Source organism: Miniopterus natalensis, chromosome X (genome assembly GCF_054644295.1).
Source record: "Miniopterus natalensis isolate mMinNat1 chromosome X, mMinNat1.hap1, whole genome shotgun sequence".
Classification (NCBI taxonomy): domain Eukaryota; kingdom Metazoa; phylum Chordata; class Mammalia; order Chiroptera; family Miniopteridae; genus Miniopterus; species Miniopterus natalensis.
The window spans coordinates 41,000,234-41,144,412 of NC_142103.1; the positions used below are offsets into that span (position 1 = coordinate 41,000,234).

At 35.1% G+C, this 144,179-nt stretch overlaps 2 protein-coding genes across 2 annotated transcripts; both read right to left on the reverse strand.

Moving 5' to 3' along the window:
- Positions 1 to 3,424: 3,424 nt before the first annotated feature.
- Positions 3,425 to 75,886, reverse strand: KLHL4 (kelch like family member 4). Its single transcript, XM_016205751.2, has 11 exons — positions 75,422 to 75,886; positions 45,602 to 45,769; positions 45,079 to 45,215; positions 34,858 to 35,054; positions 27,865 to 28,077; positions 24,830 to 25,016; positions 17,443 to 17,667; positions 15,814 to 15,976; positions 13,799 to 14,011; positions 6,363 to 6,534; positions 3,425 to 4,877 (listed from the first exon to the last, which is right to left on the reverse strand). Exons 1-11 carry the CDS (start codon positions 75,841 to 75,843, stop codon positions 4,818 to 4,820), a joined length of 2,157 nt encoding a protein of 718 aa, XP_016061237.2. The 5' UTR covers positions 75,844 to 75,886; the 3' UTR covers positions 3,425 to 4,817.
- A 26,929-nt stretch (positions 75,887 to 102,815) lies between these two features.
- LOC107531639 (nuclear pore complex protein Nup50-like) lies at positions 102,816 to 104,405 on the reverse strand. The gene is made up of 2 exons (XM_087829404.1): positions 104,332 to 104,405; positions 102,816 to 104,247 (listed from the first exon to the last, which is right to left on the reverse strand). Exons 1-2 carry the CDS (start codon positions 104,403 to 104,405, stop codon positions 102,816 to 102,818), a joined length of 1,506 nt encoding a protein of 501 aa, XP_087685530.1.
- Between the last annotated feature and the right edge of the window lie 39,774 nt (positions 104,406 to 144,179).

Sequence of the window (144,179 nt, forward strand, 5' to 3'; positions counted from 1 at the left end):
TGGATCTCTGATGTTTTTTATCAGGTATATTTATCAGGTATATTGGCCTGTAGTTTTCTTTTCTTGCAGTGTTCTTATCTGGCTTTGGTATCAGGGTAATGCTGCACTCATAAAATGAGTTTGGGAGCGTTCCTCTCTTCTTGCTGAAGTCCTTGGGTGTCCTTGTGCTGGGGTGGGTTGAAAGCCTGAAACAGGTTAGTTAGCTTAGCACTGGGCCCTCCTGGGTTCTACGGTTCACATGTGCCCCCCGGAGCGGTCGCAGGCACTGAATGGGAGCCTGAGACTACAGGAGCCACCCAGGGCCACAGGAGCTAGCCAGTGCTGACATATGCTGGGAACCTGCCAGATCCCAATGGAAGCCTGTTGCCACGGGAACAGCCCCAAGCCATTAGACCTGAATGGTACTGGGGTAAGCTTGGAAACTGCATTCATGAGAACCCATCAGGAACCTGGTGCCAGAGGCATCAGCTAGCTCTGTGGTGGGCAGGGATGCTGGGGCCACTGGAGCCCCCTGGAACCATGAGAATCAGAAAGTGCCAGAGTGGAGTGGGGGCCTTGATTCATGGGAGTACTCTAGGATCTTGGAACCATAGAATCCCCTGTGGCCACTGGTCATGTGGAACTGCAGGAACTGGCCAGCTGTCTGGTGGGCTGGAAGCCTCAGTTTGTAAGATGACTGGGGCTATGAGAATTGCCTCAGGTTGGAGTAGGCAGGCACAAGGTGAATGGGGATTTGGGTTCATGGAAACCCGCTGGATCTGATGCCAAGGACTCTGTTTAGGGCTGCTAGAGCTGCCTAACGTCCCTGTAGTCAACAAGTGCCAGGGTGAATGGCTGGGGAGGAGGGCGGTGCTGGGTTTGCAGGAGCCAGAAGAGAGCCATCTAGAACTGCAGGAGCCTCCTAGTGCTGGGATGGGTTACTTTGGGGTCTGTGGTGAAGTTGAGCACTCACTTTACTCTCCTCCCAAACAGTGTCTTCTTTGAAGTTGGGCTGTTTGGGTTTGGTGGAAAGGTAATGAAGTAGTGTGACTATCTTTCATACCCTCCTTCATTTGTCCTTTCTTATTTGTGTGCTTCACCCAGGTGATGTGATCCTTCACCTGGAATCTTCACTTTTGTTAAGGTATTTTTGTGCATGTATAGTTTTTCAAATTGATGGTGGAAGGGGGCATAGGGGAGCAAGCAATATACATTTCTGTGTTGCCATTTTGCTGATATTATTGTCCTAAAAATCTCCTTCTTTCTGATATTGTCCCTTCAGGCCTATTTTAAAATAAAACTACTTGTTCTCTGATGGCCAGAACCTCTATGTGACCCAGTTTTGGTCAGTTCTAATTAGTTATGATCCAGATAATAGTATTCAACAACTCAAATAGATACTGACCTTAGTATATTGAAGCCAGGCTCTTTGTATGAGGGATTCTATGACCTTAGATAAAATGCGAATTTAGCAAATTCCATTGGACTTTGTAGAGAAGAGGCCGTCAAATTCTGATTCTCTATCACTTGGAATATTGTCTTAATTATGTAGGCCTGAATTTGAAAGAGATCTCATAAACTTAGCCTTTATTTATGTATGCCACTAGGGCCTAAGATACAGATCCTTAATAAATGTTTATGACAGATATATCTTTTGAAGAATATTACTGTGCTTGTATCCTTTAACATGAATTCATGTGAGATTTCCCATATTTTGCTAGATGTGCCCATTTCTCTCATTGTGTATGCCCTCTGTGTGTGTGCGTGCGTCTTTGTGTGTAAGGGCAGGATCAGGATTAGAACAGGAATGCAAAAAAAAATAAATGCCAAAAACTTTTAACATGTATAAAAGGATTGTTTTTTCTAGTCTGTAGCAGGCAATAATCTTGAAAAACAAGTATTGCCAAGAGAGTAAAAAAAGCCATCAACACTTTTTAAAATGTTTTCTTTGACACATGGTGAGCCAGGTTGGTAAAACAGGAAGTTTATGTAGTATGGTCCATAGACTAGGGAGATCATTTGTTCATCACTCAAGTTGTGGCTTAGCGTCTCCAGCAACAGCATACATGATATAAAGCAAGTCCAACACAAAGAGGAAAGTAACTGGAAAACCTGTCCCTCTATTTCGTATGACTGTAATAAGAGGACAGAATGATGACAACTGAGGAAACATGTTTTATGGTCTTTTTATCTTTTCCTGGACCAGAGTGTCAGGGTAAGAGTCCTGTTAGAGAGCTTAAGAAAAGGAAAAAAATCTAAAATCAGAGGAGTTTTAGTTATATCCCTTCTAGGAGGACTCTTTGTCAGTGTTACCTCTCTATCAAAATGGGACAGTGCCCTAAGCCTCTGCAGCGCTCCATTCTGACTCTTCAGATCTGCTCAGATGTTGGCAGTTCAGCCAGGTGATAGCCCGAGCACAGTTCAAATGCAGCTATGCAGTGGTAGCTCTGGGTCTCTCTCTGGATAGCACACATCTCTCTCCTAATAGTACCTGATAAAAATGAAGCAAGCCCAACCGGACCATCAAGAAGATGGTATTCAATCTCTGCTTGCCTGACCAGTTATTACTCTGGATATGATCTCCCTATCGATGACATCTAGCTGTGACTGGAGCATTGGCAGGCTCCGCTGTGATAGGTCCTTTGATCTTTCTTTTCCCACTGGCTCACACTTCAATTTAACTTTACATGCCAAGCTACGCTCTGGGGACAAAGGTTTATGTAACTCTACTTCAACACTGGTTTGGATAAGACATAAATTTAAACACCCATTAGAACTCTGTGTGTGTGTGCACAAGTGTTTATTTTTATTTTTAGAGAGAGAGAGGAAGGGAGAAGGATAGAAAGATAGAAACATAAATGAGAGAAAAACATCTATTGGCTGCCTCCTGCACACTCCCTACTGGGGATCGAGCCTGCAACCTGGGCACGTGCCCTGACCAGGAATCTACCCAGTGACTTCTTGATTCATGGGTCAACGTTCAACCACTGAGCTACGCTGGCTGAGAACATGTGTTTATTTTTTACGGCATCTCTGTATCTCCATCTCTACCCTTAGAACTCAAGATGTCTATAACTTTTATTTAAAATTAAAGACAGTGGCAGGGATAAAAAACAAAGGAGGGAAATTACATTTTTGTATTTAAATACAGTATTTTAAAAATTGGGGCAATAAATATTAAAGAGTCATTTCAAGCCCAGCCAGTGTGGCTCAGTGGTTGAGTGTCGCCCCATGAAGCAGGAGGTCACAGTTCCATTCCTGGTCAGGGCGCATGCCCAGATTACAGGCTTAATCCTCACTAGGGGGTGTGCAGGAGGCAGCCAATTGATGATTCTCTCTCATCATTGATGTTTCTCTTTCTCCCTCTCCCTTTCTCTCTCTGAAATCAATAAAAACATATTTTAAAAAAAGTCAATTCAAGCTGTATTTGACCATTTAAAGCCATACTCTTTATAACCAGAGGAAATAGATTTTATTTAAATTCAATCTGTCAAAGTACAGATATCTTTGTAAAACTTACATTGCTCTTTTTTAAAATTTAAAAAGTAGCAGTACATTTTATAAGCATCTGTCTGGATTTTATTTGTTGGTTTCACATACTACAATGCAAAGCCTATTTAAAAAAATCATATTGCAGAAATTCTAAAATTGTACATTTATTTGAAAAGTTATTTTTATCAAGAAATTTTTTCAACATTTTATCTTAAATATTTTCTATAATGGGATAAATGCAAATAAAAACTTAAAGGTAAAGTACTGCCCAACTAACCTTTTTGTTTGTTTTCTAATTTAAAAATGTTTATTGTAGTGTGCATATCCTTAACATTTTCTACTGGATGAATATAACATTAAAAGAAAGGTATGTATTGCTACATAAAAGATACAGAACTTACCGTGGATATCAAACATTTTGGTATTTCCATGTGTTAATACTGTAAAACATCTTCTCAATTTTACTGTACTTCAAAAATTGTTTTTGAAAACTTGTTAAACTTAATGGTAGGTGTTGACAGAGCTCATAGAAATGTTTGAGGAGAATATTACTTTCTATACAAGTGAGGCCCTGACACTTTAGGGCAGAGGTCACAGTTTGTATCATAATGATAAGTATTCACTATTTTGTTGTATAGATTGTGTATATGAAATTACAGTAATATTTTACTGGTAGCAAATCCAACAAGACATGTTAAGGAATACCAAATTTATATGTGTGCTTTGGAAGATGATACTGTAAAAGAATAAGTTTGTAAAATTTTTAATATACTGTGATCATCATAACAAATTATGCCAATGAGTTTTTCATTATTCCTTGTCAACACAGCGAAAGCTTTCCATTAATACATGTGAGGTATTATTTAGCTATTTGGGATATTGTTTGAATAAGAGAATGATGTCTTACTTAAAATCTGACTATATTTTAACTTTAGAAGTTCTCTTTTATACTAGTTATAGTCTAGATAATAGAGTACCTTTGAAACAGAAAATATTTTTGATTTCTCAGACTCTTAACTTAAAAATTAGCAATGCTTTTAAAACTTTTCATACCTTGGTCACTATCAATTTCCTTTAAACATTTTAAAGTAATGAGGCTAAACCTAGAGGAGATTTCCATGTGTATAATCAGCTGTAACAACACACACACTAAACACCTATATGTAATTCATGTTTAAAACTTGCTTTGGCTTCACAAATGAAAGCAATCATAACTACATATTAAAATAACTAAAGAATTTTCATGTTTGATTACTAATTGAAGGAAAGAACATTTTTCTTCCTCCTTTCTTCTCCCTACTCTGTTTTTAAAATTATTCAGTTTTCCTCCGTTTGATGAGATAGCTTTATGGTAGCTTCACCAGCACAACACATGCACCAGCTCTTCCAATGTTAACAGGAACTTCCTAACACAAAACAAAAACAGAAAAAGAAATGATGTTTAAATGAATTCTGTGTTTAGGATAATATAGCATATTGGAGTTGATAAAGTCCTTAGCTGTTCTGGTCTAACCTTCACTTTGCATAAAGACAAGGGAAAATGTAGTCCAGATAACAGTCCAGTGTGGTAGAAAAAATGTAGTATTTAAAAAGATCTAGATCTGAGATTGAGGAGCAGGTGATATTGAGTAAGTTTCACCTCGCTGGTACTTTCCTCACTTGAAAAATTACAGCTAATACTTATCCTTCAAGGTTTCTGTTAGAGTTAAGTGAGAAAATAATTGAAAATTATTTGGCAGATAGTTGTTATAATTCCATTATCTATTAGTTCTTTTTCACTCTTGCCAACACCACACAATGAAACAGCAAAAAGCCAGGAATAGATCTAAGTTTCTTAGGTACTGGTCTACAATTTTCAGAAAAGTAAATTCCACCAGCGTAGACAATTAGTTTAATTATTGCATTTGACCTAACTCCTTGCTTGCTAAAATGTATGTTCCATTTCTAGCTGGTCCTAAGCATTGCTACTACCAATATGGAAGAATTTAAATGATTCCAAGGGTCTTATTGAATCAAATTGCTGAAACAAAGGAATTGAAACCCATTATCAGCTGTCATTACATTAACACATATTTTAGAACAGTAACCAGTTCACTATGTAGAATACAGAGCCGCATGAAGTCATCGTAAGGGAAGGTGAAGTTACATACCAAATACAAGGTTTGTCTGTTTGTGAAAATGTTGAAGAGTTAATCATATTTCATTTTTATTAACCCATTATTTAACTAACAAAACACCATGAGATATTTTGGAATAAATCTAGAGCTATCACTGGAAAAACTGTCAAAACCATCAAGTTTGCCTTTAGCATCCTCGGATTTCCGTTCAGTGCCCCAGTTTATACTGTCCTTATAATTTCTTCTGTTAGATGCCGAGCACTTTTGAGAGGATTTAATTCCAGTCTCTTACTGTGCACTAAATTCCCTGAATGACTGATTAAAAATTACTACTATTGTAGTTTATACAATCTCCATAAGAAGGGGATTGAAAGATTTTTCTCCTTGGGCACAAGCAGATAAGAAGGGGCAGATATTTATGGGCGAGGACATTGTTCTTTGGTTCTCAAGTCATAATACAAACATAGGAAGTTGTCCAGATAGTAAAGCTCTTGAATTATTGAATTTAATTCACTACAAAGTGAAATAAATGATTCTATAAAGTCAAACGATTGCTCTGTCCCCTTTTGTGTAAGTACTGATGGATCTGGCTAATGTTCAATTAGATCATCTAGTAATTTCCTATAGCATAGATACAGTACATACTACAAATTTCACTAAAATAATCTGGTTAGACCCTAAGAGGAAGAGAATGGAACTAATTCCAAACATATTTTTAAATAATTTTCATTAAAACCTGAAACACACCAATTTGAACACTTTTAATATGAGTACCTGTTTCCACTCATCTTTCTGTGCATCATATGACTCCACAGTATTCAAATAAGAATGTCCATCATATCCTCCAACCACGAAGAGTTTGTCTCCCAGAGCACACACAGCAACAGCATCTCGAGGAACACTCAGAGGCGCCACCGTTGACCACGAATCATTTTTGGGATCATACCTTAAGACATTTAAGAATACAATTGAGAGGGGAAGTACAATAGTGTTAAAATTAAAAATAATAGTCTTTAATAAAATGTATACTTATCTAAGGAATTAAAATACCTTATAAGTTTCAAATGTAGTCTGACTGATAAATGTGAAAGATTAAGTACATGACAAAACTCTCTTCAGCCACCAGAGGACACTCAAAGCATATAAAAAATGTATTTCCAAAAAGACTATGAATTTCTTTGGCAAGTACTCAGAGTCTCTGCGAGGAAATTCCACTTATTAGTGTCTTAACATTGTGTGAAAAATGCCCCCTCTCTCATTTATTATGCTGGTTGGAGAGCTTTAGTTTTTCTCTTATTCTCTGTATATCAAAGTTATATATGAAATGCCTGATCCTGCTTATATGAGAGTTGGCATTTTAAGTAAATCTGAATATAATTGCTTTTTAGTTTTATGTAATGTCATGCCCTGGTTTTAATACTATTTGTGGTTAGAGTGACCATAGCCTTATCTTATATTTTTCCCCTATGAGAGTTCCTATTTATCTTCACAGGAGCTTAGTATTTTTTCCATTTTAATCTGGAGTTAACTCTTTATCCCTAAACTTTTCTCTGAGCAAAATGAAAGATAATTCAGTAAGTAATATTAATTAAAACCTTCATCAGAAATTATCTCCTAAAATTTGAAGCCTATTTTTAAAATATACATAATACTGACATCTAAAAGAGGTAAACAATAAAAGAAAACTCATAAATATACATGGAAATGCTCTGATGTTATATTGGCCTATTTGTAAAATTTAATGATAAAGATTTGTTTTACAAAAGAGACATTATTAGCCTCTACTAATTTCCTTATATATTTTTTCTTTTTTAAAAACGTATGTTTTTTATTGATTTCAGAGAGAGGAAGAGAGAGAGAGATAGAAACATCAATGATGAGAGAGAGTCATTGATCGGCCGCTTCCTACACACCCCTGACTAGGGATTGAGCCTGCACCCCAGGCATGTGCTCTGACTGGGAATTGAATCATGACCTTCAGGCTCATAGGTTGATGCTCAACCACTGAGCCACGCCAGCCGGGCTTCCTTATATTTCTATTACCCCTCTTATTTATATTTTTAATCTCGTTAATCATATTCTAAATAATATGATCCCAGCTTCGATTTGATCTGGCCTCATATCCAGTCACATATATATATATATTTTTTATTGATTTCAGAAAGGAAGGGAGAGGGAGAGAGAGATAGAAACATTAATGATGAAAGAGTTGTTGATCGGCTGCCTCCTGTATGTCCCCTACAGGGGATCGAGCTTGCAACCAGGCATGTGCCCTGTCTAGTCATATTTTTCATAGTGTCTGAAATCATCAATAATTAAGATAACCTCAACATCCAGTGTATATCATTGAGTGTCATGTAGCATATCACCTTAAATTCTAATGTTATAAACACAGAACCAACAAATCCATAGCTGTATGCTTTAGTTAAGCTGAATCTTCAACACAATTGCTATTGTTGTACTCTGAGGCTGAAGTCATCATAAGAGCACACACTCCTATGAATGGTGAACCAGGGCTCATGAAAATATTTCCTTAGAGATTTTCAACCAAACCCCAAGAATGCCCTGCATGTGCATAACAGTTAATACTAAAAATATGGCTTATGTTAATATTATCTGGATACTGTTTAGTTAAAAAGAAGGGTGGGGAATGTAGAATCTTTTAAAGAAAAAAAAATTTGTAATATGGTTACTATCTGCAAAGACACACAGGAGACATTATTAAGGAAAAAGTCACTACATTTCTTTCAAATTAAAATAGTATGGTGTTTCTCCCTTTTGTTTCTCTTTTGCTTTTCCATCTCTCCGTACTTTGAATATATATATAAAATAAAGCCTGAAGAGAAGAGAAGTAGTTATAAACTTATTCCTCCACTAAGAGAAATTAAGGATAATTCTCTTGACTTCTTTGCTTCACTTTTTTCATCCACATTATAGAAATAATAATCCTTGACCCAATCAACATAGGTTTATGTGATGGTTTAAGAAACATTTCATTTGAATGATTATCTTAATTGAGTGACATGCCTAAGGTACTGGGGAGGCCAACAATATCTGATTCCACAGTGTATGCCTTTGCTTCACTTTCTACTGACAAGCCTATTTTGCATCTCTATAGGTATAGAAGTTACACTGTAGAAAACTGAGTTTTCTTGAGATTCTTGTGTATAGCAATGCAAATGATTTTCCCTTATAGAGATAGAATTAATTTCTACCATGTACAAATAATTTCCTTTAAGGATTACATGATATTCCCTATAGGATGTTAACTACCTTTACATCCGTTAACAATTTTTTCAGCATTCCTAATTGTCTATATGTTCTTTAATCCAAGATTCTGTTAAGCAGTATTAACATCTTATGTGTTACCTCATTAATTAATGAATCACATAAAATCTTTGACACATTAATTTTATGTTTGTATTAAGGTCATATTTGTAATTTTTAAAAATTTTACTTTAGTACTATCCATTTTCTCAAAGTATTTTCACAGAAAATGATAATAAAGAGATAATGATAGTAATAACTTAATACTGACTGCAGAAAGATACAAACAAAAACAATACCAGCAACTAACTTCTAATCAGTACTTAATAAGTTCTAGGAAATGTGTTAAGTGCATTAACATTTATTATATTGTACCCATGGGGTTGATACTACAATTATTCTCACTTTTCACATGAGGAAACTGATGTTTGGGTATAAAGTTACTAGGTCAAGGTCACATAACTTGTAAACAGTAGACCTGGGATTTGAATTCAGATATATCTGACTCTAAATCAAGTGCTTTGAACTACTATATTATACATTTTTTGGAATGTATAAAGTGCTCTTCTTTTCCATTAAAAATTTTTTAAGTGTATTTGAATTTAAAAAAAAAACAGTGTATATGGAAATATAGTTATGTCAGTAAATAAGGTTAAACATTTAATTATTAGGACATGTGTGTAAATATTTAATTTTGTAGTCTTCATTATGAACTTTTGTATATAAAAATATGAACTGATTTTTTATTTTTCTAGCTGTATGTGTAAATGTCTATTTAAATTGGTATAGACACGTCAAGCCATTGGGAGGCTAATTTTACTGTGAACACTATACAGTGGTAAAATGCAGCCCAATTCCTCTCTTTCAGATCCTATCATATAATTCTACAATTTTAGGAGTTCATGAAGTAAAGCCAGGAAAATGCTGGCATAATAATGGGAGAGATGATGGTGGTTTAAATAAAATATTTTATTTATTCTAGATTTTTTTCTTATGAAATGTACACTTTTTGGACCAAACCTCATTTCACAGTCCCACACATTTAGATACAAAGAACTTAGCAAATGCAACACAAGTTATACCACTAAGATTCAACAAGAAGCCTCCAGAACTACAATGGGAAAAAGGCATAGACTGTAGTGTATATAGAGAAAATCTCTTACTAATTTAGATTTATTACCAAAAAATTGCTATTATAAATAGGGTTTAAAGTATCTATTTCTTTGTTTATATGTGTATGCAATTTAACTTTAAATTCAGATAAAGTTTTTGTAAAGTCAGGTTTGATTTTCATAGTAACAGACATTTGAGTTCTTATTTACTATATATAATTTTGTACAATATTGTGTTATTTTATATAAAATTATTTTAGACAACTTTTAATATTTCCTTAAAGAACAATATGAATTCTCTATATAAATATCACTTTGTGAGCTTTCTCTCCCATGAATTTATCACTACAATATAGTTTTTAGTGTTAATAAAAACTTAAGATAGCATACTTACTTTTACATGGATTTGTTTGTACCTTTGATCAAATCAAGTTTTCCCAAATGTAATAATTTCTTATATTGTCTGTTTAGCTTAGAGGAGGTGATTTAGTCTTATCCACTAACAACAGTTTTATAAAGAGAAGGCTATAGTTATTCTTAGGTAGAAGAACATAAATTTTTTACAAGCTTAGAAATTAAATTAAATGCCTAACCACCATTACTTAAAATGAAAACTATTTTTACCATTTTTGAATACAAGTATGGGTTTTCTGAGTATATGTATACATTTTCTAACAGGTGGGCTTGTACCTAACCTTTTGTGTATTGTGTGACATCTATAATTTTTTGTGGTCTAAAGAAAGCATCAATAAATTGTCTAGTCAATTCAAAATTTCAATAGAATCTATTCTTTTCACACCTTCTTACAGTGAATTTTTAACAAATGTTGAGTATATTGTATTCTTTTGTTTGTTCTAAAAGAGAAAAAAGATTCCTCTGAGTTACACACACACACACAGAATAAATGTTTAAAATTAGAAATGCATGATGCAATTCTGTATTAATCAAAAGAAAGGTTATTGGCTTGAGGTTTAATTATCAATTGTCCTGAGTGTAATATCAGTGAACTTTTGGTTTTGTACTGAAATGGAAAGTTCAATATAATTGGTTTCCAAACTTTTAAAAACTCCACTTTTATGAAAAAATAATAATTTTGCCACTGTTTGTTTGTTATTTAAACAGAGAGTGTTTCAACTCCCACTTCTGTAAGGTGAATAGGGATGTACTAGACTTTCAAAGTATTTTCCATTTGTAATTACATTTAATTTCATTATTGTGCTTCTGGACGATAAAAAGAAAAGTGGGTTCAGCTTTAAATTTTAAATATACAGGCAACTGGATGGGATTTTCATGTGGTTATTGTCTTGTTTTCAATGTCACATCACTGGGAAGTGATGTCTTCAAGATGGTAGGCTATAAAGCTCTAGCACATCATTATCTCAAAGAAACATTAAATAAACAAATAAATACTGGCTAAAATAACTTTCTAGGGGTTCTTAAAAATCAGTCAAAGATCCACAGTGGCAAAATAAATGCTCAGTGAAAAATAAGCTATATTCAAGTCAGTAAGAAATTGTGTGACTTTTTATTTGTTCTTGCCCCACCTCCTCCTGGCAAGTCATGGTATGGATTGGAGAAATCACTATCCAAACCCCAGTTCCTTTCCTTGAACCAGAGAGAAAAGAGCAGATTTAATATGCAACAATCTAACTTGTCTGGGTGCTGCCTATGGGATTATTCTGTGTTACCTAAATCACAACTCAGACAGTCAAAAGTGACAGAGCTCACAGATTTCAAGGGAAAGCCATGGATATAGTACACATAGCTCATCAAAGCTGTGGGGAAATTACAGATGCATGGACCCCTGGGGCAAGAGATTTCTGATTGGAGACTACTGAAGAAAAGCAAAGACCCTGAGAAGCAGCAGAGCTGAGAGACTCTTAAGGAAATTGAGACATTTAAAAGCAGATATGTATACACAGAATTGAAACAAGTACAACCCCAGGAAACACACAAGTCCAGAAAAGTCCTGAGAAGACCTCAAGTCTTCATGCTAGGCTGATCCCAGGCACAGAACATGACATGTTAACTATCCATGGTCTCCCCATCCTTAGAGCCAGTCTGCAAAGACTGGGAGATGTCCCTTTTGTTTCAAATGCTCAATTTTTGACAGAAGATCACAAAGCTTATAAGTAAACAGGAAAGCAAGTTTCATTCAAAAGAAACAAAGTAAATACAGTATCAAGAAAAGATCAATATAGAAATACAGACACCTGACTTGCAAGATAAATACATTGAAACAACTGTCTTACATATGCTGAAAGAGCTAAAAGGAAAACGAAGAACTTAAGGAAATCAGGAAAATGATAAATGAAGAAAATTAGAATGTCAACAAAGGAAAATAAATTCTAAAGAAGAACTAGCAGAAATTCTGGGGTTGAAAAATAAAATGTTTGAATTGAAAAACTCATTAGAGAGATTTAGTAGGATACTCAGGCAGAAGAAAACAAGTAAACTTGAATACAAGTCTTTTGCAATCATCAAGTCCGAGGATCAAATAGAATAAAGAAAAGCGAACAATTTAAATGACTTATGAGACAAAATAGGTGGATTAATATATGCACTCTGGGAGTCCAAAAGAAAAAGAGAAATAGAGAAAAGGGAAGAAATAATATTTGAAGAAATCATAGATGAAAACTTCTCATTTGAAGAAAACATGAATTTATAAATCCAAGAATATCAGTGAACTTCAAGTAGGACAAACCTAAAGAAAACCCCCACTGAGACAGTATAATTAAACTGTTGAACATCAAAGACAAAGAAACCATTTTAAAATTAGCAAGAGAAGAGCAATTTGTGGCATACAAGAGATACTCAATAAGATTATGAACAAATTTCTCAGCAGAGGACAGAAGGCGGTGGGATCATATACTCTATTTAAATTGCTGAAAGAAAAATCCTATCAACTGAGAATTCTATAACCACCAAAACTATCCTTCAAAAAGGAAGGAAAAATTAAGGCATTCCCAGGTAAACATTAGGTAAAGGAGTTCATTACTAGTAGATCTCTCCTAAAAGATATTCTAAAAGGAGCCCTTTAAGTTGTAATATACAAATACTAGATAGTAACTCAAAGTCATACAAATATATAAATTTCTCTTGTAAGGATAAATGCATGGACAAATATCAAAAAATTAGTTAATTTTTGTTTCTTAACTGATTTAAGATTCAGAAAGCAAAAACAAGGGAGTGTGTCTTTAGGATGAGGATAGCAGTTCTGCCAATCACTGGGATAATTTTTATTTTTATTTATTTTTATATATTTATTTATTATTTATTTATTAAATATATCTTTATTGATTTCAGAGAGAGGAAGGGAAAGGGAGAAAGACAGCAGCATCAATGATGAGTCATTGATCTGTTGCCTCTTCCATGCCCCCTGCTGGGGATCGAGTCCACAACCTGGATAATGTGCTCTGACCGGGAATTGAACCTGGATCAACCACTCAGCTATGACGGCCAGGCTAGGGCTGATTTTTAAAACAATAAAGTTATTTTGATTTGGGCTGGTGAACAGATTGAGTGATATAGCTTGGCATAAAATGTTTTTAATCTTACATCCCTTTTGTCTCATTATTTTATAGGGTGACTATCAAATAATAAAACATAATATTCTCTTTATATATTTCTTTTGATGGATTTAAAACACATAATAAGGCGTATTCAAAATATTTTGAGCTTAAAAGTAAGTGTGCAGTTTTACAAGGGACTCAACCTTTGAAAGGATTAACATTTATTCGGAAAACTACTTTCTGGAGGCTTAAAAAATATTTCTCATTTCTGAAAAAATAACCAAATAAATACATACATAAATAAATAAAAATATTTTACCGTTCCACACAGTCAGAAAGCCTGGAGCAATGGTTAGAAGCAGGGGCATCATGACCCCCAACAACATATAAGAATCCATTGTATGTTGCAACTCCCACACCTCCACGTCTTTTAGACATTGGAGCACACAGACTCCACTTGTTAGTATGTGGATCAAAGTATTCCATTGATTTGAGGCAAGAACTTCCATCACGTCCACCAATAGCATATAGCCTAGAAAAAAAATAAAAACAGAAGTGTGTGTTTTTCCAGTTTGTACATAGAATGAAAGTGAAAGAACCTTGAACAAAGTATTTTAAGTTTCTGACAGTACAGGGCGAGGCAAAAGTAGATTTACAGTTGTTTGTAGGGAAAATAACACAATAATAAATAATTATACAAGAATAAACTTTGTTTTTCTGTACTCACAACTGTAAACCTATTTTTGCTCCATTCTGTATATCCTACTACCTTAGTATTTTATAACAGACAGCCTGAGTTTGTGAATGGAAGGCACTTGTTAAAATCTACCCTATTGCAAACTGTGAAAGGTACTTTTACATAATAGATTAAAAAATCCCAGGGGAAATTATGTACAGAGAAAGAAGGAAGATATTGAAAACATTGGCAATATTTGCCAATTATACCTCATTAAAAGCAACCTTGCAATTTTACCTAGGTTCAGTTGTCTAGCATTATAATCCCTGTTTTGTTTTTAATTTATATTTATTGTTGAAAGTATTACAGATGTGCCCTTTTCCCCCCATTGATCCCTTCTACTCTGCACCCACTCCTCCCCTTAAGCCTTCACCACACTATTGTCTGTGTCCATGGGTTATGCATATATGTTGTTTTTATAAACTACTTTATTTAGTAAATAATGTCACTAGGAATATGTTAACTTGATAAATGACTAAGAGAACAGAATAGAATCTAGACAAAATATTTTTTCTTAAGAGGATATATTGGCTATGGCACTTCTCCCATAAACTTTACTAAGCCATGCCTATAACTGCCATTCATGTTCAGTTGTGATAGGTTGTAATATGTTGGAGATTGTTACTGAATCACCTGATAATCATTCAGGTCAGGCCAGGATAACCATTTTTCAGAGTATTTTTAGCTCTAAGACATTGTAAGGCTAGGTATCCCTTTAACTATAGACATTTCCTACTTTTTTTTGCATCAGGTGCTAACATCCATCTGTGCTGAAATGTCTACTGAGCCCATTTATGTGATGAGGTATTGACTTGATGCATAGTCAGTACAGACACACAAGGCTGTCTCTTGGCTCTAATCCATTCTGATGTCTGAATTTCTCGTTATTCACATTACTCCTATATGCTGGTCATTGTCTCCAAAGGTCCCTTGTCAGAAAGCACACATAATTAGTTGAAATAAATAATAAATTCAAGCTCTTAGCAAACTTTAACATCATTGGGTTTTAATATATTAGCTTATTCTTATAGGCAAATGATTAGGAAGTGGGAAAGATTTAGAAAGATGAGACCACATGTAACTCTATAGAGTTGGGAACCCTAAATACTCAGGAGAATATGTGGTACAGAACAAAAAGCAAAACTTGCGTTATTACAAAGACAGGTCAAAATTTTGATAAGTCAAGAATAAGTTATTATGTAATAAGTGGAAGCTTCTTGAGGGTAAAACTGGGACTGGTTTGAATGCAGAAGTGCTTCTCAAATTTAATGTGCACAAAAGTCACTTGAGGGTCTTGTGAAAATGCCGATTCTGATTCAGAAGGTCTAGGGTGGGGCTAAGATTCAGAATTTCTAAATAGATCTCAGGAATTGTTGACGCTCTTAGTCCCAGGACCAGACTTGAGCAGCAAGAGACTACAGAATATTTAATTAAATGTCCATTTCAGACAAATATTTCCATCTTAATGAAGGGAGTGTTCCAACAAAGGCCTTTTATCATAGTAACTATGATATTCTTGTCATTGGGAATGCTTATTGATTGATAGATCACATCACATGACCTAGGAACAAAGACCATGTATGTTTTGGTTTACTCACTTGTTGTTTAGTGCCACAACACCAACTGTGCTTCTAGGAGTTGACATACTGGCCACATAATTCCACTGACGTCCCTCAGGATCCCATCTTTCTACAGTATTTAAATAACTCCATCCATCATGACCACCAACAGCATACATTGGTCCTTCAAGTGTGGCCACACCTAAAGAACAAAAATAGCATGAGCGCTCATCTAGGTATAACACAGAAAATGGATGTTGTTTCATTGTGCAAGCAACCAACTGGTTAGAACTTTGTTTCTTAAAAGAGTATGTGCACACATGAATGATTTACTAATCTTGATATGAAACTAAATAATGTCTTTTAACCCTAGAAAAATTTCAGGCATAGGTACCATTATCATGAAAGAGTATCACTGTTTCCATACTGAAGTCAAAAGAGGTAGTGGAACACACCATTTCTGAGGATGTGATAGATAAGGGAAGCTGAATTTTTTCTGGCATAATTTAGATGCCATTTTTTGAATGTAAGAAGTAGATGAGGTATGATACTAAATCCTATATAAATCTTAGAATTATAGGCTAACTGTGGTAGGTCTTTCTAATCTCTGCTCTTTATTATAGGGACAAAAAAGTTTCTCATCAGATAATGAAATAGACAGGGTTTTTGAGGAGTAATTAGAACTTTTTTATATCAGATACTATAAATGCCCCTTTTCTAACTGCTTATTAACTGCTCTGGCAATACACACAACTGTTTTTCCCCCCCACCTTCTTCCCCATCTCAGTGAGCCTCTCGGGTATACCCTTATCATCTCTATCTTTTTAATAACATCAATAGATTTAAAAACTTTCTCTGATTTTTTGTAAGATATATTTTCTAAGCTATGTCTAGGAATCACTGACACAACTGAGCTGAATATAATTAATATAGTCTATCATTTACCATTTGACATAGACTCTTTACCAGATAATTTGGGGCAAATGATACCAGACTTGGATGTACCACATTTTAGTTGTGTAAAACTTAGTTCTTATAAAGAAAAGAAAAACAAAACAAAACACAAGGAAATTATTCTGTTGTTTTTTAAAACAAAGTATATGAAGTTGAAAATGTATGAAAACTAGCATGAACAAAAATGTACCCTGACATATATTCAGGAGAACCAAAGTTCTCCACTGTTCTAGAAGTCTCTACTCCATCTTTCTTAAACTTTTTTATAACCTCTGGCTTACACATAACTTACAGCCACTCTCAACCAAAGTGGTTTTTCTAAATATCCTTGCATTGGATCTGCATCACAGGCTTTTTGCTGAAATATAGATTTGTTTATTCAAAGAAGGACCATGATTCATCTAACTAGAAACAATGTTTCTCCATTATTAAGTGCTCTTTTCTCTAAATTGAGCTTACAAGAAAACTCTACTGCAGTTTTGTGTTCCTCAATAATGTATTCTTCTAAAAGTTTTTATCCTTCATAACAAGTGTGATATCTGAAACAAGAAAAAAGTTTTGAAGGTTTTTACCATTTGCTTAAGCTTTTCAGCATTTTGGAGACATTTTGACTAAGAGATTTGCTACATCCCAATAATATGCAGCTGAATTTAATTTTTAATTAGCCTTGCTAACTATACATTCTTTAGAAAACACATAACATTAAGCTCTTACCTAAGCCGTGTCTATGTGTTGACATAGGAGGCATCACAGTCCAGATTTTGCCAATTGGGTTAAAACATTCCACAGTATTCAAAGTTTTTAAACCATCTCTTCCTCCCACAACATAGAGCTTATTATCAATTACTGAAACTCCAAACTGAAGCCTACGGCCATTCATTGTGCCAATATGTAGCCAGCTATTGGTCCTGAGGTCATATTTTTCAATTGTAGTGGTACCTGTTAGGGGGATATTGAACAAGGGTAAAAAACAGTTGTATAAACACCTATTTTCCTCAAACTATTCCAAAAAATTCAAGAAGGTACACTTCCAAGCTCTTTTTAAAAGGCCAACATTATCTTAATACCAAAACCAGATAAAGACACTACAAAAAAACAGAATTAGAGGCCAATGTCCTTGAGGAACATAGATGCTAAAACCATCAACAAAATACTAGCAAATCAGATCCAGCAATACATTTAAAGAAATCATACATCACGATCAAGTGGAATTTATTCTGAGGACAAAAGGTTGGTACAGTATTCTCAAATCAATAAATGTGATATAGGACATAAACAAAATGAAATATAAAAATTTCATGATCATATCAATTGATGCAGAAAAAGCATTCGATAAAATCCAGAACCCATTTATGATAAAAACTCTCAGCAAAGTGGGAATAGAGGGATCTTACCTCAACATAATAAAGGCCATATATGACAAACCTATAGCCAACATCATACTCAATGGGCAAAAACTAAAACCATTTCCCCTAAGAACAGGAACAAGACAAAGGTGTCCACTTTCACCACTCTTATTCAACATAGTACTACAAGTTCTAGCCACAGTGATCAGACAAGAAGAAAGAATAAAAGGCATCCAAATTGGAAAGAAGGAAGTAAAACTGTCATTATTTGCAGATGACATGATATTGTACATAGAAAATCTTAAAGATTCCAACAAAAAACTACTAGATTTAATAAATGAATTTGGCTAGGTAGCAGGATACAAAATTAACACCCAAAAATCGATGGCAGTTTTACACACCAATAGTGAACTCTCAGAAAGAGAAACTGAAAAATAAACCTCATTTACTATTGCAACAACAAAAATAAGGTACCTAGGGATACATTTATCCAAGGAAGAAAAAGACCTGAACTCAGGGAATTATATGACATTGAAGAAAGAAATTTAGGAATATTATTCTGAGTGAAATAAGCCAATCAGAGAAAGAAAAAGATCACATGATCTCACTTATAAGTGAAATTTAATGAACATAATAAACTGACGAACAAAATAGATCCAGAGGCATAGAGGCATGGGACACACTGACATATCTCAGATAGGAGGAGAGAGAGATGGGAAAAGATTAACCAAAGAACTTAAATACACATATGAAAAACCAATGGACACAGACAGTAATGTGGTGAAGGCCTGGGGTGGGCCAGGGGATGAGAAAAGGGGGAAAAAGGGGAGGAAATTGGAGGATATCTGTAATACTGTCAACAACAACAAATAATAATAATAAAATATATACACATGCATTGTTGACAATGAAAAATAAGTTAAGGAAGATAAAAATAAGTGGGAGCATATACCAAGTTCATGAATTGGAAGAATTAACAACGTTAAAATGTCCATATTGCCAAAGCAATCTATAGATTCAATGCAATCGGTAGATTAAATGCAATCCTTATTAAAATACCAATGGCATATCTCACAGATCTAAAAAAATATATTCTAAAACTTATATGGAACCAAAAAAGACCCGAATAGCCTCAGCAATCTTGAGAAAGAAGAACAAAGTTGGAGATATTACAATACCAGATATCAAACTCTACTCCAAGGCCATTGTAATGAAAACAGCCTGGTACAGGCATAAGAACAGGCATTTAGAACAAAGGAACACAACAGAGAGCTTAGAAATCAACCCACACCTTTTTGGTCAATTAATATTTGAAAAGGAGGCAAGAGTATACACTGGAGTAAAGACAGTCTCTTCAATAAATGGTGTTGGGGAAATTAGACAGGTACATGCAAAAAATGAAACTAGACCACCAACTCACACCACACACAAGAATAAACTCAAAATGGATAAAAGACTTAAATGTAAGTCGTGAAGCCACAAAAATCCTAGAAGAAAATATATGCAGCATAATTTCAGACATCTCTTGCAGCAATAATTTTGCCAACATGTCTCAGAAGGCAAAGGAAACTCAGGAAAAGATAAACAAAAGAGACTACATCAAGCTAAAAAGCTTCTGCACAGCAAAAGAAACCATCAACAAAATGAAAAAGATCCCACTGTATGGGAGAACATATTCCCCAATGATACATCCCATGAGGGTTAATTTCCAAAATATATAAAAAACTTACACAACTCAACACCAACATGACAAGCAACCCAATTAAAAAATCAGCAAAGGACACTTCTCCAAAGAGGACATAGAAATAGCCAATTGATATATGAAAAAATGCTCAATGTTGCTAATCATCAGAGAGATGCAAATTAAAACCACAATGAGGTATCACCTCACACCTGTCAGAATGGCTACCATCAACAAGTCAACAAATGAGGTGCTGGGGAGGAAGTGGAGAAAGGGGAACCCTAGTACACTGCTGGTGGGAATGCAGACTGGTGCAGCCACTGTGGAAAACAGTATGGAGGTTCCTCAAAAAATTCAAAATGGAACTGCCACTTGACCCAGTGATCCCACTTCTAGGAATATATCCTAAGAAACCTGAAACACCAATCAGAAAGAACTTATGCACCCCTAGGTTCATAGCAGCACAGTTTACAATAGCTAAGATGTGGAAACAGCCCAAGCGCCCATCAGTAGATGAGTGGATAAAAAAGCTGTGGGACATTTACACCATAGAATACTATGCAGCTGTAAAAAAGAAAAATCTCTTACCCTTTGGGAAAGCATGGATAGACCTGTAAAATATGCTAAGTGAAGTAAGCCAGTCAGAGAAAAACAAGTATCATGTGTTCTCACTGATATGTGGAATCTAATGAACAGAACAAGCTGATGAACAAAATAGATCCAGAGACATAAAAGCATGGAACATACTGAGGGATCTCAGAGGGAAGGATGGGGTGTGTAAGTGGGAGGGTGGGTGGGGAGAGGTTAATCAAAGAATGTGTATGCATATGTGCATAACTCAAGGACACAGACAATAGTATGGGGAAGGCCTGGGGAGGTGGATTAGGACTGGAAGGATCAGTTGGCTGGGGGGGTGGGGTGGGGGGGGAGGGGGGCTTCTGTAATACTTGTAACAATAAATTTACAAAGAAGAAAATATATATTTGGCTAAATGCTGGCTTAGAGATCAGCAATTGCTTTATTGTCTACATAGAATGCTGAGAAGTCAAATAGCACCACTTAGCAAAGTACCTTTTTACATTAAATATCACTGGATTATACTGTTAAAATGGGAATTTGTACAAACTCACAACTGCTTTCACTAATTTTCTCTGAGTATTTTTATGTTTCCATTTCCCATTCCAATCTTCTTAAATCTGTCTTCCTAACCTCTCCTTCCTATTTTAGCTTTATTTCAAGGTCTTCATCAGTAGAATTTGCCAAAGAGCCAATTTAAATTAGGAAATGAAAGCTAGGCTGCACTAATTATTAAGATTATAGATATGATATTAATAGTGAAGCAATTAGGACATTGTACAAGCTATATTAGTCAGCTGTATTTAGTCAAAATATTTAAAATGAAAGGTACAGAAATCTGCTTTATGCCAGGATAATTTTTTCTTGGCATTGGATTAAATACAGCATTTATATTTATCCCACATCTCTTATTTAGATCTGTGAACATATATGACTGGTAGTTCTGTATTTTGAATTCTGAAGATTTCTTCAGCCAATTTGCCCACCTCCACTATTGCTCCAACTATTCAAACTGTAAATCCTCTAGCTAGCTTAGTATGGCAGCTTTATATTTAATGAGAATATTAAGATTGTTTTACTGATCTCTATCCTAAGGACCCACTTTATAGTTTTTCTGTGTAAATTGAGCTTCTGCTCTGAAGTATTGCAAATATTGTTTCTCAATTCATTTCTAAGCTCCTACTCAACCCTCATTTATGATTCATTAAAGAAGTGACAAAAGCAACCAAATTTTGTAGTATTGTTGGGAACAGGATAGTTCCTGTAGTTGTGAATATATCTGATTTAGTAATTTCCTCCATCTATTTTTAAAATAATCTAAAAATGACTATAGTAGCCTTTAATGTGTTCCTTGTTATACTGTCTTTCAGAATTCATTGTTTTCAATCAACAAAATGTTCCTGAATACAAAAGCCCAAAGTTTATTGTTTGACAATTTTAAAATTTTTACTCTGTGCTCATACAACTTTCCAATGACTCTTTTAATATACATGGTAAGAATTATAGTTAACCCGAGGCACTTAGTGTGATATCTATTTTTAACAACTAATTCCAAGTCAATTGTGTGAGTCAGAGAGGAAATTAAAGACTGAGGAAGTATTGTATTTCCTAAACATCAAAAGGTGAAAGTTCAAAAAGTATCTTTAAAAAAAGATAAAGGAAACAAGACATTGTAAGAAAAGACATAATATAAAAATTAATTTTATAATTTTGTGAAATAATGTGAATAGTTACATTTTTAGATGTAATACTGATTTATATAGACAAATGCTATCCCCTTAATGTTTTTGCTATACTTAGTTTTTTTCCCTCTTTGCTTTTCTTTTTTGTTTTTTTGTTCTTAAATGCTCACCCTGGTTTTTCAATAGATGCTAAAGCCTGCAAAGAGAGGGGTCAATTTTGTTGTTGCCATTCCTCTTTCATCTAAGATAGTGGCAGTATAGCAAATAATGACATAGAATTTGAGTAAGAATTCCATTTCCAGTATTTCTATGTATTTGTCCTTGAGTTGGTTGTTTAGCCTTAAAGAGCCTTAATTTTTTCATCTGTAAAATTGAGGTAATAAAATCTATCTTGTAGCATTATTGTGGGGATTAGAAAGGATATTTGCAAAATCTCAATCAAGGATCAGGTACTCGTACTCAAAAATAGTAGTTTTTATTATTGTTGTAGTTGCCTGCAACTTTCCATAAAACCTATTATGTTTCCATACACCAGGTACTCAGAGAATCTCAAAATGATGGCCTTACTTCCTTACATATCAAACTGTGGTAATGGAGTAATGGGATTATAGGCATACATCATTTGAGAGAGAGAGATATTTGTTGTTCCACTTATTTATGCTTCATTGGTTGAATCTTGCATGTGCCCTGACTGGGGATCTAACCTGCAACCTTCGTGTATCAGGATGATGACTGTCTAACAAATTGAGCTACCTGGCCAGGGCGCATTTCACCTATTTTTAGAAACTGATAAGGAGTTATAGATACTTACTACTATTTATTTTATTTTTTAATTTAAGTACAGTTGATATACAATATTACATTAGTTATATTAGTTTCAGGTGTACAATATAGATATAGTGATTTGACATTTTTATACCTTAAAGTGTGAGCACTCCACTAATTCTAGTAATCATCTGTCACCCTATAAACTTATTACAATATTATTGACTACATTCCCCCTTCATCTTCTTTACCTATCACCCCACTCCCTCCTTTCTGCTAACCATACCTTTGGTCTCTGTTTCTATGAGTCTGTTTTTGTTTTGTAACATGCACTTATGCAATATTAACTTAAACAGGAGCTTGAAAAATTAATGAAATTAGAAAATAAATATAAAAATTAAACAAATGAACACAAAATTTTCCATTTCTCATTGTGCAGGTTAGTATTTTTTTTTTTAATCTGAAATTAAGAATAACTATGCTAACATTTTTGTATTTAGCACTCTATTAATTTAAATATGAAACAAAACATTTTTTTAATCCTCACCAGAGGATATTTTTTTCATTGTTTTTTTCAGCGGGAATGGAAGGGGGGGAGAGAGAGAGAGAGAAAGAGAGAGAGAGAGAGAGAGAGAGAGAGAGAGAGAGAGAGAGAGAGAGAGACATCAGTGTGAAAGAGACACATTGGTTACCTCCTGCACATGCTCTGACCCAGGTCGGGGACTGAACCTCCAACTGAGGTACTTGCCCTTGGCTGGAATCAAACCTGGGATCCTTCAGTCCGCAGGTTGATGCTCTAACCACTGAAACAAACCAGCTAGGGCTAAACAAGACACATTTTAAAAGGCAGTTAACCAAAGAACTTATATGCATATATGCATAACTTATAGACACAGACAATAGTGCAGTGAAGGCCTGGGGACGGGGGTAGGTGTGAGGTAGAAGGGGTCAAAGGGGGACATCTGTAATACTTACAACAATAAAGATAAATTTAAAATAAATAAATAAATAAATAAATACATAAATAAATAAATACCTTAATACTAAAAACAAAAGGTGGTTATTATTCTATTCAACAAAATGCAATAAAATATCAAGTTGCCAGACTTGAAATTAATTATAGGATCTCATTGTATTAGTTATTTTCTGAAGCACATTAGTTCTATGAAGATACCCTACTACTTACTTTAGAAATAGTTGCATTTGCAAGCTCTTGTTTTATAGTTTTATGATTAATTGGTGTATCTCTTATATAATCTTCCAGTTGTAGATAAAGAAAATCAGTTTCAGTAACACAGAACTTTGATTCTTGCATCATTTTCTACAGGTATCAAATGACATTTATATGTGTAATTTGCCAAATTTTAAGTGGATTTGTTTTATTTCCTACAAAGGCAACCCTTAATCACAAAACATTTGCCTCATTGTTGCCTCATTGGCAACATGGAGCTACAGACTGAGAAATCAAGTGTAAAGAGGTAGAGCTATAAAAAAATTGGTTTTAAGAAGGGTTCAAGGCAGATATGTTGGCTTCAGAAGCTATTCCCTATTCTGTTTGATAAAATTCTTATGTGAAACCATTCCTTTATTCCAGGTTTGAATTTCTGATCTTGTTATCAATATGTTGAGGTTCTTTTTAATTGGTCCTTGAGCATCTAACAGGACACTGACAGCAAGGAGTTAGGGGCCAATCTTCTATTTCTGTCAGAAAGCAACTTTGGAGGACCTAGACCCTTCCTTTTATAATACACCTAAACAAGTTTTCCTTGAAAATATCATATATTGCAAAGTGAATATTCAAATTAAAAATTTTCTGCCATAAAAGTTTCTATTAAGAGTTTAGCCAACACTAATTAAAGGGTTATATCCCATAAGGTACAAAAAAAAACAGGTTACAAAATTATATAAAGTACCCTATTTATGAAAATTAGCTTTAGATGCATACACATTTAAATATGACTTTAATACTACCCTTATAATTCGGCGGGTGTTCTGAATATACCTTCCTTTTTGAATGATACTTTCTAAATCAATTAATTTGTTCCTATTACCTTTCATAGCATCCATGCCTCCCACAGCATAAAGTGCGCCCACGGTTGATTTTCTAGGCTTTGTCCGAGGGCTTTGCATCATGGGCCTTCTTTCAGGTAAGAGATGATACTTCATAGCTTCTATCAGGAGTTTCTGACATTCAAGATCACCAGTAAACATGGAACTATTTTCAAGATCTGCCAGTAACTGAAAAGTAATGATACATGGTACATAAAGTGAAGAGCCCACCATTAGAAAGGACATATTTTTATTTACATAACTTTGGAGAAAACTCAAGCTAATTCAAATGTAGAACTGTTATTATTTAATATTTTAACTCATTTAGTCACATAGTTTATGTTCACTTATGACTTAAAATGGTTAAAAGTCTCATGGTGTTAGCTAATGATCTATGAAGATTTATTTGACATATCCATCTTTTAAATATATATGCCGATAATCTCGAGGAGTGAAAGTGAAAGAGCACTCATAAAATGTGTTCCTGAAGGCAGTAAAAGAAAATGGCTTTGTATGCACAAAGCAAGCATCTTCCAATCTGTGGCATGGAGCTAGAAAAGCAGTCATGTTTTTGGCGGATTTAGGGGAGGTGGTACAAACATGCCCAGTTAAAATAAAATAATATCACCCCCAGGAAGCTGCACCTTTATCATTAAATTATTTCTGTAATGTATTCTGAAAGTAGGGCTTTTTTACCTTTATACGTATATGTGTACATCAGTACGGTACCTGTGTTAGCAATGCCAATGCATCAGCACTGATAGGTGAGTAATCCTTCTAACCATTACTCCCAGGCAGTCAATAAGATGCTTATTGAATGGGATGAGCTAGGTAAAAGTATTTTTCCTGAGATGAGTTAAGAAGTTTAGCTCTGTTTTAGAATTTTGTCAAGAGTTATTTAGATTAATTTCTTTGAGTTTGGGGTCCGCTGTGTCATGGGGAGGGATAGCAACAAGCAGATTATTGGAATGGAGGTGCTAATCTCACTCCATAAAACTTCACAGAAGTTTCCTGTTCAGTACTGGTTAACTCCAGCTCTGTTCTCACTCCAACCTGTCATCTCTGATTAATCACTGTTTTGACTTGACTAGTGAGACCCAGGCATTTCCTTAATTCAAACACTTCTGAAAGTAAGTTTGAAAACTGGGCTATACAGTTTTCTGATTTGTTTTTTTAATATTCTTCAGAGATTTATGACCATTTAAAAATATGTTTAGCCCTGCCAGGCATGGCTCAGTGGTTGAGCGTCGACCTGGGATCTGGGCGATCGGGGTTCGATTCCCGGTAGGGGCACATGCTCAGGTTGTGGGCTGCAGCCGATCAATGACTCTCTCATTGTTCATGTTTCTATCTCTCTCTCTCCCTCTCCTTTCCTCTCTCTGAAATCAATAAAGATATATTAATATATATATATATATATAATTTATTGGATATTTGTTTACAGTTACTTTTAAAATTGTTTTGGAAATTTATATTCTGTATGCCATTAGCCAGCCACCAGGAAATGTTCCCACTGTCCACATTTTAAGCATAAGGCCTACTCAAGGGTGGGAGGCCAAGGAATCACTGGTTGTGTCTTTGGGCTAAAAATTTCCCCTCACTGCAATAAAGAGTTCAAACTAAGCATTTTGCTGAAAGAATTCCATATAGATTTAATGCATTGTAAAGTTAAAGGTTTCTGATCCTTATACCAGAGCATCTAAAAATTTTGCATATCTTAAAATCATCTGGAGAACTTGTTAAAACACAGATTCTTTGGCATCACCCCCAGAAATTATTTTGGTAGTTCTGCAGTAGGGGCCTGAGAGATTGAGTTTCTGACAAGCTCCCAGGCAATGCTATGTTGCTGGTCCAGGGACATTTTGAGCAGCACAGCCTTAAGGAATCTAATAAGTTGAATAGATCATCTCATGAGAATAACACACAAGTGTATACACATTCATATGAACACATAAAATTTCTATAGTTTCTTAACCTTGGGTCTAAAATAACATATATATATTTTAATGTTCCTCTTTTTGATGTTACTATTGCCTTACCTTTTGGATAAATTTGCTATACTTAGGAGAGCAGTCAATGTTCTTTCATTAAATATGGAGAGATCCTTAAGAATAAATATGTACTTCCATGGGATTTAATTACCAACGGAAAGTTAACAAACTAGAGAAACTAGCAGTTCAACTTTAACATTTAATTATTAAGTTTTTGAAAATCAATTTATTTTAATGTTTATGAAACTTCTGCCCCACTAAGTACAGATAAGGTCCCTCCTTCCAAAGTGGATGATGTCTGAGGATTTTAGTCACAAGCTGCATAGTATATGAAGTGTGCATATGTGGAACATATTCATGAATATATAATATGTAAATTATATCCACTATTGGTCAATTTGCTACGAGAAATAATTGTGGTTATCACCAATGGTAGAATTATGTAGAGACTTCACTCTAACTTCACTAAATTTCACATACTAATATTCAGTATGAGTTGGGTCAATCTTAAATCTTATCCAAGGGTGTTGGTTTTTAGAATCATTTTTACTATAGGCTTTCAGTACGCATGACTTGGATGTCATTATAATATTGCTTAAGTGTATCTGAAACTACTATAGTACACTTTCAATCATAGTACTAATTATCCATGTTAGTAGGTATTATCCAGAATCTAACTCCTTTCTACAGTCCCCTCTGGGATGCTCTTCTACTGAAAATTATCTCCTTGCCTAGAAGTCAGCTGGGAAAGAAAAAGTTAGCTGTCCTTTTTCCTGTTTGTTACAAGTGCTGTTTGGTGAGAGAAAACTGCAACAAATGAGTATGCTGAAGTTTGGGGATTATCTGTAGGTTTTTAAAAATCTTTATTTCCTCTCTTTTCATCACTAATATTGCTAATTGAAGGTTGGGTATGTCCTTCTGCCAAATAAACCCTGCACACTTCAAACCAAAAATCCTCTGAATAAAATAAAATGAGAAAAACCAGGAATGGATTAATGCCTAGTGGTAGTCTGAACTATAATTACATTATTGGTACATTTCCATACCTGTGGTGGAAGTAATGGCAGTCTGATATAAGAAAGCAGCCTGGCTAGCTCTTGTTGCCTAGCCTGCACATCATGTCCCACCCAATGCATCAGAGCGTGGAAAATGGTTTCTTCATCAGGCACGTTAATATCATCACTGCACAGAAGTTTGGAGATTTCATTAGCTGGAAGCAGGAGGAATTCTTGATTCTTTATTACCTCAATGAAGTGTTCCTAGAAAAGAAAGATTATCTACTGAAACTTTGTACTTTAGACATTTCTTAACAAAATAAGCATGTCAAAGAATTTCACTTTGTTAAAATTCACAAAAGGCCAGAGATACATATATATGCATTTATAACAAATAGGTGCTATTGCTGCCTATAGCAAGAAGCATGGGGAAGTCTTCTGAAGCTGAGGAGCCAAATGCTTCTACTGGAAATTATTTAAAAACACAAGGAAAGACCATAACTGTTTCAGAGTTCATAAGGATAGTGTACAATTTGATACAAGTGCTTTTCTCTCTCAGCTGTTGTAGGTGGCAACAGCTTATAACTACAGAAATGACTAATGTCATATTGGTCTTTAGCCAAAAGCCTTAAGAGAAGGCTGAAAATTTTCAGGTTGGAGGTTTTCTTGAATGTCTGGGAGAGAGAGCTAGCTCTGGCTGTAAACACAGAGAACAACCTACTGAATTTCTTTGAGATGTTGAAATGAAAAGAAAAAAAAAAGATTGATGAAAAACCCTTTTCCCTTGATCTCCAGCAGGTGACGTTCAAGAGGCAGCTGATCAATGACTCTCTCATCATTGATGTTTCTCTCTCTCTCCCTCTCCCTTCTTCTCTCTGAAATCAATGGAATATATTTAAAAACAAAACAAAACACACACACACACACACACACACACAAAACCCTTTTCTCTTATGGAAAAGCATGGTCATCTATTAATCAAGGCAAAGGTATCTTTTGCAATGGTTAACAATCTGTAGATTCAGAATCATTTAAGAGTTTCCCATGGGTTTTATTAAGGGGTATGGGATTATCTTTCAATTTTTATATATTATACCTCAATTTTCCCTCTGTCAGGGTGTTTTGTCAACCATCAAATTTCAGGCAGCTGTGTTTCAACTTTATTTTATTGAAACACCACTATGTTTTTTTCAATTTATAATGTTATATATTTTTCTTTGACAACACAATAATCATTTCCAACATTTTTTATAATAAAGATCTCAAATTTCAAATGTAACAAAAAATACTTCTGAAAAGACGATAAACATATCTAGTTGGTAATTTACATTTTACAATAAATAGATATTCTAAAAGCAGTTTAAGACAGCTTCTGAGTAACTGGGGAATCTGGGTAAATCATATCACTTCCTGAGCTCCACTCTGAGTTTAATAATTATGGAACTGAGTTAGTCGAACAGCAAACGTAGCCATATAAAAATCATCAAGTTTGATAGAGCCATCAGGAATCTCTGGTACCATAAATTGCAAGTTAACTTACTTATTTAGACAAACTACCCTCTTGTGACTAAGGCAAGCAATTGAGAAAGAACTGAGTGTCTTATTGGTAGCAGATTACCTTGGTTGAAAAGCCTCTAGCCTACAGCAAAATAATGGAGCTAGTCTTACAACTAATACTACATAACACATGTACAGAGTTTCACACTTATCAGATTTCTTTAAAAAATATTGTCATCACCAATGCAGTCTTGTGGAAGGTGGAATTATTCTGATAGGAAAACAAGCTATGTGATTGTTTGGTCTCCTGTGCAGTAAATGGCAAAGTATAGGCCTATCTTGGAGATATTGCAGGTTCAATTCCAGACCACCACAATGAACTGAATATCACAATAAAGTGAGTCATACAAATTTTTTGGTTTCTCAGTGCATATAAAATTTATGTTAAACCACACTGTAGTCTATTAATTATGCAATGAAGTTATGTCTATAAAAATAAAGTACATACCTTAATTTAAATACTTTATTGCTAAAAAATGCAAATTATCATCTGAGCTTTTAATGAGACATAGTATGTTTGCTGGTAGAGGGTTTTGCCTAGATGTTGATGGCTGCTGATTGATCAGGGTGGTAGCTGCTATGAAAATTTCTTAAAATAAGTAATTAAGTGGCTATGGAAATTTCTTAAAATAAGAAAACAATGAAGTTTAATGCATTAATGGACTCTTTTACAAATAATTTCTCTGTAGCATACAATGTTATTTGATAGCATTTTAACCACAGTAGAACTTCCTTTGGAATCTATCCTCTCAAACCCTGTTTCTGCTTTATTCACTAAATTTATGTAATATTTTAAATCATTTGTTGTCATTTCAACAATCTTCACAGCATCTTCACCAGGAGCAGATTTCATCTCAAAAAACACTTATTTTTGCTCATCCAAAAGAAGCAACTCCTCATCCTTTAAAATCTTATCATAAGATTTCAGTAATTCAATCACACTTCACAATCCACTTCTAATTCTAGTTTTCTTGCTATTTCCACTACTTTCTCAGTTATTTCCTCCAACGAAGTCTTGAACCTCTCAAAGTTATTCCATGAGGGTTGGAATAAAATTTTTCCAAACACTTAATTTGATATTTTGACTTCTCATGAATCATCCCAGTGCATGAAACATATTCAATGGCCAATGTGGGTCATATACAGTCAATCAAATTGAATTATGCATTTGAGAAAGTTAAGAAATTATTGAAGTGTTTTATATGATGGCTATATTTAAATACAGCCAGAAGTTGGATTTTTGGATAGATCTTGTTATGGCTTCAGAGTGGCTGCCTGATGAGATTATTGAAAATAGCCTGGCAATATAATTAGAGAAAAAAATAAATGTACTGGTTTAAATTATCTAGATATGGCATAAAGATTAATTTTAGATTGTTTAAATTGTTTTAAATTGTTTTATTTTGGAATTATTTTCTCTTAATTTCAAGGTAAACACTTTCTTCTATGCACCTTCCCAAGAGTATTTTTTGTACATTTGGTTTGGTATTCATTTTCTTTATGTTTTAACTTGTCTTTATTATTGAAAGTGTTACAAATGTCTCCTTTGTCCCACCATTGATCCCTTTTACCCTGAACCCACCTAGGCCTTCATCACAGTATTGTCTGTGTCCATAGGTTACGCAAATATCCATATAAGGTCTTAGGTTAACCTCTCCACACCTAGCGACCCACCCCTGCCTTTGTTCTGAGATTCATCAGCCTGTTCCATGCTTCTATCTAGGATCGATTTTGTTCATCAGTTTATTATGTTCATTAGATCCCACATAGTAGAGAGATCATGTGGTACTTGTCTTTCTCTTACTGGCTTATTTCACTTAGCATAATACTCTCCAGGTTCCACCATGCTGTCTCAAAAGGTAAGGGATCCTTTGTTTTTACAGCTGCATAGTATTCCATGGTATAAATGTCTGAGAAGATGTTTGATATAATTTCAATCATCTTGAACTTGTAGACTTGTTTTGTGTCCTAATAAGTGGTATATCTTTGAGAATGTCCCATGGGCACATGAGGACAATGTCTATTCTGCAGCTTTGGAGTGAACTGTAAATGTCAATTAAATCCATCTGAGCTAGTGTGTCAATTAGAGTCACTGTTTCCTTGTTGATTGTTTGTCTGGGAATCTATCCAGTAAAGTCAGTGGGGTGTTAAAGTCCCCTACTATGACTATTGCTGCAGATCATTCCCCTAAAGCCCTCAAGAAGTTTTTGCTGTTTTGTTTTGTTTTTCTCAGCCTGTGTGAGTCTTTTTTTCTGAGGTGGGTCTTTTACAGGCAGCACATGCTTGGGTCTTGTTTTCTTATCCATTCAGTTACTCTATGTCTTTTCATTAGAGCCTTTAATCGATTTAGATTTGTGGTTATTATTGATGCTTATCTATTGCCATTTTAATTTTTTATGCCTATGTTTCTCATTCTATTTCAACTTCTTATTACAGCAGTTCCTTTAACATTTTTTGCAATGCTGGTTTAGTGGTGATAATGTCCTTTAGCCTTTTTTTTGTCTGGGAAGCTCTTTATTTCACCAACTATGTTGAATGACAGCCTGGCCAGATAGAATATTCTTGGTTTCAAATCCTTGTTTTTCATTCGGTTGAATACTTCATGCCATTCGTTTCTGGCCTGTAGAGTTTCTGATGAGAAATCAGCTGACAGCCTTATGGGAGCTCCTTTGTAGGTAACAGATTGTTTTTCTCTTGCTGCCTTTAAGATTCCCTGTCTTAAATTTTTGGCATTTTAATTATGATGTGTCTGGGCATGGGCATCTTTGGGTTCTTGCTTGGGACTCTCTGTGACTCCTGAAATTGTGTGACTTTTTCCTTCACCAGGTTAGGGAAGTTTTCTGCCATTGTTTTTTCAACCAGCTCTATAACCCAGCTTACTTTCTATATTTTCTGGTAGTCCTATGAGTACCAGCAAATATTGTTATGTTTCATGTTGTCCCACAGTTCCCTTAAATGGTCTTCCTGTTTTATAATTATTTTTTCTTTTTGGTTCTCTGATTGAGTGTTTTTTTCTACCCTGTCTTCTAATTTGTTGATCTGATCCTCAGCTTCCCCTAATCTGCTGTTTATTCCTTCCAATGTTTTTTTTTTTAAATTTTATTTCTACTGTTATTCTTAATTTCCTTCATAATTTCTTTTTCTTTTCTCATGTGTTGAGCATCCTTCTGATCAGTATTCTGAACTCTATATCTGATAATTTGCTTATCTCCATTTTATTTAGCTCTTCTCTAGAGAATTATTTTGTTCTTTCATTTGGGGTTTGTTTTTGTGTCTCCCCATTTTGGCTCCCTATTTGTATTTGTTTCTATTTATTAGGTAGATCTGCTAGGACTCCCAATCTTTTGGATGGTCTCTGGTACAAGCCAATGTCAGATGCTGTTTGTGAATGTCCTTGAGTACCTTGTTTGAAACTTTCAGCAGTTCCCTCTGCTGGGGCTGGGTGTGTTTGGAAAGGGTCATGATGTGCACCAAGGTTTACGTTTCCAAGCTCCATGTCCAGAAGTAGATCAGGTATTCATTTTTTAAAATCTACATTTACATTGTTGTAAAACTTATTAAATAACTGTAGCATACTTGCTGAATGTTTCATCAATAAAGACAACTGTTTATATGATTACGGTGGTTAATTTTATGTATAATCTAAACTGAACTATGGAATGTCTAGGCTTTTGGAGAGTACTATTCTGTAAATCTGTAAGTGTCTATGAGGGTGTTTCTGAGTGACACCCAAACACATTAGTGAGAGTAATCTGTTTTATATAGTCTGTGACTCAAACTGTAATAGAATCATTTAAATTACTAGCATTTTTATACTATAAATACAGTATTACAAAAGCATTATTATAACAAGACTTTTACCTATTTAATTCCATTTATAATAAATACTAAAATAACTGAAAAAGAAGGATTAAAAAAGACAACAATATTGTGTTTTTATGCACATCCTGCTTTAAAACTCAGTTTCAGTCACATAATAGGAAAAGGAAGAGAAGTTGGTTTTGAGAAACAAAAATAATTCAAGCTGTGTATCAGCATGTGTTTTGTCTGCAAAAGTAAGATATGAGACAGGAAACTGTTAATATTTAGTTCAAGAATTTAAGTAATTTAACTTGAAGTTTTCCATGTTTGGCTTTCATGGTAGTATTAACATTTAATCTATATAACTGCTGTTCTTATAAATTATATGGCATCTGTGTTTAAGATATAGTAATATAAGTAGCATAACTGAATGACATATGTTAAAATATCAATTAAGTATAATATGGTTCTCCACACAATGGCATTGTTTAAAGAATATGTTTGAACTTGAAATTTTCAACATTGACCAAGGATGGAAAGAAGAGGGGGAAAGTTTTATAATAAATTTTCAGAGAATTCAAATACTAGAACTTTGGAAATATTAAGATCTGTATAAAACTCTAGAAAAATAATCTTTATTTATATGTATCACAATCCTAAAATTTTAATGTTAATTTTATGTCATTTTTAGGCATGTTTTTCTCCACAACTCACTTTTATGAACTTGTATTTTAGTATTGAATCTTAAATAATTGTAGCCATTTTCTTAACTTAAAATATTTATCTTTTTATTGGGTTCACAGAAAGATCCATCTCTTGTGTTCTTTCCTGCTTCAGAGGTTAAAAAGTTGATTTTCTTCTTTGCATCAGGCAGTTAGTGTCCTGATAATGGTAAGGGTATGTTTACCACATGTCTACCTTTTTTTGCCTCCTTAAAGATGAGCGATCTTTCATGTCACTCTTACTTGTGTGAATAAACATACTCTTATTCCATGCAAATTTCAAATAATTAACATATGAACCTGCTTATTTAATTTATTATAATTACTAATATAATTGAGAGGTAGTTTAAATTACTTAACTTACAAGATTGGACTACAAATTGCTTTTAAGCAAATTATGTTTTCATTAAGACATAAAAAGTCCATTGAATAGAATTGTCTGATTTATTAATTTTGATAGTTCTTAAGCATTCCAGTCAGTATTAATCCATTAATATTTTCTTCACTGAATATTTTCATTATAAATCATAATTTGTACAAATTTACAAACTTAAGTTCAAATAGTGCAAATATATTAAGAAAATTGTATTTTGTTAACACTGTGGGTTTGACTTGAAATAGGTACTTGTACAATTTAATTGGGAGCAATATTTTCATTTCTCCAGGCTTTGGGATTCCAGTAAACCTTTTTAGTTTTAAAAATGAGAAACTTGCTTGAGTACAGCTCAACCAGACAAATATTTTAATCTAATTTCAATTATTTTCATGTAATTTATAAATTATATGAGCTTAAATTGCCTTTTAATTTTATCCCAAAACTAAAATATTGACTTGAACAGTTTTGTACACAAATGTGTATATATTTATATATACACATACATAAATATAGCTGTAAAAAATCCAAAAGTTAGATAATGGGTTAATACATTATTACTACAAATTAATTTGAATCAATTGATTTTACCATTGTGTACTTATGTGCCACATTCAGGAGCTCTGTACAACCCTGGGCATCTCCAAATGATCGAATCCCTAAACAGTTTGAAGGATGGAGCTGCTTTATGAGAAAATTGGAGCAGACTTCAATGACTTGAGTCAGCTGCAGGAGACAAGCTGCAGACAGCAAATTTTCGATAGTATCTTCTTTCAATTGCAGGACACCTAGATGTTTTGGAAAAGTAAACAATGATTATATGTCTCATAAAGTAGGACACAAACATATTAGCTAGTTGAAATTTTGACTTTCTTTCAATAGCAAGGATATATATATATATATATATATATATATATATATATGTGTGTGTGTGTGTGTTTATTTATATATTTAATTTATCTTTATTGTTCCAAGTATTACAGATGTCCTCTTTTCTCCCTGTTCTCACTCCTTCCTCAGGCTTTCATACCACTATTGTCTGTGTTCATGAGTTATGCATATCTTCATACATGTTCTTTGCTAATCTCTTCCCTATGTCTTGCTGTGATCTAGTTTGAAGATTATTAGGAGACTCAGAATAGAAATAAACCTGCAGGCAGGGCTGATCACTGGGTGCTTTGAGTCTTTCCTCTGAGAATAGTGAGGTTATATTTTCAAGAGTACAGTAACAAATGTTTAAACCCAAGATATATACGACAGTCTGTATAAACTCTAATAAGATGGCTGTTGGAGGCCAGACCAGATAATCAAAAACCACTCTAGCAAATGAACACTGAATACCCTCATTGCAAAGAAAAACCACTTGTTATGGTTTTATCATATTAGACATGCATCTAAATCTTAAGTGAAAAATTGTCCATATTAAGGTTCAAGGGGCATTATGCAATACTATATAAGGGTAATAAAATTTGCCATACAGGTATCTATCATTTGTATGGGAAAATATTTTGCAACTTTTCCATCGGCTGCTTCTGCACTGGGCCCTGGGGCATTTTACTTTTGCAGTATTGAACCACCCTTTGTCATTTCAGTGTGATTTCAGCAAAGGAGCTATGTATAGCTTGCCAATTAAAAATGTAAAGATAGGGGCGGATTACATGGAAGCTACACTGACACTCTCCCAATACCAAATTGGAATTACAACTAAAATATAGAAAAACAATCCTAAATAACCTACTTAAGACTAGCTGGAGAGCACCCTCATAACCAAGGACATAAATTAGAGACAGCATAGAGACCGTAAGGAACTGCAGAGACAATGGAGGGCTGGCCAGGCTCCCACAGGGAGCAGCTGAAAGCACAAAGAGAGATCTCAGCCATGGGAGGTTCCCATTGAGAACTCTGGGGTCTAAATCTCAAGCTGAGCTCCCCAGCCCAGAGCATCAGAACTGAGAAAGGTGCTAACATAACATCAGGTTTTGAAAAGCAGTGCGGTTTCTGTCTGCCAGGGAGACAGCTGGAAATGTAGGAACCCTGTTAAAGGGCTAATGCACAAAATTTCATATGTAGCCATTCACCATGGACTCTGGAAGAAGGAAGGGAGAATGGTCTAGAGCTATGAGAGAAGAATCCAGGGATGTTGCCTCTGGTAATAAATCTCAGAGGACAGCCTTCTGGATTCCTGGGCTGAGTCATTCTCCTACACTGCAGAGGACAAAATTCTCAGACAGACCTTTACAATCCAGGCAGCTGTTCCTTGAGTAGGAAACAATTGCCCTACCTGGATGGAAAACATCTCGACCCACCTTGTGGAGTTTACACTCTGCTGTGGTCTGTAGTCTGAGGGTCATTAAGAGACTCAGGATAGAAATAAACCTGCAGGCAGGGCTGATCACTGGGTGCTTTGTGTATTTGCCTGATCTGCTTCTGGACCTAAAGCTTGGAAAAGCACACCTTGGTGCACATCTTGGTCCTTTACAAATGCACCTAGCCTCAACAAAAGGAACCACCAGCTGTGGATCCTTGATAGCTCAAAACAGGTTACTCAAGACCAGTCAAAAACAGTGACACTGACCTCGACCAGTGATCCTCCAAAAAGACTGAAAGTCCTAGCAGATTTACTTAATACATAGAAACAAACCCAAATAGGCAGACAAAATGGGGAGACAAAAAAAAGCACAAATGAAAAAACAAGAGAATTCTCCAGATGAAAGGATAAATGAAATGGAGATAAGAAATCTATCAGTTATAGAGTTCAGAATACTGATTGTAAGGATGCTCAACAGCATGAGAAAAGAAAAAGAAACTATGAAGGAAAATAAGAATGATTACATAGAAACAAAAAATGCATTGGAAGAAATAAACAGTAGATTAGGTGAAGCTGAGGATCAGGTCAACAAATTAGAAGACAGGGTAGAAAAAAACACTCAATCAGAGAGCCAAAAAGAAAAAATAATAAAACAGGAGGACCGTTTAAGAGAACTGTGGGACAACATGAAACATAACAATATTTGCATCATAGGACTACCAGAAAATATAGAAAGTAAGCAGGGTTATAGAACTGGTTTGAAGAAACAATGGCAGAAAACTTCCCTAACCTGGTGAAGGAAAAAGTCACACAATTTCAGGAGTCACAGAGAGTCCCAAGCAAGAACCCAAAGATGCCCATGCCCAGACACATCATAATTAAAATGCCAAAAATTCAAGACAAAGAGAGGACCTTTTTTTTTTTTTTTTTTTTAATATACTTTATTGATTTCAGAGAGAGGAAAGGAGAGAGAGAGAGAGAGAGAGAGAGAGAGAGACATCAATGATAAGTGAGTCATTGGTTGGCTGCCTTCTGCACGCCCCCAACTGGGGATGGAGCCCACAACCCGGGCATGTGCCCTGACAGGGAATAGAACCCTGATCGTCTGGATCCTCGGTCGATGCTCAACCACTGAGCCACGCCTGGCCGGGCAAAGAGAGACTCTTAAAGGCAGTAAGAGAAAAGCAATTTGTTACCTAAAAAGAGCCCCCATAAGGCTGTCAGCTGATTTCTCATCAGAAGCTCTACAGGCCAGAAGTGAATGGCATGAAGTATTTAACAGAATGAAAAACAAGGACCTGAAACCAAGTATACTCTATCCGGGTAAAGCAAAACAATGATCTGAAACCAAGACTATTGTATCCAGCCAAGCTATCATTCACAATAGATGGTGAAATACAGAGCTTCCCAGATGAAAAAGGGTTAAAGGCTTTATCACCACCAAGCCAGCATTGCAAGAAATGTTAAAGGAACTGCTGTAATTCAAGATGTAAAAATCAAGAGAGAGAAACATAAGCATAAAGAATTAAAATGGCAATAGATACGTACCTTTCAATAATAATGTTAAATGTAAATGGATTAAATGTTCCAATGAAAAGACATAGGGTGGCTGAATGGATAAGAAAACATGACCCAAATATATGCTGTCTACAAAAGATCCACCTCAGAACAAAAGAATCATACAGGATAAGAGTGTACAGATGGAAAAAACTTTTTCCATTCAAATTGAAATGAAAAAAAAAGCTGGTGTAGCAATACTCATGTCGGACAAAATAGACTTCAAAACGAAGGCCATAACAAAAGACAATAAAGATCACTATATGATACTAAAGGGATTGATTCAATAAGAAGAAATAGCCTTGGTAAACATATATGCCAATATAGGGGGCACCTAAATATATATATATATATATATAAATCTAGAGGACATTAAGGGAGAGATCGACTCCAATACAGTCATAGTATGGGAATGCAACACCCCAGTGACCACTGGATAAACATTCCAGAAAAAAAAATCAGGTAAAAAGTGACAGTAAATGAGACATTCTATATCAGATGGATTTTATTGACATTTACAGAACATTTCACCCCCAAGCTGCACAATATACATTCTTCTCAAGTGCTCTTGGGACATTCTCAGATAGACCACATGCTAGGACACAAAATAAGTCTCTACAAGTTCAAGAAGATTGAAATCATATCAAGCATCTTTTTGGATCATGATGGCATAAAATTAGAAATCAACAACAGGGAAAACACTAAAAAAAAATTCAAACACATGGGATCTAAGTAGCATGTTATTAAACATTGAAAGGGTTACCAAAGAGATCAATGAAGAAATCAAAAACATCCTGGAAACAAATGAAAATGAACACACAATAACCCAAAATTTATGGGATACAATGAAAGCAGTCCCGAGAGGGAAGTTCATTCTACTTCAGGCCTACGTCAAAAAACAAGAAAAATTGCTAATAAATTATCTCACCCAACTACTTAAAGGACTGGAAAGAGAACAGTAAAAAACATCCCAGAGTAAATAGAAGGAAGGAAATAATAAACATTAGAGCAGAAATAAATGATATAGGGATAAAAAAATACAAAAGATCAATGAAATCAAGAGCAGGTTCTTTGAAAAGATAAACAAGATTGATGAACCTTTAGCCAGACTCATACAGAAACAAAAAAAGAGGACTCATATAAAATCAGAAATGAGAGGCAAGGAAACATCTGATCCAAAAGAAACACAAAGAGGATTGTAAGAAAACACTATGAACAACTCTATGCCAACAAACCAGACAATGTGGACAAAATGGCCAAATTCCTAGAAAAATACAATCTTCCAAAGCTGAGTGTTGAAGAATCAGAGAACCTGAATGGGCAAATCACTGCTGATGAAGATGAAGCAGAAAAGACGAAACTCCCAGGAAACAAAATTCCTGGAACAGATGGATTTACAAGCAAGTTTTACACTTATTCTTCTCAAACTATTCAAAAAAATACAAGAGGAAGGAACTCTTCCAAGCTCTTTTTAAGAGGCCAGCATTATCTGAATTCCAAAAGCAGATAAAGACAGTACAAAGAAAGAAAATTACTGGCCAATATCCCTGAAGAACATAGATGCTAAAATTCTTAACAAAAGATTAGTATACTGGATTCAGCAATATATTAAAAAAAAATCACTCAGTAGTACCGGTTTTTGAACGTCTCCATTGATGAACATTTCAGTTTACGAAAGCCATAACCTCGGAAGCAAATGCTTCGGTTTTTGAACATGCCTCAAAAGTCAAACATGCTACTGGGCTTCCACTGAGTGCAAGATTCTGAGGCCTAGCTGTCGGCTGTTGATCTCGAATGTTTCAGAACTCGAATGGTCTTCCAGAATGGATTACATTCAAAAACTGAGGTACCACTGTACTTCATGACCAAGTAGGGTTTATTCCAGGGATTCAAGGCTGATACAATGTTCTCATATCAAAAAATGTGATACATCACATGAACAGATTGAAAGACAAAAGTCACATGATCCTATCAATAGATGCAGAAAACCATTTGAGAAAAGGCCACACACATTTTTGATAAAAACTTTCAGCAAAGTGGGAATAGAGTGATCATACTTCAATATAATAAAGGCCATGTATGAAAAACCTACAGCCAACATCATACTCAATGGACAAAACTAAAACAATTTCTCCTAAAGTCAGGAACAAGACAGGGATGTCAACTTTCACCACTCTTATTCAACATAATATTGGAAGTCCTAGTGACAGGAGTCAGAGAAGAAGAAAATAAAAAGGCATTCAAATTGAAAAAGAGGAAGTAAAATTGTCATTATTCACAGATGACATGGTATTGTATATAGAAATCCCTAAAGACTCCACCAAAAAACTACTAGATTTAATAAATGAATTTGACAAAGTAGCAAGATATAAAAATAGCAACCAAAAGTCAATTGCATTTTTATACACCAACAATGAACTCTCATAAAGAAAAACTAAAAAACAATCCAATTTACCATTGCAACAACAAAAAAATAAGATACTTTGGAATAAACTTAACAAAGGAGGTAAAAGACCTGTATGCGGAAAACTACAGGACATTGAAAAAAGAAATAGAGGATGAAACAAACAAGTGGAAGAATATACCATGTTCATGGATTGGTAGAATTAACACCATTAAAATGTCCATACTATCCAAAGCAATCTATAGATTCAATGCAATTCCTATTAAAATACCAATGGCATATTTCACAGATCTAGAACAAATACTCCAAAATTTATATGGAACCAAAAATAACCCAGAATAGTTGCAGCAATTTTGAGAAAGAACAAAATTAGAGGGATCACAATACCAGATATCAAGTAATACTACAAAGCCACTGTAATCAAAACAACCTGGTACTGGCACAAGAACAGACATATAGATCAAAGAAACACAACAGAGAACCCAGAAATTGACACATGCCATTATGGTCAATTAATATTTGACAAAGGAGGTAAGAGAATACAATGGCATAAAGAAAGTCTCTTCAATAAATGGTGTTGGGAAAATTGGACAGGTACATGCAAAAAAATGAAGCTAGACCACCAACTCACACCATACACAAGAATAAATTCAAAATGATTAAAAGACTTAAATGTAAGTCGTGAAACCATAAAAATCTTAGAAGAAAGGTAGGCAGCAAAATCTCAGACATCTCTCATAGTAGTATGTTTGGTGATTTTTCTCCTAAAGAAAAGGAAACAAAGGAGAAAATAAACAGATGAGACTACATCAAACTAACAATCTTCTGCACAGGAAAAGAAACCATCAACCAAATGAAAAGGAAGCCCATTCTATGGGAGAACATTTTTGCCAATGATACATCAGATAAGGGGTTAATATCCAAAATATATAAGGAACTCATACAACTCAACAAAAGGAAGACAAACAATCCAATTAAAAAATGAGCAATGGGTCTAAATAGACACTTCTCCAAAGCGGACATGCAGATGGCCAAGACATATGAAAAAATGCTCAAAGTCACTAATCATCAGAGAGATACAAATTAAAATAACAATGAGTTATTATCACCTCACACCTTACAAAATGGTTACCATCAACAAATCATCAAATGACAAGTGCTGGCAAGGACATGGAGAAAAGGAAATCCTACTACACTGTTGTTGGGAATGCACACTTGGCGTGACCACTATGGAAAACAATATGGAGGTTCCTCAAAAAATTAAATATGGAACTACCATTTGACCCAGTGATCCCACTACTAAGAATATATCCTAAGAAATCCCAAACACCATTCAGAAAGAACTTAGGCACCCCCATGTTCATTGCAGCGCTATTTACAGTAGCTAAGATCTGGAAACAGCCCAAGTGTCCATCAGTAGATGAGTGGATAATAAAACTGAGATACATTTACACTATGGAATACTATGCAGTTGTAAAGAAGAAGGATCTCTTACCCTATGGGACAGCATGGATGGACCTGGAAAGTATGCTAAGCAAAATAAGCCAGTCAGAGAAAGACAAGTATCACATGATCTCACTCATATGTGGAATCTAATGAATAAAATAAACTGATGAACAATATAGGTCCAGAGGCATAGATGCATGGAATGGACTGATAGTTCTCAGAAGGGAGGGAGATGGGAAAATGGGAGAGAGATTAACCAAAGAGCTTATATACATTTATGCATAACCCTTGGACACAAACAATACTATGGAGGTCTGGAAGAGGGTGGGTGCTGGCTGGAGGTAATCAATGGGAAAGAAAAGGGGACTTCTGTAATACTTTCAACAATAAAGGTAAATTTTTTTAAAAAAGAAAAACATCTTAGTACAAAAGAACATTGAGCTTATATACCATTTTGTCATCTGTATTTATTTGCTGAGCAGGATAACTTTGCCCAAATACAGTGTGTCTGAAAAAATATATAAACACTTAAACAGCTGATAGCTCAATTTTGAAAATGAAATGTATTTTAATAAACCCTGTCTTTATAATTATTTAAAATGTGTGTATACATTTTTGGGAGCATCCTATATTATGCCTGGAGTTGATACCTGACATTGTCTCAAAAGTTAGCAAATGTTGCCAACAGTCCTTAAATACAAAATTGCTTATATGATTATTTTGTTAGGTATTATAATAATAGACTCTGTTTAAAAAACATCTGCAAAGAATTTAAGAAAATGAAATCAGAGTAATTAAACTCTTTCTTTTATATTGATATATCTGTATTATTTTGGAGCAAATATTGCTGATGAATTATTACAAATGTTATGTTATTTTGATGTTATATTGTCACTTTTTTATTTAAACCAAGCTACAGGTAAATTATAAAGAATGGTATTTCTTATGGATTCTATAAATTATACAATCTGGCCTTGTAAAATACCTTAATATGGATTCTATATGTTACAAAACAGTAAATAAAAGAGTAATACATATGTGAGATGCTTTATATTTGGTTTACTCTCTAAAATATGTTGTAAAGGGGTCCAGTGCCTCAGCAGACTTTCCTGTGTTGTTTCTTGCCCTGGATTTTGAAGGAAGAGCCCTGTCTATATATCTCATGAGACCCATAGAAGAATGAACTAGTATCATATCCAGACCTAAAGATTCACTTGCTATAGACATTAAATTTTGACCTGGTTATTAAGAAAAATATTAATTTCAAAATAAATGAAATTCCTAGAAGAAAATATAACAAAAAAGCTCTTTGACATTGGTATTGGCAATAATTCCTTGGGTAAGACACCAAAGCACAAGCAAGAAAAGCTAAAATAAACAAGGGGAGCTACATTAAACTAAAGAGCTTCTGCACAGCAAAGAAAACAAAAAATAAACTGAAAAAGCAACCGATAGAATGAAGTAAACTATTTTCAAAACATATACATGATAAAGGGTTAATATCCAAAATATATAAATATTTATACATTTTTATAACACAAAAATAACCCATTTAGAAAATGGGCAAAGAGCATGAATTGACATTTTCCCAAAGAAGAGACACAAATGGCCAATAGGAACATGAAAAAGTGCTCAACAGCGCTAGTCATCAGAGCAATGTAAATCAAAACTACAATGAGGTATCACCTCACATCTATTAGCATGGCTAATATTAAAAACAGAGGGTACAACCAACACTGGTGAGGCTTTGGAAAAATGGGAACCACTGTGCATTCTTGGTGGGAATGTACATTGATACAGTCATTATGGAAAACATAAGAAGATTCTTAAAATATTTTTAAAAATAGAATTGCATGATCCAGAAACCCTAGTCCTGGGTAAATATCTAAGAGAATTAAAACACGATGTTGAAGAGTTATCTACACTATGATGCTTATTGCAACATTATTTACAAGAGCCAAGATATGGAAACAACCTACCTATCTCTTGACAGATGAACTGATAAAGAAAATGTGTATATTTGTAAATGGGGCTATATACAATTAAATATTATTCAGCCATGAGAAAGATGGAAGTATTGCCATTTGTGACATGAGTGAACCTGGAGGGCATTATGCTAAGTGAAATAAGCCAGACACAGAAAGTATAGTATCACTTGTATGAGGAATAAAAAATAAAAATGCTGCTTTCATAAAAAAAACAAGTAAATTGGTGGGTACAAAGGGGTGGGAGTTGAAAATGGTAAATGTAGGTTAAATGATACAAACTTTCAGTTATAAGAAGTTCTGGGATCTAATGGACAGCATGGTGACTGCAGTTAATACAGGATTGTATACTGGGTTTTTTTTACTGATTTTCAGAGAGGAAGGGAGAGGGACAGAGAGATAGAAACATCAATGATGAGAGAGAATTATCAATCTGCTGTCTCCTGCACACCCCCTTCAAGGGATCAAGCCCACAATCCAGGCATGTTCCCTGATCAGGAATGGAACCGTGACCTCCAGGTTCATGGGTTGGCACTCAACCACTGAGCAACACCAGCTGGTCATGTATAATTTAAATACATACAATTATATTTGTCAATTATTCCTCAATAAAGTTAGAATGAATGAATACATACATGCATACATACATAAACACACACACATATATACATACATACATACATACATACTACTTGGCCCCAAAACTCATCCTGTTATCTTTGTTTTATAAATTGAGTAAACATAACTTAAATATATCAAAGGAAGAGACTGGCTAAATCTTTAATGTAGAGGTAAAATATCCCACTTCTAGTCTCATTTTTACAAATGAGAATGTATCTATATTATTCAAGAGAGAGGTGTTCTTATATATTTGTGTTCAAATAGCTCTGTTTTCTTGTGGTCATCATTTTTATAGCATATTTCTTACCTCTTGCTCTTTATAGTGTATTGAATTTAAATACTGATTCTGCTCCATATTACTTTAAGAAAGTTACTTAACTGGTCTATTCTTAATTTTTTTCTTGTAGAATAATAATAACAATAATAATGTGGGTTATATAATATAGAATTATTATAAGTATTAAATGAGTTAATGTATGCGAAGCACTTACCTGTGTAAGCATACTGCACCAAGGAATTAAGTGCATTAGGATCAACTCCTTCCATCTTGACCTCCTCTTGTTTGGCTTCAAGCACATCATTAGTAAACATTGCAGCAAAATAATCAGACACTGCACTGAGAACCAACCTGGAAAAAAATAATGTTTCATAGGAACTTAAGTCAGTCCATAATATTATTGAAAAGCATGAAATGGAGTCAGTAAGTTTTAACACTGGTGAGACTGTTTCTTGTATAAAGCTTTCACAGTTCAGTAAAGTGCAGTGAAATTATAAAGGCAAATAATAAGTTGATATTCTTTGGAGGATTTGTGCTGTTTTTCTTCATCAATTTCTCAAAAGTTTGGGTCTTCCAAATATCCCACAGGGAAGTGAATCACATATGGTAATGTTTTTAAATATAGGATCATAAAAATCTATTTTCCTCAATGTTCAAATTTGTAATAAATGGACTGATTCTTTCTCACTTATATTTGCTATAGTCACCAAATATTCTGTCTGCATAAGGATACTTGCCGATGAGCTGGGATTCGGAGGTGTCCAGCAATGAGTAGCACATCACACAGCTGTTTCTCTTTCAGGTAGTTCTCCATTTTATGGAGAGTTTGCTCTGCATGATTTGCAGAATAGAACTGCTCATCAGATATGCTGAGATTCATTTCTTCAGGATGTTGAGTATGCAATCTGAAAGGGAGATGAGAGTGAGAATATAGTTCATTCTCCTAGTCAGTGTACTAATGTGCAGTGGAAATTTAGGCACACCAACTCCTAAAAGAAATATATTGGATTAAAGTAAACTAAACTTTTCACTTCAATTTTCAATATTTCACTATGATTGCTGCTTAACCTTCCATTAAAGTAAAATGTCAAGGTTAGTATTTATATCTGGAATGGAACCATTATATGTATGGTTCAGCTGCAGGGTTAAGATTAATTGTGATATGCACAAACATAAACTTCAAAATGCCAGCATTTATCTTTAATATTTATTGGTATCATAATTATGACATTAAGCATGATACTGTAGGCAGGACTCACAATGTTTCAGATTTGATTAGGACCTGATGCTTCTCCATGCTGTACTCATTAAACAACAGAAGTATTTCTTTCTTTTGTTTTTCTTTTTTAAATATATCTTTATTGATTTCAGACAGAGGAAGGAAGAGGGAGAGAGAGAGTGAAACATCAATGATGAGAGTCATTGATCGAGCCCACAACCTGGGCATGTGCCCTGACCGGGAATCGAACCCCGATCGCCTGGATCCCAGGTCGACGCTTAACCGCTGAGCCACGCCCCGCCGGGCCAACAGAAGTATTTCTTAAAAAATCTTAAGCTTTAGAGATCCATAACATTATTGACAATATGTCAAATCCATTAAGAAAATATGCATATTTCCACCTTTTATATTCTTTTCACAGTTTTAGTGATATATAATTAACACATAATATTGTGAATGATTTTTTTATTTTATCTTTGCCCAAGGACATGCTTAGAAAGAAGAAGGAAGAAAGAGAGAGGGGGAAAGGGGGGGAGAAGGAGAGAGAGAAAGAGAGAGAAACATCCATCAGTTGCCTTCTGTACATGCCTTGACCTGGATCAAATCCACAACCCAGGTATTGTGCCCTGACCGGGAATAGAACTGGCAACCTTTTGGTGCATGGCACGAAGCTCAACCAACTGAGCCTCTGTGGTCGAGCAACATTGCTTAAGTTTCCGGTATACAACATGATTTCATATACCTATATAGTGTGACATGATTACCACAATCAGATTACTTAAAATACCCACAACCTCACATGGTTACCATTTGGTGTACCTGTGGTAAAAAAATATAAGTTCCACTCTCATAGCAATTTTCAAGTATACAATACAGTATTCTTTACTAGTCACTGTGCTGTATATTGGCTACTCAAGAAATTAAATTATTCATCTTCTAACTGGAAGTCTGTACCCTTTGACTATTTAGACCAACATGATGACTGTTGAGTTTACAATATTGAAATATGTATTTTTTCCTTTCAACATCACACAATAGTGGATTTAAATATTAACATAAGCACATAGAGAATTACAATGAGTGAAAGCTTACATATTTGCTGGTTGAGTGAAAGTGTTTAAATCCTATGCTTGTCACCTTTCTTGAATCCAGGCATCGTTTTCCAAGCACAAGTTAGGATTAGTTTTGGGTTCCTTCATCAACAACTCCTCCTGTTTGTTTTTTTTAAGACAATTGATCCAGGGTGACATTATTCTTTTTGTCTTTTTAATTCAAATAAAAAATTAATTTCTGAATCTCCTTAACCTTAAAAACTCTGGGATATTTAGTCACAATATTATTTGGATAATCATGGTATCATGGTATGAATTTTCTTAAAAATTGCTTGCTACAAAATGCACCTATTTATTTGTTTTGGAATGGAACAATTCCTTGCAATCATATACTTGAAAGTGTTCAGGTTTCACATGATTCACTTAAGCTTTCTTCTGCTCAAGTAATAGTTTGACTCCTATTGGGTCAATCAAACATTCAATGTCTAATTATCTTAGTTATCCTCATATATATTCCATCATGTATTGCAGAGGGTCATATTCAAAAGATAGATATTTTGGGAAGTTCCAACCAAAAAAGTGTCTTAAATTACTGGGTAGTTCAGTAAGTGTTCATCTGAGCATAGTAAATTTATTAGAAATCTGCAGTAGTTTACATAATCAAGATTGAAATCAATATGAACCACACATAATTATGTTAGATTTCAGAAATTAAGGCAGCTCTCTCTTATGTCTCATCAAGAAATAGGATATTAGAAATGAAAATACAAAGACACAAAATCTATAGGACACAGAGAAAGCAGTCATAAGGGGGAATTCATAGCAATACAGGTTTTATTTTTAATTTTTTGAATAATCTCCATACTGTTTTCCATAGTAGCTGGACCAATGTGCAATTCCATCAACAGTGCAGGAGGTTTCCCTTTTCTCCACATCCTCCCCAACACTTGATATTTGTTGATATATTGATGATAGCCATTCTGACAGGTGTAAGGTGATATCTCATTGTGTTTTTAGTTTGCATTTCTCTGTTTAGTGACATTGCCACCTTTTCATATGTCTGTTGGCTATTAGTATGTCCTCTTTGGGGAAGTGTCTATCCAGATCTTTTGCCAATTTTTTAATTGGATTGAGTTTTTTTGGTATTGAGTTGTATGAGCTCTTTATAAATTTTGGATATTAACCCTTTATCATATATATCATCTGTGAATATGTTCTCCCATTCAGTAGGCAGTCTTTCTGTTTTATTGATTTTCTTTGCTGTGCAAGAAATTTTAATTTTGATGTAGTCCCATTTGTTTATTTTTTCTTTTGTTTCTCTTGCCAGAGGAGATATATCAGAAAAAAATATATCTACTTAGAGCAATGCCAGAGCATTTACTGCCTATGATTTCTTCTAGGAGTTGTGGTTTTGGGTCTTACATTTAAGTTTTTAATCCATTCTGTATTTATTCTTGTATATGGTATAAAAATGTGGTCTAATTTTATTTTATTTTTTTGCATGTATCTGTCCAGTTAAGGCCTTTCCTTGTGTTATAGCCCTTCACGATTTATTCTTGTCAGGTTGTGTGTTTCTAAAACTTTGACCACTTAAAAAGTTGACATATGATTGTTCATAGCAAGTAAATTGTGTGTGTTTTTTTCTGTAAATCAATACTAATGTCTTATTTTTTATTTTCTGATTTTTAGTTATTTGAGTCTTCTCTCTTTTCTTCTTAGTCAATGCAGCTATATGTTTGCCAATTTTGTTGATGTTTTTGAAGAACCAGCTCTTGGTTTCATTGATTTTCTCTATTGTTTTTTACTCTTTATTTTATTTATCTCTGTTAATGTTTATTATTCTCTTCCTTCTAATTATATTAGTTTGTTCTTCTTTTGCTTGTTACTTAAGAAATGAAGTTAGTTTTTTATTTGATATCTTTTTTTTTTAATTGTAAACACAGCTATCAATTAGCTTCTTAGCACCATTTTGTTGCATCAAATGATTTTTGGTTTGTTGAGATTTTTTCATTGGCTAGAGATATTTTCTAATTACTCTTGTGATTTCATCTTTGCCCTATTGGTTGTTTAAGAGTGTACTGTAATTTCCACATGTTTGTGAATTTTCTAATATTCTGTCTGTTATTGATTTTTGTTTTTATGCCATTGCGATCACAAAAGATAACTTTGTATGATTTCAAACATTAAAATTTATTAAGATGTTTTGTAGTCTATCCTTAAGAATATTCCACATGCACTTGAGAAAACATATATTTTCCTGTTGCTTGGTGGACTGTTCTGTATATGTCTATTAGGTCTAATTATTCTATAGTGTTGTTAAAATCCTCTATTTCCTTATTGAAGTTATGTCTTGTTGTTCTATGGATTATTGATATAAGGGTATTGACATCTCTTCATGCTATTGCAGATCTGCCTCATTCTCCCTTAAATTCTGTCAGTGTTTTCTTTATATATTTAGGAGGCCTGGTGTTTGTGGTTTCTATCTTTATTATTATAATATCATATTGCTGGATTGACCCTTTTTGTCACTATAACTTCCTTTGTCTTTTGTAACAGTTTTTGACTTAAAGTCTATTATCTTTTATACAATATAACTACCCTTGCTTTCTTTTGGTTGCTATTTACATGAAATGTCTTTTTCCATCCTTGAATGTTCCTAATCTGAAGTGAGTTTCTTCTACACAGCATATAGTCTGAACTTTAAAAAAACATCTATTATGCCAATCCATGCCATTTGATTAGGGAGTTTAACCCATTTATATTTAAAGCGATTAAGGACAGGGATGGACTTAAATTTGCCATTATGTTCTTTGTTTTCTGCATGACTCATAATAGGTTTTTGTTTGTCCCTCATTTACTCAATTATTGTCTTACATCCTGGTTTGTTCATAGTTTTATTTATGTTTTGATCCCCCAATCATTTCTATTTGTAAACATTCTATAGACATTTTCTTTGTGGTTACCATGAAGATTACATATAACATCCTAAAACATAACCTATTGTAATCTGATACCAACATAACTATAACCACAGAGAAAATCTGTATTCTTTTACAGCTATGTCACTCCCTTTTTGTTACTGAGATCTCAAATTATGGTTTTATGTATTATAAACACATTGTCCATAGATTTATAATCATTTTTGTGGTGCTGAATTTTAAATCCTGTAAAATAATAAATTGTAGAGTTATGAACCAATATTATAATATACTGTTTTTAATATTTTTTCTGCATCTTCTTTTATCTGAGAAATTTATATTTTTGTTTAGCTTAAAGTTGCTCTCTAACATCCTTTCATTTCAACTTGAAGGGCTCCCTTTAACTTTTCTTGTTGAACAGGTTTAGTGGCAATAAACTACCTCAGTATTTGTTTATCTGGGAATATCTTAATTTATTTCTCTTTTTTGAAAGACAGTTTTGCCAAATGTAGAATTCTCAGTGGATCGTTTTTGTTTTTTTTTTCTCTTTTAATACTTTAAATATATCATTCCTCTGCTTTCTGTTCTGCAAGATTTCACTGATAATCTTACTGATTTTATTTTGTATGTGATGTCACTTTTTTCTTGCTGTTTTTAAGATACTCTTCTTTTACTTTCTACAGTTTAATGACAGTATGTCTTCTGTGGGTCTCTTTGAGTTTATAGTTCTTGGCATCAACTTAGATACTTGTATATCAAACCTATATTGTTTCTCAAATTTGGGGAGCTATCTACCATTATTTTTTCAAAGAAGTTCTCTATCCCTTTTCTCTTTTCTCCTTCTGGGATTTCAGTTATGCATGTAATGGTCAGTTTGATGATGTCCTATAAGTCTCTGAGTCTCCATTTGTTGTTTTTCATTATTTTTTCTTTCATTTTCCCAGATTTGATGATTTCACATAACTTATCTTCAGGTTCACAGAATTTCTTCTTCTCCCAGTTAGAGTCTGCTGATGAAGACTTCTAGTGAATTTTTCAATTAAATATTGTATTTTTCATCTCTAGAATATTTTAAATGATTTTTATCTCTGTTGATATTTTATTTTGTTTGTATATTGCTTTTCTGATTTCATTTAGTTCTTTTACTGTCTTCTCCTTTAGTTGTTTGAGGATATTAAAGAAAATTGTTTCAATTTTTGTCTAGAACATCTGAATCTTATGATTCATTATGGTCAGTTTCTGGATATTTGTTTCTTTTGAAAGAGTCATATTTCCAAGTTTCTTTGTATGCTTCTTGATCTTTTGTTAAAATTGGGCAGTTACAAAAACAGTCACCTTTTAAAATTTCTCCATAATGGTTCTGTGTGGAGAAAGTCTTTGAATAAAAAGCTCAGCAGAAAGATGTGAGGTCTTCTCGGGCCTTTTCTGAGAATGCATCTTCTGTGGGCTTACATGTATGCTTCCCCCGCTATCTCTCATATACATGGCTGTCTTGATTTCTTTAAATCTCACTTCTACTTCTTCTGTGGACCATAGACAGTCTATTGTATTCTTTTACCCATAATCTCTTGCCTCCAGGTGTTCATAGGTCTGCATTCCCTTTGCAATTTTCATGTGCTTTTGTGCCTTCTACTGAATTCTGTGGCTTCCAACTTGAGATACAAATTATACTGTCTTTCTCATCCGAGCTCTAAGTTAGGTAAAACAATGGCACCCCTCCCTTATTGTCAGGGGATACATTCCAATACCCACAGTGGATGCCAGAAACTGTGAATAGTACCAAAACCTATATATACTATTTTTCCTATACAGGCATGCCTATAATAAATTTAATTTATAAATATGGCATAGTAAGAGATAAACAAAATATAATAGTAAATTATAACAGTAAACTGCAATAAAAGTTATGTGAATGTAGACTCTCTCTCTCTCAAAATATCTTATTGTACTGTACTCATTCTTCTTCTTTTTCTTGTGATTATGTGAGATGATAAAATGTCAAATTTATTCATCAATCTGCATAACCATTCCTTACTTACAGTAAATGGCTTGTTATCACTTGTTTCAGGGGGTCTTTTGCTGAATTCTTTGTATAGCATCAATGCTTCCTGCCATGATAGGAACACATTTTCTGTTCATGTCTTCAACCCACAAATTTAATGCATTTTTCATCTTAACTTAGTAGTTATCATGTACTGTCTGTGGCCTTAACTTTTGCTTTTTGAGATGCAATAGCAAACTAACAGGACCTTATTCTTTTTAAACAACTTCATTGATAGAAGATTTGTTCTTATCATAGATCTTAGCAACCTTATCATACCATTTGTTCTTTCCTCATTAAGTTGAGAATTTTCACATTCTTACTTAAAGAAAGCACTATGTGGTTTCTCTTTGGCATATCTGAATTACCAACAACATTACTCTTGCTTTGAGGCCATTATTAAGTAAAATAAGGGTATCTTGGTCACAAGCACTGCAATACCACAAAGTCAACCTGATAACTGAAATGGCTACTAAGTGACCAATGGGCAGGCAGTATATACAGTGTGGATTCACAAGACAAAGGGACAATTCATGTTCTGGAGTGGAATGACATGGTATTTCAAACACTACTCAGAATAGTGTGCAATTTAAAACTATTTAATTTTGGGAATTTTTCCATTTAGTATTTTTGGACTGCAGTTGACTGCAGGTGACTGAAACCATAGAAAGCAAAACTACTGATAAGGAGGGCTACTGTACTGAAATCAGTTTCTTGACTAACCCACAATGAGACCAGAAAATATTTCAAACAAGTTATGTCTTTTCCCTTGTGTCTTGAAGAGAAAATAAAAAAGATAAGTTGCTTTTCTACAAATATGCCATGCTACCCTGGGAAGGGGATGGTACAAGAGCAAACAAATATTATGAAATTTCTTACAGATTTGAATGTGTCTTTTTCTTGGTTGGGCATTTGCTTGGTTGTTGTATATCTGTGGCTTGTTTCCAGAGCTCCCACAAAGCTAGTTTAATCAGTATGTAGTTGTTTACTTGATGTTTCCATGGAAGAATGAGGGTCTGGAGCTTCTTAATCCACCCCTGTGCTGACATCACAGAAAATACTGCTGTCTGAATTTATTTAATTTTAAAGAAAATATTTGAGATTCTTGTGTTTTTCTGAGTAGCAGTAAAATAGACATCAGAAAAAGAAAGCTTTGTGATTGCTTTTGCTACAAAACTATTCTGTAACAATTTTACTTTGTGAAAGAATAGAAGGCATTATCTTAATAAATTGGTGAGATTGTTAATTCTAACAGACTTTTTAAAAGGTTATTTGGCAATATAAATTTAAATATACATACTCTGTAAACATATTCTTGCGGATCCTCAAAAATGCCTCCAAATTTGAAGTTGAAAATCTGAATACAGTTATATTACAGGGTGTGCCTTTGCCCAAAGTTCAAATGTTGTAAAGGCCCAGAACCAGGTGTGCATAAATCAATATTTAGGCATTTCTGTTCTCAAGTAGCTTCATAATATTTTTGGTGTTTTTTTTTTGTCAGACATCTATTCCATTTTTCAAGTGAGCCATGAAAGATTAAATAAAAACCTTAGATTCTTTTAATGGTGCTGCTTAAGTTCCCAAAACTCATTATAGAAAAGATTATACAGTATTATTATTGAGGGAATGTAAAGCTGCACAAAAAAATTAATTTCTATATATTTTTGCTTGACTGTATAAAATTTGCTTTCTGAAATCTAGGGGACAACTTTATTGCTTAAATAAAATTTTTATACTTGACTCTCTTTTGGAGAGCTGTTTAAGCTTGATCCATATGCTTTTCCTGGCAAATGGAGGCATTCAGTAAATGTCTGATGAATGTATTAATTTATGCACATAATTTAATATTATTACAGTTTAATCTTTATTACATTTGGAATCTTGGAAATATGAAATAAATCTCAAAAACAAATCATAAGCTTAAAGTTTTCTTTTTCTATGATAGCTGTATTACATATTTAAAAATTTGTATTCATACAGATATTATTATGATTCTGAGTGACACAAATTAAGCCATTATTCTAAACCTATAATAAATGGACAATTTACTCTAAAGAAATGATGCAGCCCATTGTGTGAAATAAGTATTATAATATATCACATGTGATTCTACTTTAAGATGTTATGCTATTTAAAAAACCAAAATAGTTACTTGAAAGGAAATATATATGAATAATATAAAGCAAGAGCATACAATGTTTTCATTAAGTCCAAAGCATATTAACATCTATGAAAGTATAACTGCTATTAATATTTAGAATAATATCCTCTTGTTCTCTCCTCTTGATGTTTCAACAATTTGAACAGCTATAATTCAACAAAGGATTCCCTGTTCAATGCACAAACATGTCTGAGAGATCTGCACAGTGAAACATCTAAACTTGGGCAAGTTGGAATGAAAACTGAGGAGGTGAGAAGAGAGAAGAGCTCAAAGGAACCATGAACTCAGCCCTGCAACCCAGAGCTCAATGTAAAGCTCAGCCCAAAAAGTGGAGAAATGGGGCTATGGCCGGGACTATCTTCAGCCAGGAAAAGCAAAGAGATTTAGTAAACATTCCTGCAGGAGTGGCAAGTACAAGCTGCAGCTGAGTCCAGTGACCTGGGCAGGGACAAAGCACAGAGTTGTGGCCATGGTTGTCTGGCAATCAGTGTTTGAGACAGAGAAACAAAGCTGTGAGATATCACACTACCTGACTTCAAATTATACTACAAAGCAACAAAAACCAAAAAGCATGATATTGGCAGAAAAACAGACACACAGAGCAATGCAAAAGAATTGAGAGCCCAGAAAATAATCCACATATATATAGGCAACTAATTTTTGAAAAAGAAGCCTAAAATTTGCAATGAAGAAAAGAAAGCTTCTTCAATAAATGGTGTTGGGAAAATTGAAAAGTCATATGATGGAAGGAGGTGGGTGGAGGTGGAAGAGGTCATAAAGGGTACAAATAGTGATGGAAAAATAAAATAAATAAACATAAACAGAGAGGCAGAAGTGTGAACTTAAAAAAGAGAATGAAACTGGACTATAGCTTGTCCTCATGAACAAAATTAATTCAAAATAGATCAAAGACCTAAATATTAAGAGCTGAAACCATAAATTACGTAGAATAAAACATAGGTACTAATCTTTTAGACCTTGGTATTAGAGAAGATCTTATGAATTTGACCCCAAATATAAGGGAAGTGAAGGTAAAAATAAATGAATGGTACTATATCAAAGTAAGAACAACAAAAGAAACTGTCTAAGGGAAAAAATATTTGCAAACAACGGCTCTGACAAGGGGTTAATATCCAAAATGTATAAAAAATTCATACAACTCAACATCAAACAAAGAATCCAGTTAAACAATAGGCAAGGACCTGAACAAACACTTCTCCCAAAATGACATACAAATGTCTAAAAGATATATGAAAAGATACTCAAGTTCACTTGCTATTAGGGAAATTCTAATCAAAACTACAATGAGATGCCACCTCACACCTTTTACAATGGCTATTATCAACAAAACAATTAATAATAAGTGTTGGAGAAGTTGTGGAGAAAAAGGAACCTTTCATTCATTACTGGTGGGAATATAAACTAGTACAGCCACTAAGGGAAACAATAGGGATGGAGGGCAGGTGGGTGAAGAGGGAGAGAGTAACCAAAGAATTTATATGCACATATGCACAACCCAAGGACACGGACAATGGTGGGGAGAGAAACTGGGGAGGGGGATGGGATGGGGTGGAACGGGTCATTGGGGAGAAGAGACATCTGTAATATTTTAAACAAAAATAAAATTTTAAAATTAAAAATAAAATGTAATATTTTATTGAACACATCTATTATGAACTCCATAGCAGTTGAACAATTTTACATTCCCACCAGCAGTGCAGAAGGGTTCCCATTTCTCAACACCCTTGTCAACACTAGATAGCTCTTGTATTTTGTATAATAGCCATTCTAATAAGTGTGAGGTCATATCTCATCACGATGTTGTTTTCATTTCCCTGATGATTAGTGATGTTGAGCATCTTTTCATGTATCTGTTGGCCATTTGCATGTCTTCTTTAGAAAAATGTCTAAATCTTCTACCCAGTTTTTATTCAGATTATTATTACTTTGCTATTGTGTTGTATTATTTATATCTTTATATTTTTATATCTTTATTGATTTCAGAGAGAGAAAAGAAGAGGGAGAGAGATAGAAACATCAATGATGAGAGAGTCATTGATTGAGCCCACAACCTGGGCATGTGCCCTGACCAGGAATAGAGCCCCGATTGCCTGGATCCTAGGTCTACGCTCAACCACTGAACCACACCTGGCTGGGCAATTTATATATTTTTTATATTAACTGCTCATTAGATATATGGTTTGCAAACATTTTCCCATTACTTAGGTTGTCTTTTCACATGGTGATTTTTGCCCTGTACTTTTCAATGTAAATAAAGGCTTCCTTTTGAACAAATGAACACTACATTAACAGTAGTATTATATAAAATTTACATGGGCTTTGATCAAAAACCCAATTGGTCTTACTTTGATGATGTGACTATGAAAAACTTCCTGTTAGAATAATTCTATGAATATATGTATCATCTGTGTAATTTGATTGTCCATAAATTACAACTAAATAAATTTGAAAGCATATTCTAGTAATTTAAGCAGTAGATGAAATGTGATAAATTTAAGAATCTATTCTGAAACATCATAATCTTATTTGCATTATGGTAAAATTAACATAACAACATATACAAAACAGAATCAGAGACCTGCAAATAAACATCCTAACTAAAACCAATAATCTAGAATCTAAGGCTACTTACAATTTAACAGAGGGCAATGAAGTAATTTCCAAAAATAAATGTGAAAATTAGCTAGATGGATAAGGCTAAAATATTTGGGCCATGAGGTGATTTTTAGTATTCTTCAAATTACACTTTTTTTTACCTTAAGGGCTACTATGAGAAGTCCAGAAACAAGAATGAAAGAATATTGTCACTGGGCTCTAAAAGCAAATGCTGATCAGCAACACTCCCTTTAGGTATCTGGACCTTACCTTAACATAAATAATGCCCTGGCATAGAGAAATAGCTAGCTTTTTATGAAAGCAGGAGGCACACAATTATTACCCAAAGGAATAAACATGTCTCACTCACACAAATACATATATCAGTAGTAGACATATTGGGACAAAGAGTACTGGTTTTTTTTTAATACTAAGGGGACAATTTTTGTAAACATTCTTTTTATTTTTATTTTTTAATAATTTTAAAATTTTCAATTCCATTTGACATACATCATTATATTAGTTTCAGGTGTACACCTCAGTGACCAAACATCACATGACTTAATAAATGATCACCCCCAGTAAATCCCACACCCATCCAACACCATGCCTAGTTATTAGAATATTATTGACTATATTCCCTATGCTGGTCTTTACATCCCCATGACTATTCTGTAACAACCAATTTGTACATCTTAATCCTTTCACCTTTTTCACCCATTCCTTCAACCCTCCCCCAAATCTGGCAACCAACAAAATGTTCTCTCTGTTCTGCTTGTTTATTTTGTTTGTAGATTCCATTGTTTATAAGATATGGATCTACTGCCATTTTATTGTTCATATTTTGATCTTCTTATAGAAGGCCCTTTAACATGTCATATAATACTGGTTTGGTGGTGATGAACTCTAGTTTTTTGGGGTTTTTTTGTTTTTTTTTTTTTGGTCTGGTAAGCTCTTTATATGTTCCTGGATTCTAAATGATCTTTGCTGGGTAGAGTAATCTTGGTTGTAGGCCCTTGCTTTTCATCACTTTGAATATTTCTTGCTACTCCCTCTAGCCTGCAAAGTTTCTTTTGAGAAATCAATAGACAGTCTTATGGGAGCTCCCTTGTGGGTGACTAATTGCTTTTCTCTTGCTGCTTTTAACATTCTCTGTTTGTAAGCTTTTGTATTTTAATTATAATGTGTCCTGGTGTGTACCTCTTTGGGTTCCTCTTGTTTGGGACTCTGTGCTTCCTGGACTTCTATATCTGCTTCCTTCACCAAGTTAGGAAAGTTTTCTGTAATTCATTGTTTTCAAATAGGCTTCCAATTCCTGCTCCCCCTTGATGTAAATATTGGTACACTTTAAGCTCTCCCAGAGGCTCTTTACACTATCCTCATTTTTTTTTGGATTCGTCTTTCTTTTTGCTCTTCTGATTGGGTGATTTTTCTTCCTTATATTCCCTATCAATGATTTGATTCTTGGCTTCACCTACTCTACTGTTGGTTCCCTGTAAATTATTCTTTATTTCAGTTAGTGTATCCTTCATTTCTGACTGGTTCTTTTTTATGATGTTGAGGTCCTCACTAAGTTCCTTGAGCATCCTTATAACCAGTGTTTTGAACTCTGCATCTACTTGATTGCTTGTCTCCATTTTGTTTTGTTCTTTTTCTGGAGTTTTGTTCTGTTCTTTCATTTGGGCCACCTTTCTTTGTCTCCTCATTTTGGCTACATTCCTGTGTTAGTTTCTATGTATTAGGTAGAGCTGCTACATCTCCTAGGCTTGGTAGCATGGCCCAATGTAGTAGGTGTCCTGTAGGGTCCAGTCACACAGCCTCCCTGATCGCCCCAACTGGGCACTCGAAGTGTGCACCCCATGTGAGCTGTATATCCTTCTGTTGTAGTTGAGTCTTGATTGTTGCTGGCATATCAATGGGAGGGATTTATTCAAACTGATCAACTTAAAGGACTGACTGTGACCACTGACCACTAACCTCCAACCAACTTGGAGGATCAGCTGTGCAGGGCCTCACCACACAGAACAAGACTTACTTCAGCAGTGCTCTGTTATCCACTGAATTCACCCCTTGAGTGTGTCACTTGTGGAGGTGGTTGAGTGGTGGTACTTCAATGTGGTCTGAAGCTATCCATTGGGTGAGCTGGCTCTGAGGCCTCCTGGAAGGTGCAGGCCAAAGTCAGCCACTGCTTGTGTTCTGTCTGGGGCCACCAGGCATAAGCTACAAAGTGATCTGAGGATGGCTGCTTCTTGTGCTGGGTTTGGAGGTGCTCAGGCGAGGCCAAGCTGTGAACCAAGCCTGTCTGTTGTTAGTGTTGGGTCTGGAGCTGCTTAGCTAGAGGTATGGGGCTAGCTGAGGCCAGATGCTGCTTATTTGAGGGATTATAGGAAAATCTGAAGCATGAGCCAAGACAGGCCATTCTTATGGTAAAGTCACTGGAAACAGCTTAGGTGGGCCTGAAAGTTAGGTGGGGCAGAGTCTTGGAATCACCGGGGTAGGGCAAACAGTGTGATCCAGGTTGATGGAGTCTCAGATATGGTGCCTTAATGCTGACTCTGTGGAGGAAGGGCTCATCAAAGAACAACGGCTTCTGCCAGAACTGCTTTCTGGGAGAAAGCTGACCCCCAACTCTCTCCCTGATGCCAAACAATTCAATTTCTCCCCATATATCACTGGTGCCTTTCAAGCTGCTGCTTCTGTGCTAGAGCTCAGAGGGAATGAGTCCAAGTAAGTCCGTGCCTGGGCCCTTTAAAAAGAAATGTCTGGAACTCCAGCAGCCTCAGCTTCCCTCGGCCTCAATCCACACTGGTTTTTACAGCCAGAAGCTATGGAGACTTTTCCTGGCACTGGAACCCTGAGTGGGGGGGCTGGTGTGGGACTGGGAACCCTCGTGCCTCAGGGAAGACTTCCACAGCCTATATATCCTTCATGATTTTTATCCAACACATGTGAGTATGGGATCAGCCCTCCCACCAGTCTTGATGTGGCTGCTTCTTTCATTACTTAGTTGTAGGACTTCCATTCAGTTCTATTTCAAGCTGTTTTGAACGATGGTTGTTCTGAAGCTTAGTTGTAATTTTTTTTTTTAATCCTCACTGAGCATATTTTTTTCCATTGTTTTTCAGAGAGAGTGGAAGGGAGGGACAGAGAGAGAGAGAGAAATATAGATGTGAAAGAGACACATTGCTTGGCTGCCTCCCAAATGCACCCTGCCTGGGGCCAGGGATCAAGCCTGAAACCGAAGTATGTGCCCTTGGCTGGAATCGAACCGGAGAACCTTCAGTCCACAAGATGACTCTCTAACTACTGAGCCAAACCGGTCAGGGATGTTTAGTTGTAATTTAGACGTGGTAGTGTAAGGAAGCAGGTATCACATTAACTTACGCCACCATCTTTACCAGAAGTTCAACAATTTTTTTTCTCTAATTCACAAAATATTAATAGCATTACAGTTTATTCAATATACTACTATTATACCACTTATTACATTCCATCTTGCATTATAATTACTTACATACATATTTTACTTCCTATACTACAATGTAAGCAACTGGAAAGCAGTTGTTTTATACATCATTCTCTCTGTAAAGCTACTATGGGTATATTATGCATTCTAAATATTTTTTCAACATATGAATAAAGGAGAAGGGGTTTTCTTCGGTGGGAGGGGTTTCATGTGATTTTTGTTTTCCAGGCATGAGAAAAATCTACAGTAATACATTTTCTTGACTTTCATTTACTATTTTGTATCAGTGTAAAACACATGCAGTCAGAATTATTTTAGTTTCTTTAAAAGTATTGAGAGCACTTTGACATGCAAAATTGATTTTAAATAGAATGTCAAATCAAAGCACCTCTGAAAAATGAGCAAGACTCCTCAGCTATTGGGAAGGCCGAGAGCTCAAAGTATATCAGCTAAAGCTGTCAACATGACAGAATTTTTATGGTTGTCTGTTGGAGAAAATATTCCTTTTATGTTTCACAAAGTGCTTCTAGGACAAGGTTTGACAAACTATGGTCCATGGGCCAAATCCAGCCAGTCATCTGTTTTGTATGGTTTGTGAGCTAAAAATGGACTTTAAATTTTTAAATGGCTAACAAAATAAAAAAAAGAGAAATTAAAATTATCTGAAATTCCAAAAATCAATGTCCATAAATATGGTCTTATTGGAAAATGTAACACTCATTCATTTATATATTATATATGGCTGTTTTTACACTGAAATCAGAGTTGAGTAGTTGCTACAGAAACTGTCTGGCCTGAAAAGCCTCAAATATTTACTCTCTGTTCCTGTAAAGAAAAAATAAACCTATTCATTTTAAAACATTCATTGCATTCATATCCCACAATGTGCTTGTAGAACATCCAACAAGGACTTAAAATTTTGTATTATATTAGATGATATATTTTATTAGTTTGATTTCATCATGATCCAAATAACACAATGATATATTAAAATGGGTCCTTAAATTCCTCATATTCAATTCCCTGCTTGGGTTACTAGAAAATGTTATCTACTAAACATTATCATTTTAGATATCCACTTTAGCAAATGTAAGAAGGATTTTTGTAACTGACTAGATTATGAATATATGTGGAAATATCCTCAAATGAGAAATTAAATAAATGAATTGGTAAAAATAACAATGACTTATACTTATTATAAAATAATTAACTGAATGATTAAGCAATGGCTAATTAGAAGGCACTTTTTATCATCTACTTATAAGAAACTCTAGTATACTTATTCCATATGATGAATAAGTTATGACAAAAAATTGTTCGTAAATGTTAATATTTACTGAACACTTACATGTGAAACACTGTCCAAGTGACTTTATATTTATTGCTTCAGTTAATCTTCCACAAAGCCATATGTGATAGATGCACATACTTTCCTCATTTTAAAAACCAGAGGAAAAGACCTACTGACCATAAAGGTAGAGGGAAATGGTTCCTTTGTATCGCCTCATGGATCTACAACTAATTGGATATCTATAACCCAAAAAGATTTCTCAGCTCAACACCGTAGGGTCCTGGGAGATCCAAACATCAATGCTCATCAATGAAGGTGAGTATGTTAAAACACATAGAGAAGGCATGATAAGATGAAGAACAGAGACAGTGCACCCAGACATAGTTCCTCAGCCACTGTGGCTGAACCTGCGGCCCCAAAAATGCATTAACAATGGAGGACTTAGAGTGCAGCCCCCATATAATGGCAGGTGAAGGATAACAGGGACAGAAGCAGTATTGGCATCCCAAAATCTGACTTTCTCCTCCAATTGCTGTGAAGCCTGATATCAACAACAGAGACATAACTATGGCTTCCCAGGGAAGCCACAGAAAACCAGGTAGCAGTCAGTTCTGCAGGCTTGCAAACATATCTCTTCCCCAACTATCACATCCCCTCACCATGGTGGCTATGCCCCAACCCAGGTGACTCAGACAAAGATGGAGCACTCATCATCCCAGTCATCCAGGTGACACCTTGAACAACCATAGTGATGCCCCCCATGATCCTGGAGACAAGTGTTGAAGGTAAGGGAAAACAAAAACTTGTGCTAAGCACCATATAACAGAAAACAAAATAAATCTCCCTATTTATCAACCTGCTGAAATGTTAAATCAAAATGATACCATAATAAAAAAGGTGTACTTCCAATCGCCAGAAGAGAAATAACCAGCCCAGCATCATGAACGACCAAGGTAACATGAAAACTCATAAGAAAATATCAATTCTTTTAAAATCAAACTCAAAGAATATTGTGATCTAAGTGATAGAGAATGCAAAGTAGAAATTATGAATAAATTCAATGAGATTCAAGAAAACTCTGAAAGGCAGTTCAATAAACTCAAGAATAAAACTAATGAACAGAAAGAGTACTTTACCCAAGATATTGAAATTATACTAAAAAAAACACACAACACAGACATTTTGGAGCTGAAGAACTCAATAAATGAGATGATGAATGCATTAGAAACCATTGCATATAGACCAGACCACATGGAAGAGAGAATTAATGAGCTTGGAAATAGAAATCTAGAAATGATTCAGGTGAAAGAACAGAAAAAAATATTAAAAAAATAAATAAAAGAACACGATGAGAACTATCATCTGACTCAATTAGAAAGAGCTATATAAGGATAGTGGGTATCCTAGAAAGAGAAGAAGGGAAAAAGGAACGGAGAGATTATTCAAATAAATAATTGATGAGAACTTTCCAAACTTAGGGAAGGAACTAGACATTCAAGTAGAAGAAGCTATGAGAACATGTAATTATCTCAAAACTAAAAGACACATTATATTAGCACTGTCAAAAGTGAACAGTATGGTGATAGCCAGAGGCAGAAGGAGGGTGGGGGGGAGTGGAAGAGGGCAGAGGATGAAAAAAGACTTTACTTTGGGTGATGGGCACATGATGCAGTATGCAGATGATGTTTTGTCTAGCTGTACACTTGAAACTTGTATGGTTTTGTTAAACAATGTCACCCCAATAAAAATAAAGAATTCACAAGGCAGATGGAAAAAAAATAGTAACTTACAAAGAAAACTCCATCAGGTTATCATCAGATTTCTTATAGAATCTCTACTAGCCAGGAGAGACTGTAATGATATGTATTTAATATATAGAAAGACTGAAACTACCAACCAAGAATAATGTATCTAGAAAAGCCATCCTTTCAGATGTTAAGGAGAAATAAGTGTTTTCCCAGACAAATAAAATCTGAGGGAGTTTATCATCACAAGACCCCTATCACAAAAAATAATTAAAGGAACTCTTCTAGTTGAAACAAAAAGATAAAAGTATGCAAAACTCTGAGTAAGATGACAAACAGACAGAGAGAATCAGAAAATGAAACTATTTCTGAATAGTATTATAGCATAAAGATTAAAGGGAAATAAGCATTAAAATAACTACTGCAACTTCAATTTTGTAATGAATGCACAACATAAAAAGAAATAACATGACAAAAATCATAAAAGGGAAGGAAGAAAAAGATAGCATTTGTATAGTAAATGATGCTATCAGAAGTAAAAAAGACTATTTTGTCCATGAGACATATTCTACACTACATTAAAATATCATACAGAAAAACAAATGAAAATAAACATTGGAGATACAGAGCAATCAGAAAACAAAAGAGAAAATGGCAGTAGCAAAGTACTAAATTATAATTATTCTGTATGTAAATAAACTTAATTCCCCAAACAAAAAGCACAGTGTTGCTGGATGGATTAAAAAACAAGACCTAGTATACATTGACTTCAGGAGATTCATCTCAGCTCCAAAGACAGTGTGAAGGAATGGAAGATGATACAAGCAAATGTATACAGATAAAAGTGTGTGTAGCCATATTTATATCAAACAAATTAGACTTCAAGACAAAAAAGGCAACAAAAGACAAAGGAGGACATTTTATGATTATAAAGGAGATCATCCATCAAGAAGACATAACATTGATGAATATATATGCACCCAATTTAAGAGCACCAAAATATGCAAAGCAATTAACAAACTTAAAGGTAGAAATAGAAAATAAAACAGTAATGGTAAGAGACTTTAGCACCCCACTTAAATAAATGGGTAGAACATCCAGATAGAAAATCAGAAAGAAAACATTGGCCTCAAGTGACACATTAGACCAGATGAACTTAATAGGTATTTGTAGAGACTGTCATCCAAAAGAGACAGAATACACATCATTGTCAAGTGCACATGGAGCATTCTCAAGGATAGGCCATGTGTTGGGACACAAAACACATCTCAAAAATTTTAACAAGATTGAAATTTCATCAAGCATTTTTTCCTATCACAATAGTATGAAACTAGAAATCAGCTACAAAAAGAAGGCTGGAAAAAACTCAAGAATACGTGGAAATATGGAAATAGTTTAAGTGCCCATTAATTGATAAATGGACAAAGAATATGTGGTGTGTATACACACACACACACACACACACACACACACACACAATGGAATACTACTCAGCCATATAAAAGATGAAATACTACCATTTGCAACAACATGTATGCATATTGAGGCTATTATGCTGAGTGAAATAAGATGAAAAAGGAAAAAAACTGATTTTACTCATATGTGGAATATAAAACAAACAAAAAAATGATGAAACAACAAAAACCAACTCAGATACAGACAACAGAATGGTGGTGACCACAGGGGAAAGGGTGTGGCAGGAAGGTGAAATGGGTACAGGGAGTCACATATATGGTAATACATGGAAATTAGACTTTTGGTGGGAAAATATAATAGAGTATACAGACATTGAATTACAATGTTCTACACCAGAAATTCATAAAATATTATTAACCAATGTCACCTTAACCAAAAGTTAATTATTTAACTAAAAAGGAAGTAAGGCCAGAGAGGTGAAATAACCCACTTGAGGTCGTAACACAAATAAGTGGTATAACTGGCCTTTAATTCTGATCATCTGACTCCAGAGTGCACCTTCTTGTGTCTTTTTATATAGGCTGTGGTAGAAAAATGCCCAGGACACAAACACACTTTACTTGAGTTGGCTGAGGAGCCATAAGTAGCTCTGCCCCTCCCTCCCCTGTCCCAAACACACTGGGCATTTTAGGTTGGTTAGCATGACTGGAAGATAAATTATACTGCTCATATTCATGAATTATTTTTTCTTAAGCATTATTAGCCATTTGTCAAGGCACTTTTTCATTCACAATAGTTTTATAAAACACACGATGCCTGATATTTTAAGAAAACTGAATACAAACTGAGGAAGACTGAAAATAATGATTTTCTAGGGAAAAAAAGACAAACTACACTCACGCTTTGTTTGCTGTCCATAACAATTATAAATCGTTCTCTATGTTTGCAGCCAAGGCATAGAGTAGATCAAGGGACTGGAGGAAAACCGGTTTGCATTTGGTAGAGCAGCACGAGAGTACTGTTATGTACAAGCTCGGGTCTGACTTTTCAGTGATACCTGTTTAAAATTCATAAATATTGACTCGGGAAATTAATATTGTCAAACTTCCTTTGCTGCTTTTCGGTCACAGCTTACTCTAAACATCAACTAAGAATATTTTCATAATGTCATGTTATTTTAGATGTTTTATACAGAAATGCTCAATTATGAAAAACTGCTAAAATCAGAGCATCTAGAATATTACTGAAGCTCAAAAAATGAGTGTAAAAATCATATACATCCATCAAGACAAAGATAAAGAAATTGCCATGAATATAACATTTTAACAGAAGATATCAAGCTACTTTCTAGATAGGAGACAAAAAAAGAACTGGAGGCTCTAGGGGGAAAAATGCACATTTACATTTTTTGAAAAATGACAAAAAGTTTGAATTTTTATGTCCTCCTTACTATACTCCATTAAATGTGGCAGATACTGGACAATGATGAGAAGCCCTCAGGAGTAGATTTGACAGAAACCAGTACAAAAACAGTGTAAATTAAAAATGACTAAAATAACTCAAACTATTACTATTATTAAGAATATATATAAATATATGTATCTAATATACATATATAGTATATATTCTGTATATTTTACATATATATATTCTGTATATTTTAATGTATATATAGTTCTGTATATTTTTGTTTTTTAATATGTTAATATCATTAAAATAACAAATTCTTGTATCTACTGTGCAGTTGCCATTTTTGTCAAGGCCAACTGTCATCTTAGCTTAAGATTTTTCTAATTAAATCACCACAGCAAAGTTAGTGTGATAAATATAGTATTTCCAGAAATAAATACTAGCGGTTCTCATAGTTCATACCCAGTTATGTAGGCATGATCTTTATGACATAGTTGGTTCCTGATGCAAATTTGACCTTATAGTCAACCAGAACATGTTTTGGGCTGATATTAAAATGTTATTTGAATTCATGCTGCCTTTTGTAACACTTGGAGTCACTTCTTTGAAACAAAATACAGCAAATATCCCTCTCCCTACATCTATTTCTCTCCTGTTCATCCTCTCTTAGGGAGGGGATCAAAATAGTAATGAAAGGAAAAAAAAAAAAAAAAAAAACAGAAAAGGAAGAAAGAGAAAAACTCAGACATTAGAAAATCACAGGAATTGAGATGTTGTCTATACCTGACATAGAATGGAGAACTGTAGGGGGACTCTGAACCTTTTATTTCTTACATTATTGTTTAGTGTTAAGTATAGGAGTGTGACTTTCCAGCACATCAGGCTCACCTGCAGTTAAGTGTGTTCCTCAATAAACATTTCTTAATGAAATATCAAATAACTGATGTGGGGTAGTCTCCTATTCAATTATTAGAATACCTGACATTAATTACCATAACCAAATCAGTATGAGAGTTCCCCAATGACCCTTTTTTTGGGATGTGTTATTAGTTTTCCTTAAATGACAAGGTATTATAGTTACTGACAAAAATAATTAAATAAATATTGAACAATTTAAAAAAATAAGTGAAATCTGAAGGGCATGATGATATTCAAGTTAGTTTAGTTTTCTTTAAGTTATTCATCAGTATAAAAAATCATATTTAGTTTAAAGGACATGATTTTTGAAAGCTTAACCTTTTCTAAGGAGGGTGTGTGTGTGTGTGTGTGTGTGTTTGCAGCTATATAGCATTATGGGACCTTTAAAATGAAAGTCATAGAGTCATAACTCTAATTTCCATTTAAATTGAAAAGCTAAAAAAATCATGTAAAATATAAAAATAAAATTATTTGAATAAAAAATTATTTGGAATCCAAAATAATATTATAAGCAAAAATCAGCTTGTGTCTTATATATCCTTGATATAGTCAAATAGAGAAGTTTTTTAAAGAACAATTTGTTTTAAGTCAATGATTTCTTGGTACTCACATATCAACTAAAGCAGAAAGGTTGGGAAAATATCTAGGTATCTTCCTTAAGTTTATTCTTTTACCCATATGTTCACTTGATTATATTGTTTTGGTTTTTTCGATCACACACAAGTGTCAAAGCATGCTTCCTAGGAAATAACACTATAATATAGTGGTAACAACATGAGTGTTTAAGATGGTTTTTAACATAAATATATTTTACAGATCAAATAAATTAAATAACAGGTTTTAATTAAACAAATAGAGTGTGTCCAGGTGTTACAGTTTATTCATTCTCGCTGCTATTAATAAACCATTTTATGTATTCTGTGCTTTAGAGCCAACAGAATGCAGTATTTCATTAATAGTACTGCATGCATCACAAAAAAATAAGGAAAGCTTTAAAAATACTAGCAATGAAAATGGTTTAATCATTAAAATACCTAACAGTCCATTAGTTTACAAATGTTTCTTAGATACACTTTCAGAATTAAGCAGTTATCATTCAACAAACAACAGCAATTCTAATCTTTTTATTTACTAATTAATATTTTGATTTAGTGTAATGTTTAAAAAAGTAGACGTACGTGTTTAAATTCTAACTTCTACAAACACCCATATATTATGTTTTAAAATTAATAGACACAGACAACAGTATGGTGGTTATCAGAGGGAAGGGGGTCGGGGATAGTAACGGGTATAGGATGCCAAATATACCATGATGGAAGATGATTTGATTTTGAGTGGTGAGCACACAGTGCAATATACAGATCATGTATTATCATAGAATTGTATACTTGAAACTTCTATGATCTTATTAACCAGTGCGACCCCAATAATTTAATTTAAAAAAGGGAATAAAATATTTTCATCTCCAATATTAAAGAACTAAAGATGAATATAAAAACAAAGTATTTGATGGCCAAGCTATTTAAGAATGAATTAATCAACTATCAATACAATATTGTCTTAATATGCCCTTAGGAAGACGTATTATATTTTGTTCATTCAAAATGAAAAGACAATGCAATGCTATGTATAAATTTTGTAAAGTATGTCACCCACCTGGGCCATTTTCATTTTTGGTTTTAGCTAAATAATGAATAAAATTCTAATGCACTTGTAAAAACTTTTGTTATGCTGAAAAGATAGAAATAAATAATTTTATGCAAGAGGAAATGCCCATTATTTGACCTTGAGTGGAAGCAGTACCAGATGTTTCATGAATTTCATGTTTTTGACAGTATTTTCTTCTCATTTTAATGGCATAGAACTCTGAGTAAAACCAGCAATTTTTTTGATCCTCACACTAGGATATGGTGGTTTGTGTGTTTTTTTAAATTGGTATTAGAGAGAGAAGAAAGGAGACGGACAGACAGAGAAACATTGATGTGAGAGAGAAACATCGATTAGTTGCCTCCTGTATGCTCCCCGACAGGGGACTCAACCCACAACCTGGGTTGGTGCCTTGACCAGGAATCTAACCCATGACCCTTTGGTGCATGAGAAAACGTTTCAACCAACTGAGCCACACTGGCCAGGGAAAAACCAGAAATTTTTATTAATTTATTTTTGCAAGTCACTTTCAACACAAATGTAAAAAAATCTGTGATAGGCCCTTACTAGCTGTCAACAGAAAACTAAATTATCAAAAGGGTTAAATTCTTATGTCAATTTTAGAAATTAAGCTTAAAAAAGAGAAAATTGCAGGATAACTTTAAAACTATGAAGTTTTAGTTTTATATTGCTGAGAAGAAAATAGTGCCTAAATTATTTTAGTGTGTCTTTTGGTTAGCTTTCAGATAAACCGTCAATTGTATCTGCATTACCTCCTGATTTCTTGAATAAAGTTGTAAACTTGATCTACTCAAGTATAACAACAAAAACATGAATTCATTCAGTTGCTGGTTGTACATACTACTAATGGGTGAAGGCCAAAAGTATAAATAATTCCTGGACCAGGCATCCCTTTTGCCTTGTTCTTAAACTCCTGAGTGTATGCAGAAGCCCCAGTGTGGTGTTAGACAATTTACACAGAATAACATCTACTCCTGAATTGACTGAATGTTTTAGATATTTTCTGAAAAGAGTGGAATGAACAAGATGACTTAACTATTTCTATGTCTCAACAGTTTATGAAATGCCCTAATTTATATCTCTGACATGGCATTTAACCAACTTAATATTTCAAGATTATTTCAAATATTTAATTTGTAGTCAGCTTAATCTAAGCCCTTTTAACGTCAGCTGCAATGATGATTGGACAATCAATTTTATCAGAAGGAAGGAGTTGAATATGCCGTTGGGAGGTTAGTGTGTTGAAAGTATAGGAGTTAGAAAATTTGATTCATACTTTCAGTTTTCACACTAATTAGCTGTGGTCATTCTATGTTTTAAGCTTCACATTCCACACCTGTGCAGTTATTTAAAAGTAATTTCTAACTAAAATCTTAAGACACAGTTCAAAGTAAAAAGAATGAAAAAAATTCTGAGCTAAAATTTCTTTTTTCTTCAAGTATGTAGCACATACAAAAATAATTATAGCATATAAGTATTGCTCTAATCACCTGTTACAAGTTCAAGAGTATGTACAATGTTTTATAGAGAAATAAAAATCATCTTGATCAGTTGCGAGATATATATTAATTGCTATCAAACTTGTTTCATTAAGCAAACCAACTTATTACGATCAGCAGAATTATCCTGAAAGGTAATTATTTAAATATCATAATCAGATTCATAATTTATAGAGAGATGTGTAACTCTTCATCTCACTTCTTATCTTGCTTAAAAATGCCAATAAACTATTTTTTTAGTTTTGGGTTACACTTTTAGATGTATGTACTTTTTTTTATTTTTTATTGAATTTATTGGGGTGGCATTGGTTAATAAAATTATATAGCTTTCAGTCGTACAATTCTACAGCACATCATTTGTATACTGTATTGAGTGTTCACCACTCCAAGTCAAGTCTCCTTCTATCACCATTTATACCCCTATAGCCTTTTCTAACTCCTTTCACCCCTTTTCCCTTTGGTAATCATTATACTGTTTTCTGTGTCTATGAGGTTTTTTTTCTCTTAATCCCTTCACCATTTTCACCAGTGCCCCAAACACCCTTCCCTGTGAGAACTGTCTGTTCTCTTTATCTATGAGTCTGTTTCTATTTTGTGTTAGTTTATTTTGTTCATTAGATTCCATATATGAGAGAAATCATATGGTACTTGCCTTTCTCTGACTGGCTTATTTCACTTAGCAAAATGCTCTCTAGGTGCATCCATGCTATTGCAAAGGATAAGATTTCCTCCCTTTCTACAGCAGAGTAGTATTCACTGTGTAAATGTACCACAGATTTTTTATCCACTCATTTACTGATGCACACTTGGGCTGCTTCCGAATCTTGGCTACTGTAAATAATGCTGCAATAAATATAAGGGTGTATATATTCTACTGAATTAGTGTTTCGGGTTTCTTCGGATATATTCCCAGAAGTGGAATTGCTAGGTCATAAGGCAGCTCCATTTTTGATGTTTTTAAGTAACATTTCTTTTTAAAATGTTTTTATTTATTGATTTTTAGAGAGAAAGAAGAAGGAAAGAGAGAGAGACATCTATTTGTCATCCTACTCATTTATGCATTCATTGGTTGGTCCTTATATGTGCTCTGAATGGGGATCGAACCCACAATCTTGGTGTATGAAGATGATGTTTTAACCAACTGAGCTATCTGGCCAGGGCCATTTTTAATTTTTTGAGGTAACTCCATACTGCTTTCAACCATGGGAAGGAGAGGGAGAGAGAGAGAGAGAGAGACATCATTGTGACAGTGGAACATCAATTGACTGCCTCCTGCACACCTCACACAGGGGATAGAGCCAGAAACCCTGCATGTGCCCTGACTGGGAATCAAACCAACAACCTTTTGATGTACAGGACAAAGCCCAACCAACTGAGCCAATTATTTTTCATATAAGAAACAAATAAATAAAATAAAATGACACCATTTATAATGGCAACAAAATCTATAAAATAGCTAAACATTAGCAAAAGAAAGAATATACAATAATTCCTACAGAGAAATCCTAGAAACTATTAAAATTACAAAAGTATTTTTGATTAATTGGAGTTTATGGGAGGGGTTATTATTATAAAAACATGTACGTTTAAATTATTCTATAAATTCAGTAAATTTCTAATGAAATTTCAGGTGGATTTTTGGAGAAAATTAATAAACTTATTTTTATATTAAGTGGTATAATAAATAATTACAAATATCTAAACCATTTTTAAATGAAAAAAACAAAGGTTTATTCACAAGAGAATAAAGTCCTGAATGAAAAAGACAATACTAAAAATTAGTAGCATATAATATAGCAAGGTATCTTTCTGATGTACTAGTGAGGAATTATTTCTTAAACTAAATTCCCAAATTACAGGCTCTAGAGTCTTATTTAGAAATTATCTATAGTGGGTTTTTCCCCCATTCTCCATACACACATACTTAGTTGTAGTAAGAGTAGGTCCCTGAAAGCATTGGTGCCCTTCACTCCTGGTCTTGACTTCTAAGGGCTTGGCCCCACCCAGGGAGGGGCCTGTCAATAAGTCGGGTCTTGCCAGACAGGGGTCCTGTTTATTCCATCCTTTGGAGGACTGAAATGGGCATATCCAGGTTAAGGGAGGGCAGCACAGTATGTTCTACTGTTATGCATAGTGCAGCTTCTGTACCATTAACTGTATAAAACTGATATTTTTGCAAAAAATAAAATTAAAGTGAGAATTGTTGAATTTTACTTTATAAAATTTAGACTTTCTCTTTTATAAACAAAATTAATGGATGGAAAATTGAGGGACTTATTTGGAATGCTAAAAATAAAATGTACACACACACACACACACACATAATTAATAAGGGATGGTCTTTAAAAAGTATTGAGTTAAATAGGACCATGGTATAGATACATGAAACAGAGTAACAGATTTCAGTGGGGATGGGAGTGGGAAGGAACAGGAAGCGATTAGCCAATGAACATATATACATATATGGATTACCCATGGACATAGACAATAAGGTCGAGAAAGCATGGGGTGGGGCAGAGGTTCTGTGGAGGGGGGCAAAAAGGGAGGAAATGGGAGACATCTGTAATACTGTCAACAATACAAAAAAAAGTGCTGAGTTAAGTACATTAATAAAGCATGCATATGAGAAAAGAAAGGATAAAAGAAAAGAAAAAAAGAAAAAGAAAAAGAAAAAGAAGAAGAAAAAAAGAAAAAGAAAAAGAAAAAAGAAAAGAAAAGAAAAGACACTGAGCAAGATAGTTTAGGGGAAGCAAAAATGCAGTTAGTAGATGAAAAAGACACACAAAAAATGACAATTGAGCCCAAGTGTCTGATGACAGGCATACTGATACATGAAGACTCAAAGTATGGGATCATGATGTTCATGGGATACAGAGATGTTCTTAAATGAAGTACATAGACTTTTAATTCAATTACATAAGAATGTATTTGGGTTTTTAAACCCCCAAACTAGTATATTAACATAATTGTAATAACTTGACTTTAATATCTGTTTAGTAATAACCGCAGATTACTCAGTTATACTGCATGGTGGTAATTTAGTCCATTCTCTATTTATTCCATGCAATATTTGTAGAAAGCAGGATGTCTTAAAGATCGCCAACTTTGCCTTGAGTGTCAGAGCCCATCTTGTACCAGCGTGGTAATTCACGCTGACTGCCATTTTTGTTTGTTTTTAACTACAAGAGTTCTATTGAGGGAATGAAAGGCTGATGCCAATTTATCAGGATCCTTCCCCCCGCCCCCCCTGTATCTAGTTAAAGAAGAAAGGCATTAGAGAAGCTGGACATAAGAAAGCTCCTTCGCAAACTCTCCTTAACCAAGACATAATTCGGAACGGCCAATGATAAATTAATAAGCCATCATATTTTAATTAATAAGATCCTCAATCCACCCCTTCTCTTCTGCTTAAAATATCCTTGGCACATCTGTGAAACCACTTCCTGTTTATTTTAAGAAAATATTAACTTTCCACTTTAACCATAGGATAATTAACAGGACATTTCTTAAGAACATGAAAACCCATCAAAAATAACATAAAAAGAGAAATAACTTTTAAAATATTAGTCGACATTTTGCCCAGCATATAATTTTAGTCACTAATTTATTATAAATATATTCTCATGCTGGAAAATGAAATCAGGGATACTCAAAAAGTTTTGGTACGAGGTCAGAGTGGGTAACTTAAATTTCTCTGCAAAAGAGTAAAATGTGTTTAATATTAGCCTCCAAATTCAGCAGTTTTTAAAATTGATGTTCATAGTGAGGAGAGATAATTTGAAAACCTGTTAAATCTAAACATGTGGATTATATATTACTTTGAGAGTTGTACTAAATACAACCTGGAATCCCGACAATTACATAGCATTTCTAGGAGTAATCACAAAAATATTTAGAAAAATTTATTCATACACATTGTCATTTCAGTCTTTTGCATGTTTACATTTCAACAAGACTGAGTTCCTATAAAGGCATCATTTTGCACTGTTGATTTTACATTTGCCAGAATGTTGTAATGTTGCTTTTTTAAAATTGGTATTATGTTTTGAATTTATGGAAAAACGGAACTGTTAAGCAGATATATTGGAAAATTTTATATCTAGAAGCAAATATGCCAGTCCTTCTCCTTTATACTTATGTAGAGACACGGTTATCAAATATCCAGATTTCCAAATAAATAGAGCTTCATGCCAAACTGTTATACATTTTAAAGCATACCAAAAATACTTATTTTTCCAAAGCTCTTTTACAATTTCATTATGTTGCCAAGATCATCAATTGGGTCTATAACATGCTGAGGAAATAAAATATTACAATAAAAAAATTAAAAAATAAAGATATACTAGGTTAAGTTATATTGGACAACATTAGAGGAGGGAACATAAATCTATCCCACCCGAACAATAAAGACAAAGTCAAATATTTTGTAAACTATCCTGAAATCATACTTTTAAAAATGATTTCTTGTTCCATTAAATGTCCTGGAATAGCTGACACATTCTATTTCCTACTTTAAGATCTCTCTGCTGTAAGCAGCATTTTATTACCTGCTTTATGTAAAATGTTTTTTTATGATTACAAACTAGCTAAGAAACTAATACAACTTGAGATAAATCTCAAATGCCAAAGGAAGCTGTTCTGTGTTCTCACATAGATAACATTTATAAATCGTCAATATAGCAACTATGTACTAAGAAGCCGATAAGAATGTGCTGAGCACTCAGAGCTTTTATTTTGTCAGAGTTGGGTTAACTCACAAAGTAAAATGAGTTCTATGTGACTCATCACACTTTTGTAAAAAGTCACAACTATTTGAACATCCAAGCTACAGAGGATATTTTCAAAAAATAGTATTTATAATAAACATCTCTTAGAACTGAAACAGAATTCTTAATGGAATCAGAATGAAGTAGGAGAATTAAAATAAGAGCCCTAAAACATATTCCCCATTAATTATGATAACGTGTTATTACTGTTTTCCTTCTAGACTTGGAGGAAGGCGTTTCTTGGAGCTCCTAACCGACAACATACAAATTCAGAAATTATTACATCACTTTTATTGAAACACTAAATGAAAGTTTTAAAGGATAAGTTCACCTAGGCTAGGACATTCAGTTATTCGAAGGAAACCTCCTACCTCGCTGTAGAGTCTCCTGTACTGTCATCAGCCATCATCTCCAAATCTTGTGACTGTTTTTCACAAGCTCTTTTGAACAAATTCTCCTCTTCAACTGCTTTAGGAGTATCTTCATTTGCTCGAAGATGTTCTAGCAGATTTTGTGGGTGCCAATTCTGAAGCGCTCTTTGATGGGCAGGGGCCGATCCTGGCACTGGTGGCAAAATGTTGTGGTGGCCAGGACTGTTGCTTTTCTTCAGTCCGTTTCTCTCCCGAGAGTGGTTCTTCAACCTGCCCTGAACCGGGGTCCCTCTATGCTCATATCCTTCCTGCTGAAGGCAGTTTCCAGTGTTGGGAGAACCTTGAGAAGGATGACTAAACCACCTCCAGCGTAGCCGTAGGATCTGTTTCACATCAAACTCTTTCTTGCCAGACATTGACATTGTTGCAGGAGGAAAGACAAAAGCCTTCTCTCACAGAAAGGAAACGGAGCCTTTGTTATCTCTTGTTTCTCTGCCTCTTCTGTTGAACTAACAAAAGCACAAGTGCCTAGAGCAGCCTTTCTTGTTTGCCCCCTCCCCCGCCGCCTGCTGCCTGTGCTACACAGTGAAAGCTTCTGGCTTTCTAGCTGCAAAAGCTGCAGCTAACAGTGTAGGTGGGAACCCACACTGACAGGATGATGAGGTCAGACCTTAAACAAGTAAATCAGCTTAGCAAAGGAAAGCAGCTACCACAACACGCTCCAGCTGCTGGATGTGCGTGCTCGCAGCCTTCCCTCCTGGACTTGAAAATATCTAACCCAGCTTCTTCTTTCCCCAGGTCCAGTGCCTGAGGCTTAAAACCAGGCATGCAAGGAAAAGCAAAGTGTTTAAACTCACTTCCTTCTAGACTCCTTTCACTCACCCCACCCCCTGCCAGATTCTTTTCCCAGTAGCTCACATCTAAAACTGTGCCACTTTGTCCTGGGAGAATTTGTAACATCGAATTCATTATGATCTATTTTGGGATCTTAAGGAAATTTTGAAGGTGATTTATTAAGGAAAAACATCTTGCCATCAGTCCCCTCATTCAAGTTTGAGTTATTTTTACAAAACATCTGAAAATGCGAATGTCTTTATATAAATATTTGTTTGAAAACCTGAACAGTTTTAGAAATATAAGAAAGTGTTTTCTAATCTCATTAGCTCAGAAGAGATGTCTTCTCTCAGTGACCAAAGCTTGAAAAGGAATAGTCCATTTTGGTTCCATGCCTGTATAAACATCTCCTTATCATGCTCTTCATTTTCACAGGAAGTGTTAAACGTCTATTTTTTTAAAAGTTCTTATGAGAGAATGGAAACTACATGTTTTGAATGAACTCCAAATGGACACATACCTCAATAATAGCTGTGCACAAGGTACTTTGAGATCTGAATCAGAATCACTAGTAGCAAGGAGGCAACTAGTTGGTCCTATAACAGTCATATTTCAGGAATGAATCTACCAATGCCATCTTGAAATTTAGTTTGAATTTTATCCAGATTCCATTGTCATGTAGGCAGGTGATAAGGGGACAATTATATCAGTGTATCCTTCAAAGAATATTGAAACTGTAAGGTTTTGGTTTTAATTCTGGCTTTAGGGTTAATGAGATGTATGACCTTAAATGGGTGACTTACTTCTTGGCATCACAGTTCCTTCCTGACACAGATTTCCAGAGTTTCAACTGCAATGCATTTTAAAAACTTGGAAATAAAGAATGAAATTAATATCTTTTTCTGTTTTGGCAGGTGTTTTACGTGCAGGTTTCTATAAATTTAATACCTTTTTCTTATACCCCTCTTGTTTTGTAGGTGTAATGGAAAATTAATGTGACCACCAACATAACTGGGCTATGGGATGCCCAGATAGTTGGTCAAACATTATTTTGGGTGATTCTGTGATAGTGTTTTTAGATGAGTTTAACATTTCAATAAGTAGACTGAGTAAAGTAGATAGTCCTCCCTAGTGTGGGTAAGCCTTATCCAAGCAATTGAAAGCCTAAATAAACAGAAGGTTGACCCTTCTCTAAATTAGAGGGAAGTCCTCCTGCCTGACTGCCTTCAATCGGGGACATCATCTTTTTTTTTTCTTTTTCCTGACCTCATACTCAAATTAAAATATTGGCTCTTCATGGGTCTCAATCCTGCTGGCCTTTGGACTGGAACTATACTTATCAGCTCATCTAGGTCTCCATCTTGCTGACAGCAGATCTTGAGACTTGTCAGACTCCATAATTATGTGATCCAATTCTTTATAATAAAACAGTCTCTCTCTTCTCTCTCTCTCTCTCTCTCTCAACACTACACACACATCCTATTGTTTCTGTTCCTCTGGAGAACCCTGGCTGATACAGTAGGTTTTTTCCTAGTACTAAAAGTTTAATAAATACATACTGATAAATATATAGTTATTTTTATACAAGTTGCAAACAATTTACTTCCATATACAACTTTTCAACCTATTTCCCAACATGTTTCTTAAGTCTCAGTGTTAGCATCTATTATCATCTCTTCTTGAGGAGTGTGTTTTTCATTCCTAGTATTTAGCACTTAAATAATTAGGGAGGATCTCAAATAGTTCTTCCGATGAGCCCCAGGCATATCAGTGAGTACTAGTAACAAAACATCGATTGCCTTTCTATTATCTGGGTAGGGAACATTCCAAGTAAACTCCTTGAAGTCACTATCTGTGTTTTAGACCTTTGTGTTCCACACTGTTCCCAAAACACAACAATGTTGGACATTGAGTAAGCAAACTGTAGATAGCAGTCAGAATAAATACAAAGTTATAATAGAGGTACAAATAATATTTCCTAGGCACAAGAAGAATAACTAAATGGGCCATCTAAGTAGCTCAAAATAATACCTTCTGGGCCACCAAGGGTCTCCATTATTTTTCTAATACATTTCCCTGAGCTTATAATTATTCAGATATAACTGTGTATTTCCCTGTGTGCCTTTTACAGTAAGATGAATGGTAACTGATATTTGTCAAAATCTAAACATTGATAGAACAATAATCTGTATCATTCTACAGAGAATGTACTTTTTAAAAGTACTTTATAAAAGTATGCAGATCATGGACATTTTTCTGTATCTTGGACACAGAATTGTAGAATGACTAAGAAAGTATATAGATCTAGAAAATTATTGAAGAGAATAGTATTTTATGAAGCATGATGATTTTTCTGTAAATTTCTGTCTATAAAAGAAATATTCAAACATATTCAAACAGAAATAAAGAAGACGTCTGTGAGGATAGGAACAATATCTTATTTATTTTTTCTTTCCCATTACCTTATTATCTACTTGAAATCAAGTAGCTAATATATGTAGAATTAATGAATAAAAAATTCTAAATGAATTTATTGTCATATACATTTATTGTCTTAATATGTGCTAGAATTTTTTTACATTTATTTTTTTATTAAAGTATAGTGGACATATGAAATTATATTACTTTCAAGTTTATGGCATAATAATTTGACATTTATATAACTTACTTTATTATAACCACAGTAAGCCTAGTAACCAACCATCTGTCACCATACAAAGTTATTATGATATTATTGACTATTTTTCATATGCTTTACATTGCATCCTGTTATTTTATAACTGAAAGTTTGTACCTCTTATTCTCCTTTACCTTTTACACCTATCTTACCATCCCCTTATACTTTGGTAACCATTAGTTTGTTCTCTGTATCTATGAGTCTTTTTCCGTTTTAAAACGAAACTACAAAATGGTTATGGGCTAAAATACCCTTCTAAATAACTAATGATTATACAGTTGGGAAACAAACCTGTAAAAACAGTTGAAATATCCTGGTAACTTAACAGCTGGATGTTCTATTGATGTATTCTGAGTAAAATGCCGACCAGAAAATTGAATTAATTAGCTACTTGGACACCTCAGAATTTAACATTATTCAAATGTACTAGGAATACTTTTTTCCCTATAATTATCTGATTACATGACTTAAAGAAAAATAGCACAGTCATAAACATCTATGTATTAAAAGCTGCACATCAACAACTTATTATAGTGCTGTGGTGGAACTGTTCACTTGGCACAAGCCACATGGACAGAACTAAAATGATTTTTTTTAAAAAAAGCTATACAGACATACCTCAGAGAGAACGTAGATTTGGTTAGTCTCAATAACTTGCTGCAGCCTCTATAACAGCACTTGGTGCTTCACGTTGCACTTTTATTATGTTATAAAGATGGATTCTTTCCTAAAACCTTATAAACCAACCTCTGCTAGCTTCAGACTTTTCTTCTGCAGCTTCCTTACGGTTCTCAGCCTTCACAGAACTGAAGAGATTTAAGGTTGGCTCTGGATTATGCATTGGTTTATGGTAATGTTGTGGCGAGTTTGATCTATCCAGGCCACTAAACCTTTCTCCATATCAGCGATGTCTGTTTCACTTTCTTATCATTTGTGTGTTCACTGGTGTAGCACTTTTCATTTCCTTCAAAAACTTTCTTTTGCATTCACAACTTGGCTAATTGGCACAAGAAACCTAGCTTTTGGCCTATCAGTTTTTGACATGCCTTCTTCACTAAATCATTTCTAGCTTTTGATTTAAATTCAGAGACATGTAACTCTTCCTTTCAATTGAATATTTAGAGGTCATTGTAGGGTTATCAACTTGACTAATGGCCCAGGAGAGAGAGAAAGATGGGGGAATGGGCCCTCAGTGGAATAGTCGGAACACATAGCATTTACTAGTTAAGTCCACTGTTATATGAGCATTGTTCTTGGTGCCAGAAACAAATACAATAGTAACATCAAAGATCACTGATCACAGATCACCATAAGTTGGGAGAATTACCAAAATGTGACATAGAGGCACAAAGTGAGCAAAAGCTGTTGGAAAATTGCTGCAAGCAGACTTGCTCAATGCAGGGTTGCCACAACCCTTCAATTTCTGAAATCCACAATATCTGTGAAGCCAATAAAGCAAAGCAAAATACAACCAGGTATGCCCGTGTCCTATTTAGAGATTTTTGACAACTAAACAGAAGACGTTAAACCAACCCTTATCCTAAGTAACTGCACCCCAAATCACGACAACAAAAAGAATATTGAAAAACATTCACATTGACTTATAACTCCACTAAGTTTTCTTTATTTTATTATTATTTTTCCATCTCCAATTATCCCCTCTATGCTCCCCTCCACCTCCCCCCACTCCCTACCTCATCCCATAGCCCCCTCAATCACAAAACTGTTGTTCATGTCCATAAGTTCTCTCTTTTTCTTTCTATTTTGTTCAATCTTTCCACTCCTCCAAAGCCCCACCCCACCTCAACCCCATTCCCCCTGCCCAGAGCACTCTACCCGCCGTCTATGAGTCTGTCTCTATTTTGCCTGGTAAGTTTTCTGACTTCTGAAATGTATGTTGTTGTTTTTGTCCACTTTTAACTGATTTTTGTTCTTATATCGTTGAGTATTTTATTTATCCTAGGTTCTAACCTGTTGTCAGATATGTGATTTTAAATATTTTCTCTGTAACTTGTCCTTTTATCTTCTTAAAAGTTTCTTTCACAACAAAAGTTTGTAATTTTTACCAAGTCTAGTTCATCAAAATTTCCTTTTATGAATCAAACTTTTGGAGTCAAATCTACAAACTCTTTATCTAACAAGAGATCGTGAGATTTCTTCCATTTTTCCCCCTTAAAACTTCTATAGTTCCACATTATATATTTAAATCCATGATTTATATTATTTTGTGTATAAGATGTGAGATTTAAATCCAGGTTTATTTTTCTAATCTATGGATGTCCAGTTGCTCTGGCATTATTTGTTGAAAAGATTATCTTTGTATTGATTTGTTTCTGGACTCGAGCCTTGGAAAAGAAGACCTTGGTGTGCATCTTGGTCCTGTCCAAATGCACCTAGCACCAAAAGAGAGGACCTTAAACCATGGGTTGTTGATAGCTCCAAACAAGGTACTCAAGGCCAGTCACAAACAATGTCTGACATTGGTTTGCACCAGAGACACTCCAAAGAGACTGAGAGTCCTAGAATATCTACTTAATACATAGAAACAAACCCAAATAGGCAGCCAAAGTGGGGAGACAAAAAAACAACCCCCAAGTGAAAGAACAAAAGAAGTCTCCAGAAAAAGAGCTAAATGAAATGAAGATAAGCAATCTATCAGAAATAGAGTTCAGAATACTGATTGTAACAATGCTCAACAGGATGAAAACAGATATGGAAACTATGAAAAATGACCAGTCAGAAATGAGGAATGGCATAGCAGAAATAAAGAATACATTGGAAGGAATAAACAGCAGATTAGAGGAAGCTGAGGATTGGATCAGAGAATTAGAACACAGGGTAGAAAATATCACTCAATTGCATATCCAAAAAGAAAAACCAATTGAAAAACAGGAGGACAGTCTAAGGGAACTGTGGCACAACATGAAGTGTAAGAATATGTGCATCATAAGAGTGCCAGAAGAGATTGAAAGTAAGCAAGTGTTAGAAAACCTGTTTGAAAGAATAATGGCAGAAACTTCCCTAACCTGGTGAAGGAAAATGTCACAGAAGTTCAGGAGGCACAGAGAGTCCCAAGCAAGAGGGACCCAAAGAAACCCATGCCCAGACACATCATAATTAAAATGCCGAAAATTCAAGTCAAAGAGAGACTGTTAAAGGAAGCAAGAGAAAAGCAATCTGCTACATACAAAGAAGCTCTCATAAAGTTGTTTGCTGACTTCTCATCAAAAACTCTACAGGCCAGAAGGAAATGGCATGAAGTATTCAAGGTAATGCAATACAAGTATTTGAAACCAACACTACTCTATTCAGCAAGACTATCATTCAAAATAGATGGAGAAATAAAGAACTTCCCAGACCAAAAAACCCAAACAACAACAACAACAACAAAAGAAACAGGTAAAGGAGTTTATCACCACAAAACCAGCATTGGAGGAAATGTTAAAGGAACTGCTGTAATTAGAAGTAGAAAAGTAGAAATAGAGAGAGAGAGAAATATAGGCATAAAGAATTAAAATGACAATAGATAAGTATCTATCAATAGTAACCTTAAATGTAAATAGATTAAACACTCCAATAAAAAGACATAGGGCTGTTGAATGAATAAGGAAACATGACCCATATATGTGATGTCTACAAGATACCCACCTCAGAATAAAAGACTCACAAAGGGTAAGAGTGAAGGGATCACAAAAATTTAACCATGCAAATGGAAATTTAAAAAAAAAAAAAAAAAAAGCTGGGGTAGCAATACTCATGTCTGACAAAATAGACTTCAAAGTGAAGTACATAAAGAGAGACAAGAAAGTTTACTGCATAATACCACAGAGACGGATCCAACAAGAGGATATAATGCTGATAAACATATATGGACCTAATATAGGAACAACTAAGTTTATAAAAAAACTTCTAGAGGACTTTAAGGGAGAGATTGACAGCAATACAGTCATACTAAAGGATATTAACACTCCACTGACTTCACTGGATAGGTCTTCCAGACAAAAAATCAACAAGGAAACAGTGACCCTTAATGACACACTAGATCAGATGCATTTAATTGACATTTACAAAACATTCCACCCCAAAGGAGAATATACATCCTTCTCAAGTGCACACGGGACATTCTCAAAGATAAACCACATGTTAGGACACAAAACAAGTCTCTACAAGTTCAAGAAGATTGAAATCATATCAAGCATCTTCTAAGACAACAATGGCATGAAATTAGAAATCAACTACAATAAAAACACTAAAAAACATCCAAAAACATGGATGCTAAATAGCATGCTCTTAAACAATGAATGGGTTACCAAAGAGATCAAGAAAGATATCAAATATCTCCTGTAGATAAATGAAAATGAACTCACAACAACCCCAAATCTATGGGACACAATGAAAGCAGTCTTGAGAGGGGAAGTTCATAACACTACAGGCCTACCTCAAAAAAACAAGAAAAATTTCCAATAGATTCTCTAACCCAACAAATTAAAGACTAAGAAAGAGAACAACAAGAAAAGCCCAGAGTAAGTAGAAGGAAGGAAATAGTAATGATCAGAGCAGAAATAAATGACATAGAGTCTAAAAAAAAAATCAATACAAAAGATCAATGAAACCAAGAGTCGGTTCTTTGAAAAGATAAACAACATTGATGAACCTTTAGCCAGACTCATAAAGAAACAAAGAAAGAGGACTCATATAAATAAAATCAGAAATGAAAGAGGTGAAATAACAACTGACCCAACAGAAATACAAAGGAATTTAGGAAAATACTACGAACAACTATATTCTACCAAGATGGACAACTTGGATGAAATGGACAAATTCCTAGAAAAATACAACCTGCCAAAACTCAATCAGGAACATACAGAAAACCTGAATAGGCCAATAAGTGCTGATGAAGTTCAAGCAGTAATTTAAAAACTCACAGCACAAAAAAGCCCTGGTCCAGTTGGCTTCACATGGGGAGTTTCACCAGTCAAAGAACTATCATCTATCCTCCTCAAACTAGTCTAAAATATCTAAGAGGAAGGAACACTTCCATGCTTTTTTTTTATGAGACCAGTATTACCCTAACTCAAAAACCAGATAAAGACACTAAAAACAAACAGAATTGGAGGCCAATATCCCTGATGAACATAGATGCTAAGATTCTCAACAAATCAGCAAACTGGATCCAGCAATATATTTAAAACATCATACACCATGACCAAGTGGGATTTATTCTAGGGATGCAAGTCTGGTACAATATTCACAAATCAATAAATGTGATACATCACATAAACAAATTGAAAGACAAAAATCATATGATCATATCAATACATGCTGAAAAAGCATTCAATAAAATCCAACACCCATTTTTGATAAAAACTCTCAGCAAAGTGGGAATAGAGGGATCGTGCCTCAACATAATAAAGGCCATATATGACAAGCCTACAGCCAACATCATACTCAATGGGCAAAACTAAAACCTTTTCCCCTAAGAAGAAGAACAAGACATGGGTGTCCACTTTCACCACTCTTATTCAACATAGTACTGGAAGTCCTAGCCACAGCCATCAGACAAGAAGAAAACATAAAAGGCATCCAAATTGGAAAGGAGGAAGTAAAAGTGTCATTATTTTCATATTTAAGACTCAACCAAAAAACTGTTAGATATAATAAATGAATTCGGTAATTTAGCAAGATACAAATTTAACACCCAGAAATCAATGGAGTTTTTTTCTGTTTTTTTTTTTTTAAACGTATCTTTGTTGATTTCAGAGAAAGGAAAGGGTGGGGGGAGAAAGAAAAACATCAATGATGAGAGAGTCATTGATCGGCTGCCTAGCCAGCAACCCGGGCATGTGCCCTGACTGAGAATTGAACCCCGATCTCCTGGATCCTAGGTCGATGCTCAACAGCTGAGCCAAGCCCAGCTGGGCTCAAAGGCATTTTTATACACCAATATTGTACTCTCAGAAAGAGAAACTAAAAACAATTCCATTTACCATTTCAACAAAAAAATTAAGATACTAAAGAATAAAGTTAACCAAGCGGGAAAAAGACCTGTACTCTGAAAACTACAGGATGCTGAAAAAAGAGTTAGAGGAAGATATAAGCAAGACAAAGAATATACCATGTTCATGGGTTGGAATAATTAACATCATTAAAATGTCCATACTGCTCAAATTAATGTATAAATTTAATGCAATACCTATTACAATACCAACAGCATATTTCACGGAACTAGAACAAACACTTCAAAAATTTAAATGGAATCAATAAATTCCTCAAATAGCCATAGCAATATTGTGATAGAAGAACAAAGTTGGGGGGATCACAATACCCGATATCAAGTTATACTACAAAGCCACTGTTATCAAAAACAGCCTTGTACTGGCACAAGAAAGGACATATAGTTCAGTGGAACAGAACAGAGAACCCAGAAATCTACCCATGCCATTATGGTCTATTAATATTTGACAAAGGAGGCAAGAACATAAAATGGAGTAAAGACAGTCTCTTCAACAAATGGTGTTGGGAAAATTGGACCGGTGCATGCAAAAAAAATGAAACTAGATCCCCAATTTACACCACATACAAAAATAAACTCAAAATGGTTGAAAGACTTAAATATAAGATGTGAAACCATAAAAATCCTAGAAGAAAAAGTAGGTAGCAAAATCTCAGATATCTTTAGGAGCAATATGTTTGCCAATATGTCTCCTTAGATAAGAGAAACAAAGGAGAAAATAAACAAATGGGACTACATCAAAATAAAAAGCTTCTGCACAGCAAAAAAAACACACCCATCAACAAAACGAAAAGGGAACCCACTGTATGGGAGAACATATTTGCCAATGACACATCTGATAAAGGGTTAATATCCAAAATATTTAAGGAACTCAAACAACTTAACAAAAGGAAGACAAAAAAAATTCAATTAAAAAAATGGGCAAAAGACTTAAATAGACACTTCTCCAAAGAGGGCATACAGATGGATAAGAGACATATGAAAAAATGCTTAAAGTCACTAAACATCAGAGAGATGCAAACTAAAAACACAATGAAGTATCACTTCAGACCTGTCAGAATGGCTACCATCAACAAATTACATTTACACCATGGAATACTATGCAGCTATACAAAAGAAGGATCTCTTTCCCTTTGGAATAGCATGGATGAAACTGGAGAGTATTATGCTAAGGGAAATAAGCCAGTCAGAGAAATACAAGTACCACATGATCTCACTCATATGTAAAATATGATGAACAAAATAGATTCAGATACATAGAAGCATGGAACAGACTGTGAGATCTCAGAGGGAAGGCTGAGGTGGGCAGTGAGTGGGCTGAGATTAATCAAAGAAGTTATATGCTTATATGCTATGCATAACCTATGGACACAGGCATTGGTGTGGGGAAGGCCTGGGGGTGGGGTGGATGCAGGGTGGTGGGGATCAATAGGGGGAAAAGAACATCTGTAATACTTTCACCAGTAAAGATAAATTTTTAAAAAAGGTGAATGCCTTACATTTGTAATAGAAAAATAAAAAATACACTAAGAGAAAGAAAAGATTATCTTTTCCTCATTTATTTGCTTGTTCAACTTAGTGAAAAATCAGCTGGGCATGGTTTAGTGTGTCTACATCTATGTAATCTATTTTGTTTCAGTGATTTGTGTGTGGCTTTCTCTGCCAATGACACAAAATCTTGATTGCTATAGCTATATAGAAAGTTTCTACTGTTGGGTATTGTGTAGTGTGATTCTTCTTCAAGACTATTTGACTATTAATCTGTGTCGGCTGCTATAACAAAATACCCCAAACTTAGTGTTTTAAATAACAGACATTTATTTCTCAGCATTTAGGAGGTCCAGGATTCCAAGATCAGGTTGCCATCATGGTCAGGTTTTGGTATCAGCACTTTTCCTGGCGTGCAAAACATCTCCTCACTGTCTCTTCCCATTGTGGAGAAAGAGAGTGCACTGACTGACGAATGTCGGAGGGATGGAGGAGGGCAGGTGGGTTGGGGGGGAGAGAGTAACCAAAGAATTTATATGCATCTATGCACAACCCAAGGACATGGACAGTGGTGGGGAAAGGGACTGGGGAGGGGGAAGGGACGGGGTGGAACGGGTCATTGGGGAGAAAAAGGGACATCTGTAATATTTTAAACAAAAATAAAATTAAAAAAAAAAAAAAGTGCACTGGTACTTCTTCCTCTTCTAGGGTACTAATTCCTCATGACCAGACCTAAATTTAATTACTTTCCAAAGAACTCACCTCTCAATATAATCACATGGGGGGTTAGGGAGTCAATACATGATTTTAGGGAGACATAAACATTCAGTTCATAGTAGCTATTATAGGGGATGTGACTTCCCTTATAAATTTTAGAAGAAATATATTTATGTTAACAAAAATCTTCTCTAGAGTTGATGAGAATTTCACTAAACCTGTATAAATCTTTCCTCCTTTATACAGCTGTGTAGTAAGTCTTAATAAATTTTAATTTCACATCTTACTGTACAACCTTGTTCTCTCTCTCTGACTCTCAAAATTCCTTCTGTACCACAGACATTGTACTGTCATAAAGGCAAATTCTTCCCAATGCTTAAATCTGTACACACTTTATTATGAATAAGCACATTATTCTACTTGTATTATAATTTTAAATTTATCTCTATATTTATTTTTTATCACTTTGTTTAGCTTTCTTTTTGAGTACTATTTTATTGCATAACTATATAAAACATATTTTTCTGTTGCATCAATAAAAATTTGGTTTTGTTCTAATTTTGTTCTATTGCAAACAACTTTGTAAGGAATATTTTGGAACATGCCTTCTCATGGACATGCGTGACAGTTCAGTTGGTCACATGTTTGGAAGTGGAATCCCTGGGGTATTGGGTATGTGCATCTTCAACTTTATTAAATGTTGACAAAATGATTTTACTAAGTATTTAAATGTAACTCCTGTTACATAACCTCACGTCCTATCTAATTTTTGATATGTTAATATCTTTTAATTTGTGCTAATTTGATGGATATAAATTATTATTTTAATTTCAGTTTTTATTAGTATTTTTATGAGCACTCATGATTCTGTGTATTTTTTTCATTTTAATTTTTTTATGTATATATTTTTTAATCCTCACCTGAAGATATTTTTTCCATTGCTTTTCAGAGAGAGTGAAAGAGAGAGAGAGAGAGAGAGAGAGATCACTTTGAGAGAGACACGTTGATTGATTGCCTTCCCCAAGCACATTGACCAGTACCAGGGACCGAGCCTGCAACTGAGGTAAATGCCCGTAGCTGAAATGGAACCCGGGACCCTTCAATCACTCTAACCACTGAGCCAAACAAGCTAGGGTTTGTTTGCATTTTTATTGGGCAGTCTGTATTTCTTTTCTTTTTTTATGGTCTAGTCACATACATTGCTCCCATTGCCCCCCTGTCTTTTTTTTTTTTGGCTAAACTTAATATATTTTTGTAAACTTATAAACCAGTTTAAAAATGTACCAATTTCCTATACAGGAAACTTTGTGTGTTTGTGTGTGTGTATGCATGTGTGTGTGTGTTTGTGCCTGCTTGTTTGTGCTTATGGAGAGATAGGTAGCATTTTATGAGAACAATGTATCAAAGACTGATTCTAATCCACATGAAAATTAAAAGGCATCATTTCATTTACAAATTATAATTATGAAACTAATTATGTAATTATAAAAATAGTGTAAATGTATATATTCTCCGTTATTCTCTAAACTTATTTAAAATATATATGTATAATAATATCTATATATACACAATGCATCTCAAGCCTGTAAAATATAGGAATATTTGCCAATAACAACACAAAGAGGACACTGGAAACAAAAATGTATTGGGCTAAAAAAAAGAATCTAAATATCAACTAAAATCCATAAGAACAAATGCAAAGAACAAGAAATAAGAAGGTGCCCGGCTGGGCGTGGCTCAGCAGTTGAGCGTCGACCTGGAATACAGGCGATTGGGGTTCGATTCCGGGTCTGGGCACATGCCCAGGAATTGTGGAATCGATCAATGACTCTCTCATCATTGATGTTTCTATCTCTCTCTCTCTCCCTCTCCTTTCCTCTCTCTGAAATCAATAAAGATATATTAAAAAAAGAAAAAGAAATAAGAAGGTTAATATAACAAAAACTATAAATATACACTTGCTTTTTTTCATAGCTCAGATTTTTCCAAAGACATATATTACATAAAATAATAATTATAAGTATGTATTGTTGGGTTTATAACTTTTATAGATACTATATGTACGACAATTGTACCAAAAATGTTAAAAAATAGAACTATATGGGAGTAATGTTTCTACAGCTCATTGGAATAAAGTTAGTATATATAGAGGCTAATTCTGATGAGTTTAATGTACATGGTAAGCCTTAGACTAAACACTGAAAAAATTACTAAAAAATATAGTAAAAAATTATTAAAGAAATTTAAGTGCTATAGTAGAAAATATTCACCTAACACAAAAAAGTAAAGGAGAAATTGAGAAATTGACATGAGACAAATAGGAAGCAAAATGTATGATGGCAGAAAATAAATCCAAATATATCAATAAAACATTACATCTGAATGGATTAAATAATAAAATCAAAATGTAGAGATTATCAGATAGGTTAAGAAAGCAAGATCCAGCCTGGCCGGGCGTGGCTCACCGGTTAAACATTGACCTAGGATCCAGGTGATCGGGATTCGATTCCCGGTCAGGGCACATGCCCGGGTTGAGGTCTTGATCAATGACTCTCTCTCATCATTGATGTTTCTATCTCTCTCTCTCTCCGTCTCCTTTCCTCTCTGAAATCAATAAAGATATATTTTTTAAAAAAAAGAAAGAAAGCAAGATCCAATTATATGCTGTTGGAACATCTTAGACTCAAACGCAAAAATAGATGGAAAGTAAAAGAATGGAAAATATATACCATGCAAACAAGAACTACAAGAAAACTGGTATGACTATATCAAAATAGGACAAAAGAAACTATAAAACAAAAGTTTTACTCGAGATAAAGACAGACATTTAATAATGATAAAGGGCCAATACATCAGAAGTTATAACAAATATAAGCATATGTACACCTAATAACAGGGCACCAAATACAAAAAGTGAAAAATGACAGAAATGAAGGGAGAAACTGACAATTTTGATGCTAATAACTGGAGATTTCAATACCTACTTTTTTTTTTTTTAATATATCTTTATTGATTTCAGAGAGAGGAAAGGAGAGGGAGAGAGAGAGACAGAAACATCAATGATGAGAGAGTCATTGATCAAGCCCGCAACCGGGCATGTGCTCTGACCGGGAATCGAACCCCGATCTCCTGGATCCTAGGTCAATGCTCAACTGCTGAGCCATGCCCAGCCGGGCAATACCTACTTTCAAGAGACAGTTCACCTATGCAGAAGATCAATGGAAACTAAGAGGATTAAAAAACGCTGTAAACAAACTAGACCTAAGATAAATCTGCAGAAAATTCTACCCAAAAACCAATATACATTCTTCTCAACAATATGTGGAATATTCTCCAGCTAAAACATATATTAGGTCATAAAAACCTCAGTAAATTTAAAATAGCAACAAGTAAACAAACAAGACAAACAAAAATTCATAGACACAGACCACAGTATGGTGGTTACTTGAGGCAAGGGAGGTTGGAGGGCAATAGAGGGTAAAGGGGTTATATGTATGACGATGGAAGAAGATTTGACTTTGGGTGGTGGGCATACAATGCAATATACAGAAGATGTATCCTAGAAATGTACACTTGAAACATAGATGACCTTATTAACCAATGTCAACCTAATAAATTTAATTAAACATAATAATTAAAATAAAATAATTTAAATAATAGTAAATATGTCCTTCAAAGACAATGAAATGAAATACAATTAGATGAACTTATATGCATATATATATGCATAGCCCATGGATAGACAATAGTGGGGTGAAGGCCTGGAGAAGAGTCACTCCCAAATATGTTGAAATAATACATGAATAATTAACCAAGAGAAATCCTAAAAAGGAATTTAAAAATACATTGATATAAATGAAAAAAAGGACACAACATACAAAAACTTGAAATGCAGTTAAAGCAATGCATAAATGGCAATTTATAGCTGTAAATGCTTATATTCAGAAGGAGAACAGACTTCATGCAATAACCCAAACTTCTACCTAAATACACTGGAAAAAGAAGAAAAAACAATATCCAAAAAACTACCAAGCAAAATAGAGACAGACTCATAGAAAAAGAGCAGGCAGACATCTCTGGGTGAGGGATGTTGGGGGGGGGGGGTGTGCAGAGGAAATGAACAAAATAGGAAAAAAAAATAGAGAACTCATGGACATGAACAACAGTGTGGTTATTGTGGTCAGTCGGGAAGGGTGGTGGGTGGAGGTGGAAGAGGGCATAGAGGCGATAAATGGTGATGGAGAAATAAATAAAGTAAAAAAAAATAAAATATTTTATACTGGAAAAGCAAAACTATGGAGACAGTAAAAAGATCAGTGGTTGCCAGGGGATAGGCTGGAGAGAGGAATAAATAGAACTCAGAGGATTTTTAGGGTAGTAAAGGTAACCTGTATGACACCATAATATTAGATACATGTCATTATACATTTGTCCAAAGCAGTAGAGTGTGAGTGAACCCTAATGTCCTAATGTACACTATGGACTTTGGATGATTATGATGTGTCAATGTAGGTCCATCCATTGTAACAAATGTATCACTCTGGCTGGAGATATTGATAATGGGGAGGCTATGACTGTGTGGGAGCAAGAGGTATATCGGAAATCTCTGTACCTTCTGCTAATTTTGCCGTGAACCTAAAATTGTTATAAAAAATAAAGTCTAAGGGGTCAAAAAGTTAAATAAAAAAGCCAAGAGTAGGATAAAATAACAAATTAGAGCATAATTTAATGAAAGGGGAATAGAAAAATAACAGAAAATCAGTAAAACTACAAGTTGGTCTTTGAAATTACCAACACATTTAAAAATCCTTTAGCTAGACTAACAAAGAAAAAGAGGGAAGACTCAAGTTGCAAAATCAGAAATGAAGTAGGGGAGATTACTACTGACCTTACAGAAATTTTTTTTAAAAGTATTATAAAGGAATGCTATGAATAATTGTATACCAATCAATTAGATAATGTAGATGAAATGGACAAACTCCTAGAAAGACAGTAACTACTGAAACTGACAAAAGAAATAAAGTGAATATACCTGTAACATGTACAGAGACTAAATTGTTAATAATAATAATAAACTACTCACAAAGAAAAGCCCAAAACAAGATGGTTTCAGCAATGCAATACCGAATTCTCAAAATATTCAAGGAAAAATTAATACCAATTATTCATAATCTCTTCCAAAAATTAAAAAACACTTTGCCACTCATTCTAAAAAGCCAGTATTCCCCAATACTTAAGCCTGATTAAATCATCTCAAGGAAAGAAAACTACTGACAAATATTTCCTATGAATATGGGTAAAAATCCTCTACAAAATAGTAGCAAATCTAATCCAGCACATCTAAAAGGTATTATGCATCATGAACAAGTTGAATTTATTTCAGCAATGCAAGTTTGTTATAACATCTGAAGATAAACTAATACACCACATCAATGGAATAAAAAATGAATCCCCATGATTATCTCAATAGAGACAGAAATAACATTTGACAAATCACTCTTCCAGGACCTAGAATGTCTGGCAGGTTTCTAGCCAATATTAGGAAGGAGAAAAAACATAAGGCACACAAATTAGAAAGGTAAGAAAGAGACTATCACTATTCATATATGAAAATTCTAAAGAATACAGTAAAAAACTATTAATACTCAGTATTACAAAACAGAAAATAAGTATACAAATATCAACTGTATTTCTATATGGTATACAAACAAAGGAATTCCAAAAATGTAATTAAGAAAACAATTCCAGACATAGCTGGTTTGGCTCAGTGGTTAAAGTGTTGGCCCACCGACTGAAGGGTCTCAGGTTTGATTCTGGTCAAGGGCACCTATATACCTGGGTTTCAGGCTTAATCCCAGGCCCAGGTTTGGGGCCCCTGTGGGAGGCAACCAATCAATGTATCTCTCTCACATCAATATTTCTCTCTCGGTCTCTCTCTTGCACTCTCTCTGAAAAGCAATGGGAAAGATATCCTTGAGTGAGGATTAAAAAGAAAGAAAAAAGAGAACAATTCCATTTACAACTGCACCTAAAATAGTAAAATACTTAGGAATAAATATCACAAATGAAGTATGTGGTTTATACTCTGAAAAGTACAACAAAATGTTGAAAGAAATTAAAGATCTAAATAAATGGGAAAACCTCCCATACTTGGGAATCAGAAGATGTCATACAGTTAAGATTACATAATGTCCAAATTGATCTGCAGAGATTCATGAGGTATGTTAGAGACTTGACAAAAGTAGGTTTTGTGCTCAAGGTTACTTTTTCGTTGCAAATTCCAAATCTAACTAATTTACCTTTCTGTAAATTTCTGTAATACATTATCAGCTAAAAGGTAATAAACAATGGCTTTTATCTACAATTAGGAGGCTCAAAAGAGATCAATGTTTTGGGGGAGGGTAACAAAGAAATATCACTAATATAATTACTTGAGATTTCCTAAAATTGTTGTTGGTAGCTTGGGTTCTACTATTTCAGACTGGCGGACATGTGTACACTGTCTGTGTAACTTCTTTAAAAATCCAGAATTGGCCCGGCCGGGTGTGGCTCAGCGGTTGAGTGTCGACCTGGGATCCAGGCGATCGGGGTTCGATTCCCAGTCAGGGCACATGCCCGGTTGCGGGCTCGATCAATGACTCTCTCATCATTGATGTTTCTCTCTCTCTCTCTCTCTCTCTCTCCTTCTCCTTTCCTCTCTCTGAAATCAATAAAGATATACATATATTAAAAAAATCTAGAATGGTAGTGGGTGTTCCCCATACCCCTTCAAGTGAAAATCAGGGATGGAAAAATTGGAAAAGACATACAAAGAAGGGAGCACTAGATCTTTCTGACTACATCACCTGTACAAGGTAATTTATATATATTATTGAATATTCAGTATAATCTTTCAATGGCATATACTTATGTTCATTCTCATAATTGAGGAACCCAATTACCAATACTTAACTAAATCGTTCAAAGTTCACTTAGTTAAATGGTGGAACTGAGATACAAAGTACCAGGTATATCTGGCTCCAAAGTCTGTGCTTTCCCTTACACTTATCTGCTGCTAGGGAATTCTTTAAAATCAAATTTGACTGAAGACAAATACCAGATGTTTTCACTTATATGTGGAATCTAAGGAACAAGATAATTGAACAAGCAAAATTGAAAGACTCAGAGGCACAGAGAGAAAACTAGTGGTTACCAGAGGCAAAGAGGGTTGGGGGACTGGGTGAGAGAGGTGACGGTACAAAGAAGCACAAATTGGTAGTTACAAAATTGTCACAGTAAGTTTAGGAAATATAGTCAATAATATTGTAATAAATAAGGTTCCAGTTGGGTACTAGAAATATTGGGGGGGGCGGGTAACACAATGTAAAGTATATGATTGTCTAACCACGATGTTGCACATCTGAGAACAATTCAAAATAATATCAAAATTAAACTGTAATTTAAAAAAATTTGTTGCCCAGCCAGCATGTCTCAGTGGTTGAGCATCGACCTATGATCCTGGAGATGGCAGTTCAATTCCTGGTCAGGGCACATGCCCAGGTTGAGGGTTCGGTCCCCAGTGGAGGATGTGCAGGAGACAGCCGATCAATGGCCCTCTCATCATTGATGTTTCTATCTCTCTGTCTCCCTTTATCCCTCTGAAATCAATAAAGATATACTTTAAAAAATTAAATTAAATTAAATTAAAATTAAACTTCTCAAAAAAAGTAAAATTTAAAGGGACTAAATAAACATGTAAAAGCATTATGGGACTTGACATGTGGAAATTGATTGAGTAATTGATTAAATGAGGCATATATAAACTTCTAAAATTATAAATGCTAATAAGAAAAATATATAAAAATATATATTCAAGTGAATCATCACCTTCTGGTTGTTGGATACAAAAATTTAAACATTATTAATCTAAGCAACTTGTAAACTTTGTATATTCATTTAAATTTCCGAACACCAGAAAGAAAGCCTACTTTCAATTAAATTTCATTAAGATTAATTTAATTATGGCAAAAGTCACTTGCAGTTCTTGGTGATAAGTTTGTTAAAACTAAAAGTCACATCAGAGCTTTTTGTTGCTGTTTTTTGTTCTTTTCAAAGCCTACTTCTTCATAATCACAATATTAAAATGTTTTTCTAAAACCAAACCAAAATTATGACAGTCAAAAACAATTGCAGGTGAAGTAAAAATTCAACTGTGGGAAACACCTAAATATCAAACATTTCCAGCCTTTGTGGATTCTTTTACTCTTGGAGAAATTGCAGTTTTAGAATTGTGATCTGAACTGGGTTGTTGTGATCCATCTTTCTCTCACACTAAGTCAACTTATGTGCTCTCCACCTCAGCCCTTTGAGCTATCCTGTGTTTCCTTGGTAGATTTTAACTATAGTCTCTTAAGCTTAGGTCCACTTATCCTCTCTTCAGAATTCTTATAATTACAGCGTCTCTTCCGAATGCATCCACATGCTAACATGCTACTTTCTCCCAGATCTTCACAAGTTAACAAGTTAACAAAGTCTTTTTCTGCCTTTCTATCCATCATTTTCCCTCTGCTTCTTCCTCCCCAGAGACTGTAGTAACACAGAATTTTCACCTTCATATCTGACACTGCAAATGTAAATTGATTCTCAGTGTCATAAAGACTGTGTAGAGCTGGAATGCTTGTATGTGTGAAAAGTACAATAGAGCCCCTTTATTTACAGAAAGATTCTTGGACTTCAGTGGCTTTTTCAAACAGACTAATATACAGAAGGAATATTATATATTAATAAAAATAATTTAATTTAAATTAAGAGAAAGAGTAAACATATTAGAAATTGAGCTACATATTCAACAGGGAAAAAGATGCTTTTGAGAAAATGAATTTGTTTCATACCAGAAATTGATTTTTAAAAATTTTTTGCATTTTATACAAATAAGACCAGAAAACATTGACAGTATCTAGGCACTTTTATATGATATTTCTGTAACATTATTACAGCATGTCATTACCTTGTGTGATGAAAATATGTTCATAAACACATAAAATAATATAAAATGCAATATATATATAGCATTGTATAGATATTATATATATAGGGTTGTGTGTATATGCATATATGTATGTATGCAAATTACAGAATATATAAAATTATATATAGTTTTATATATATGTATGTATATAATAAGTATCACTATCTCAATATATAATTTTATATATATACTGTTGGTCTTTTTTTATGAATTCTGTATTAACCTACTTGGTAAAGTGTATTTATAACCCCCAAATCAATACTCACAATGTCTTTGTGTTTTTTTGCAAACATGTACAGAGCAGCAAAGATTTGAGTCACTTGGTGTTCATGCATATTTCCAGCTGAGGTCACAGAGGCAAATTCTGACTTCTTGTTTTGGCTATCATACTGCAAATGAGCCTCCCTTTTGCAGTCTATTTAGTGCCATGTTTCTTGCATTTCTCTGCTTTTTATTGGTGATTTCACTGTTTAAAATGGCCCTTAAGCAACAGCTGAATTGTTGTCTGGTTTTGACAAGCAAAAGAAAGCTGTGGTGTGCATTAAGAAAAATATGAGCATATTGGATAAACTTATTTAACGCACGAGTACTCATGAATCAATAATAGGTGTCTTTAAGCAGAAACACACATAAAACAAGATTATATATTGATAAGTTGATAAAAAGTTTGCCAGAGACTCAACAGAGCCTAGCCCTAAATTTTACAAAGAGGCCATGTTTCAGTATTTGCTAACTTAGTATTCAATGTGACTTTGTGGAATATAATAATTGTGAATAATGTAAACTGTCTCTGTGTGCCCGTGTATGTTTTTCTGCAAAAAAAAAAAAAAAAAAAAAGGCATATTGAAAATACCAATAATACAGATGTAAGCAAACAACAGAAAAATAGAGTTGAAAATCCTATTGGTCAGCACATTAAAAGATTAAGAGAAAGAAAAACTAATACATATGTTATCAGATATTAGGAAGTGATCCATAAATTCTGAATTGTGAAGACTAGTTGACATATGAATGTATATTCACTGTCATTAACAAAAAAGCTTGCCTTAACACACACTATGCACTATACTCAGAACTTACTTTTTTTTCTTCACTTTCTGTATTAATTTGTCCTCAGGTAAGTGTTACTACTCTCAAGAGTATTTGCATCTGGGTAAAAGATGAATATTGAAATAAAATTAATGATTAAACGAGGGTCATTTGGGAAGATGTATATGTATGTGCATGTGCATATGTGAGGAGGGCCTTCAAGGCACCATTAAAATTTCACACAGATAGATATTCTAACAAGGAAGGTTACTCTTATAACTAACCCATCGCAATATAGAAGAAATTTATCTTTAAAGAACATTCCAGTATTATTTAAAAAATTCAAAGGCTGACATAATCTAGAATTTAATACTATTAATAGGTAGTAATTTTAGCTTAATTTAAGCCCTCATGCTAGAATTTAGTATCATTTATTTATCTTCATTGCCCATTGGAAACATGAATGTGTTTCTTACCAATTATTCTTCTAATCAACTAATCTAAAGGACATGGCATGTGGTTTCATAACACATGGACACAAATTGAATGTAACTTAAAAATAATTTTCTTTAATATAAAAGGTTACCAATTCTTCCCAAATAAAAAAAAAAATCATAGCATTGTGATCTCTTTTCTCTATCTATACTGCACCTCTAACCTTGACTACTATATCAGACTTTCAAATAATTTTCATTTTCCAGTTTTCACTATTACATTCCACACTTAAACCTCCCATCAGACCTACCTTCCTAAAATACAGAATAAATTATGCAATTGTCCTCCTCCAAAACCTGTGATAAATGTCCACAACCTTTTTCATTACTGTCCATACTTCTTACATAATGTTCATGATGTATTTTTCAACCTTATTTGAATAATTTTTTAAATTAAATTTATTGATGTGACATTGGTTAATGACATTATGAAAATTTCAGGTGCACAACTCCATAATACAACATCTGTATACTATATTATGTGCTCACTACCTGAAATCTAGTCTCTTTTCATCACCTTGTATAATTTATAGTGCAGTTGGGAAGACAAGTCACATGTAGAAATCACTATAGTACAAGACTGTAAACTTATATGTGTAAAAATAAGTAAAATTCAATTTATTTTCCCAAACATATATTTAAGATTTTTTCCTTGTCTCCTTGGGGATCCTATAATCTAGATGTAGCTTAAACAAAGAGAAGTACACAAGCTAGAATATAAGACAGAATATGATAAGTACAAAATTTTGTAGACTTTCAAGGAAAATAAAAATAGAAACAGAGCAATCTTGGAAAATAGAGGATTTGATTAGGCCTTAAGAAATGACAAGGTTTTTACCTGACGAAAATGGCCGAAAACAGATTAGCCATGTTAAGAAGAAATGACATGGACCTGAACTAAGATTTTGGGAGTACAAAAAGGAAAGTGAGGACATATGTGTACCAGTGTGTGCATCTCTGAGATTGCATCAGAAAGACTTTTAATTTATATGAAAGATGAAGGAGAGGAGATCCTAAACCTGACAGAGGATCTTGTCTTGGCTAACTTGGCTGCTTTCAGCAACCAACTTGGGGTCACATGAGGAAGAGAGGACTTGATGAAGAAATGAGTTGAGTTTGGGGTATCTGTAAGGTACACATGTGGTGTCCTGTAGGCAGATGGAATTATGTGGTCTGTGGTAGAGTTAGAGATTTAGGGAGAATGGGTACTGTGATGTGGTCTTTATGCTCTGAAAATCTGAGGCTGAGAGGGAGGCAATCAAAGGAAGGAAGGGCATTCCTCAAGAGCAGTAGAAGTGACTCATAGACTAACTCATCTAAGTCATCAAACCCTCTCACCCCCATCATGTGTGTTTGGTGGCAGAGGGTGAGAGAGAATTCATGAAGATGTGCATCTGTATTTAACCATAGCCCAAAACAAAACGATAGTGATTTCAGAAATTATCTATTTTATGTTTTCTCCGTGCCTTTTCTCTCCATTCACATAGAAAATTGCGATCAAGTTCTGCTATAATTTTTTGATGCAGTGTAATAGGTATGACTATAATTTCTAGATGTTATAGTGACTTAGTCTATTTATAGCTCTCACTTCTCCCAGACAACATTTGCAAACACCCTAAAATGTGAATCACCAGTACCAATTCAAAATAGAGTAAATCAAGAAAGAAATTCTGATATGAGTAAAAGCTGTGGGCAATTTGCTGTGCTTCTGAAAGTGTAATTTATGTGAATATCATGTCTATTATTGCACATGTCTTTTGTAGCACAGTATGGGCAGAAGCATAATGCCTCAGGTCCTACTCTTAAAAAGCTAAACCTAAATTAAGTTGAAAATGTGGTCAAGAAACTTCATTTGTAATAAAAATGAAAACAGCACCCAGTTGAAATTGTTCTTCTCCAGTTCCTAAAGTTTATGACACTAGCTGTACTTTCAAAATGACACTGATCAATGAGGGAAGAGGTAGTGCTAGTAAAATTGGTGTGGGAAGTACTTGAGCAGACCCTATATGAATAGAGGTAGAAGTCATTTTGGTCACCTCACTCCCCTGGTGTATAAAGCCATCTATACTCTAACTTTAATTATCCATCTATATTTTTTACAACTTACCAACTGAAACCCTGTATTTCTAACCAATTTGTTGAAATAAAAGTTTATTCGTTATTACCTCTTTGCCTTTGTTCATATCGTTCTTTCTGCTAAGAATGACCACTTTTTTCTCTCTGATTATTCAAATCCTACTTATTTGTGTGTTGTTGTTTTTTAATATATCTTTATTGATTTCAGAGAGAGGAACGGAGAGGGAAAGAGAGAGAAACATCAATGATGAGAGAGTCGTTGATTGGCTGCCTCTTGCACGCCCCACACTGGGGATTGAGCCTGCAACCAAAGCATGTGCCCTGACTGGAATCGAACCAGGATCTCCTGGACCATAGGTTGATGCTCAATCACTGAGCCATGTCCAACCCGGCAACATTTTTTTTTTTTTAAAATCCTCACCAAAGGATGTATTTTTTGTTGATTTTCAGAGAGAGTGGAAGGGAGAGAGAAACATCAATGTGAAAAAGACACATTGATTGGTTGCATGTGTCCTGACCATGGATCCTGCAACCGATATACATGCCTTTGGCCAGAATCGAACCTGAGTCCCTTCAGTCCACAGGCTGAAGCTCTAATCACTGATCCAAACCAGTTGGAAAATCCTACTTATTTGTTAATGTTTGTCTCAGATCTTACCTGTTCCAGATTCAGTGACACTTTTTCTTATATCAAGATTTATTACTCTCAGTAGGGTTCATGAATGGGTTTCATGAGGTTCTTGAATCATTTAAAATGTTGTTGGCATTCTTATAGAGAATCCATAGCTTTTCTCAGATTTTTAACAGTATGAATGAACTAAAACAGTCAAGAACTAGTGTCTTAAAGATTCAATTTAGCACATTTGAAGTCTCTTTCATTGCTAGTTTCAAGTTTATTCTTCTCAACTAGGTCATAAGTGATTTATTTCTATGTCTTTCTGTCCCCCGCAACAAAAACTTTCTTACAACTAGTAGCAAATTAGTATGCAATAGCTGATTGATCTTTGGGCTACTTTTCATTGAATAATGTCACTACCTTATATATTTGTCTTAAATAATCATATTTAACCTGTATCCCACTGCAAATAATATGGTCACTGGAACTACATCATACTTTGTAGTAGTGAGACAACTCCCAATATTAGGAAAGTTTTGGCCTTGGAACATTCTTTGTCAACACAATGTTAGTAGAGGAAGCCACACACATCCATCACTAATTTAAAAAGGCATGAACTACTTTCACAGGCTGCTAAAGGTGATCCATCGTGCTCTTCCCGGGCCCTTTGTTGAGCATCCCACTGGTCGTGCAGAGGCTGACAGAATAATGCGCCGTGACCCCCACAGGGCTCCTGAAGATGCCTGCTGGGACTGGCTATTCAGGTGGGACCACGGGAGCACATGGCTGAGCTGTAACATGCTGAAACTTGCTCCCCGGACTCCCTCATCCTTCTAACTGCTGGACACACTAGAAAAACCAAGGCGCCAGGGCTGGGCCAGGGTGATTCTAACAGCATCAACCTCTTGTCTATTCTAAGTCACCGGTAATAAAAGCACATGAAGAATCTTACTTCTAAGCAGTAAATGCAACCACCACTGTGGCTTCCTCAGGGTCTGGCGAGAGCCAAGTGGGACCACGCCTGTCACTGCCAGCAGGCCTCTGTGTGTTTACCCAGTCACACCGGCCGACCTCTCTCACTGCAGTGACCAGGCAGAGCAGTACAGGAGTCTCATGACAAACACCAGACCAGTACCTGACCTTGAGTATTGAAGAGTTAACACATTTGATTGAGTTTCCCTGCCCCCTTTACATCTAAAAATTATAGGTTTTTTTTAAAAAAGCAACCACACTATCTCAATTATTTTGATTCCTCTTTTCTAAGTCAGAAGATGTGCTGAAGATCAGAACACAGAGAGTGAGCCCTCAGGCACTGACCCTGAGCCTCAAACAAGAAGATCACCTGGTGCCAGCACTAAACGAGCCACGAACAGAGTTCAGCCTTCAGATCCGCACCTACTCACACTCCCAGTCCTCAGAGAAACTAGTGTGGCTACCGGACGGCCACGGGGGAGACGCAGTATTCCTGGGCCAACCGTGCCTCCTTCCTCACGGACATCATGAACGATTTACTCAAAAAAGGAAATGAACTTCAGCCGTCAAATGTGGACTAGCCTAAGTTAAAGGTGACATTTACACACACTACTTTCCCCTCATTGCCTCTTTGCAGGTTTCCTGGTTAACTCACACGGCTTGTGTGTAATAAAAGCTCTTAGACTTAAGCAGTAAGCAGTTTTTAGATCCATAGGGTTTGCCGCGGTACAACTAAGCATATTCACTTCCTTTCTGTAGGATGACTTAACTCTGACTTAACTTTTTTTACATGGTTTACAAACTGTAAGCTACCAAAATTGTGCTTTTAAACCTCATTCCTGGCAACCCCCCCTCTCCATTTGTCATGAGGGGACACGGAAATAACAGCACCTCATAAATAAACTTCGAAACCAAAGAACAAGCCACCTGTTTCCTTTTAAAAAGTTAAGCAGCTCCTGAGTCCCCCACAACAGCCTCCAGAGTGAAAGGCCGTCTGCTGAGTGGCCCTGATGCTGAAGGTGACATTTGGCGCCCACATCACAGCTTTGAAAGAACACTTAAAAGAAAGCACACACCGGCCCAGCTGGGCAGCGGCTCCATTTGGACGGAAGGCGGCAGGCCTGGCTCCTCTGGACCCCACCCTTGGGAGCCTTGCCAAACCCATGGGTGGGAAAAGCCTTTGGGAAGTCCACACGATACCCTGATTTTAGTCCATTAAGAAATCACTTGTGGTTAGTTTAATAAATGAACATTAAAAATCTTTCCTGAAATTTCTTTCAAATGTATTTACACTTTAGACAGTTAAGAAGGGAGAATACAGCTTCTCGACACTAAACATTAAAGGTTTTATTGGCCATATTAATCTTCCTCACAAAAGTTTTAAGTTATCTAAAGGTCCTCAAAATATCAACCAAAGACTAACTACACAGAGGGTGGGGAGCAGCTCCCTGGCGTAGCTGGGCCCAGGAGCTCAGGCGTCCTTCTGCTCCTGTAGGACTCGGTGCAGCTCGTCTGCGTCCTCGGCAGTTTTCACCCGAATCAGCATGGTCACTGGGGCGCTGGTGTTCTTCTCGTCCACCGGGGGGTTGGGGACACACACAATCAGCACGTTGTTCTTCCCTGTGCGGGTACACGGCATATTGGGTGGAATCAGGACATTCAGCAATATGTTGCCTAGGCTGGTGTCTGCCCGCACTAGCAGCTGTGTCTTATGATTCGCTGTAGGCTTCAGATGCAGAGTGCCGATACCCTTCTCTTTAAATTCACTGTCTTTCTTGTAGAAAAGTTTACACTTTTTGGAGTAAAAGGCATCCTCTTCCTTCACTTCGGTGACTACCACTCGGGGCGGCTCCTCATTTTCTTCATCTCCACCTTCTTTGCAGCCAGCACTGCCGCCGCCTGCTGGGCTCTCCAGCGGTGCAGTGGAGAATGGTGAAGATACTGGTTTACTCTGGGTAGTATCTTTGCCAAATAAACTGGAGTTTCCAGAAGGAAATGAAAACCCAGCCAGGGGGCTAGAGTTTAAGGAGCCCAAAACAGAACCATCAACTTTCTTGCCGAAATTAAACGAGGCACTTGTCGCTCCTAGTGATGGGTCCCCCTTTTTTTCAGGCATAGCCTGTGTCTCCTTTTCAGAGGTACCCTCAGTTTTGTACCCGTGAAACAAAAATGTTGACTCTTGCTGTAACTTTGTTGAACCAAATAGGGTGGGAGACGGTGAGTTGAGGGACATTTTGCCAGATTCCCTTTCCGGGTCACTGCTGCCACTGTCGTCGAGCCGCTGCTGCTGGTCAATGCCTGCTAGGTACTTCTCGTAGTCTTTAAAGACAGGTGTCAGGTCGCACAGTAGGTTTGCATTCACGTGCTTCACAATCCAGTCCCGCACACAACAGTTCAAGGCCGCCAGCTGCCTGTGGTACGCGTTCCCGTGATGGGCGGGGCTTGAGGCAATACCAGAGGAAGAAGGCTTCTGACTGTCACCATTTGTTTTGGGGTTTGAAATCTTATCACCAACAAAGGAGGAGGGGCCATTTACAGCAAAAGATCCAAAGGTCACCTTGGTCTTGGTCGTGGCACTCGCACTGGAGAAAGATGAGGCACCAGCCGTGATGCTGCCATTTGACAGTCCTTCCAAAGGCTTCCCTCCTACACAAGTCCCGAATCCAGAAAACCCTCCTCCTCCTCCAGAAGCAGCAACCAGCCCTTTGAAGCCTTTAAAGGCCCCTCCACCGTCAGATTCACATCCAGCATTTCTACGCTTGGCTTTCTTTATGGCTCTGTTCTTCAAGACTTCCTCACTGGCCTCTGAGAATGTTCCCACCTCTTCTGCTTCGTCTTCCTGATCCCAATTCCTGTCTGTCAAATCCTTCTCGGCAATTCTTTTGGCCATTTTTCCGAAGCTCCTGCGCGGCTGCTGCGGCGCTCGCTGGGCCGACGTCCCGGCTGCGAGCAGGTGCGGGGTGGCGGCCGTTGGTGGCCGGGTGAGCGCCCCTGGCCCTTCCGGGGCGCAGAGGTTCTCGAAGGACTCGGTGATCGGCAGGCCCTGAGTCTCAAACACCATGTCCCCGGGCGCCTCGTCTCCCCGCGCTCGGCAGTGAGCGGACAGCCGTCCCCTCAGCCGGTCGCGCCCAGGGCCGCCATCTTGTGCCTCCGGTCGGCCCCTCGGAGCCCGTTGGAAAGGAGTGAGGACGGAGGCGCCCGCGCGCAGGGCCTGCGCAGGCGCACTTCCTAACACTTTCTTAAGGAACTCCACAGACATATTCCACATATTCCAGTATAATTACATGGTCTCAGTTTTTAAATCAGACATCATATTCACAAAATAATTTAAGAAACATAACAAATCTATAGAAAAGAACATTTTACGTATTTTAAATAAATATAGAAATTTTGCATAAAGTATGTTTGAAGATTCATATTAAGAGATTAATCAGAATGAGAGCAAGCAATCAGGTATGGTTTCGTAGAGGTAAATTAAGTGAATATTTCACCTAAATTTTGAGGAGTATATAAGACAGAAGGTATGAGGCAGAAAGAACTTCATATGCAAAGACTGAAACAAACACATTGTGTTTAGAGAAAAATGAAAAAAGTAAGGTAAGTTGTGGGATAAGTTTAAAACAGTTAAAAACATATGATTAGTAAATTTGGTGCCTGGGATACAATTAGAGAAGATCTTGAATCAGAAGTTTAAATTTTACATATTGATATGCAGTAGGGTACACTGTAAAGATAAGGGAAAGCAATCCAAATAAATGTTGTTTGTCATTAACACATACATATAAAAAAGTAATTAAAAAATAGGCAATCACTAGCCAAAGCAAAGCTAGTATATCACAATTAATATCAGAATAAATAAACTTAAAGACAAAGGCATTATTGTGCACCTGAACAGTTATTGAATAGTGAGAAGTAATCAATGAATCATGCATGCACCTAAGAAAAATAACGTTAAAATCCACTATATAGAGAAAATCTTCAACATATCTTTATTAATTATTGATAAGTTAAACAGACAAAAATATAATCTGGGAAACATAAGTAATGAATTTATGGACACACGTATAGACTTATGCCACCAACAATTTTTGGATTTACTTTTCTTCAAGTACCCAAGGGATATTAACAAAAAGTGATCATGTTCTAAGGTATTAAGAGAACTTTGACAAAAGTCAGAGAATGGGCATCAAGTATATTAAATCTTTGACCAGAAGACAATTAAGTTAGCAATTTGTGAAAAAATATATATGGTTTACAGCATTCCTGCCATCTGCTAGAGAACTCATGAGGTAAAGAAAAAAATCATAATGAAAAATAAAAACTTGGAAGTTAGTGCTAATAAAAATATCATTTATAAAAACCTGTGAAATACACCAAAATTTGTTCTGAGAAGTTCTTATAGCTTTAAATATATTGGAAAAAGTAAGCACATTCAATTAATGTGCTAAAAGTTCATCTTAATAAGTCAGAAAAAGAGCAACACAGTGTAAATCCAATAAAGTAGACAGAAAAGGGACAACAAAAATATGAGCAGATATACAGTAGAGATTCACTGCAACTTTGTGATTTAAGAATGACATGATAAAAAATTTTTATAAAAATATAGAAGGATATAAATCAGGAAAATCAACTAAGAGGCCACTGCAAAAATTCAGACATAAAATACTGATTGCCCTGACTTCTCTCTTATCCTCTAGCTCCCACTATCATCCACCTGAATATCATTTATTTACCATAACTTAGCACAACATCACTGATTTATGAAGTCATCCCTGGCATCTTCCCCAAAATTAGCCCACTGCCTCTGTACTATCATTATTTCTTATGCACACTATAACTATTATTTATTTATCTTTCTTCTCTACTACACATGGATTCATTCAGAACAACGGCTGTGATTTTATATTTCTAAAATTTGGAAGAGTACCTGATAGACTGGCATTCAGTAATGTTTTTTGAATAAAAATAAACAAACAAACAAAGAAATAAAAATGAATAATATAAAGAGATTTCTGGATTATTGCAATAACATTAATTTTTTATTTTTTTACTTGTTTTATTTCTTAAAAAATATGTTTTTATTGATTTTAGAGAGAGGAAGGGAGAGGGAGAGATAGAAACATCAATGATAAGAGAGAGCTATTGATCAGCTGCCTCCTGCATTCCCCTTGCTGGAGATCCAACCCAAAATCTAGGCATGTGCCCTGTCTGGGAATTGAACCTCTATCTCCTGGATGATAGGTAGATGCTCAACTGCTGAGCCATGCCAGCCAGGCAACATTTATTGAGTATTGAGAATATGCAAGGTATTATGAAAAGTGCCTTCCATGCATTATCTAATTTTATCTTCATAGAAATCCTGAAGTAGATACCATTTTTATTATTCCTGTACAAATGAGGTAATTGAAAAAAATAGGCATTATAAAACTTTTTTAAGGTTACATAGATAAATAAGTAAGAGATCTGGTGCTCAGATTAAATTTTTCTTATGATAAATTGCATGTTCTAAATCACTATGTTATACTGTATCCTGCTCTTTTGCTACAAATCATTGATTTATCCAATATTTATTGAGTACCTTGAGTATGTTCTATCTGTGCATGTGCATGTGTATGTTGTGTTTATATGTATGTTTCAGGGAGCAGTTTTTGAAAATATGGGCAATATAACATTGGATCTCACCTTTAAGGTGTTTGCAATCTAGCAAGGGAGACAGATTCATATCAGTTAACTATATTATGGAATAGTAAGTTCTTTCAATGGAATCGACTAAGTATTATAGAATTAATATTTTACATGTGTATAGGGTTCTATACTTCAAAAGATTTTCACGCATATTTTTTCAAAGTGAGCATGCAAAGAACAAGATCCTAATATCTTTGAAGAAATAATTGCCAGGAATTTGTGTTGGAGCAACAACAGGAGACAATGCAAAGATTTAGAATTACTCCAAAAGAACAAAGATGAGTTCAGCTTCCTCCATGATAAAAATAAATCTAAATTCATTCATTGTTCTTCCTAGATCTTATTTTCCAATCCTTAAACTATTTAATTTTTTCTTCTTATGTCTTAAGTCACTTCAAAAGTTTCTAAATTCTTCCTGATTTATAGAAGTCAGAATTAATATTAGATTACACTCAAGTTGATTTAATGATTTCCAGTGAATAAAATTATAACATCTACTATGTATTGAGTGCTTACTAGTTACCAGGTATTGTAGAAAATGTTCTTTACACACATTCTTTAGTTTAGTTCTCATATAATCAATATAGTCTCTACTCTATAGATGACAAAACTCTTATAGAGATTAAATATCTCCCCCAATGTTACAGAGAAAAAATATGTGATTAATCCAGGATTTATACCCATTATGGCTAGCATGATTTTGAAAAAAATTATCTTTATTGTTGAAAGTATTAGAGGTGTCCTATAAGGATTCTCTGGGACAACTTTAAGCGTACTAACATCCATGTTATGGGGGTGCCAGAAGGAGAAGAAAGAGAGCAAGGAATTGAAAGCCTATTTAAAAATATAATGACAGAAAACTTCCCTTACTTAGGGAAAGAAAAAGACTTACAACTCCAGGAAGCACAGAGTCCCAAACAAGAGGAGCCCAAAGAGGCCCACACCCACACATCAAAATTCAAATGCCAAAGGTTAAAGACAAAAAGAGAATCTTAAAAGCAGCAAATGAAAAACAATTAGTTACCTACAAGGGAGCACACAGACTGTCAGCTGATTTCTCAACAGAAATTGCAGGCCAGGAGGAAGTGACAAGAAATATTCAAAGTGATGAAAAAGAAGGACCTACAACCAAGATTACTCTACCCAGCAAAGCTATCATTTAGAATTGAAGGTCAGATAAAGAACATCCTAGGTAATAAAAGCTAAAGTTGTTCATCACCACCAAACCAGTATTACATGAAATGTTGAAGGGTCTTCTTTAAGAAGAAGACAATGAACAAAAGACTCTAACAAACAAAATTGACCCAGAGACATTGAAGCATGCAATAGACTGTCTTATTGCAGAGGGAAGGGGGGTGGGTGGTAAGAAAAGATTAATCAAAAAACTTATATGCATATATGCATAATCCATGGACACAGACAATAATGGGAGAAAGCCTCGGGAGGGGCAGAAATGGATTGGAGGGGGTGAAGGAGAGAAAATGGGACCCATGCTTGTATTTTAAAATAAACTATAGTGCAATGTTTTGTGTTTTGATTTTTGATATGCACTATCCACTGAATTGATTTAAAATAATTTTTGTTTGTAAAGAGCTTCTAACTATACTAATCCTTACCTAATTTCAATATATTGGTTTATAAACACATTCTTTTTTTTTTTTTAAATATATCTTTATTGATTTCAAAGAGAGGAAAGGAGAGAGAGAGAGAGAGAGAGAGAGAGAGAAACATCAATGATGAGAGAGTCATTGATCGGCTGCCTTATGCATGGCCCCCTATTGGGGATCAAGCCCCCAACCTGGACATGTGCCCTGACCAGGAATCAAACCTCGATGACCCGGATCCTAGGTTGTCGCTCAACCGCTGAGCCATGCCCAGCTGGGCTATAAACACTTTCTAATACTATTTACTTATCTTTGTTTTTTAGAGTTATCCACTTAATTTTTCATCCTACTCTCAAGGATGCTTGTTTCTTGATATCCAGAATAGTGATGAAAGTGCCAAATAATAGTGTCCAAGATTGAATGTGATGAACATTATTTATGCAACAAGTATAATGACACTCCATGTCCTTTTCTACTCTTCCAATCTTCCAATGATTGAGTCCTAGAAAGCATCAAGCACCAATCATATGAGAATAAAATTTTATAGAAATATTTAATAAAGATAAAAGTAGTAAATGATAAACCTATAAGATGAAGAACAGTAATAGAAGTAACAGTGGGACAGAGACTAGATGATGTTTATTTTCTTTCTCCTATCCCTCTTTGTTGAACATATCACAAAAGGGGGTTCAGAAACTTCAGTAACAGAGCATAAAACTCAAAGTTCTGGAATTACTGAGGGCTGTTGGGCTGAGCCATTGACTTTTGAGGCACCTTAGACCATGGAGAGCTAGATGGACCAGCTAAGTCCCTGTGGAGAGAAAGCAGGGTGTGAGACTTATGGTTTGTTCTAAGTTTGGCAAAGGAAAGTAAAAAGGTCTCTCACTTTCTTTTGTAGAACACCAAAAAATATATTTGTTTGGTTGTTCATTCTTTCAATGTGTACCAATACTTATTAAATATATAGTATATAGAAGTCATTTTTGTAGAGTACTAAAGGGAGAAAGGTGATAATCTTGGAACAAAATTTAAGAATTTATGCAACCAAATTGCAGTTGATGCAAAAAAGGTTTTGTTTTGTTTGGTTTGGTGAATTCTATAAAAGTCTAACAATGATTTTTACCTCATTCACATTTGATGATGGTAACAATAAATAGAAACATCGCTTCATTTAAATTATATCCATTTGTTAAGTTTGACATGTTTTCCTTCACCTTGGTATAGTCTCTTCTATAATCTGAATACAAGTTATATCTAGAGATACAAGAATTCGCTATTTTCCAGAATGGTTGGCTAATGCACAAGGTGAATTAAAACCTTAGAAAACACCAAACTGAATTATACTTACAGTGACCATATTTGTGTGTGTGTGTTTGTGTGTGTATAGAAAACCAGGACACTTGGAATAAAAATATGTCTGTGATACTGTGGTAGACTACCTTAGAACTACAGGATATTTCAATGGTTTACAGAGATAGAAGCCTGGACTATTTAGAGGGCATAGTTTAGGAAAGATTGAGATATTTTTTCACCCATAATGATGCACATGCATGATTTGTCTCAAGTGTATCCTGCATAGCACATATAATTAGTCACATCTCCAGGGGAGAATAGTGGAGTGGTTTTCATTTACTTTAGCTATTGACTAAATGCTAAGGCTGGATGATGACTTCTTGATATCAAATATGTGATTTTAAAATCATAAATTATGGAACTTTACAATTGTTGTAGAAGATTTAAAAAGTTTATGTTACTTGCACAGAAATACATAAGTAGGTAGTGCTAAACATAAGATTAATAGCTATTATTTACCTCATATACTATGAAAATATTGTTTCAGTGCATAATCTTCCCAACCTCTGTACTTATATTTACTGCATAGTAGTATTAGTTTAGACCCTGCACACAATAGAAAATCAAATTATATTTTTGGTTAGAACTTCAAAAGTCAGAATTTCTACAAATTTAGCTATTAACAGAATTCACTAAGAATTTTTTAAATTGTCCACTTACTGTGTGCCTTTGATAATAATTTTTTATGTATGTTGATTGCTCATATGTTCCGTATTTGTAATTTATTTTTCACCCTGCATATGTTGGGACTATATCCAGAGAATCATAAAACATTTTATGTATATGACAAACAATAGTAATTTTACTGCTCCTAGTGGGTGTCTTATATTTTCATGTTTGATATTTTTTAACTTTAACAATCTTAGAGCATTAAACAAATAATATTATTCTTAATTCCCATAAAAAATGACAAGGAACATACATTAAGAAACCTCAATAATAAGCTTTATTATTCAGAGGCATTAGTAATTCAAGAAAAAAAATGTGGAGGAAAATTTCCAGATATTCAAATTACCTACAATGTGCTTGGTGATGTGGGAAAACTTCCGTCCTCCTCTCACACTTGCTTCTGCCTCTAAACTGTGACTTATGCTGGATTCAAGAAGAGAACTATGAGCTGTAGCTTGTAACTTACATATAGCTGTAAATACCAATACTTTTTCTGAGACTTCTTATACACAAAGAGGTAGGACAAAGCAAAGTGTTTGAAAAGTTTAAACAGAAGTTTATTGTTTTAATGTCATCAAATAATCAGTTTTAATTTACCTTTATGCTTGTATACATATTATGTAGACCACTGCTTTGATTCATTCATAAAAACAAGAATGGAATAATTTCTTAGTAAGCATTGCTCCAGCCCTGGAAAACACCAATGGGCACACAGAACTGTGTGGCACTTTATGATTCCTCAGTGAAAATGTGCTATCTATTAATCATCACCATCTTTCCCCCCCGCCCCATATGATCACCATCTTTTTTCCCCCCTAAATTATCACCATCTTTTTTCCCCCCTAAATCATCACCATCTTTTTGAAAGCTCTGGAGAGGTTTCAGTTGCCTAATGATGGCCTATTTTCTAACTCCATCTTTCTGCTTTTTTGTTACATGTATTTTATTTTTGTGAAACTGATAAGGGAAGGGCATGTAATAGAAAATAGTTTTTTACAGACCTTGGGAAACTGGAGGACTGGTTGCAAGAAGAAAAACAGGGCTGTAAAGATAAGGTGACCTTGAATCCCGGATGAGTCCATTACTCAGAAAAGAAGATACATTTTAAGTGCAGATCAAGGGCAGAATCTATCTGAAGGGAGACAGCATTCCAGAGTTAATCTTCGCAGCATTCTGGGGCTAATCTTTGCAAGGACAAGGATAGAAGCAGACCCTGGAACTCACTAGTTTTAGATTTTTTCCAACCCTCTAACCATATATAAAGGCTGACTTGAAATGACATTTCAGAGCAGTCTTTTCAGGGTGTTACACCTGTCACTCTTTCAGATTGCCGACTATCTGATTAATAAATGTACCACAAAGATTCAACCTCATCTCTACTCATTTGACTCTAGTAGCAGTGGGCAGCAGGTCCCTTTCGTGTCTGGTTTCAAAACCAAAACATGCATACTACTATTAAAAATTAGTACATGAAACTGCATTATATGTAGGTTTATTTGTAGCCTTCACAGAGTATATCCTCTGAGTCAAAAGTATAAAATTGCCATGTGCGTTTTTATTTTTAATAGAAAACTGAAATTGAAAAGTGATTTTTAAAAAAAATTAGCAAGTCTATAATCATAGGGAGGGAGTTTTCTCTGGCAAAACATATGACAAACACACAAAAACAATTAAGATTACAGAGAAAGTGAATAACACAGGTAAGATAGATATAAATATATTACTTTGAACACATCAGAAAACACACATCCTTTTCAAGTAACCAAGGAACATATATAAAGATTAATCATCTTCAAAGCCAAATAAAATACTAGAAATTAAACAAAAAAGAAGATAAATAAAATGGTAGAAAATTAAAAACAAACAAACCACACTCTGCTATAAAACTCTAGATTAAAAAAGCAGAAAAAATTTAAATGCAGACTATTTAGAAATGAATTATAGCTGGAACATTATATATCATAATTTGTCTAATGCAGTAAAAATAACATTCAGAGAAATTTTTAAAGCTTTAGATTAATGTATCAGAAGATAAGGAATAAAAATATACAAACTAAGCATTCAAATAAACTATTTTTAAAATAATCACATAATTACAAAATAAACCTCCAAAAGTAGAAAAATATACTACTGAAGAAAAAAGCATGAGTTAATAAAAAAGAAAACAAAATTAAGTTTAATCAATAGCATCAAAATCTAGTTTTTGATGAAAAAATAATTTAGCTATTGTTAAGTCTGATCAAGAACAAAAAAGATAAAACCACAAATAATCAGCATTAAGAATAAAAAAGTGACCAAAGTTTAAAAATTATGTTATTACATAATATGATGCAAATATTTATATCAATATATTTAAAACTAAGTAAGCATATGGATATAGTAATGGAGATATGGGTTCATACATAAAGGTGTAAAAATGGGAGGCTATATAGCAAAATGTTAACAATGATTACCTACAAGGAGGGAAATGGGAGTTGGATAGGATGAAAAGGAATTTATGTACTTCTGTAGCATTGGAAAAATAATACATGAACATGTATTCATTTATTGCTTATATACAATGATTTCATTAGAATATTAAACAATTTATATTTTGTTGCTTAAGAGAGAACAATTGTCAAATGCTGTTAGTACATAGATCATTTAAGCAAAACAAAAGAAACTGCTCCCACTACAAAGCAAAACAAACAAAATGACTCCTGGTTTCCAGTCCAGAATATTAGATGTTTAGAAGCTGTCACATTCCCAGAAGAAGAAAAAAATCTAAAGAAACTGAAAATCAACAACTCTTCTTAGATCCATCACAGAATTGATGTCACAAGGCAAGTCACTGTCCCCCAAATTGGAGTGACACGCCAATATAGAGAATCACAATATAATGGAGTAAAACCTAACAAGCAGAAACAGCCACAAGGACCAGTACCAATGTAGGAAAGCCTAAGTTGTAATTGAAAAATTGATAGCGACTCAGTGTGGACAAGATGAATGTTAAAATCTCCAAGGAGCTTACACTTACTTTTACTTCCAGGAGCCTTGCCAAATTCTCAGTGATCATCAGAAAAAACATGTCCTGCTTCCTTCAAAAAAAATGTACCCGTTGTGAAATACACCAGGAGTATTTTGTTCTTAACAAAGTGTGCCCTCAAGGGAAACTATTTTATAAGCTCCTCACTTACTGGCCTTTTAACAAAGCCTATCAAATCTGAACTAACTAGTGTGGTGAAGGCCTGGGGTGGAGCAGGAGCCAGGTGGAGGAGGACAAAGGGGGTAAATGAGGGACATTTGTAATACTCTCAACAATAAAAATATATATATTTTTTAAAGAAAATACATAACTTTAACCCATTCTAACTTTTAGTATGGGGGAAGGGAAATACCCAACTCTAGCCCTCTTTAGCTTTCCAGGCTCACTTAAGTAGGGGTAGAGATTAAGAAGCACTTGTGAAGGTCACAGCTTAGGGGTAACAGTTCACTGAAAGATTGATACCTATACCTACTCATAGGATAATAAAATGCTTCTTTTCTCCTTCCCATATATTACCACCACATTAATAAAGCTCTTGTAAATTAACAAAAGGACACATTTGAACACATTATTTAAAACTAAATCTTTAGGGAAAAAATGACAATAGAAAAAACTAAAAGGACATCAGAAGATGTTTCAGCTTCTGACACCGGCAGCTACAGCAGACTTTAAACAGAGACTAACTACTAGTCCGTTAAACATAATACTTCATACTAAAGGGTTAACAAAAAATTAAAAAGTGTATTAAGAGATAAAAAACAGTTTGAAGAGATATAGGAAACATCAGAACCATATACAAATACAGCAGAGATGTTGGAATTATCAGACTAGGGATATGAAACAACCATGATTGATTTACTAGGGAGTCTAATTTAAAAATGGACAAAATTCAAGAACAGATAGTTTAAAGTAAGCAGAGAGATAGATACTCTAAGAAATAATCTAAAAGAAAGGCTAGAAATCAACATTCCAACACCCTCTCCTCTGACAGCTGTCAGTCTGTTCTATGTATCTATGTTTCTGTTCTTACTTGTTAAACTTTTGTTCATTGGGTTCCACATATAAGGGAGATCCCATGGTATTTGTATTTCTCTGCCTGGCATATTTAGGTTAATACACTGCAGTGATATCCATACTGTTGCAAAAGGTAAGATTTTCTTCTTTTTTATGACCGAGTAGTATTCCATTCTGTAAATGTGCCACAACTTTGTTATCCATTCATCAACTGATGGGCACTTGGGCTGCTTCCAGGTCTTAGCTATTTCAAATAATGCAACAGTGAACATAGGGGTGCATATATTCTTTCAAATTAGTGTTTCAGGTTTCTTTGCATATATTCCCAGAAGTGGAATCACTGGGTCAAATAGCAGTTACTTTTTCAATTTTTTGAGGAAATTCCATAAGGTTTTCTACAGTCGCTGCACCAGTCTACATTCCCTCCAACAGTTTACTGGGGTTCCCTTTTCTCCACACACATGCCAGCACTTGTATTTTGTTGATTTACTGATGGTAGCCATTCTGGCAGGTGTGAGGTGATATCTGACAGTGGTTTTAATTTGCATTTCTTTGATAATTTGCATTTCTCTGATGATTAACCATCTTTTCATATGTCTATTGGCCATCTGTATGCCTTTTTGGAGAAGTGTCTATTCATATCTTTTGCCATTTTTAATTGGATATTTTTGTTATCTTGGTGTTGAGTTGTGTAAGTTCTTTATATGTATTGGCTATTAACCCCCTTTCAGGTAGGTAAATAGAAAATATGTTCTCTCATTCAGTGGGATGCCTTTTATTTTGTTGATGGACTCTTGCTATGCAAAAGCTTTTTAGTTGGATATAGTCCCACTTGTTATTTTACCTTTGTTTCCTTGCCTGAAGAGATATACCTGCAAAAATATTGCTATGAGTAGTGCCTGAGATTTTACTGCATTTGTTATCTTCTAGAATTTTTATGGTTTCACAACCTACATTTGAGTCTCTAATCCATTTTCAGTTTGTTCTTGTTTATAGTGTAATAAGGTGGTCTAGTTAGATTGCTTTGCATGTATCTGTCCAATTTTCCCATCACCATTTTTTAAAATTTACCTTTATTGTTGAAGGTATTACAGATATCCCCTTCTTTCCTCTATTGATCCCCTCCAACCTGCAACTGCTCCACGCCCTCTAGGCCTTCACCACACTATTTTTTGTGTCTATGGATTAGGCATATATGAATATAAATTCTTAGATTAATCTGTCCCCACCCTCTCCCCCACCCCTGCCTTCCCACTGAGAACCCTCAGTCTGTTCCATGCTTCTATGTCTCTAGATTTATTTGGTTCACCCATTTGTTTTGTTCATTAGATTCTTCATATGAATGAGATGATGTGATACTTGTCTTTCTCTGACTGGCTTATTTTGCCTAGCACAATACCCTCCAAGTCCCTCCATGCTGTCTCAAAGGGCAAGAGATCCTTCTTTTGTACAGCTGCATAGTATTCCATGGTGTAAATGTCCTACAGCTTTTTCATCCACTCATTTACCGATGGGCACTTGGGCTGTTTCCAGATCTTAGCTATTGTAAACTGCACTGCTATGAACATATGGGTGCATATATTCATTCTGATTAGTGATTCAAGATTCCTATGATCTATTCTTAGAAGTGAGATGATGGGATCAAATGGCAGTTCCATATTTATTTTTCTGAGGAAACTCTATTATGTTTTTCATAGTGGCTGCACTAGTCTGCATTCCCACCAATAGTGTACCAGAGAAGATTCTTGATATGATTTCAATCTTCTTGAACTTGTAGAGACTTGTTTTGTGTCTTAATATGTGGTCTATTTTTGAGAATGTCCCATGTCACTTGAGAAGAATGTATATTCTTCAGCTTTGTGGTGAAAAGTTCTGTAAATATCAATTAAATCCATTTATCTAGTATGGTGTTTAAGGTGTCTGTTTCCTTATTGATTTTTTGTCTGGAAAATCTATCCAGTGAAGTCATTGGAGTGTTCAAGGCCTCTAAGATGATTGTATTGCTGTTGATTTCTCCATTAAAGTCCTGTAGAAGTATTTTTTTGTTTGTTTTTGTTTGTTTGTTTGTTTTTTTACATGTTTAGGTGCTCCTTTATTGGGTGCATATATGTTTACCAGGGTTATATCTTCTTGTTGGATCAATCCTCTTGGTATTATGTAGTAACCTTAATTGTCTCTAGTTTTGGTCTTCATTTTGAAGTCTATTTTGTCACATGAGTATTGATACCCCAGCTTTTTTTTTTTTCCATTTCAATTTGCATGGAAAATTTGTTTCCATCTCTTCACCCTCAGCCTGTGTGAGTCTTTTGTTCTGAGGTGGGTCTCTTGTACACAGCATATATATGGGTAATATTTTCTTATCCATTCAGCTACCTTATGTCTTTTGATTGGAACATTTAACCCATTTATATTTAAGGTTATTGTTGATAGGTACTTATCTATTTCCATTTTTATTCTTTATATCTATGATTCTCTTTCTCTGTATTTCTACCTCTTATTACAGAAGTCCCTTTAACATGTCTTGCAATGATGGTTTGGTGGTGATGAACTCCTTTAGCCCTTTTTTGTTAGGGAAGATCTTTATTTCACCATCTATTTTGAATGATAGTCTTGCTGGATAGAGTAGTCTTGGTTTCAGATCCTTGCTTTTCCTTGCATACTTTATGCCATTCCTTTCTGGCCTGTAGAGTTTCTGATGAGAAATCCACTGAGAGCCTTATGGGAACTTCTTTGTAGGTAACGCATTGGTTTTCCCTTTCTGCTTTTAATATTCTCTCTTTGTCTTGAATTCTTGACATTTTAATTATGATGTGTCTGGGCCAGTGCATCTATGGATTCTTCTTTCTTGGGAATCTCTGTGCCTCCTGAAATTATGTGACGTTTTTCTTCATCAGCATAGGGAAGTTTTTCTGCCATTATTTTTTTCTAACATGTTCTCTATCCCTTGCTCACTTTTTCACCTTCTGGCAGTCCTATGCTTTGAAAATTTAATGTTTTATCTTGTCTCACAGCTCCCCTAAACTGTTCTCCTGTCTTTTAATTGTTTTTTTTTTTGGTCTTTTGCTTGAGTGATTTTTTTCCACCCTGTCTTCTAATTCGCTGATCCAATCATCAGCTTCCCTTAATCTGCTGTTTATTCCTTCCAATATATTTTCTATTTCTACTATGTCATCCTTAATTACCTTCATAGTTTCCATATCTTTCCTCATGCTGTTGAGCATTGGTACAATCATTATTCTGAACTCTATATCTGATAGATTACTCATCTCTGTTTCATTTTTCTCTTCTTCAGGAGGATTCTCTTTTTCTTTTATTTACGGCTTGGTTTTTTGTCTCCCATTTTGGCTGTCTGTTTGTATTTGTTTCTATGTATTAGGTAGTTCTGCTAGGACTCCCAGTCTTTTTGGATGGTCTCTAATGCAAGCCAGTGTCAGACGCTGTTTGTGACTGTCCTTGAGTACCCTGATTGGAGCTGTTAACGATCCATAGCTTTTGGCTCCCTCTGCTGAGGCTAGATGTGTTTGGAAATAACCAAGATGTGCACCAAAGTCTACTTTTCCAAGACCAGTCTCTATGCAGTTTCCACTTTACATCCTTGCTTATAAGGGTTCTCTCCAGCTAGTTTTCAGTTGATTATTCAGGATGATTTTTCTATATTCTAGTTGTAATTCCAGTTTGGTCCTTGGAAAGTGTCAGTGTATCTTCCACTTCATTCACTGACATTGGAATCTCTGGCTCCCGGTCCAGATATAAGCAGCAGCCAGGGGTGCCTAGGTCCCTCAGGTGCAGCAAGGGCATGGTTGGTGACCATGGTCGAGTGGACAGCTGCCTTTGAGGCTCTCATGCTTCCGCCAGAGTCAGGAGTTGAACATTCCTCCTCTCAGCTCTGGGCCAAGGAGGAAGTCAGTCACGGCACCCCCAACACTATTTGTTACCTGTTGTGTGTTCTTGTTTCCTTTCTCAAATATTAATTGACCATAAAAAGGTTATTCTTGGACTCTCTATTCCATTCCATTAATCTATATGCCTGTTCTTATGCCAATATTATGCTGTTTTGATTACTATGGCCTTATAGTATAATTTGATAACAAGTAGTGTGATAACTCCAACTTAAGGGTTTTTTCTCTCTCTCAAGATTGCTGTGGTTATTTAGTGTCTTGTGTGGTTCCATATAATTTTGGAATATTTGTTCTATATCTGTGAGATATGCCAGTCATATCTTGATAAGAATTGCATTAAATCTATAGATTGCTTTGGGTATTATTGACATTTAATGATGTTAATTCTTCCTATTCATGAATATGATATATGCTTCCATTCATTTGTATCTTTCTTAATTTTTTCTTTAGTATCCCTTCTTTCTTTCTTTCTTTCTTTCTTTCTTTCTTTCTTTCTTTCTTTCTTTCTTTCTTTCTTTCTTTCTTTCTTTCTTTCTTTCTTTCTTTCTTTCTTTCTTTCTTTCTTTCTTTCTTTCTTTTCTTCTTTCTTTCTCCCTCCCTCCCTCCCTCCCTCCCTCCCTCCCTCCCTCCCTCCCTCCCTCCCTCCCTTCCTTCCTTCCTTCCTTCCTTCCTTCCTTCCTTCCTTCCTTCCTTCCTTCCTTCCTTCCTTTTTTTTTTATATATCTTTATTGATTCCAGAGAGAGGAAAGGAAAGGGAGAGAGAGAGATAGAAACATCAATGATGAGAGGTTCATTGATAGAGCCCACAACCCGGGCATGTGCCCTGACCAGGAATCAAACCCTTATTGCCTGGATCCCAGGTCGATGCTCAACCGCTGAGCCACGCCTGGCTGGGCAGTATCCCATAATTTTCCAAGCACAGGTCTTTTATATCCTTGGTTTAATTTATTTTTAGATATCTTATTTTTTGTTGTTGCAGTAGTAAATAGGATTGTTTTCTTAATTTCTCTTAATAATTGTTAATTAACAGTTAATTATTGATGTATGAAATGTAATTGATTTCTAAATATTAATTTTGTGTCCTGCTACTTTACTGAATTCATTTATCAGTTCTAGTAATTTTTGGGTGGAATCATTTAGGTTTTTTATGTATAGTATCATGTCATGTGCAATTAATGAAAGTTTTACTTCCTCCTTTCCAATTGGATAGCTTTTATTTCTTCTTGATCTGTGATTCCTGTGGTTAGGACTTCCAGTTTTATATTTAGTAATTGTTGTGAAAACACACATCCCTGTCTACTTCACAATCTTAAGGGAAAAGCTTGCAGCTTTTGCCTTTTGAGTATGATTTTTGCTGAGTTTGTCATATATGGCAAACATTGTACTAACATTGCATTTGCAGACTAAATCTCAGTTGTTCATGGTGTATTATCTTTTTAATGTATTGTTGGATCCAATTTACTAATATTTTGTTGAGGACTTGAGCATCTATGTTCATCAGGGATATTGACCTATAATATTCTTTCTTTGTCATGTCTTTATCTGGTTTTGGCATTAGGATAATACTGGCTTCATAAAATGAGTTTCAGGGTCTTCCTTCCTCTTAAATCTTGTGGAATAGTTTTAGAAAAATAGGTGTTTTTTCTTCATTACGTGCATGGTAAAATTCACCTGTGAAGACATCTTGTCCAGGACTTTTGTTTACTGGGAGTTTTTTGGTTACCTCTTCAATTTCATTAGTTGAAATTGGTGTGTTCTGATTTTATGATTCTTCTTAAGTTTTAGAAGATTGTATGTTTCTAGAAATGTATCCACTTAGTCTAGGTTGTCCAATATGATGGCATATATTTGTTCATAGTAATTTCTTACAATACCTTGTATTTCTGTAGTGACAGTTGTTACTTCTCCTCTTTCATTTCTTATTTTATTTATTTGGGTCCTCTCTCTTTCTTTTATGACTCTGAAAAGGGTTATCAATCTTTTTTATCTTTTTAAACAACCAGCTTTTGGTTTCATTGATCTTTTGCTTCTTTTTTTAGTCTCTATATCATTTATTTCCACTCTAATCTTTATTAGCTCCTTTCTTCTACTTTGGGCTTTTTTTTTTTGTTGCTCTTTTTCTATTTCTTTTAAGTGTAAGGTGAATTGCTTATTTGAGATTTCTCTTCCTTCTTGAGATAGGTCTGTAATGGTGTGAATTTCCTTCTCAGGACTGCTTTTGCTATGCCCCATAGATTTTGGATTTTTGCATGTTCATTTGTTTGTTTGTTTGTTTCCAGGTTGCTTTTGATTTCTTTCTTGATCTCATTATTAACCCATTCATTGTTTAATAACATGTTGTTTAGCCTCCTTGTGGTTGAGTGCTTTGGAGATATTTTTACTTTAATTCATTTCAAGGTTCATAATATTGTGATCAGAGAAGATGCTTGATATTGCTGCAAACTTCTTGAATTTATTAAGACTTATCTTGTGTTCTAACATGTGGCTTATCTTAGAGACTGTTTCATGTGCACTTGAAAAGGATGTATATTTGCTGCTTTGGGATGAAATGATCTGTATATATCAATTAAATCAATCTTGTCCATTGTGTCATTTAATTTTGTAATTGCTTTGATTTTTTTCTGAAAGATATATCCATTGATGTCAATGATATGTTAAAATCCCCGACTATGACTGTATTCTTGTCAATATCTCTCTTATGTCCACCAATATATGAATAATATATTTATTGTTCCTATGTTGGGTGCAAATATGTTTACATTTCCTTCTTCAATTGATCCCTTTAGTATTTTCTTGCCCTATTGATCTCTTTAGCATTATGTAATGTCCCCCTTTTTCTCTTGTTATGACCTATATTTTGAAGTCAATTTTGTCTGATATAAGTATTGCTACCCCAGCTTTTTTGTTTGTTTCTTTCCAAGGTCATGGAATATTTTTTTCCATCCCTTCACTTTTAGTCTATGTGTATCCTTTGTTCTGATTTGGGTCTCTTGAAGACAGTATATATATTGGTCATGATTTCTTATCCATTCATCTACCCTATATCTTTTGATTGTTCACATTGAAAGATATTATTGATAGGTACTTAGTTACTGGCATTTTATTTGTTGTTATGTTCCTCTCTCTCTTTCTCTTCTCTCATGTTTTTCTTTCTTCTTCTTAAAGAAGGCCCTTTAACATTTCATGCAATATTGGTTTGAACACCTTAAGAGTTTTTGTTTTTTGGTTTTGTCTCAGAAGCTATTTATTTTCCCTGCAATTGTAAGTGGTAATCTTGCAGGGTAAAGTAGTATTACATGCAGGTCCTTGTTTTTCATCATTTCTGACTGGTTCTTTTTTATGGCTTATATGTCCTACTTAATGTGTACTGTCTCTTTAAGTTCTCACTGAGATCACCCATTCTCCCCCTAAGGTCCTTGAGCATCCTTATAACCACTGTTTTAAACTCTGCATCTGGTATATTTGCTTCCATTTTATTTATTTATTTTTCTGGAGATTTCTCTTTTTTCTTATTTTGGGTCATATTTCTTGATCCCTCATTTTCTCTGACATTTTGTCTCTGACTCTGCATATTAAGTAGATATGCTATGACTGTCAAACTTCTTATGAAGGTTTTATTTATTTATTTACTTACTTATTTATATATTTATTTTTATTTATTTATTTTTTTAAAGCAGTAATATATTTTTTTTGTTTGTTCAAAATATTGCAGATGTCCTTTTTTATCCCCACTGACCCATTCCACCTCATCCCATCCTCCTCCCCAGTCCCTCTACACACTATTGTCCGTGTCCTTGAATTGGGCATATATGCTTATAAATTCTTTTGTTAATCTCTCCCTCGCCACTCACCTGCCCTCTTCCATCCCTCTGAGATTCATCAGTTTGATCCATGCTTCTATGTGATTGAATCTGGTCTGTTCATCAGTTTATTAAGTTCTTTAGATTCCACATATAAGTGAGATTATGCGATATTTGTCTTTCTCTGTCTGGCTTATTTTGTTTAGCATAATATTCTCCAGGTCCTTCCATACTGTACAAGAGGTACAAGATCCTTCTTTTTTATAGCTGCATTGTATTCCATGGTGTAAATGTCTTACAGATCTTTTATCCACTCATTTAAAGATGGGCACTTGGGCTGTTTCCAGATCTTAGCTATTGTAAAATGCACTGCAATGAACATAAGGGTGCAAATATTCTTTCTGATTAGTGTTTCAGGATTCTTAGGGTATATTACTGGAAGTGGAATCACTGGGTCAAAAGGTAGCTCCATTTTTAATTTTTTGAAGAACCTCCATAGTGTTTTCCATAGCGGCTGCACGAGTTTACATTCCCACCAGCAGTGTACTAGGGTTTCCCTTTCTCCACATCCTTGCCAGCATTTTTTGTTTCTTGATTTGTTGATGGTAGCCGTTCTGACAGGTGTGAAGTGATACCTCATTGTGGTTTTAATATGCATTTCTTTGATAATTAAGGACATTGAGCATTTTCTCATATGTCTCTTGGCCATCTGTATATCCTCTTTGGAGAAGTGTCTATTTAGGTCCTTTGTCTATTTTTCAATTGGACTGTTTGTCTTCGTCTTGCTGAGTAGTATGATTTCATTGTACACTTTGGAAATTAGCTCCTTATCAGATATATCTTTGGCAGATATGATTTCCCAGACTGTGGGGTTTCTTTGTATTTTGAGGTTGTTTTCTTTTGCTGTGCAGAAGCTTTATTTTGATACAGCCCCATTTGTTTATTTTTCCCTTTGTTTCTCTTGCCTTAGGAGATGTATCAGTGAAAATTCTACTACTTGCAATATGTGTGACTTTACTGTTTATGCTTTCCTCCAGGATTTTTATAATTTCGTGATTTACATTTATGTCTTTTATCCATTTTGAGTTTGTTTTTGTGTATGGTGAAAGTTGGTTGTCTAGTTTCATTTTTTTGCATTTATTTATCCAATGTTCCCAGCCCTGTGTATTGAAGAGGCTGTCATTTCTCCATTGTATGCTCTTGCCTCCTTTGTCAAATATTTATAGACCATAACAAGTTGGGTCTATTTCTGGGGTCTCTGTTCTGTTCCACTTGCCTATATGTCTGTTGTTGTACCAAAACCAGGGTGTTTTGATTACAATGGCTTTGCAGTACAGTTTTTGATATCTGTAAAAGTGGTCCCTCCCATTCTGTTGTTTTTTTCTCAAGATGGCTGAAACTATTTGGGGTCTTTTTTTGGTTCCATATGAATTTTTGAAATGTTTATTCAAGATTTGTGAAATATGCAGTTGGTGTTTTAATAGAAATTGCATTGAATTTATAAATTACTTTGGGTAGTATAGACATTTTAATATTAATTCTTCCAAACCATGAACATGGTATATTCTTCCAATTGTATATATCTTCCTCTATTACTTTTTTCAGTGTCCCATAGATTTCCTAGTACAGCTCTTTTACATCCTTGGTTAAGTTTATTTCTAGGTATCTTAGTTTTTTAGTTGCAATGGTAAATGGTATTGTTTTAGTAGTTTCTCTCTCTGAAAGTTTATTGTTGGTGTATAACAATGCCACTGATTTCTGGATGTTGATTTTGCATCCAGCTGCCTTGCCAAATTCGTTTATCAAATCTAGTAGTATTTTGATGGAGTCTTTAGGGTTTTCTATGTACAATATCATGTTATCTGCAAATAATGACAGTTTTACTTCCTCCTTTCTAATTTGGATACCTTTTATGTTTTCTTCCAGTCTGATCACTGTGGCAAGGACTTCCAGTTCTATGTTGAATAAGAGTGGTGAACGTAGACATCCGTGTTTTGTTCCTGTTTTTAAGAGAAATGGTTTTAGTTTTTGCCCATTGAGTATGATGTTAGCTGTAGGTCTGTCATATATGGCCTTTATTATGTGGAGGTATGATCCCTCTATTCCCACTTTGCCGAGAGTTTTTATCAGAAATGGGTGCTGGATTTTGTTGAATACTTTTTCTGTATCTATTGATGTGATCGTATGATTTTTGTCCTTCATTTTGTTTATGTGATGTATCACATTTATTGATTTGCGGATGTTATACCAGCCTAGCATCCCTGGAATAAATCCCACTTGATCATGGTGTAAGATCTTTTTAATGTATTGCTGGATTCGGTTTGCTAGTAGTTTAGTGAGGATTTTAGCATCTATGTTCATCAGGGATATTGCCCTGTAATTTTTGTTCTTTGTAGTGTTTTTATCTGGTTTTGGGATTAGGATGATGCTCGCCTCATAAAAAGAGTTTGGGAGTTTTCCCTCCTCTTGAATTTTCTGGATTAGTTTGAATAGAGTAAGTGTTAATTCTTCTTTGAATGTTCGGTAAAACTTTCCTGTAAATCCATCTGGTCCAGGACATTTGTTTGCTGGGAATTTTTTGATTACTACTTCAGTTTCATTAGTTGTTATTGGCTTATTCAGGTTTTCTGCCTCTTCTTGATTCAACTTTGGAAGATTGTATGCTTCTAGGAATTTATCCATTTCACCCATGTTGTCCAATTTGTTGGCACATAGTTGCTCATAATATTTTCTTACAAGACTTTGTATTTCTTTTGGGTCAGTTGTTATATCGCTTCTTTCATTTCTGATATTATTTATTTGGGTCCTCTCTCTTTGTTTCCTAGTGAGTCTGGCTAAAGGTGCATCAATCTTATTTATCTTTTCAAAGAGCCAGCTCTTGGTTTCATTGATTTTTTGAATTTTTTTTTTTTTTAGTCTCTATGTCATCAATTTCTGCTCTGATTTTTATTATTTCCTTCCTTCTACTTACTCGGGGCTTTTCTTGCTGCTCTCGTTCTAGTTTTTTTAGTTGTTGTGGTAGATGGTTCATTAGATCTTTTTCTTGTTTCTTGAGGTAGGCTTGTAATGCTCTGAATTTTCCACTCACAACTGCTTTCACCATGTTTCATAGATTTTTGGTTGTTGTCTGTTCATTTTCAATACTTTCCATGAAGTGTTTGATTTCTTCCTTGATATCATTAGTAATCCATTCATTGTTTAATAGTATGTTATTTAGCCTCCATGTGTTTGAATATTTTTAAGTTTTTTTATAGTGGTTGATTTCTAGTTTCATGGCATTGTGATCTGAGAAGATGCTTGATATTTCAATTTTCTTATATTTGTAGAGACTTGCCTTGTGCCTTAACATGTGGTCTATTTTTGAGAATGTTCCATGTAAACTTGAGAAGAATGTGTATTCTGCTGCTTTGGGGTGAAATGTTCTATAAATGTCAATTAAATCCATTAGGTCTAGTGATTCATTTAAGGTCTGTGTTTCCCTGTTGATTTTTTGTTTTGATGATCTGTCCAATGCTGACAGGGTGGTGTTAAAGTCCCCCAAAATGTTTGTGTTGCTATCAATCTCCGCCTTAAAGTCCCCCAAGAAATTTTTTATATATTTAGGTGTTCTTATATTGGGTGCATAATTGTTTATAAGAGTTATTTCCTCCTCTTGGATTGATCCCTTTAATAATATGTAGTGATCCTCTTTGTCTCTTGTTATGGTCTTTATTTTGAAGTCAGTTTTGTCAGAAATAAGAATTGCTACTCCAGCTTTCTTTTCCTCTCCATTTGCATGGAGTATTTTACTTCATCCCTTCACTTTTAGCCTGTGTGAATCTTTTGGTCTTTGATCAGTCTCTTGTAGACAGCATATATTTGGGTCCTGTTTTCTTATCCATTTAGCTACCCCATGTCTTTTGATTTGACCACTTATTCCATTTACATTTAAGGTTACTATTGATATCAACTTATTTAATGCCATTTCCCCCCTTTATGCTGATGTACCTTTCTCTCACTATTCCTTCTTTTTCTTAAATCAATCCTTTTAGCATTTCTTACAATGCTGGTTTAGTGATACTGAACTCCTTTAGCCTTTGTTTGTCTGGGAAGCTCTTTATTTCACCTTCAATTTTAAAGGATAACCTTGCTGGATAAAGCAATCTTGGTTGCATGTTCTTGCTTTTCATTACTTTGAGAACTTCATGCCACTCGCTTCTGGCCTGAAGAGTCTTTGTTGAGAAATCAGCTGTCAGCCTTATGGGGGTTCCCTTGTAGGTCACTGCTTGTTTCTCTCTTGCAGCTCTTAATATTTTCTCTTTGTCCTTGACATTTGCCATTTTAATTATGATGTGTCTTGGAGTGGGTCTCTTTGAGTCCTTCTTGTTTGGAACCCTCTGTGCTTCCTAAACTTGTGTGGCTTTCTCCTTCGCCAGCCTAGAGAAGTTTTCTGTCATTATTTGCCCCACCAAGTTCCTATCCTTTGTTCTGTTTCCTCCCGCTCTGGCATTCCTATAATGTGAATGTTGTTTTGCTGCAAGTTGTCCTAAAGCTTCCTTAGACTGTCCTCATGCTTTTTAAGTGTTTTTTCTTTTTGCTGCTCTGATTGTGTGATTTTTTTCTACCTTGTCTTCTAAGTCACTTATTCTAGTTTCTGCTTCATTGAGCCTGCTTTTAATTCCTTCCAGTGTATTCCTGATATTAAATACAGCATTCTTTATTTTTGTCTAATTTTTGTTTATGGTATGTATATCGTTTTTCATGTTTTCACTAAGGTCCTCGATGTTATCATCTAGTGTCTTCTTAAGTTCCTTGAACACCCTCATCATCAATACTCTGAATTCCGTTTCTAATAACTTACTTACCTCCATTTCATCAAAGTCTGTTTCTGGTGATATTTCCTTTTCTTTAATTTGGAGGTTGTTTCTTTGTCTCCCCATTTTAGTACATCTTAGTGTTTGCATCTATATATTAGATATATTTGCTGTGTCCCAGTCTTGTGGGATGGGATTTTGTCTTGTGGGTCCAGTGGAGCCCAGAGGTGTGTTTTCCTTATACTTCTGAGTTGTTGCTCTAGGTGTGTCCCTCTTGTGGGTGTCCCTTTTGTGATTTCTTTATGTTCTCTTGTTGTGTTTGGGTCTAGATTGTCATTGATCAGTCCTTAGCTGGACCTTCCTCTCTGTTTGGCTAACTGTGTGTCAACCCCAACCTCGTTGTGTAAGCTGTTTTACAGGTGCTGGCAAGCAGGGCAGTAGAGAACTAAACTTCCAGGAAACAAGAGGAATCTTATGAAATATCTTGACAGTCACAATGAAAACAACCCACTTGGATATAGAACTGGGAGAATGAAAGGAGAACACACACACACAAAAATGTTTTTAAAAAAAGAAAGAGAAAGAAAAGTAACTCTTAGAGAGAGATGTATATTGTTGTTAATAGTGGTGAAAATTTAGAAAATAATAATGAGCCAAAATGTAAAAAATAGAGAAGCTACTGGGAGATAACAGCAGAGAAAAGATTCTGAAAGAAGGGCCAGCAAAAAATTAAGGGAGAGAATAAGAATAAGATAATAGCTGAAAATGAGAAAATAAAAATACAATAAAGAGAATAAGAGAAACTAACAATGAAACAAACACAAGAAGACAGAAAGGAGGATAACAAAAGAATGAAAGAAAAGTAGGAAAAGAAAAAAGAAAAGGAAAAGAAAAACTGTTATGCCAATGGATCAAGAGGAGAGAGAGAGATAAAGCCCATACAGGAAGGGAGTCCAGGAAGAGATTTGGTAGAATCTATAGAGGAAAGCAGTAAACTTGATTATAATGATAAAGTCTTCATCATTAATAGGCATATCAAAAAAGTCTTGATAGTAGAAGCAAGGATAAAACAAAACAAAGCAAATAGCCAAAGCAAAAGTAAAAACAAGCTAAGGAAGAAAAAATTCTTTTGTAAAAAAAAGAAAAAATTTTGTTGAAAAATGTTTAAAAAAAATTTTTTTTTTAAATTATTATCAAATTTTTTTTTTAATTATTATCAAATTTTAAAAAGAAGAAAAAACAAATTTTCTCCCCTATCTCTTCTTCCTAAGGAAAAAAAGGAAAAAATAAACAAACAAACACACAAACAAAAAACAAACAAAAAGAAACCAAAACCAAAAAAAACCCAAAAGTAAAACCAAAACCAAACCAAACAAAAAAACAGAAGGAAAAAAGGTAGTCAATCAATGGAGTTTCTTCTGGGCAGCTTATGTTGTCCGAGGGTCACTGTTTTGTGTGCTGATTTCAGTTCTCCTGGGAGGTACTTGTGTATCATTCAATGTGAGGGGCTGTCTAGGTTTGGCTCTGGTGTCCTTAGGTAGATGGTTGATCTGAGGCTCTTTGTAGACCACCCCCTATTGTCAACTTTTGCAACCTTGTAGTTGCCTGGTTTTACTCCAGAGTCTTCTGTAGAGCCTTTAGGGTGCAGAGTGGCTAGTGTAGCTCAGGGTATCACTCCCTTTAGCAGTTTCGCTGTCAGGTGCTCACTCTGCGGGAGTTAGTCTCTGTTCCCCCACCAGCTCCTCAGTCCCTACCCTGTCCTCTGATTCTAGTTCCCCAGGCCCTGGCCTGCTGCAGCTTCAGATTGATTTCAGCCTGTTGCCTTTTCTGTATGGGCCGTTTCAGCAGCCTGGGCTCAGCAGGTTCGATTAAGAACACATTCTGGTGAGTCCTTTGCCTGCCCAGGCCCCAGCAGGGGTTTTCAGTGTTTCCTCCTATTCCCAAACAAGTGTCCCTGAGAGTCTTATTCTTGTGATGTCCTCCTGTGAGCTCCTCTCCCTTCCCCCTCAGGACTGTGCCCTGCAGGTGTGTCTGGGGCTTCAGTGAGCTGGGCCCGCCCCTTTCTTATTGGGGGCGGTACTCCTGGCTGCAGGAGAGGCAGGCGCTCCACCCCTCTCTGCTCCACTCTGGTTGGCTGGTCGCACCAGGCCTGCCCCTCAGACCGTCAACTGTGCAGACCCCAATCCCAGCCTCTGCTGGTCTGTCTGCGCAGGGCAGCCTGGAAAGGTGGGAGCCAGTTCTGGGATCAAACTCACAAAAGCACAGAGCAACACACAGGCAGAGACTCGCCCTGCAAGGTTCCCCTGCCCGCACACCACACCAAGGCCCCCCAGCGGGAGGGGACCCAAAGTCAGCTCCACGCAGCTCCCCTCACCACTGGTCTCAGCAAAGCTGGGGCGGCTTTATGCTCCTCCACAGCACCCCTCAGGGATGGTCTCAGATCCCAGCTTCTCCGCACCAGGAGCTCAGGGCGGGAGGGCTCCTCCCCTCCCCCACGCTCCATAGATTCAGCGCTTTCTGGGGCTCAACACACTGCCCCACAGGGAGGCAGAGGGTCCCCGTGTGTGGCCCCTCAGCGCAGTCGTCTGATCCCTTACCACTTGGGTGCCATAAACCTTGGGACAGCCTTCCCTATGGTTGGCACCCTGAGCACTAGATGCTGGTTGCAGCCGCTACTAGAAGCTTTGTTTCCTAGGAAGGCGCTGACTCCTTAGGGACTCACCGCTTCTCTTGGTCCCTCTGCCCTGTGCATGGGGCGCTCTTTCCCCTCTCGTTGCTCCGGGTGTGGGATCCCCACTTTTGGATGCCGTCTGCACTCCCGAGGGGAGGGAGCTTTGCAGCCTCCAAGCCTCCAGGCTCAGAGCCCAGCACAGGCTTCAGGGGGGACTCCCCCTTCCAAGGGCCCCCTCTCTTACCGGACTCCATGATGTCTCTTCTGTGCTCCCCACTCGCACTCCGTCCACTCAGGTATGTTTCTCTGGTTTTTCCAAGCTGGCTACATAGGATTTTAGGGGTAGATCGAGTCCGTGACTAGGAGCGGGGGCGCTCTGCTGCTTCTCACAGTGCCGCAATCTTCCCTCTCCATTTGGTGGAGTCTTTAGGGTTTTCTATGTACAATATCATGTCATCTGTGAATAATGACAGTTTTACTTCCTCCTTTACAACTTGCATGTTTTTTACGGTTTCTACTTGTCTGATGTCTGTGGCTAAGACTTCCAGTACTATGTTGAATAAGAGTGGTGAAAGAGGACATAACTGTCTTGTTCCTGTTCTAGGGGAAATGGTTTACTACAAAGCCGCTGTAATAAAAAGAACCTGGTACTGACACAAGAGCAGGTATATAGATTAATGGAAGAGAACAGAGACCCTAGAAATAGACCTAAGCCATGATGTTCAATTAAAATTTGGCAAAGGAGGCAAAAGCAAACAACAGATTAAAGAGTCTTTTCAATAAGTGGTGTTGTGAAAATTAGACAAGTACATGCAAAAAAATGAAACTACACCACCAACTTACACCATACACAAGAATAAACTCAAAATGGATAGAAGATTTAAGTGTAAAGCATGAAACTATAAAAATCTTAGAAGAAACCATAGGCAGGAAAATCTCAGATATGTCTCATAGCAATATGTTTGCCAATAAATCTCCTAGGGAAAGGAAAACAAAAGAGAAAATAAATAAATTAGACTACATCACAATAAACAAATGTGACTACGTGCACAGCAAAAGAAACCATCAACAAAATGAAAGGAGAGCCCATTGTATAGGAGAACATATTTGCCAATGATACATTTGATAAGGGGTTAATAGCCAAAATATATAAGGAACTCATACAACTTGACAAAAGGAAGACATTCCAATTAAAAAAATAGGCAAAGGACCTAAATAGATACTTCTCCAGAGTAGACATAAAGATGGCCAAAATATATGAAAAAATGCTCAAAGTCATTAACCATCAGAGAGATGAAAATTAAAATGACAATGAGGTATCACTTCACACCTGTCAGAATGGCTACCATCAACAAATGACAAGTGTTGAAGAGGGTGTGGAGAAAAGGGAGTCCAACTACACTACTGGTGGGAATGCAGACTTGTGCAGCCTCTATGGAAAACAGTATGGGGTTTACTCAAAAAGTTAAAAATGGAACTGCCATTTGATTCAGTGATTCCACTTCTTGGAATAGATTCTAAGAAACCTGATACGATAATCAGAAAGAACATATGCACTCCTATGTTCATAGCAACATTATTTACAATAGCTAAGATCTGGAAACAGCCCATGTGCACATCCGTAGATGAGTGGATATAAAAACTGTGGTACATTTACACCATGGAATACTATACAGTTGTAAAAAAGAAGGATCTCTTACCCTTTGAGACAGCTTGGAGGGATCTGGAGAGTATTATACTAAGTAAAATAAGCTGGTCAGAGAAAGACAAGTATCACATGACTTCACTAATATGTGGAATCTAATGGCCCAAATAAACTGATGAACAAAATACTTCCAGAGACATAGAAACATGGAACAGACTGATAAATCTCAGAGTGAAGGCAGGTGTGGGGGAGTGGAAAGGGCGAGATTAACCAAAGAATTTATATGCTTATATGCATAACCCAGGGACACAGACAATAGTGTGGTGAAGGCCTGGGCGGTCAAGTGGAGGTGAAGGGGTCAGAGGAGTAAAAAATGGGACATCTGTTATACTTTCAACAATAAAGATAATTTTAAAAAAAAAAAAAGAATAATTATGGAGTTGAAGGTAAAAGCCTGAATAACTCATTTTGTAGAGAAGATAGACAAAGAAATTGTGGCAGCTTTTAATATAATCTTTTAAATACTGATAAGATTAATTGGTATTGGACCCTACCCAGGGGTGGACCTGCTAGCCCACTTATGCATAGAAAAACAGGGAGCAGTCAATAAACTCTTCTTAACTTGTCTTTCTTTGTACCCCTGAAGTTTTAATACTAAGTATAGAATATGTTATCCCAAAAGACGTTAATCCTTTTGACATGATTGCCTCACCCTCTGCCTTCAGCTTTCTCCTCATCCCAACATCTTTATCCATTAATACAACCTGCCTGAATAAGAGTGTTGGGTGCCAGCACTAGATTGATCCAAAGTACCACTGATTGCGAAAATCCCTTACTTCTCATTGTTTGGTTTTCTAAAGTTTTTGGCAACATCTGTTCCATGAAAAACCTGCAAAAATATAATGTATCTGCAGAAGCTCAATATGTGGTCAAGAAAACCGCAAAGAATATGTAATGTTGAAGCAAGGAGAGTGGGAATGTATTTCTGGATATTTTTATAATTCAAATTTCAAAAAATAAACCAACAAAAATAAAACTTAGCTGTTTGCAGAGCAATGGCCAATAAAAGGGAGTTGGAAGTTTCTGGAGAAAGTGTTTTTACCAACATTATTTTAAAATCATCACTCAGCCTCTGAAACTTAGAACTATTTCATAACACACCTCCCCTATGCACTCTCATCTTCTCCATTCCCACTTGTTCAGGGTATACTAACTCACTTTAACTTGATTACTGAAGGACAGTAGCTCTGGCCCTAGCCCATACCCCCAGAGTTGGTTGTGCTTTTTAGAGTTCTTTGCAAAAATATGTCCTCTGTTTGACTCCAAATTACTTTAACATATAAAAATTCTTTTGGCAACAAAGTATTTTTTATTAACTGGATTCCTATTCTCACTAAAACAAGAATAAATTTGATAACTGACAAGAGATGGAGAACAATATTTGCCTTGTAGTCCCCTTTTACCTTGGTTTGAATGTTTCCTTAAAGACGGCCATGAAACACCTGCAGTAGTTTGCCAATGTTATAACTAATCCTCTTCATAAATGATGTTCTTTTAAGCTTTCATTTGGATTTTCTTTCAGTGGAATAATAGTTTTATATGTTATTAGTGTTAATGCAAAAATATTAATGTGCTCAATCTTTTTTTTTTTTTTTCATTTTCCCTTTTGAATTTGATGCCAAACTGCAGGGAGTGGCGTTAATGTTACTATTGGGTATCTATGATACACAAGTATTTGAGCTACGGATTCTGGAGAAGAGAAGCAAGTCCTTAAGTAAGTATAATCTAATAAGAGGAGACAGACTTTTGAGGCTTAGAATCTACTCTCATAAATTTACAATGGATGTTAGAGTAACTTTTAAAAAAATTTACCTTTATTGTTGAAAGTATTACAGATGTCCCCATTTCTCCCCACTGACCTCCTCCACCCCACACTCACTCCACCCTCAGGCTTTCCTTATACCATTGTTTGAGTTCGTGGGTTATTAATTTATGCACATAAGTTCTTTGATTAATCTCTTGCCGTCCACTCCCCCACTCCTGCCTTCCCTCTAAGAACACTCAGTTTGTCCCATGTTTCTATGTTTCTGGATCTATTTTGTTTATCAGTACATTTTGTTGTTTAGATTCCACATATGAGTGAGATCATGTGGTCATTGTCTTTCTCTGACTGTATTATTTTGCTTAGCTTAATACTCTCCAGTTCCATAATTATTGATGCAAAATCTCTGAAAATAATTTTTTCCTTAGATATTTGGTGAATCACATAACTTAAGCAACTCATGCAATTCTTAGTCAAAGTTGATCACTTTAGCCTTCAAAATAGTTTGTTACTTTGGGACTATGTGTACTCTCCTACAAGGATAGTAAGGATGAACTGGATAAATTAAAAAACCCGATTTTAAACACAATGATACATTCAGTCAAGAAATAACTGATAGTTGTTTATCTATACCAAACTTTGTGCTAAGCACTAGAGAATGATGTGCAAATAATTCAGATATAGTTCCTGTCCTTGAGAGCTTAAGTTTTAGTGGAAAAGATGGGTAATAAATAACTAAATATTTTAAAATATAATTAGAGCTTTAAGTAAGTACTACTGAGGAAGCAAACAGGATGCTGTTATAGAAAATAATAGGTAGGGATTACTTTATATCAGATGGTTCAGAGAAGCCTCACTTTAGTGAAATATAAGCTTAGATCCAAAAGAAGAGAAGGAGCCAGCTATGCTATGTGAAGCACTTGAAGAAGAAGTAAAAGGAAAGAGAATGTCAAAGAAATTAAGCAGGGATAAGCCTGATGTGTCCAAGGAAATGAAGGTTAGAGCATTGTATGCAAAAAGTGGGGTAATTTGAAAAGAAACAGGAGTCACACCAGCAGGGCTTTGCAGGCCACAAACAAGATTATGGATTTTATTGTAATTGGAATGGAAATATCACATTTTGGGAAGGAAGTAACTGGGTCTTATTTACATTTTTTATAAAAATATCTCTACTGTTTAGAGAATGGATCAGAGAAAGTTGCAAGTAGAAGCACGTAGAGAGGGAGACCAAAAGGTCCTTCATTTTTATAGCTACATAGTATTCCATTGTGTATATGTACCACAGCTTTTTAGCCACTCATCTATTGACGGACACTTGGTTTGATTCCAGATCTTAGCTATTGTATAAATAACACTTCTATGAACATAAGGGTGCATATTTTATTTCCAATTGGTGTTTCAGGTTTCTTTGTATATATTCCAAGAAGTGGAATCACTGGGTCAAATGGAAGTTCCATTTTTAATTTTTTGAGGAAACTCCACACTGTTTTCCATAGTGGTTGTACCAGTTTGCATTCCCACCAGCAGTGTACTAGGGTTCCTTTTCCTCCACATCCTCAGCAGCATTTGTTGTTTGTTATTTTATTGATAATAGCCATTCTGTCAGGTGTGAGGTGGTACTTCATAACCTGGAGCGACCTGGAGAGTATTTTTCTAAGAAAAATAAGTCAGTCAGAGAAAGACAAATATCACATGATTTAACTTATATGTGGAATCTAATGAACAAAAGAAACTAACAAAATAGATTCAGAGATAGCATGCAACAGATGATTCTCAGAGAGAAGGGAGGAGGGAAGTGGGAAGAGATTTACCAAAGAACTTTAATGAATATATACATAACCCCTGGGGAGAGACAATAGTGCTGTGAAAGCCTGGGAAGGGGTAGAGTGGGGAGTAGGCAGTCAATTGGGGAAAAAGTGGGACATCTGTGATACTTTCAACAATAAAGATAAATTTAAAAATATTTTAAAAATGTATAAAAAGAAAGACCATATAAGAGACTAATGGGATACTCCAGGCTAGAGATTACAGTGTCTACAAATATGTTGATAGTAATAGAGATGTAAACTAGTGGCAAGAATTAAGACAAGTATTTCAGAGGTAAAACCCATAAGAATTGGTGATTAATTAGTTATTGCCAGCAGAGTAAAGGAACCAAAGGAATCAAGGAAGTCTTCTAGGTTTCTGTCTCGATCAGCATTGTGGATTTAATTTCCATTTACTGTAATGAGAAAGAAGGACAAGGATAGGAAAAAAATTAAGTACCTTTTTGGACAAATTTGAGATGCTTATGAGTGATTTAACTATACAGGTTAAGCAAGCAATTAAACATGCAAACCATGCTCAGATAAGTTAAGGCTGGACCTATCGATTTGGAGCATATAGATATTTGAAATTTAGGAAATGGATGAGATCATCATGGAGAGGAGCCAGACACAACCTTGAGTTGCTTTTCTTAGCAGTCAAAACCACTGATTGATTCTATCAAGTAAAAAAACTATATTTAAAAAAATTTGAACCTAAACAAAAACAAAAGGAAACTGAAGGAAGGTTCAATTAACCAGTTTCATCAATTCAACACAAATAATCAATTCCCTTTTGTTTTTGTTTTGTTTCAAAAGTTTTATAAAAACATTTTTTTCTTATTTGGCTGAATCAAGTAGTGGTTTTAATATCCTAAAGTTGCATGACCATATAGTTTTTGCTATTTATTTGAGCTTAGACCTCCCTTAGAACCTAAGCTTTAGTAGGTGGGTAGATCAAGTATTATTTAAAAAGGACATTTACTCTCTTTTTAACTTAACTTGCTATCTCTGTGACTATGACTATAATCAATGAAGTCTCACATGATTTAAAACTGGATACTTATGGGGCCTGATGATAACTAAGATATGCTCATGTCCTTCCTACAAAAGTTCCCAGATTTACACTGCTAACAATGGAAGTCACATGTTTCCAGGGGAAGGTCAACATCTTTGGCATTTCCTGCCTGCTATGGTTTGACAGATATTCACTTTTATTTTTTGTCTAAAAAAGTGTTTTAAAGAAAGATCTCTTGAAATAGCTGGCTTACCTCAGTTAGGTGGCAAGATAAGTTTTTAATGCTGTTTTATTTTTATTTATTCATTCTTTTAATCACTATATTTCTCTTACTGTAGATGTTTATAATTCACGTTACTTTGTCCATCACAATGAGCTTTCACAGAAGTTTTCTCAACATGGTGTAATGGAAAGAGCGATGCATTTGGACACAGCAAACCTGGTCCCCTATGCCATACTAATATCTTCATTATACAGATGAGGAAACTGAAGGACAAAGAAGCGATGTTTTCTAATTACACTTTTGTGTAAGTGGCAGAACCATGATTTTAAGAAAGGCAGTCTGATTTTGAAGTCCATAGTATTTATAACTATACTCTACTGCCTCCAACTGGATGTTATGATGATTTGGGTTAGACCTTGAAGCAGGTAGCTATTGCCCAAAGTTACATAACATCTCAGAACACAAAATCATGACCTTATCCCATATTCAGAGAATGCATGATCCCTGGTCTCATTTCACCATATTAATTTGCTTCCCATGGACATGGAAACACATATATGTAAAATACCTTTTTAAAATTTTTAGAATAAAAAAGAGGTTACATTAAACAAGTTAATCCATAGACTGTAACAGAAGAGACTTAGGCCCATATAGCTGAACAATTTGGCCTATTTAGTTCCTCCAGTGAAATTTCCTGAGACCAAAACAGCCAAATTTAATTGCTAAAGCAATAGCACTAATGAAGGTAAGGTTGTCATAATAAGGCCAGAAATATAGATATCAAAGTGATAGTGGAATGGGGTGGAGAGGTAAACAGAAAATAAGATCTGGATATAAATTTCCAGTTGAGAGTAGAGCTCCTCAGGGCTTCAGATACCTGAGTTTATCTGAGTCCTCCACCACCTCTCCTTCAGGAAATGCAGGTATATTTCTTCCTGAATCCTAACAGGGTGAGAATGACAACTGAATAACCATCTTTATCTTTACCCCAACACAATTTACACAGACACACACACACTGAAAATCTGCTCTGAAAAAATTCCAACCACTTAAACAGAAGTTTCTAAAAATTTCAGTGATAATTTTCAAACTTGTGTTTTGAATAATTTTAAAGCTTTTGAGGCTTTTCCTAATTAATCTAAACAGTTTTCCTACCCTGTTTCATCCATCATGGTAAAATTTTAACTCAAAAAATAAATTCCATACATGCAAAAAGCAAGACAACTGAGCAAGAAAAGCAAAAAATAAAGTTTCCATAAGCCTCATATAATTTGGTGCTCATAAGTCAGTAAGGACAGCCTGAATTTTTAAATTATTTAACTGTTGATTAATTTGTGTGATAGGAAGGCATTTTAGTGTCTAAAAATATTGACTGTGACCTATATACCTCTATAGTAAGACTTAGCCATGGTAATATTACCATTTGTAAGAACACTATCCTCAAGAGGAAAAGGGATGGTTCAGCTCACCGAATCCCAGATATCCCCACAGGGCACAGTTCTGAAGGGGAAGGGAGAACAGCTCACAGCAGGACAAGAGAAGAGTAAGACTCTCAGGGACTACTGTTTATGATCTAGAGGTAAAGATTAAAACATCTTCTGGGGGCTGGGTGGGCAACATGCTCACTAGAGTCTCTTTTTATCAAACCCACTGAGCCCAGGCCCCTGAAACTGCCCATACAGAAAAGGCAACAGACTGAATTCAATCTGAACCTGCTGTAGGCCATTGTATGGAAACCAGAATTGGAGAATTTGGTAGAAACAGAGGAGCTGGCTTTGAAGCAGAGACTAACTTTCCCACAGTGAGTGCCTGACAGTGAAATATCTAAGAAAGGGAAACAATAGCCTGAGCTACACTAGCCAGCCTGCACCCTAGTCTCTCTTCAGAAGACTGGAGAAAGCCCAGGCAACCACAAAGGGAGGGGCAAAGTAGCTGACAAGAGGAGGTGGTCCACAGAGAACTTCAGACAAACCACCTACATAAGGACACCAAAGTGAAACTTAGACTGCTCCTGACATTGGTTGATACACAAGTATCTCCCAGGAGACCAAAAATCAGCATAAGAAATAATGAGCCCCAGATAATTTAAGATGCTGAGATGAAATGCACCTGGTTGACTTTATAAACTTTTATTTTTAATTTTTATTTGTTTTTAGAAAAAAAGGGAATTTTAAAAAAATTTTAATTGATTTAAATTTTTAAATGATTTATTTATTTATTTTTAGAATTTCTTTTGTCTTACTTTGCTTGTTTTTTTAATTTAGTTTAGCTTTGGTTTTTGTTCTATTATCAAGATTTTGTTGATTTTCAGCTTTGTTACTGGGATATTATCATTACAATCAATAAATATATTGCTTTTTTCTATTGTTCCTCCATATGTCCTGTTGGCCTTCTTTCCTCCCCTTGCTTTACCTCTTGCTCTCTTCTTGTTTCACTGGCATAACATTTTTTTTCCTTTTTCTTCCCCTTTTAGTCTTTGTCTTCCTGTTTTTTTGTTTGTGTTTTTTCTTTTTCTTTTTCAACCATTTTTCTATTTCTACTCTCTACCCTTATTTTTTTTTTCTCACTCTTCTTTCCTCTCAGAATCTTTTCTCTACCCCTTTTATATCCCAGTAGCTTCTCTATTTTTTTAATTTTTATTTTATTTTATTTTAATAGTAATAATATCATTTTCTCTCTTTCTTTTTGCTTTAGCACCTGTGTTCTCACTTCACTCTCACAATTCTACTTTCTCTTGGGTGATTTCACTGTGATAGTCAGTATATTTTGTAAGTTTCTGTTTGTTTTCTCACAGTTTGGTTATGTTTTGTTTGACCTGTCAGCACCTGTACAACAGCTCGCATGACATGGTTGTGCAGAGCCTCACAGTTAGCCAATCTGAGGGAATGGTCCTCCAATGAACAGGTCAAAAACAATCTAGACACAATCACGACAGGAGAGCCCAATGAATTCACAAAAGGGACATGCCTAGAGCAAAGAGCTCCGAAATATAAGGTAAACACACCTTTTTGCTCCACTGGTCATACACTACAAAATCTCACCACACAAAACTGGGACTCAGCAAATATATCTAATATACAGATACAAACACTAAAAGGCATTAAAATAAGGAGAAAAAGAAACAAGCCACAAACTAAAGAAAAAGAAAAATTGCCAGAAAAAGACCTTGAAGATGTGGAGTTAAGCAAGTTATCAGAAATAAAATTCAGAGTAATGGTTATAAAGATGCTCAAGGAAATTAATAAAAACCACAAGACACTTAATGGGGAGGTCCAGGAACTTAGTGAAAGGTTCATAAGCATGAAAAAATATATAGGTATGATAAATAAGTACCAAGCAGAAATGAAGACTACTGTATCTGGAAGGAATATAGTAGGAAGGAATTAAAAGCAGGCTCAATGAAGAAGACAGAATAAGTGAATTAGAAGATAAGGTAGAAAAAAACAGTCAATCAGAGCAGCAAGAAGAAAGAACACTTAAAAGCACGAGGATGGTTTAATGGAACTTTGGGACAACATAAAAAGAAACAGTATACCCATCATAGGGGTAGAAGAAGAGGAAGAAACTCAGCAAGGGGTAGAAAACCTGGTTGAAGAAATAATGACAGAACATTTCCCTAAGCTGCTGAAGGAGAAACTCACACAAGTGCAGGAAGCACAGAGGGTTCCAAACAAGAGAAACCCAAAGAGACCCACTCCAAGACACATCATAATGAAAATGTCAAATGTTAAGGACAAAGAGAGAATCTTAAGGACTGCAAGAGAGAGACAAGCTGTTACTTACAAGGGAACCCCATAAGGCTGAAAGCAGATTTCTCTCCAGAAACACTTCAGGCCAGAAAGGAGTGGCATGATGTTCTCAAAGTAATGAAAAGCAAGAACCTACAACCAAGGCTGCTTTATCGATCAAGGCTATCATTTAAAATTGAAGGTGAAATAAAGTGCTTCTCAGACAAAAGAAGCCTTAAGGAGTTCAGAGCCATAAAAACAGCATTGCAAGAAATGCTAAAAGGACTGATCTAAGAAAAAGAATAAATAGTGAGAGAAAGGTACATCAGCATAAAGGGGAAAATGACATTAAATAAGTACATATCAATAATAACTTTAAATGTAAATGGATTAAATAGTCTAATCAAAAGACATTCAGGAGCTGAATGAATAAAAAAACATGACCATATACATGTTGTCTACAAAAGACCCACCTGAGAACAAAAGATTCACATAGGCTGAAAGTGAAGGGATAGAAATAAATACTCTATGCAAATGGCAACAACAAAAAAGGTGGAGTAACAATACTTATTTATAACTAAATAGACTTCAAAATAAAGACCACAGCAAGAGTCAAAGAAGGTCACTACACAATACTAAAGGGTTCAATGCAACAGGAGGAAACAACTCATATAAATATATATTCATCAAATATAGGAACACCTAAACATATAAAAAATTTCCTTATGGACTTTTAAGGGGAGATCGACAACAACACAATCATAGGGGGTGGATTTTAATACCTCACTGTCATCACTGGACAGATCATCAAGACAAAATATGAACAAGGAAAGAGAGATCTTAAACAACACCCTAGCTCTAATGGATATAATTGACATTTACAGAACATTTCATCTCAAAACACTAGAATACACATTCTTCTCAAGTACACATGGATCATTCCCAAAAATAAGTCACATATTAGAGCATAAAACAAGTCTCTACAAGTTCAAGAAGATTGAAATTATATCAAGCATCTTTTTGGATCACAATGGCATGAAACTAGAAATCAACCAGTATAAGAAATCTCAAAAAAATCCAAACACATGGAGGCTAAATAGCATGTTATTAAACAATGAGTGGAATAGCAAAGAGATCAAGGAAGAAATAAAAACCTTCCTGGAAAAAAATGAAAATGAACAGAGAACAACCCAAAATCTATGGGACACAGCAAAAGCATTCTTGAGGGTAAAGTTCATAGCATTACAGGGCTATGTGAAGAAACAAGAAAAATCTCTAATAAACCATCTAACACAACAAGTAAAAGTATTAGAAAGAGAACAGACGGAAAAACCCCGAGGAAGTAGAAGGAAGGAAATAATATATTAGAGCAGAAATTAATGACATAAAGACTAAAAAACAATACAAAAAATCAATGAAACCAAGAGCTGGTTCTTTAAAAAGATAAATAAGATCGGTGAATCTTTAGCCAGACTCACCAAGAAACAAAAAGAGAAGATTCAAATAAATAAAATCAGAAATAAAAGTGGTGATAATACAACCAACTATACAGAAATACAAAGGACTGTAAGAAAATACTATGAGCAACTATATGCCAACAAAACTGGACAATCTGGATGAAATGAACATATTCTTAGAAGCATACAATGTTTCAAAGCTGAATCAGGAAGAATCAGAAAAGGTTGAATAGGCCAATAATAACTAATAAAATTGAAACAGTAATCAAAAACTCCAAGCAAACAAAAGTCTTGGTCCAGATAAATTTATAGGTGAGTTTTCCAAACATTAGAAGAAGAATTAACACCTATACTTTTCAAACAATTCCAAAAAATTTAAGAGAAATGAAAACTCCCAAGATCTTTTTTTGAGCCCAGCATTATCCTAATCCCAAGACAATGTAAATCACTGCAAAGATAGAAAATTACAGACCGATATTCCTGATGAACATAGATGCTAAAATCCTAAACAAAATGCTAGCAAATTGGATCCAGCAATATATTAAAAGATCATATATCAAGGCCAAGGGGGATTATTCCAGGGATGTAAGGATGATATAACATTGGCAAATCAATAAATATGATACACCACTTAAACAAAATGAAGGACAAAAATCATATAAATCATATGTTCATATCAATAGATGCAGAAAAAGCATTCAAGAAAACCCAGCATCCATTTTTGTTGCATATTCTCAGCAAAGTGGGAATAGAAGGAACATACCTCAACATAAGAAAGGCCATATACCACAAACCTACAGCTAAGATAATACTCATTGGTTAAAAACTATAAATATTTCCCTTTAAAAAAGAAACAAGACAGGTTTGTCCTCTTTCACCACTCTAAGACACATTTTCCATTACAAAAGTTATGTAGACCCTTGTGAGATTTCTGTATTTGATTCTTTTTTTCATTAAAAAATACTAATTTCTGGGATTCCAAGATGGTGACAAATTGAGTCAAAGCTACACTGACACTCTCATAGGACTAAACTGGAATTGCAACTAAAATATAGCAAAATCATCCTGAATAATCAACTGAAGACTATCTGGAGAGCACCCTCATAACCAAGGATGATTAGTGGCGACGCCATACAGACTGGTAGGAAGTGTGGAGGGGCTAGAGGGCAAGCTGGATCCCACAGACAGCAACTAGAGGTTCCGAGGGCTATCTCAGCTGTAAGAGTTCCTACTGAAAATTCTGGGGCCTAAACCCCAAGCTGGGCCTCCCAGAACAGAGCACCAGAACTGAGAAAAGTGCCCACATAACATCTGGCTGTGAAAAGCAACTGGGTTTCTGTCTGCCAGGGAGAGATGTTGGAAATGCAGGCACCCTCTTAAGGGGCAAACACATAAAGTTTCATTTGCAGCCACTCACCTTGGGCTCCAAGAGAGGGAAGAGTAGACTAGAGCTCTGTGAGGATAATCCAGGTGTGCTGACTCTGGGGATTGAGCTAAGAGGACAGCCATCTGGATTCCTGTGTTGAGTCATTCCCCTAAACGAACAGGATAATCTTCCTCAGGCAGGCATTTACCTTCCAAGAAGCTTTTGCCGGGGGGGGGGGGGGGGAAGCAATTCCCCCACCCTTTAAGAAAACCTCTTGCTCCACCTTGTGGAGTTTCTACAGCTTGAGTTTCATTAAGAGACTGAAAAACAATCAGTCTCTGGTTGCTTAGTCTTTGGCTGATTTGTTTCTGAACCCAGAGCTTGGAAAAGCAGACCTTGGTGCACATCTTTGTCCTTTCCAAATGCACCCAGCCACAGCAGAGGGAGACACAAGCTGTGGAGTACAGAAAGCTTCAAACAGGGTACTCACTAGTCACAAACAGTGTCTGATAGTGGCCTGCACCAGAGACCATTTAAAAGCCTGGGAGTTCTAGCAGATCTACATAATACATAGAAAAAAATCCAAATAAGCAGCCAAAATAGGAATACAGAAAAATAAGCCACATATGAAAGAACAAGAGACTTCTCCAGAAGAAGAGCTAAATGATATGGAGATAAGCAATCTGTCAGATATAGAGTTCAGGATACTAATCATAAGGATGCTCAACAGCATGAGAAAAATATGGAAACTATGAATGTTATTAATAATGACATAGAAATTTTAAAAAATACATTGGAAGGAATAAACAGCAGATTAGGGTAAATTGAGGTTCATATTAGTGAGTTAGAAGACAGGGTAAAAAAAAAAATCACTCCTCTCAGGGAACCAAAAAGCAAAAACAATTAAAAATAGGAGGAAAGTTTAAGGGAGGTATGGGACAAAACTGAACATTACAATATTCACAGCATAGTTATACCAGAAGATGTAGAAAGTAAGCAGGGGATAGAGAACCTGTTTGAAGAAACAATGGCAGTAAAATTCTCTAACCTGTTGAAGGAAAGTCACACAAGTTCAAGACGTGCAGAGAGTCCCAAGCAAGAAGAACCCAAAGAGGCCCACGCCCAGACACATTATAATTGAAATGCCAAAAAGTCAAGACAAGAGAGAATCTTAAAGGCAGCAAGAGACAGCAATCAATATAGATGATGAAATAAAGAGCTTTCCAGACAAAAAAAACACAAAACCCAAAGCACTAAAGGA

Coding starts and splice junctions, on each gene's coding strand:
- KLHL4 (XM_016205751.2), bottom strand. CDS start 75,843: ATGTCAATGTCTGGCAAGAAAGAGTTTGATGTGAAACAGATCCTACGG. Junction 25,017..27,864: donor TGCCATTACTTCCACCACAG/GTATGGAAATGT, acceptor ATTACTTTTCAG/TTACTGGCAGATCTTGAAAA. Junction 15,977..17,442: donor AACACATAGACACGGCTTAG/GTAAGAGCTTAA, acceptor TTTGTTCTTTAG/GTGTGGCCACACTTGAAGGA.
- LOC107531639 (XM_087829404.1), bottom strand. CDS start 104,405: ATGGTGTTTGAGACTCAGGGCCTGCCGATCACCGAGTCCTTCGAGAAC. Junction 104,248..104,331: donor GCCCCGGAAGGGCCAGGGGC/GCTCACCCGGCC, acceptor GCAGCCGCGCAG/GAGCTTCGGAAAAATGGCCA.